The sequence below is a fragment of the Octopus bimaculoides genome, chromosome 20 (assembly GCF_046866305.1).
Source record: "Octopus bimaculoides isolate indiv1 chromosome 20, ASM4686630v1, whole genome shotgun sequence".
In the NCBI taxonomy this organism is placed as follows: Eukaryota; Metazoa; Mollusca; class Cephalopoda; order Octopoda; family Octopodidae; genus Octopus; species Octopus bimaculoides.
The window spans coordinates 21,570,704-21,692,656 of record NC_142947.1 but is presented as its reverse complement, the minus strand read 5'-3'; the positions used below and the strand labels follow the sequence as shown (position 1 = coordinate 21,692,656).

The following is a 121,953-nucleotide window of genomic DNA, read 5'->3' as shown; positions in this document are numbered from 1 at the left end:
AAATGAAAATAATTAACCAACATGAAGATCTATTTTTAGAATTTCTATTATTGTTAAGAGTAATGAAATAATGTATACAGATATCTCAAAACTAAGTAGACACCCTTCAATATACCATTCTATTTATGTAGGCACTACCTGGTGATTCAAATTTGATAACATATTATGCACAAAGCATGCCTACTTAAAACTAGATTAAATATCTGAATGTATCAAAGAACATCTTGTTTCTCAAAATAAATTTTTCAAAAACGATGGTGTCTTTGAGATGTCTGAGTATGTTGCAGCAAAAAGTTTGGTCGATTGTAATGGCAAAGAGGCAACAAAGATCTATCCACAAAATGGAGAGATTGTTGAAATTCTAGATGGCAGAACAGATTAAAACAAATAATGGGTGCCACTAAATCTACTAACAATTCATGCTAAGGCTTCAAGTATTTTCAAGACTGAAGAAATGAATACAAAATGACTACAAAGAAAATTTTCAAACAAGAATTGGACTGTTCAGTCACTTGAAAAAATCATACACTGAAAATCAGAGAAAAACATTGCAAGATATTAACTACATACGATAATCTATTAAAAAGATAAAATAGAATTCTGACAAAGTACAATACATGTTCATAAGGAATATGAAATAGCACCACACTAACACCAAAATAAGAATAAAGTCAAATATGCTTAGATCTTATATGTTATGTTCTTACTGACTTACAGAAGGTTGGTCAGAATAGAACTTTGCTGTAAATACCTATATGACAACATTATGTAATACAATTTTTGTTCTTGGGTAGCAACTGTTATTTCCTATTTGCTCACCCCTAGAAAGCATGAAAAATGGCTAATATTTCCTTCAAACTTTGCTTTTGTTACATTTATTCAAATCCCAAAGAATCCCTCGCTGCACATGGCTATGCTACTCCTGCTCATGATCAGCCACTGTCAGCTACAAAGGGGACATGCTCAAGTGGTTAAGGTCAAGCAACTGACAAGCAAATCTCTGATATTGAGCAGAATATTTGCTGTAATGATATTTCTGCTTCAGCAACATAGTGCTGAATTTGTCTGAAATGTAATGGAAAATAGGTCAGTTTCAAAAATTGATGTCCAGATCACAAAAGCAAAGTTTGAAGGGAATGGTAGTCATTTGATTTCAAGATACAAGCAAATAGGAAATAACCATAGATGAAAAAAATAAAAATTTTGTTTCACAGTGTAATTTATATATATGGAACCATTAGCCTTGACATTTTTTTTCAGTCTTTTTTTTTCTCTCTCTCTCCATTTTTTTCATCCTTTTCTGTTGAAGAGCACAGGCTTGAAACATCAAAGACTTTTCCATTTTTTCCAAGCATTAAACTAATACACCTTGCTTGTTGTTCCCTCAACTGTCTGTTTTCTGTTGTTTTTTTTATAAATTTGAACCATATATATATATATATACATATTTACACTAAAACTTACCCCATTGGACTGTTTTGTACATAATTTCCTGTCTGTAATATTGAGCTTGTCTCCTAGGAAATAGGCAAGTATCTTTTCTGTGATCAATGTAAGTGGACTGGTGTTGCCCTTGACACCAGTGTATAAATTCATTTCTGGGAACTTCTCTGTTCAACACAACATAAGAAAAAATAAAGAAAGAAACAAAACACAAATTAAAAAACAAAAGAATAGCAAATAGTAATATTTTTGGTCAGAACAATGTGATACATCAAAAATTCTTAATTTCTTCAAAACCTATATTATTTTTCTCCATGGAATTATAATTGATAGCTGAGGCATGGGTGTGAAAAGCTTTATCCATTTACATAGATCAGTAAAATGTGATTTTTTTTTTTTCCCCCCACAAATTAGAAAGCAACTGAAATCAGTATCAGTGCCCCAGCATGGCCACTGTCCCAGTGACTGAAACTAGTAAATGAATAATATTAAAAAAAACCAGCTATCATTCACAAGGAGGTTAATTTGGTGACATGTGCCAAGTTTTCACCAATTATTTTAGGTGCTTAGGCATGGCTGTGTAGGAAGAAGTTTGCTTCCCAACCACATGATTCCAGGTTCAGTCTCACTGCATGGCACCTTGGGCCAACCAAAGCTTTGTGAGTGGATTTGGTAGACAGAAACTGAAAGAAGCTTGTTGTGCATATGTATATGTGTCTCACCACTGCTTGATAACCGGTGTTGGTGTGCTTATGTCCCCATAACATAGTGGTTCAGCAAAAGAGACTGATAGAATAAGTACTGAGCTTTAAAAAATAAAAGAAATAAGTGCTGGGGGGTTGGTTGATGAGTTCGGCTAAAATTCCTCAAGGCAATGCCCCAGTATGGCCACTGTCTAATGACTGAAACAAGATAAAATATAACAAGATGTATTTGCAATCAGGCACTGATACCCTCTTGCCCCCCACACCCCACCACCCTTTTAACTCAGGAGACATCCAGAATTTTAAAGCTGGTGGAAGAGAGAGCTGCACTAGAATCCAGATGATATTCCATTTCAGATGATTAGACTGGGGCAATATGAAATAATGATCTTTGCTCAAAGATACGGTGTACTGCCTATCCAGAAATGAGAACCACAACTTTATGGTCATGAGTCCTACATCCTAACTATTAGACTGGCGACACGCAGTGCTTGAGGAGACCTATTGAGTCAAGTAAAATCAAAAATCAAAATTACAAATGGAAATTGTAGTTGTGGCTGATGCCAGTGCCGCCTGACTAGCTCTCATGCTGGTGACACGCAATAAGCATCTTTCGTGTCAGCTCCTCCTCCCCCAACACGACTGGCACCTGTGCCGGTAGCACGTAAAAAGCACTATCCAAACGTGGCCGATGCCAGTGCTGCCTGACTGGCTCCCATGCCAGTGACACGTAAAAAGCACCCACTACACTCTCGGAGTGGTTGGTGTTAGGAAGGGCATCTAGCTGTAGAAACATTACCAGATCAGATTGGAGCCTGGTGCGGCCTCCTGGCTTGCCAGTCCCCAGCCAAACCGTCCAACTCATGCCAGCATGGAAAACGGACGTATGATGATGATGATGATGAAACCAGTGGTTCTCAAACATTTTTTACCTATGGACCCCTTTGTTTACTATGCTATTCTAGTGGGTGTTTAAAAACTAATTTTATAGATATTTCTTTCAAGATTCCCATTATGTTATTCACACATTCACTTGTATAGATTGCACAATGTAAAATGTTAGAGAAACCCAGCTGTTTCTTGCAATACATACATTTAAATCAAAACTTTTCATAGACCCTTAAAATACTACTGTAGATCCCCAATTTACTATTTTGCTAGCATGGACTCCAACGATCATATGGACCCGATTGAGAGCCATTGCTGTAAGCTGCTCATGGGAAACAAGAAAGAAAAGTGGGGAAGATAAGGTTATGTCCAAGGGCAGATAATTAAGAGCTTGGCAAGTAGACTTTGTTCAGTATATATTAACAACAAAGGCAACATTAATACCGACAGTTAATATTTATCCCCACTTTAATGCGGATGTTCTGTTAGAACAAACTATACTGTAGTAGATACCATGAGAGAAACTTCCTTATTGGCTTACAATAATCTAAGAGTACATTATTGTAAAATGTACACTTGTTTATATCGCTAGCTGGGAGATAAATCTCCACCATCTCCGGCAGCAAGACCACCAGATCATGTAATTTTGAACTTCTTTGGTCTTGTTAATGATGGACATCAATAATGATGAGGAGGAGGAGGAGGACGACTTCCAGCATTACACTTGCTGGAAGATAGATAACTCAATCACCCAAGGATTTTGCTTTACGAGAGCTGTGTATATTGCATTACATAAAACCATGTAGGTGATAAACTGGCAGCATCATTAGCATGCCAGCCCCTAGCTTTACATTCTGAGTTCAAATTCCTCAGGGTTAATAAGGTATCAGTTGAGTACTGAGGTCAATGTAAGCAAATAGCCATTTCCCACAAAACTTCAAGCCTTGTGCCTAGAGGAGAGCGGATTATATAAAACCACTTGAAATTCTATTGCAGAGAAGAATATATACCTTTTTACAGTTTGTATTTAAAAACTACAATTTTTTGTAATGTAATAAGCAGAGATATTGCTGTGTGGTTACAAAGTTTGCTTCGTAAGCATGTGATCTTGGGCTCAATCTTACTATATGGCACCATGAGCAATTATTGCATTCTACTATAGTCTCAGACTTAGCAATGTGTCGAGAGTGAAATCTGGTAGACAGAAATGAATTGTGTGTGTGTGTGTGTGTGTGTGTGTGTTCCCGCATGTCTTCATACTGACACAGTTTCAGCAAAACAGTGATGTTTTCAAGGGACCGGAAGTTATGGTAATTTGCTGTACTTGAGAAGTCATATCAAGCCAAGTAAAATCACTGGCATCCATACATACAAGCTTGTCCTTTACAAGTGCTGGTACCACATAAAATGCAGTCATGCCAGTGCTGCATAAACGCACCCATACCAGTGGTATGATAAAAGCACCCAACATACTCTGTAAAGTGATTGGTGTTAGGAAGGGCATCCAACCATATAAACCATGCCACAACAGACAATTTTGAGTCTGGACAGCTCCCCAGTTGGCTAGCTCCTGTCAAAACGTCCAACTCATGCCAGCATGGAAAACGGATGATGATGATGATCCTGTAGCTCAGCAAATATGTCTTATGAAGATCAGTAACATAAAAATACCTTGAAAAATAAATAAGTGTTCTAGTTGTCCATATTTCTCATCTAACCTATGCCAACAAATCTCTACACAGATTCTCTATCTGGTAGAAATAGCAGCCAAATACCTCTCAAATTATATTCTATCATCTTACTAAAAGTGAAATCACATTAGATAATGTATTAGATTAAACTATATCAGATAAAAAAAAAAGAAAAGAAAGGATGGGCAAGAATGGAATGTTGTTGATCACAGAACTTGGCACTCAGCAACAACCAATCTTTTATCTTTTATATGTTTCAGTCATTAGACCGCAGCCATACTGGGGAACTACCTTGAAGAATTTTTAGTCAAATATATCAACCCCAGTACTTACGGTTTTTCAAAAAAAAGCCTGGTACTTATTCTATCACTCTCTTTTGCCAAACCACTAAGTTACAAAGAGGTAAACATACCAGCACCAGTTGTCAAACAGTGGTGGGGGACAAACACAGACACACACATATAGATAAATATATACAAGGGATTTCTTTCAGTTTCCATCTATCAAATCCACCCACAAGGCTTTGGTCAACCCAAGGCTATAGTAGAAGACACTTGCCCGATGTGTCCAGCAGTGGTACTGAACCCCAAAACATGAGGTTGGGAAAAAAGCTTCTTACCACACAGCCATACCTGCACCTATGTATATATAAAAAAATTTCCATTTTCCTTGGACTATCATCATCATTTTACGTCCACTTTTCCAAGCTTCCACGGGTTAGACAAAATTTGTTGAGGCAGATTTTCTATGGCTAAATTCTTATCCTGTTGCCACCTCACCTTTTCCCAAACAAGGTAATATTTTCCCAAAGCTAGGCCTATATTCAAGTATATCAACTATTTGAAAAACAAATGCTTCATAAACCATTATTCTAGCTACTTGTTTTCAGAATGCTCGTCTCCACTTCTGATTAGGCTACCTAGGTAATAGAAGCTGCCATGTACTTTTAAGGAGCCTGCAGGATACTTGAAAGAATTCATTTCAAAGATGTTCGTACAATAACTACTCATGTGCATCCATTATATTCTTTGTTGGCTTGTCTGTTAATGTACCTTTTGTGCACAATTTACATTCCCTAGACAGAATGAAATTCCTTCCTACTCCTTTTCTGGGCATTGAGCACAGTCCCTTCCCAGCTAGTAGTTGAATCCTGTTTTCTTACCTGCGAAGAAAATTACTTTTATTCCTGTTTAATAATTTCCTTCATTTTATTTTTCTATTTTAATTACAGTTCGTTTATCAAATTTGAAACTGATCTCTTAAGACCATTAGCCGTGTTGTAATAACTGAAGTGAGAATACACTGCGATGATCTCCCTTTACCTTCTACAGGACAAGCTAACCTGGTCATTTGCCTTGAAGGAAGCAGCATAAAAATCCCCATCAAAGCACATACTATGATCTTAAAAAAAAAAGGACACATTGGATGATTTAACCCTTTAGCATTTATATCGGCTGTATCTAGCCCAAATGTTCAATTTGTTTTATGTTCAAACTGGCCAGATCTGGCTTCTCACACCTGTCCTGTAATGTCATTCTAAAAATAAACACTTGTATCATTGAAATCTCAAAGCTACAAGATAACACATGATTAATTCAAAACAATGTGAATAAATAAGTAGCACATTTGACAGAGTGATTTGAATGCTAATAGGTTAATTCTAGATGCATTATATTTGAAAATAAGTGATAAGATGGTCATGGAAGGACTGCATTTAATCATAGGTACATTCAATCAGAGTGTGACCTAGAGCTAATCAACAACACTCATCACTTATACAATATTTTTAATTACAGCAGTGAATTATATCTATATGATGTTGCTGTTGTCAGGCATAAGGGAACAATGATAGGATATGAATAACTGACTTTTCAGTTGGAAGGCTGTATGTTAAAAAAAAGCCTCATCAATTTGGCCAGCACTTTATAATCACCCATAAACAAATTTTCAAGGGACATCATCATCATCATCATCATTTAAATGTTCACTGTTCCATTCTTGCATCAGTCATATGGAATTTGTTGAGGCAGGCTTTCTATGGCAGGATGCCCATCCTGTCACAAACCGGTTTCCAATTAAGGTAATATTTCCCCTTGAGCAAACATATTTTCATAGATTATAAACAAAGGACACTCCTAGCATGATGGTAACACTTTTTTTACATCTATCACACACAGTCAAGGAAACAGTAACACACACACATATAAAACAACAAACATCTTTCAGTTTCTGTCTACTAAATCCATGCACAAAGTTTTGGTTGGTCCAGTGTTATAGCAAAAAAAAAAAAAACACTTGCCCAAGGTGCCAGGCAGTAGGACTGAACTTGAAACCATGTAGTTGGGAAGCAAGCTTTTTACCACAAGGCTGATTACTATAAATGATAGACCAATGATTGTCTGGATCAGCAAGAAGCAGATCGGAAACTGAAACAATGTTCTGTTCTGTATCAGTGCTGATAGAGAACAGACATGAGATGTACACTAAGGCTGACAGCTGGGTGAAGAAGGATCAAGAAATCCAAGCGGAAAGAAACCTTCTTGCAGAACAGATGAGCAAAGAAATGGTGAAGATTGACCTCGGGTTGCTAAATTTCATGGAAGAGGTAACAAGGGGATGCAACATGGAGCGAAACACTGAACTGGAGAAGACCCATCCAACTCATATTAGCATGGTTGTTGTTGGTACTCCGTCGCTTACGACATCGAGGGTTCCAGTTGATCCGATCAACGGAACAGCCTGCTCGTGAAATTAACGTGCAAGTGGCTGAGCACTCCACAGACACGTGTACCCTTAACGTAGTTCTCGGGGATATTCAGCGTAACACAGAGTGTGACAAGGCTGGCCCTTTGAATTACAGGCACAACAGAAACAGGAAGAAAGAGTGAGAGAAAGTTGTGGTGGAAGAGTACAGCAGGGTTCGCCACCATCCCCTGCCGGAGCCTCGTGGAGCTTTAGGTGTTTTTGCTCAATAAACACTCACAACGCCCGGTCTGGGAATCGAAACCGCGATCCTATGACCGCGAGTCCGCTGCCCTAACCACTGGGCCATTGCGCCTCCACATTAACATAGTAATATGGACATAAAAGACATATTATGATGATGATGACGATGATATCAATAAGGAAGAGGGGAGAGGATGGAAGGAAGGTGGGAGGATGGCATAGGAAGTGGGGAGGAGGAGGAGGAGGAGGATCTAATGTTGTGCTCTTACTTGAAGTAAGGACTAGTGTTTTGGGGGCAGGGTCTTACAGCAGAGAGCAGGAAGGAGGGGATACAGAAATACAAATTTTACAAGATACTTACCAAAACTTTTGACATGATCACTTGTTATGACTGAGTGGAATATAGAGCAGCTACTGTTCCAGATGTAACAATACAATAATTCAGCAACCTGTCACAAACAAAGGACATTGAAATTATATAACTCATCTTCCATTGACAAAGATATATAACATTAAAATAATGAAGGTTTAACACTACTGGCCCCTTGGATATATATAAGGAGCAATCTTGCTATCACTTTGGGTTCAGTCCTTTTTAGGCAAAGTACATTGCATCTACCAAATCAGAAAAGAATTAAGTCTTGCAAGTAAATAAGAGAGTCACTTGATCTGCTAGAAATAGCAACTAGTATCCTTCAGATAATACATCATACTGTCATAAAAACAGAGAGGACACATTGAATACTGTAGTCTTAAATACTCAAGGAAAAAGACAAGATAAACACAACTGGAATACCTTGCTCATAGGTCTGCTAAACAACAGCAGTAAAAATTTACCTCTATAAATGCTTTTAAGAAAAGCTATCTCCAAGAATTGCTTATATTTGCAGATCTGCCTAACCAACAGAATTTTACTATCCATCAATTCTTTTCTATTTCTATTTGCTAAAAGTGAGTCTCCTGAAAATAGAGGTAGAGTCAAAAACTGTTTTATCCTCTAGACATCAATAACTTCTTATTTTCTCTCTTTCACCTTATTACTGCAAATGAAATGTTGTTTAGTGCCATGCCAACCTGACCAAGTAGACATGATCAGAGGCATTCTCATTGAGACCATCCAGTAATAAGCTTTTCTACTATAGTCATCCAGTTCTTTATTCAACCAGAATATCTAGGACTACATTATCATTCAATATGAACTTTTTTAAAGATAGTAAAGTGCAATTCAACAGTGAATTTGGCTGCTATTTCTAATGTGACAGAGTGAGATGTAAAAGAATGTTATGGTTGCATCAACAGGGTGTTACCCAACTGGCAGTTAGGAGATTAATTTTATACTCAATCACCAGTGCTGCAATATTCTCTCACAAATGATATCCAGCTCTCAAAAGCCCAGTTCACCTAGCTGAAAACAGATGTCATTGAGAAATACAAGTCACCAATCTAAACAAAACCACCAGATATATTATAACCATTTCATTACCTTGAAACATTTAACTCAAATCTCCTAATGTGGGAGCTCAGATAATACAACAAGTTACCCTTGAATATCTTTCCAAGATAATGTACGAGGAGGTGCTGAGATATTCCTGGCTCTGGGTAAAAGGAAATACAGGAAGATCAGTTAATTATGATTTTATTCAATATATTCCCCTCTCAGACTCACACTCTTAATTGCAGCAGTCTTTCAGTTTTTCTAAGCCCTGTAAAGGAACTGGGAAGATTGGGCTTCCAACCAGGTCTTTTGCAATACTCTTAATGCCAGTAACTTTTCAGCACCCTCTTGTAGATCTGATACAATGAGAACAATGTGAGTATATTTACTCATTAACCAAAGTCCCTGAACAGTAAAAGTCAATCAATCAATCAATCAATCCACTTTAGTCCTGCTTGCATGATAAGCCAAACTTTGATAAACCCAGGTTACTCATAAAAAGTCTATGTACCTGCCATCCACCTTAAAAAAAAAACACACCTAAAAAATTGTGATATTTCAAATAACTTACTATAGAACTGTTTGCTTTTATATGAGATCCATTTTGACCAGTACCTAATTCAAAGAGTGTCTGTGCCAAAACTGTAGATATGTTAGTCAAGAGGAGGACTTGTTTTGAAAGTGTAAGGTTCTCTATATCACCACCCGGAATATAATCCACACCAATTAGTTCTCCAAGATCAAACATACTGTTGTAATATCTAAAAATAGAAAACAAAAAAGAATAAAATAAAATTAAAATTTTATGATGGTGAAGACTGAGTCTTCTGTTTCATCTGTGTTATATTCCAGGTAAAGCAAAGATGCAAAAGTGAGTTGTTGATGTTCTCAATTTGAGTGAAAAATGGTGCTTGGAGACTAACAAAAGTGGAATGGTTTGATTATTGAGAGAAGAGAATAAGCATTATAAAGAACATACTGACAATCCTCATCAGCCTTTGTATAACACATCTTTTGCACTCTCACCCTCTCACTCTCTCTTCCATTCTTGATTCTTCACTCTCTCTCTCTCTCTCTTTGACTGGGTAACCCTGTATCTCCTCTACAGCAACACACCCGTTTCTGTCTCTTTGTCACATTTTAGCCTCTCATCACCTGGCACAGGAAATTATGCCAGTTGTGACGCACCAACAAGAAACAGGGTAACGTAAATATACGCTAGAGAAAAGCTCAGAAAAATATCAAGTGACCAATCCAAAGAAATAGAAGGATTAAGTCTAATCTGTCAGGCATTGTTGTCAAGGACAAGAAAAGCCTCTGAATTAAAATAGCAGTCCCAACAGATGAAAATGTATCACCCAAAGAAATGAAGATACAAATCAAATATAAATAATAGGCACAGGTGTGGCTGTGAGGTAAGAAGCTTGCTTCCCAACCACATGGCTCTGGGTTCAATCCCAGTGTGCGGCACCTTCGGCAAGTGTCTTCTGCTCTAGCCTCAGGCCGACCAAAGCTTTGTGGGCTGATCTGGTAGATGGAAACTGAAAGAAGCCCATCATACATATATATATATGTGTGTGTGTTTCTCCCCAACTACCACTTGACTGGTGTTGGTGTGTTTACATCTCCATCACTTAGAGGTTTGGCAAAAGAGACCAATAGAATAAGTACCAAGCTTAACAAAAATTAAGTATTGGAGTCAATTCACTCAACTAAAACTGTTATCCAACTTACAGTTTAGTGAAGTAACAGTTGAGGAAGAATAGGCAAGTCTGATAGACCTGAATTCCTGAGTTCAACAATGAGGAAACAGGAATGAATGACACTGCCTGTATGAGTGACAATCATTTTCCAACTATCAAACAAAGTCAAGATAAGGATAGACATTGGCACACACACGAGATACTGCATCTTTCAGTTTCTGTCTACGAAGTCCACACACAAGGCTTTGGTCAGCCTAGGGCTAAAGAAGACATTCCCAAGATGTTATGCAATAGGACTGAACGCAGAACCATATGGTTGGGAAGCAAACCTCTTGCTACACCTGCACCTCAATCATAGAGAGATCACAAAATATACAAAAACATTTAAGGCTCATACAAAGAGACAAAGAAAAACAAAAAAACCCCCCAGAAAAGATGCAGTATTATGCTGAAAAGCATGACTGGAAGAGGTTCTATGATACATTAAAAGCTATATATTGTCCTCCGTCCTCAAGAACTCTACCTTTTCTAAGTGCTGATAGATCAATACTTCTTATTCATGGTAAGAACACATGATAGAAGAGCTGAATGCATCAATGAAGTCCTCAACTGGCCACTAACAATAAAGGATTATGTCATCTCTTGACTGCCTTGAATTGAAACCAACATCAAACTGGACAATCACACACACAAAAGTGGAAAGAGCTACAGAAATTTATGTCTGGGAGCCAGTTCAAGAACAACCTAGGCAACCTCAGCTTTCGGAAGACTTTTCAAGGTGGAGGTTTACACTAATCCACTAAGCAGCCATGCTCATGGTGCTCCACTACCCTTTATCTGTTTCAATCATTAGACTGTAGCCATGCTGGAGCACCACCTTGGAGAACTTTTTAGTCGAATGAAACAACCCCAACAGTACTTTTATCTTTAAAGGCTAGTACTTATTTGATCAGTTTTACTTTGCCAAGTCTCTAAGTTACAAACCAACACCAGTTGTCAAACTGTAGTGGAGAGGACACACACACGAGATAATGCTTCTTTCAGTTTCAAGGCTTTGGTTAGTCCAAGACTATAGTAGAGGACACTTGCCCAAGATGCTACACAGTGGGACTGAACCTAGAACCATGTGGTTGGGAAACAAGCTTCTTACCACACAGCCATGCTTGTGCCTATGCCAGCAAATTAAGAACTGTCTATAACAAATACACCAACAGCTGAATCACTTACACAGCACAGACACAGAAGAGCCCCAATAGGTGAAACCCCTATCAATACAAACATTCTGAGCTCAAATTCCACTGAGGCTGACTTTGCTTTTCATCCTTTCGGGGTCATTAAAAGTACCAGTTCAACACTGGCCAATGTGATCAACTTACAACCTCCCCCCAAATTGCTGGCCTTGTGCATAAATTTGAAATTTGAAATTGTTGTTGTTGTTGTTGTTATTGTTATTGTTATTGTTGTTGTTATTGTTATTGTTATTATTATTATTACTATTATTATTATTATTACTATTATTATTATTATTATTATTATTATTATTATTGCAGCAAGCTGACAGAATTGTTAGCATACTGGACAAAATGCTTCGCAGCATTTCTTACAGCTTTATGTAGTGAATTTAAATTCTGCCAGGGTTGACTTAGCCTTTCATCCTTTTAAGGTGGGGGTCAATGTAATCAACTATGCCTCTCCCCACAAATTTTCAAGCCTTCTGCTTATAGTTGAGACGATTATTTCTATGCTGGGTCAGTCTAATTAGCCAATAACAGATACATAATATCCAATGAACCATGATGAAGACCAAAATCATTGGTTTTCATCAATTACTGATAAACAAACATATATATGAATAAATGTTGAAAGTGTTATTTACTACATACATCATCATCAACATTTAACATCCATTTTCCATGCTGGCATGGGTTGGATGGCTTGACAGGAACTGGCAAGGCCAGGGGCCACACCATATTCCAAGTCTGTTTTGGCTTGATTTCTACAATTTGATGCCCTTCCTAACATCAACCATTCCACAGAGTGCACTGGGTGCTTTTTATATGGCACCAACACCAGTGCTTTTTGGATCGCAATTCTGTTGTGGTGAGTAGTTCTTCTCAAGTACAGCAATATGCCACATATCTCAATCCTCAGTCATCTGCATAAGGTTCAGCATTTTGAGATCAGTCTTCAATACTTCATTCCCTGTCTTCCTGGGTCTCTCTCTTCTGCAACATCCCTCCACTTTAAGTGGTAGGACTTCTTTATGCAACTGACCTCATACAATTCAATACAATAAGAGATGCAAGGTCAAAAAAATAAATTGTTATAGATGTCCTGTTGGACTTTACCACTGTCCCTTATAAAATCAATAAAATACTCAGGTTAATATAATTGTTTAAGATTCTTGAAAACTCTGCCCCAGCATGGCTGAAGTCCAAAGACCAAAACCAGAAAAATAACAAAAGATGGTATGAAGACAAAACTATAAAATAAATTGTGACATTGTAGAGACTTGTGTATCTTTCGAGGAAGACTTACATGTTTGTGTACTCTTTTTCGTGGTTAGTGAGCATAACAGTTGGTAGTGCAGTTTCCCGCAGGAAACGTTGAGCAGAAGACGGAGGCAAAGGACGAGAAGTATCTGGTTCCATTATGGTAACATTCAGCTGTTCTCCAATTTTTTTTATCCTTTTCACCAGACCGTCAATCTGAAATAGAAACAGAGATTATAGTGTGCACATGTGTAAGTGCATTTTCATTACATACATACATACAAATGAAGTATCATACAATTGATATTTGAGAGCATATAAATCCAAAGGTATAGCAATTTGATGTATGTAAATGTACCTTAATACTAGTGCATGTAAAGGTGGTGAGCTGGCAAAATTGTTAGCACGCCAGGCAAAATGCTTAGCAATATTTCATGTCCTCATGTTCTGAGTTCAAATTCTACCAAGGTTGACTTTGCTTTCAAGGTTCATAAAATAAGTACCCGTTGAGCACTTGGGTCGATGTAAATGACTTAGACCTTCCCCTAAATTGCTGGCCTTGTGCTAAAATTTGAAACCAATACTAGTGCATGTACATTTTTTTGTTTCTTTTCATTCAGTTAGAAAAGAGAATGGGTGAATGTGGGTAGTGGTCACAACATTCACAGGCCATATCAAACTAGTGAAATCAATGCAGCTGATGTTTATCCTGAACATATTTTAGTCAGTCTAAGAGGGAAAATGTGGGTAGGAAGGGAATGCTACAGGATTGATACCCTAGGGTTTGGGCAAAGTAGTTAGTGTGGAAGAGAGTGAGGGGCAAGTATAGTAGCATGGCTGGTAAGAGGAGAGACACGTGTGTTGTGCAATCCAAGATATATGTAGAAAAGGGGTACCTGAAAATCAATAAGAAACAGCTCAATCAAAACTAAAAGATAGGGGAAAAAAAAAGATAACCCCATAAATGTCATGTTCTATGACCAACAGGGAATAAATGGTAAATTTTGATTTGATAATATTAAGAAAAACGGCAACGGATGGCCAAATCTGTAGATACTGAACGAAACTGTTTCATCCAAATTTTGCAGGGGTTGACTATCTTTTGTTCTTTTGGAGTCAAATAAGTATGAGTTATATCATTATATATAAAGTGGAGGCACAATGGCCCAGTGGTTAGGGCAGCGGACTCGTGGTTATAGGATCGCGGTTTCAATTCCCAGACCGGGCGTTGTGAGTGTTTATTGAGCAAAAACACCTAAAGCTTCATGAGGCTCCAGCAGGGGATGGTGGCGAACCCTGCTGTACTCTTTCACCACAACTTTCTCTCACTCTTATTTCCTGTTTCTGTTGTGCCTGTAATTCAAAGGGTCAGCCTTGTCACACTGTCACACTGAATATCCCCGAGAACTACGTTAAGGGTACACGTGTCTGTGGAGTGCTCAGCCACTTGTACTTTAATTTCACGAGCAGGCTGTTCTGTTGATCGGATCAACTGGAACCCTTGACGTGGTAAGCGACGGAGTGCCAACACAAAAACACATATCATGGGTCAATATAAATAGACTATACTCTTCTAAAACAGTGGTTCCCAAACTGTTTCGGGCTGCCACCCCCTTGGCACCTAAGCTACATTCCTAGCGCCCCTCCTACATTGACCACTTTCCGAAACAAATTCAAAACCACTATATTTCACAAATAAAACTTAAACTGATTAACCCATTACTTTGTTGTTTTTACACCCATTGCCCCATTTCAGCCACCCCATTGTTGCCCCACATTTTTCAATGTGCCACCCGCTTTTTGCTGCCCCAAGGAGAGGGCAGTACCACCTATTTTGGGAGCCTCTGCCCTAAAATATGTGGTCTTATTCCAGCCTAAGAAATTAATAACAAAAATATAATTTCATCAATCAAAGACTTAAGTTACAATATGAAGGAAAAAAACGAAGAAAAAGCTATTTTACCTCAGTGGAAATATTTGAATTGTAACTAATTGGGTCTGTGTGTAGCCAGACATTTTCTGCCTCGTTTTCTCTGTAGCCTAGCTGGTTCACTTCCAAAAAGTGAGACAGATGATTCAAACCAATCTTTTGCAAAGCCCGAGAATAACTTAAGCCACCAGTTTTGCGAAATGACGTTGGGAAACTGCCTACTTCCATATCATAGACCATGCGGCTTGATCCAATATAGTCAAAAGCTTCCTAATTAATATAAAAGAATCATATAAATAATTAAAAAGAAACAAAAATAATTCATCCAAACATTGGTAAGTTGGATAATTAATTATAATTAATATAAAAACTGTTATAATTAATGGAAAAAGTTATTCTATACAAAGTGATAATCAAAAATTCTCAGACAAGTTATGTTTAAAAAAAAAATTTATTTACCTAAGTTTTAACATCACCCCCTTCAAAATAGTCACGAAAAGTTTTATTAACTTATAAACATCTAGTTATTAGTGGAAAAATTATCAGAAAAACCATTTCTATTCATTTTTTTCAAATATATATATATATATAAATATATATACACACACACACATGTACATATACAGTTACTACTACTACTACTACCACCACAACCATCATCATCAAGGCGATGAGCTGGCAGAACTGTTAGCATGCCAGACAAAATGCTTAGCAGCATTTCACTTGTCTTCACATTCTGAGTTCAAATTCTACTAAGATCAACTTTGCATTTCATATTTTAGTCAGTTTTCCTATCTCAATGGTAGTCACAGCCCTATTAAGTTTTCTCTAAGAAAGTCTGATATACTGGTATATATTCACTAACAACTCTATGGTCATGAATGACCATAGGTTTGCATGTAGAAAATTCCCCTCTGAGGCACAAGTCCAGACAAGGTTGTTTGTAAAAGACCAGCAGTCACCCATGCATACCAGTCTCCCCTCTCCACGACACCAATGTTGTCCAAAGGAAAGGCAAAGTCCAATACAGCTTGGCACAAGTGACATCACAACTTATTTCCTCAGTTGAGTATACTGGAGCATCATGAAAAAAATAGTGTCTTGTTCAAAAACACAACACACAGCCTGGTCCTTGAACCAAACTCACTAATTCATGATTGTCAGCCCAACACTCTAACCACTCAGCCATGTGCCTTCACAAATTAATAAGATTATAGAATACTGTGGTCTATCAATAAATTCAACAAAAATTTTTGCAACAGATTTGAATTAACAACCTATGAGTAGGTAGTCAACTACCTTATCAATTTTGACATTTTAATTAACAGAGGCTGGACATAGTGAGAAAAGATCTTCAGATGGTAGGCCTCACAGAGAGGATGACAAGAGACCAAGACTTCTGGCAATTTGCTGTGCTTGAGAAGATACATCAAGTCCACAGCTAGCCACCTACACTTTTCTCTGCAAAATAGGGGTAGTTTATCCTGTTCAGGCTATATTATTAGCATTATTCTGCGATTCAGAATTTAAAAATCACTTCTTTAACTTTCTAAGACATCTCAACGCTTCTAAAAGCAAACTTCGTTTGTTTATTTACGTTTGTCGTAATTTGAATTTAACATCAAGTTAAGTAAAATTATGGTTGTCCTTGCATACAGGGATGTCTCCTGCATCCTTCTTTAGCTAAGTGATCCTAACCTTGTGGGCTTGTGGGTGCTGGTGCCACATAAAAAGCACCCTTGCCTGTAACACATAAAAGCACCAGTGTCAACCCATGCCAGAATGGAAAACAGACGTTAAATGATGATGATGATGAAACAAACAAAAAATTGAAAATGGATAAAACACTGCATGTCACCACTTACCCCTTGGAAAAGTGCAAACAGGATGGTCTTGTTCTCTTGTGAATTGATAAAGTCTTCTTTAAATCTTCCAATGGCTTCAGCGGCAGACAAAAGAGCCACAATGCTGGTGATTGGATTGTCAGCACTATTATTTACATTCTCAAACATATTCATGTAATCCATCTAGAGAGAGGATAATACACATAATTAACAATAGACTTCTACACAAGCAGATTAAATGAAGCAGCACTTGTCTTGACAAGAACACCTGTGTTCATGTTAAAAGAAGCTATAAGCCAGCAAGAAGCAAGTCATTAGATTAGTAGCATGAATCCCAAGAAAGAGAAGACTAAAAAAAAAACAAAAACAAAGAACAAAATACCCATAGAGACCTTTTGTTTTGTCCACTCTTCTAACCCAGTGATTCCCAACGTTGGGCCTTGGTAAATTGTGGTGGGGTGTGGGATCTAAAATATTTTTCTTCTTTTTTCTTAGTAAAATATGGAATTGTGAAAATCTTTTTTTCACAGCAAATATACTACATCTATACTCAACCTAGCCAAACCAATCCCTCCAGCCAAGCATACTATGTGAAGATTATTAGCTACAGTATAGCACTAGTCTAGTGCCCTAGTGTGGATATTTCTTTAAGGATATTTCACCGGTGGGGCAGACATTTTTCTGGAAAGCTATAGTGGGGCCTGGGGGAAAAATAGGTGAGGAAACACTGTTTTAACCATAAGTTGTGTTGGAAAAATTGCTTTTACATCTGCATGGATAACCTACCTATAACTAACCACAAAGTGGGAGTGAAGCCCTGATAGTGTCAAGTCAATTCATTAACAACATCTCTAAATCAGGAATAAGCTTTAATTTAAATTTTAACAAATTTACATCCTTCGTGCTTTTTTTTTTTAAACTTTTGCTTACCAAAAAGAAATAAAACTTGACTCATCCCCATATTACTACCTTCATGTTTTCTCTCTCTAACCAGTCACAAATTTGCAATGATTCCAAATTGAAAACTAGCTGTGGTCACTTCACCAAATCGTCTCCCCTTTTCCCTGTATTTCCTGGAGTGTCATTATAATGAAGTATCTCTACGGCATGACAACTTGGCAGAGCCCACACCAATACATTCAACTCCAACTTGTTATATCCAGAGCAACAGGTTTTGAGCTTAGTACTGCAAACTAACAAAGATCTTACCAAATTTACCTGTGCTGCCATTGTGAACAGCAATGAACTGTTCCTACCTTGCAGTACCTAGTTAGAGGTGGAGAGGCTGAGCCTCATTTGCTTGTTAAAAGTGTCTTGTCCATGGACATAATACAGTACAAGTGATAGCTGTACATCACTCAACTAGTCGTATAACAGAACAGTCATTTTAAACGCAAGCAGCTCTCCCCATTCATCAGGAAATGAACCAATGAGGGAGCCGTTACATGCTTGCTTCATTTGCTAGAAGTAGTAGCCAAATCTTCCTGAAATCATACCCTAGCACCTTAGAAAAAAAAAAGGAAGCACACAGTGGACAGGTTCCTGATATACAAAAAAAGATGGGGTGGTTATGAGTGGAACACTTTTGATCATATGTAACAGCTTAAGGAAGTTTTAATAAATGAATTAATTTAATAAAAGGAAAAGACGTAAAAATATAAACAAATAAATAACAACAACAAACAATGCTAAAACAGCTACCCTGGATCCGGCAATAATAACAGACTTCTCTGCAAGTTGGTCATCAACTGATTTTGGATTAACAAAACCAATAACATTGTTGTTACTGAGTGGATCACAGTATTGCGATATGCTGGTGGTTAAAGATGTTATGTGGCTGGAACGTCGCATGCATGTCATCGAATCTTTGGCAGCATTCATGTAGTCTTTCAGCTCAGCTGCACACAGTGGGTATTGCAATCCTGTGTTATTTTCAGGGTCGTTATATTTTTCATAACACTGAATTAGAAACAGAAAGGCATATATTAAAAAAAAACAAAAAAAAACAAGATATGTTGGTTTGAAAGCAACAACAACAACAACAACCCGTTTAGAGCAAAGATAAACTCAGCCACAAGTACAACACACTAATGATGAGAGGGTAAAAACACTTAATCACATTGCTCAGTACTATAGCAACCTGGCAGTCCAAAATCATGTTATGGTAAAACACTCATATTAGGCTTCTGTCTGTCTGTTTGTGTCTCTCTCTCAGAAGAGAATACCAGAACATCTGAAACTGGTGGAAGGAAGCAAATCTGGCCAAATGTTTGCAACAAACTGAATTCTGCTAAATACACCCAAAGGTCAGGTGGTGGCTTTAATGTATGAGACAAAGCAGTCAAGAATAGGAACAGTATTACTGACAGGTTTCTATACATGTCCCATACACCAATTTTCATTTACAAAACTTTTAGTCAACATGAAGAAAAAAGACCCACTTACCCAAAGTGGTGTGCAATGAAAGTGAACTAAGAACCATATGGTTGAGAAGCAAACCCACACAGCCATGGCTGCACCCATAAATAAACATGAGTCAATGTACAGATATTTTGATTTGCAGTTTGATAACTTAAAAACTATACAGAATCAAATAAATGTTACTTACTTTTTCAATAATGTACTCAACTTCTTTGGGACTGTCCAATAAAAAAATAGGAATGCTAAAGTCCTGAAACATCATACCATTTCCTGGAGGATTCCACTGGACACTTCTGCAATTTTTGTACATGGTGTTGTTCCAGTATAATCCTACAAAAGTTATTTTTAAAAAAAAGGAGATAAGCAAGAGAAAAAATCCAAATAAAAATATTATTCAAAGAAATCCTTTGAATTTCTTGACCCATTTTAGAAATGTTATTCTCACCAGCAAGAATTGCAAGTTGTTGGCATCATAAGAATTTTATAAACTTTCAAGAGAACCAGAAACATTAATTTTTTTTTTATTTTTGGAATAGTATATCTCAAAACACACATAAATCTATAAATAGCACGTAAATATTGGGTTGAAAAACTGGTGGAATTCTACTTTAAGCATGCCATATAATCCCATGTAACTTGGTGTATGTATGTGTGTGGGGGGATTTTCAGAAAATTGTTGTGAATTTGTTCTACACATGGGAATTCATATGACTATAGAAAAAAAAATTATTCTTCTTTACTTTTTTAATATTTTTCTGCTTAAATCCCAGTAAAAGACCATTAAATATGTTTATGGGGAGAAATATATTGAAAAACATCAACACATCAGTGACAAAGAAACGCGGATGGTATGATGTGATCCTGAAATGTGCTAAAAATAACAGCTAAACACCCCTGCAAATAGGTGCAAGCATGACTGTGTGGTAAGAAATTTGCTTCTCAACATGGGTTCAGTCCTGTTTTGTGTCACCTTGAGCAAATGTCTTCTATTATAGCAACTAGGGCAACCAAAGCCTTGTGAGTGGATTTGGTAGACAAAAACTGAAAGAAGTCCATCATATAAGTACTTGCTTGTATGTATGTATGTATGAGTGTGTGTGTCTATATGTTTGTGTCTCCCTGTCTTGATATTGCATAATGTAAATGAATGTCATTCATTTGTGATATTCTGTGAAAACATGACTGCCTATGGAGAAATATTACATTACTTGGAAGCAGGTAAAGGTTGATGACAGAAAGTGCATCCAACCACAGCAAATCTGCATCAATAAATTCATCCAATCCAAGCAAGCAGGGAAAGGAGGGGAAAGAGAGGTGGAGGAAGAAAGGACAGATGGATACATAAATATATACATATAAGTTAGAGAAAGAGGAAGACAGACACTGATTTTATTCTCCTCACTAAAATCAATGATCAATGAGTAGAAGACATTTACCCAAGGTACTAAGCAGTGAGACTGAACCCAGACCCATGTGGTTGGGCAGCAAAATTCTTGTCACACAGTTGCACCTGCATCTACATTAAGCCTAGAAATACACTTCAAATTAGAAACCTGCTCACATAAACAAACAAAACCAAAATGACAGAACATCTTCCATATCAGGTCTCAAACCTTCTTTCTTGCTATATTGTAAGTGTGAACAGGAAAGCAATAAACGCATAGCTCTTACCATAGCCATCATTTGGACAAGATTTATCTGCAGAAAATCCCTCAGGTGGTAGCTGTGATGCACCATTGGCATCTATGACCAGTATCCCATTAACTCTTCCAGAGTCAATCAACTCAGTGATGTTCTGCCTGCAGAATAAATGGTCATCATAATATAATTAATCGATCCCTTCAGCTAAAGATCAGTAAATGAAAAGCAGAGTGCTGGGTAGATCACAGTAAAACTCTATCAACAACACCTGCACTATTTTAATGGGTTTGTAAATAATATATAAGGCCTCAGATTTATTAAGCAAAAGAAATACATTTAATGCCCATGCAATTTCTTTAAATGAGGTTTACCACTATAATAACTGTCATGTAGAGAGGTGAAAAGCAGAGTGTTGGTTACAGCAAAGCTCTTCTCTATCAACATCTCCTGCACTATTTTGATAATAAGTTCATAAATAGCATACAAGGCCTCAGATTTATTGGGCAAAATAAATATGTGTAATGCCCATGTAATTTTTTTTTAATGAGGAATACCACTGTAATAACAGTCATCATTTCTCATGCTGACACGAGGTCAGCCTAATCATATCCAATATCTAACTTGAATATGTCACCATTCCCTAGAGATAAATTCCAAAGTTTACTTTGGTGGATTCTGAACCCAAAATATAATGGTGCAAAACTAAATATTGTAAAGCATCTAGTCTGACATTCAATTACTGCCATTCCACCACTTGTTGTTGTTGTTGGTGGTGGTGGTGGTGATGGAGAAGGAGGAGGACGCCGCCAACAATAATAATAATCCTTTCTCCTAAAGACACAAAGCCTGACATTTTAAGGGAGGGGACTAGTCGATTACATTGACTCCAGTGTTTTACTGGTACTTTAATTTACTGACCCTGAAAGGATGAAAAGCAAAGCTGACCTCGACAGAATTTGATCTTGAGGTAGATGAAATGCTACTAAGCATTTTGCCCAGCATGCTAACGATTTGGTCAGCGCACCACCTTAAAAATAATAATAACGGTTTCAAAGTTTGGCACAAGGCCTGCAATTTTAGGGAGGGGATAAATTGATTAAATTGGCCCCAGTGCTCAACTGGTACTTATTTTAACAACTCCAAAAGGATGAAAGGCAAAGTCAGAATGAGCAGAATTTGAACTCAGAATATAAAGACAGACAAAATGCTGCTAAGCATTTTGCCTGGTGTGCTAACAATTCTACTAGCTTGCCACCTTTAATACTAATAATAATAATTACAGTTTCAGATTTTGGTGCAAGGCTAACAATTTTAGTGGAAAGAGCTAAGTTGATTATATCGACTTATGTTCAACTGGTATTCATTTTATCAAACACCGAAAGAATGAAAGTCAACCATGGCAAATCTGAACTCAGAAAGTAAAGAAACAGAAGAAAAGCCACTAAATATTTTGTCCAACATGCTGATGAATCTGCCAGCTCACTGCCATAATAATAATTGTTTCTAGCACAGACTTATGTCCAGAAATTGGCAGGGTTGTGGGAGAGCAGTTTGCATAGACTCCAGTTCTTAACTGGTATTTTGTCAACTCTGAAAACATGAAAAGCTAAGCTGATCTTGGTAGAGTTTGAACAAAAACATACGGATCCAGAATGCATTTCTTCTGATGCACCAGTTTATTCTGCTGATTCACTGTTCTAATAAAAATAATTTCTGACAATTTCTAACTTAGGTTGACGACCACAAGTTTCAAAGAAGGGGCTAATCAATCATACTGACCATAGTACTCTACTGGGTACTCATGTTATTAGCCCCAGAAGAGTAATGGTTAACCTTAGTGGGATGTAACCAAATACTACTGAGTATTTCATCATCTAACACTCAACAATGATATGAATAATAATGATGATTTCTTCATCATCATCATCATCATCATTTAACATCTGTTTTCCATGCTGGCAAGCTGGAGCGCTGCACCACGCTTCATCTGTTTTGGCTTGATTTCTATGGTTGAATGCCTTTCCTAACACCAACCACTTTACAGAGTGTACTGGGTGCTTTTCATGTGGCACTAGTACCAGCTGGGTTGTCTTACTTTGGCAAAAAGCTGCAAAATTTACAAGGGTGGGATATAATTGATTGAATCAATGCCAGTACATTGTAGTTATTTTATTGAGGTTAGAGAGGTGATATACAGAGTCAACTTCCATACTAGGATGTAGAGGAGCTGGTATGGGACCTCTGAAAATGGAGAGCACTGGTGGATCTAGTTGGCTCTGCACATAATAATGTCATGTCTTTGGGGCCACTAATCTAGGATAACCCCAAGCCTATCAAGCAAGAGCATGAAGCAAGCAAGCAAGCAAATACTTCTATGCTATTTGAATTTGGAAGTCTACTACTCTGCTGTTTCTGCTACTTCAACAATATTTGAGGACACTAAACCTGCAAGAAATAACAGCCAGATCTTCCTCAAATCACACCTACTATCTGAATAAAAAAGTTAAGAACATGTTAGATAATGTAGTCCAAGATACTAGTAAAAAGACAGGATGGTCATAGCTGGAATACTTTTGACTGTACATCTGCTTGATCAGAGAGGTTTATAATTTATTTGTAATTAGGAAAATATATAATGAAGTCAATAAACTCACAGATTGAAATTAGCAGCTTCAATGAGCATCACATATGGAGCATGTGGTCCATCTTTGAGTATCCACTGGCTATCAGATTTCTCTTTCACATAGTGAACAACACCTACATTGCCATTCATTTCAGCTGAAATCAGAGAAGTTATTACATCAATCAGTAGTGCTAATATTGGAATTAAATAATATATAAAAGGGCAAGGGCACAGACATAGATATGTGGTTAAGAAGTTCACTTTCCCAACAACATGGTTTCAGGTTCAGTCCCACTGTATGACACTTTAGGCAAGTATCTTTTTGTTAAAGCCTTGGACCAGCCAGAGCCTCGTGAATTGCTGCCTTTATGTTTATAAATAAATATATGGACATAGACAGGTATGTAGCTATGTGAAATTAAGCTCAGAAGAGTCTTTTTGGCATAACAGAATGTGCATCAGGCCACTCAATTTCATTGTTATTTAACAAATTACCATGGTCCATTCACTTCTCCCGCTGAAGATAGTAGCCAAAGGTTAATTATTTATATACAAACAAATATGTACCTTATAAAAACTCATCTGCATAATGGCACAAAATACATGGTCGAGCAATCATTAGTATACCTAATTGTTAAATAATGAAATCAGTCAGTCTCATACTCACTTCAAGCTGCTGAAAAGCTATCTTCAGCTTAATTTCACAGCAAGCTCAATCAGTTTAAATACATAAATATATTCTTTTATTCTTTTATTTGTTTCAATCATTTGACTGTGGCCATGCTGGAGCACCACCTTTAGTCAAGCAAATCGACCCCAGGACTTATTCTTTGTAAGCCTAGTACTTATTCTATCGGTCTCTTTTGCCAAACTGCTAAGTTACGGGAACGCAAATACACCAGCATCAGTTGTCAAGCGAAGTTGGGGGGACAAATACAGATACACAACCATATATGTACATACATATATGTATGTATATATATATATATATATATATATATACAACAGGCTTCTTTCAGTTTCCATCTATCAAATCCACTCACAAGGCTTTGGTCGGCCCGAGGCTATAGTAGAAGATACTTGCCCAAGCTGCTACACAGTGGGACTGAACCCAGAACCAAGTGGTTGGTAAGCAAGCTACTTACCACACAGCCATTTAGTGGTTAGAGTATTCAGCTCACAATCATAAGGTTGTGAGTGATTCCTGGCAGTAGCTATGTGTCCTTGAACAAGACACTTATTTCATATTGCATGAGTCTACTTAGCTGATAAACATGAGCTGCTCCTGTAATTCAAAGGGTCAGCCTTGTCACACTCTGTGTCATGCTGAATCTTCCCAAGAACTATATTAAGGGTATGAACTTGTGGAGTGCTTGGCCACATGCATGTTAATTTTACAAGCAGGCTGTTCTTATTTCTTTACTGCGCACAAGGGGCTACACACAGAGGGGACAAACAAGGACAGACAAACGGATTAAGTTGATTAAATCGACCCCAGTACGTAACTGGTACTTATTTAATCGACTCCGAAAGGATGAAAGGCAAAGTCGACCTCGGCGGAATTTGAACTCAGAACGTAGCGGCAGACAAAATACCGCTAAGCATTTTGCCCGGCGTGCTAACGTTTCTGCCAGCTCACCGCCTTGAAGTTGATTAGATCAACTGGAAGACTCACTGTTGTAACAGACAGAGAGCTAGTTATAATTTAGTTACACATACAGACACATATTTATTCAGAACCCACAGTCGTGGTACAAATTATAGAACACAATATTATATACATCATTATAATCAACATTAATAGTAGTATTACTATAGTTAAGATTCTTTAAGCAGATATCTTTCTCTAACATAGAGCTAAAGCTTTTCAACTTCACCTTTCATCTTTTACTTTCAGTCATGCAGGGGCACTGCCTTGAAGGGTTTTAGTTGAATGAATGAAATCAATCCCAATACTTATTTTCCATCAGGTTTTTTTTTTTTTTTTTTTTTTTTGCTGAACTGCTGTAAACAAACCAACACCAGCTGCTACTTTGTGATGAGGTACAAACACAAAACACACACACACACATCAGGCTTCCTTTAGTTTCCATCTGCCAAATCCACTCACAAGGCTTTAGTCAGCCTAGGGCACGAGCAGAAGACACTTGCCCAAGGTGCCATGCAGTGAGAATGAACCCAGAACCATGTGGTTGGGAAGCAGACTTCTTGCTATACAGCCACACCTTTGATCACATTACTGTACAAATAACTAGTCATGTCAGGGCTCCCCACCAAAAAAGACCCTACAAAGTAAAACAGAATTGAAAGGTTTATTGTATCACTTACAGGAGCACCCAATTTGATGAGTTGCATTGAGGCGGCGAAAACAGGCTTTCTGTCCTTTGATGTTAACATAGATCTTGTCTTTGGTTCTAATTGCAGCAGCTGAAAAAGAAATAACAAAAATAACAATAAAAAAATGATTTCTTTTATTTGCCACCAGGTCAAAGGATAAAGAGAACAATTCAGAGACAGACATAAAGTGTGGGGTTTTACATATGATGGAATGATAAAATAATAATAATAATAATAAATAAAAAGTATACACAGTATACATTAGAAGAAGGGTACAACACTAGAAGAAGAGGGAAGAAACAAAATGTGATAGTAATGGGGTCCCCTTGATACAGAAGGACCTCTAGGGATAATCGAGAAACCCCACCATCTAAGATCACCCTGAATACCAAGGACAAAGAGTCCTCCCCAACTCCTTTCTTCCAACTCGCAGGTCTACACTGAGAGTAGTACCATCCACTCTTAACATTTTTGCAACCTTCACCCACCTTTTCATAAATTCACTTGAGGACAGCACCTCCCTCTCCACTCTCACTTTCCTTTTCAAGTTTCACTTGCAAAAGTCCAAGAGGGCTTTACCAAAGAGGAATGTTTCTGTCCTCATTCCTTTCAGCCTCATCCACCAGACAAAGGAAAACTGCCTTGCTTGCCCAATTAAAGGACGGCAGCAGGGCAATCATCATTATGGACTCAGCTGACAGATGGATCTGTCCCACATGCGACAGCAGCTGTTTGACATAACTCCACAAATCAGCAATGCCCGGACACTGAATGAGTGCATGCAGAACGGTTTCATCGCTCTGCGAGCACCTTGGACAAGCCTGTCTGACAGCACATTCATGTCTGTAGAGTTTATCTTGAACTGGTAGCACCCCCTGGTAGCACTGTCAGGCCAAAGGCATCCAGAAATCATCCATACAGTCCCCGACCAGAAAGTCCTCCAGAATAGACTTGCCAGTTCATCTTTGTCAATGCCTCGGGCATCCTGAAGGTCGTTGTCGCACTTCCCTACTACTAATCATCATCATCGTTTCACGTCTGTCTTCCATGCTGGCATGGGTTGGACGGTTTGACTGAGGTCTGAAGAGCAAGCGGTTGCATCAGGCTCCAATCTGATCTGGCAACGTTTCTACAGGGGCCAGTCAGGCGGGCGTGGCATCAATCACATTCGGATAGTGCTTTTTACATGCCACTGGTACGGGAGCCAGTCAGGGGGTACTGGCATCTTTCATGTTCAGATAGTGTTTTTTATGTGCCACTGGCACAGGAGCCAATCAGGGGGTATTGGCATCGGCCATGCTTGGATGGTGCTTTTTATGTGCCACCGGCACAGGAGCCACTCAGACAGGCTTGGCATTGACCATGTTCAGATGGTAGTTTTGACGTGCTGGAACATCCACCGATTCTACTGCCTCACATGTAGAGGACAGTGAACGCCTGACGACATTCTAAGTGCCAGGCGCCCAGTCTTGGCCTATCCTTAACCCAGAACTGCAGTTCTGTCAAGGAGATGAGCTGTAGAAAGGTATCTCACAAACGAAACCCACACACGTTCACCTTCTAAAAATTGTTGCAAGTAGCACAACTTGATTGCATGTCAGTGCATCAAAAGCCATAGCATGCCTAAGCTGCCATACAGAGGAAGTTAGCAGCAGACCAACCACCTGACTATTGGAACGCGTCCCTTCCACAAGAAAATAAACAGGATACACTCCAATCTAACCAACTAATAACTGGGGCAAGGCACAACAGTCAAATGATTAACAATAGAGGCAATGTAGGCATTCACCATCACTGCCCAACCTTTCAGGGACAACTTCCACCCTCTTTGTTACCTCTTCCTAATTCTTATCCTGGCAGTTGGGACCAAACCAGACCCTGAGCAATTTAACTGGTCCGTCAGTCCAGTGTCCAACAACACTGTCTGACAGCATCAATCTGCCTCTCCAGGTGCCCAGTCACAATCCCACTGACTTGTCAGCATTGGTTTTGGCCTCTGCAAATACTCCTTTACAATGGAGCCGACCATCTCCACTTATTATTATTAATTATAGGGTGGTAGAAGGCACTGAGCTTGCAGAATCATTAGCACACCAGACAAAATACTTAGTGGCATTTTGTCTGTTTTTACGTTCTGAATTCAAATTCTGCCAAGGTTGACTATGCCTTTCATCCTTTCAGGGTTGATAAAATAAGTACTAGTTCATCACAGTAGGGGGTGGTGTCAATGTAATTGACTGACTTCCTCCCAAAATTGCTGGCCTTGCATCAAAATCTGAAACCAATTGTAAGGTAGTAGATTTGCAGAATAAATAGAGCTTTTCCTACTTTTTAGGTAGATAAAATATAATACTGTCAAGTAATGGCAATGATTTCATTGATTTCACACCTACACACACACACTATTATGTGGCTTTGAGTCTATGTTAAAAATCCTTCCCTGCCACATGATTCTGCATTCAATCCTACTGAGTAGCACTTTGAGCAAGTATCTTCTATTACAGCCCCAGGCTGACCAAACTCAAAGAAACCCAATGTGTGTGTGTGTGTGTGTGTCTGTCTGTCCCCCACCACCGCTTGACAGTCAGTATTGGTTTGCTTACCTCCCTGTAACTTAATGATTTGGTAAAAGGGACCAACAGAATAAGTAACAGACTTAAAAATTAGTACTGAGGTCAATCCATTCAATTAAAGCCCCAAACAAGTAAAAGATATTAAACAGAAAATTCAAGAAGTAGACACAAATCAGAAAGTAAGAAAAGTAAGCCAGACCAGGGCTTAAATCTAAATTAATTTTGAGAACACCCAAAGCAAAATACCAAATAAAAAGATTCTGGAAGGAATTGAAGTCAAATAACAAAAACAGAATCTAATTGACTGATTTATGATCAGGTCAGTTAATCAGGTTGTACAGGAAGATGTCATACCCAATGACTAATGTAGCAGTATTATAGCCAGCTGTTACAAAGGTAAAAAAGATGCCTCAGATAGAAGTAATTACAGAGGTATGAATTTGCTAGACCAGGTTGTGAAGATTAGAGAGAGAGAGTTATAGCCTAACTAATTAGAAAAAGATGATATGCAGTTTAGTTTTGGGCTGAAGAAAGGTACTACTGATACTATCTTCTTAGTATGAAACTAAAAGTAAGGTTCAATTTGTTGACCTGGAGTAAGCCTTCAACAGGGTCTCCCGCTTTGCGATTTGGTGGTCTCTGAGAAGGACAGGGGTAGATGAATGTACAGGGATACTGTCAGTAAGGCAACAGTTAGCCAGGAATACAGGTAGGAGTTCACTAGGGCTTAGTTCTCAGAACTCTTCTCTTCATCACTGACATCCAAGCCATAACAGGAATTTAAAACCAGCTGCCCTTGGGAACTATTGTATCCTAATAACCATGTTCTCACTGAAGAATCTATAATAGAATTAGAAAAGAAATTCCAGGTGTGGAAGCAAAACCTAAAATCAAAGACCTTAATTTAACTTAGCAAATACCTAAGTTCTAGTAAACAGGAAAGCAGACAGGACTCCACTCTCCGCAGATAAATGGCCCTGCTTGATATGTAGGAAAGGTGTATCTATATGGTGTGCCAAGTGCAAACTGTGGACACATAAGAGGTGCAGCAGAATTACAAGAAGGATAATGGAGAATGTAGTATATGTGAAAGACGTGCAGGAGCAATAAACACTTAGGATATACAGGGAATAGATTTTCCAAATGCTCAGAAAATGTACTTGCTAGAATAAGAATAGGATGAACAAAGTTTAGAGAGCTATCACCTCCATTGCCAACAAAAGGTCTCTCTCTCTTTCCCTCCCTCCCTCTCTCTGAGTGAAAGGTAGATTGCATGATGCTTTTGCATATGATCAATAATGCTACATGGTAGTGAAATGTGCTGTGAATGCAATGTGATTTTGATCACTTTAAAATAGGAAGGTTGTGCTATAGTACAAAGAGTGGTTTTAAACAAGTTGGTATCGAAAGGGTTAAAGGCATGTCTCCAGTTGAAGGTTATTCTGATATAAAACCAGACATGCAGGGAGTGGCACTAGACAATTTTAGGAATCTTTCATTTGTGCCTGAGATCATGGCATTCCCACATTCCCTGAGCCTGTAACTCATATTGGCACTGGATGTCTTTCTTTGGCTTGCCTCTGAATCATGAGAATAGGGTGGAGAGGATCTATGAAGTGTCATGCAAGCCTTATTGGACTTGAAATTTTGCATGGGCATTACTATTTGAGTGCACAATTTTCTTAATAGTCAGTGAGGGTCATCTTCAGCCACAACTGGACAGCCATCATGTGTATGCGTGTGTGTATACATGTATTTGTGTATATATGTATATATATGTATGTGCATGCATATCTATGTGTGCATGTATTTAGGTTTCTGAGTGGGTCTATGTATGCATATATCTAGGTGGCTGAATTCAAATTCCTCCAAGGTCAACTTAGCCCGTCCAACCTTCAGCTGATAGGTATTAGAATTGTTAGAGTGTCTTGTGCTATCTGATTCTGGTTTTTTGCACTTGAAGTTCAAATTCTCCACCTAACTAGAGCCCAATCAATAGTAAGGTATAAAGAGTTGGCAGCAATTCCAATGCAACACAGAAACTACCTATGAAATTTCAACGAACTTATAAAAACTACTGCAGCATGAATTCATGAGAGTTCTATGCATAACGAGAATGTAGAAAGTCTTAAAAAGAGACATTAGTGTTGTTTAACCCTTTTGATGCTAACCTACCTGAGACTGGCCTTGGTTCAAGGATACAAATTTCCTTTTTAAAGTGATTTCAATCCAAAGTTAATAGTTGTGTGGACCACAGATAACTAAAATAATGTTAGAGGGATTGGCTGCACTGAGAATGAGACATATCAAAGTGGAAGGAAGTTGTAAAAGAGAAAGACCCAGGAAGACATGGGACGAAGTATTTGAAGGCCAATCTCAAAATGCTGAACTTTACGAAGGAGATGACAGAGGACTGAGATGTGTGGCACGTTACTGTACCTGAGAAGACCTGCTCACCACTACAGAATTGAGATCCTAAAATCAAGGTGCCGTATAAAAAGTATTGGTATGAGTGCTAGTGTCATGTAAAAGGTACTAGTGCTGGTGCCATGTAAAAAGCACTGATGGTCCACATAAAAAGCACCCAGTATACCCTGTGGAGTGGTCAGCATTAGGAAGGGCATCCAACCATAGAAACAAGTCAAAACAGAATATGGAACCTGGTATGGGCCTTGGCCTTGCAAGTTCCTGTCCAGCTGTCAAACCCATGCCAGCTTGGAAAATGGACATTAAATGTTGATGATGGTGACTGATGGAGTAAAAATATTGGTGAACCACTGATTTTATGGTTGGTTGTTTTCAACACAAGTATGTTATTTATTTACAAGGCTCGGCAAGGAAAGATATGCTTAGTTCAAGTAGAGGCCAGGACTTTCTGCTAGAGAAGGACTGAGAGACTGAACATGGGTTCCATTTACTATAAATGAAAGCAACTACAATACAGGAAAAGGGTGGTTTAATCAGTTAAAGAAAAAAAAAAATTCATTTCATACCTAAACTTATTTCAATTTTTAAAATGTAGGGGAAAAAAAATCTTTCTCTAAAAGCTGTTGTGATAAGGTTATCTAGGGACTATCCAGAAAAATTATAATTTACTGTTTGACTTTGTTTACGGAAAAACAGAAAGCCTACAGAAGAGAAATAGCTACAACTAACATTAAATGCTAGTGTGCATACATTTCATTTCTCTACGTCAAACTTTGTGTATTTCTTCACATTGTTTTGCCAACATTCAATTTAAGACTGATACTTTTAATCCATATGTAAATAATTTTTTCTCTAAATTGAAACCCATAATTCTTTTTCATTTAGATTAGAACAACTTGGATGACATTGTATCTTTTTAATTAAAAAGTTTAGCTTATTCTATGGTCGTTTGACCAGATTATTCTGTCAAATGTGATGCTAATTCATTTACATTGTTTTGAATTAATCAGGGATAACATCATAGCTTTGAGATTTCAATGATATGATTATTTATTTTTACAGTAGTAACATTGTATGGTAGGTGTGAGAGGCCAGATCCAGCTGGTTTGAGTATAAAACGGGTAGAATATTCGGGCAGGATATGGCCAATTTAAAATTCAAAAGGGTTAATTATAATTATACGTATATTCATGGACATCTAAATGCAACAATGCTCGTTACTGCATTCTGTTTGTAACTTCTTCACGGTTTGAAACCTGCCAGTATCAATATTGCCTGTTATTGAACCAGCAATGTACTATTGTTGGTATATTTAATTGTATACTATACATACATTCCTGAAAAAATCTTGTATGTACAGAGTTTTCCACACCTTTTTAGAGTTCGTGAGAGTATTGTAATAAGGTATGCTAACAAAAAACTAAAATTTCAGAAACAATAAAGATTACTTGACAAAATGGTCACTATTTGAACTGCAAATATATTCTATAGATGATCGAGTACAGAATTTGGGACAAACATGAATAGAATATTGGCAACTGGCCTAATTTATCAATACCATTTGAGGATCACTGCCTATTAGATTAAGCTTAAATAGTCAACAGACAGGTGCAAGAGTGGCTGCGTGGTAAGTAGCTTCCTTACCAACAACATGGTCGGGTTCAGCCCCACTGCATTGCACCTTGAGCAAGTGTCTTCTACTATAGCCTCGGGCCGAACAAAGCCTTGTGAGTGGATTTGGTAGATGGAAACTGAAAGAAGCCTGTCGTATATATATATGTGCGGGTGACGCATGGGGTGTTTCGAGCGGGATCGTTGCCGGTGCCCCTGGACTGGCTCATGTGCGGGCGACACATGAAATCTTTCAAGCGGGATCGTTGCCAGTGCCCCTGGGCTGGCTCATGTGCGGGTGACACATGAGATCTTTCGAGCGAGATCGTTGCCGGTGCCCCTGGGCTGGGTCTTGTGCGGGTGACACATGAGGTTTTTCGAGCGAGATCGTCGCCGGTGCCCCTGGACTGGCTCATGTGCGGGCGACACATGAAATCTTTCGAGCGGGATCGTTGCCAGTGCCCCTGGACTGGCTCATGTGCGGACGACACATGAAATCTTCCGAGCGGGATCGTTGCCAGTGCCCCTGGACTGGCTCGTGTGCGGGCGACACGTGAAATCTTTCGAGCGAGATCGTTGCCAGTGCCCCTGGACTGGCTCTTGTGCGGGTGACACATGAAATGTTTCGAGCGAGATCGGGGCCGTCGTAGGATTTTCGAGCGAGATCGTTGCCGGTGCCCCTGGACTGGCTCTTGTGTGGGGTTGTCGTAGGATTTTCGAGCGAGATCGTTGCCAGTGACCCTGAACTGGCTCATGTGCAGGCGACACATGAAATCTTTCGAGCGGGATCGTTGCCAGTGCCCCTGGACTGGCTCATGTGCGGGCGACACATGAAATCTTTCAAGCGGGATCATTGCCAGTGCCCCTGGACTGGCTCATGTGCAGGCGACACATGAAATCTTTCGAGCGAGATCATTGCCAGTGCCCCTGAACTGGCTCTTGTGTGGGGCCGTCGTAGGATTTTTGAGCGAGATCATTGCCGGTGCCCCTGGACTGGCTCTTGTGCGGGTGACACATGAGGTTTTTCGAGCGAGATGAGCGTGGCCGTTGCCAGTGCCGCCTGACTGGCCTTCGTGCGGTTGACACGTAAAAGCACCCACTACACTCTCTGAGTGGTTGGCGTTAGGAAGGGCATCCAGCTGTAGAAACTCTGCCAAATCAGATTGGAACCTGGTGTTGCCATCCAGTTTCACCAGTCCTCAGTCAAATCGTCCAACCCATGCTAGCATGGAAAGCGGACGTTAAACGACGACGACGACGATATATATATATGTTTGTGTGTGTGTGTGCGTGTGTGTTTGTCCCCTGCTATCATTTGACATCCGACGTTGGTGTGTTCATGTCTCCGTAACTTAGCAGTTCAGCAAAAGAGACTGACAGAATAAGTACTATGCTTACAAAGAATAAGTCCTGGGGTTGATTTGTTCGACTAAAGGCGGTGCTCCAACAAGGCCGCAGTCAAATGACTGAGACAAATAAAAGAATAGAAAAAGATAAGCGTAAGTTGACAACCTTTGTGGGTAAGGTGAGTTGACATTTACTATTGCAGAGAAAAAGTTCTGGTCAGTTCTATAAGTCATTCAGTATGTGTCTAGAATAACTCTCAGGCCCAACTCCTAGATATTGCAATACTACTGAATCAAGTCTAAATAATCTTTGATACCAAATCTCAAGATTCTATGGAATTAAGAAATTGAACTCAACGGTACATACTGAGGAACTTTATCAATCCCATGGTGCAGCTACTGTCTACAATTGGTGAAATATACCAATCATGGTTATAGATTAGACTGTTGACCATTCAACAGGTAGCCCAGTACCATATCAACCCAATCATCTGCATAAAACATCCACTCAAAGAAGCTACAAAAGCTAGGTCTCACACTCTCTAATGATCTTTCCTAGCAATGTTACTTACATGACATACTTAAAACTGCACTCTAGTCTCACTTTCTTTTATAGCAGGGGTTTTCAAACTTTTTGACTTGCAGACCCCTTTATATTTTAGGCTTTACCTTAGGGACCCCCTTATAAACGCTTATGAAATTTATACATAAATATTTGCTTAAAATAACATATTTTTACATTTATTTATTTAACAGTATTTAACAAATAGTTTTATTGTCAATTAAAAGATTTCAATTAAAAAACATTTATAAAATCAAATTGCCCATAAAAAGTATTTGCTGTCCACGGACCCCCTGTCTTGTCCTTGCGGACCAGTTTGAAAACTCCTGCTTTATAGGACCCAGAATATACTTCAGTCTAACCCACTATGAAGATTAAGTGAGATCCACAATAAAGAACTGCTCCTACACTAGAGTCAGTGCTGCTGCTACATATACTCAAATATTCCAGACCACATCCAAAAAGAAAGATGGTTGAGTGACAGCAATGATCCACTCACCAACACACTACATTTTCTGATCAGCAGACACACTATCTCGTTTTTTGAATTCTGCTACAGCAGCCTCTTCTCTTCTGTATACCACCCTTACTCATCTCCTCTCTTCATCAACCATCATGTGTCTCAAACACACCTCAGGTACCACACCTAATCATCCTTCCCCAGAACATCAATTCATGGGAATTCTCATCAACCCAAGTTCTTCCTGCAGTTGTCATCTCACAATTGAAGAACGCATCAATATCACCTGTCACAGAGGGCACTCAATGGTCATGGAGTTAATAGTAAAGAGGAAAATGCAATGTCCCTTTCACAAACAAAAAACAACTTAAATAACGATCCTCAGAATCATGACAATTCAGCCAACCAATAAAGCTAAAGAAAATGAAATAAGAACAGTTCATGTTCACAAGAAATTGTTCCATACCCACTGATATCTCCGTCAGTGGAAGTGTATTGAGCAGTTGCTAATACAGTTGGATGAGTCACTCACAGAGATTATTTTTATAGTAGTGTCATTTTAGAAAAACAAGCATTGTAATCTTATATTTTGCAGTAGTTGTGAAAGTAGTGATTCTTGTGGTAGGCGAGAACAAGTATCTTTGGTGGAATTCTGTTTTAAGCACCCCAATTATTCCCTCATAATTCTTTTTTTATTTTATTGAATTTTCAGAAAATTTTTGCGAATTTGTGTTCTACACACGGGAATTCAAACGATTATGCAAAAAGAAAACTTTGTGTTTGTGACTTAAGGGCGATTTAGCTGTTAGTTTTAGCACATCTCACGACCACTTGATACCTTGTTTCTTTGTCACTGACACGTATTGATGTTTTAAAATATTTTTCTCCCCGTAAACACATTTAATGGAATGATGATGCACCCAAGGGTGGTCCATTGCTGGGATTTTAGCAAAAAATTCGGACTGTCCGTATCTTAAACTTATTTTTTAAAAAAAATTCAAAAATAGTGGAACTTTCAGGATTTATGGGGGAGAGGTTTAAAATTTAAAAACTTTATATATATATATATATATATATATATATATATATATATATATAATCGTATGAGTTCCTGTGTGTAGAATACAAATTCGCAAGAATTTTCTGAAAATCTCCCAAAATAAAAGTTATGAGGGGTTATATGGAGATGTTTAAACCACAGTATCTTCCGTTTCCTTTGAAAATAGAAGCAACTTGGAGCAGAAATTAGTGTGGGATTTTAATCAGTTTTTCTCAACTGAACGAAATGACATACCATACTGTCTAAAGGGTGGAACAAAACTGACTTCATTTAATGCTGAGTCCATTTTGGACTCATCGTTCGCTATCACCACCTACCACATGTACGTTTTTTGTTTCATGTCTAAAGTCCATGTTGTAAAATGCGTGTTAACAAATATCTTGTGATTTTTGTTGTCACGTCAAATGTTGAATTTGTTTTCAATTTTATCTCTTTTGTATCTAAATCATGTATGCATGTGTGTGCGCGTGGTATTTTGTTTTTGTACGTACGCGTTACCTATTTGTATTCTGTTTGAAAGTGCCAAGTTAGAATATACGCGTATATACTTTTAGGTATACCCAAAAACCAAGCAGAAAAAGTACTCAAGTTAGTATTCATATCTAATTCATATACTCACCTCTCTATATATATATATATAGATAGATAGATAGATAGTGCCATATATATATATATTATTTTATTATATGTATTTATTTTCTCTAAGTTAATAATTAACTCGGACAAAATAAATTGGTTAATAGATACTAGGGTAGCAAAGATCACAAAATGACTGTGCTGTAACTCCTGTTTATGAGGTTGAAACTCCTTGTTATTTTGGGTACTTGAGTAAATATATAGATTCAGTAAATGGAGTAAAACGCATATGTTAAATGAATTCTTTATATATATATATATATATATATATATATATATATATATACATACATACACACACACATTTGTGTGTATGTTAGCGTTCAGTGTCCGCTTGGTAAATCTGGTTAGCAAAAAGCGGGCAGTTCACTCTTGACAAACAACGCAAATACGATAACAAAATAAGGAAGTTTTGGCATTTCTTTGGCGAACTTTGTATTTGCTTTCATTTTAGAGAAATCATAAAACAATAAATTTATCAAAGATGGGAAAAATCAGATATCTTCATTTCATCTTAGATTGTTGTAGTAAATGTGAAAACGAAAACAAACAAAAATAATAATTGTGAATGTTTGACACAAAGGGGAATCAAAATACTATTGTTAAACTAATAATGAAATATATAAAGTACTCGTGACTCAGATAAGCTGGACGTGTTATTAAAATACCTTAATTCATAAGAAGGCAAAATAGGCCTATGTGAACATATATTTCCAAGTACACGTTATTTAGCCCCAGATGTAAGCAGACTTACGATTAAAGGCCTTCTAAACATGCCCATCCCGAGCGTTTGCATATCAGACTCAACTAAATCCGATTTAAACTTAGTTTCCTTTTTTGAGACAGAAGTATGTTATTTTCAAGCAGATTTGACTACTATATCTAACCGGTTGAGCAACTACAGAGGTAATCTCGTATGGTTTATTCTTTAGCAAAACTTGAAGTAATGCCGAGAGTCATTTATAAGGAATACGTGGTAGTTAACGATTAAATCTTGGTTCGTGACAACATTGTTACAATCAGAAACCTATAGATTGAAAACACGAGAGAACAAAGTAGCAAATACCGTCAATAAATTAGAGACTCCATAACCAAATAAATAATAAAAGTCTTGTTAAACACACTTACGAATACACCCACCACCTCTCTTCAGAAATGTGTTTGTGTATAGAACTATGATTGAACAAAGTATGTGTGAGTATAATGAATCTTTAAACTGATAAAAACCGATTCTATGTAAATATATACGTATTCATAAAGTTTATTTGCTATGAAATGTTGATTTAACTATTTGATATAGAGGAAGGAAAATGAGTGATGACAAATAATAACGCGATATCCGGCTACGGTTGAAGGTTTCGAAACATTGGGGAAGTGCTTTCATGTAAAACAGATATCATATATAAGAGATAGGTGACATGGATAAGAAAAAAAAGGAATCATTAAAGTAGGAAACTATATGAACAAACCATTCCATAAGAAAATAGCCCAAAGTAATATCAATGAAAAAGGAATAGTGTATCCTTTCATGGTAAGCTGTGGAGTTCTAAAAAAAAACTAAAGCTAAGAAGACTTTTACTTTGAAATTGATTCGTAACAGTAGAGAGTTCTGAACAAAGGGACACAATAATAATAAGCCTTCAATCGTCTATGAAGACTTAAGTTACATACGAGTGAAATATAATTCTTTTATTTTTTTATTCATTTTCAGTTATTTTACTGCGGCCATGCTGGAGCCCCGTCTTGAAAGGTTTTAGTCGAAAAAATCGACCTCAGGACTTATTTTCTTAAGCCTAGTACTTATTTCTATGGGTCATTTTGGCCGTACCGCTATGTTACAGGGACGTAAACACACCAACACCAGTTGTCAAACGGTGATGTGGGGGGAACAAGCACAGACACAAAGACTCACACACACACAACATATATATTCGGCTTATCGAACTTCGATACGGGAAAAATTTCCAACCTTTTACGTCAATAAACCATGAATGACCATGGGACGCACCTAGAAAGTTCCCCTCCAGTGCACAAATCTAAGCAATGTCGCCCATACATACCACACTCCCCTCTCCACGTCACCAATGTTATCCAAGGGAAAGGCAAAGGCCAATACAGCTTGGCACCAGTGACGTCGCAACCCATTTCTACAGCTGAGTGAACTGGAGCAACATGAAATAAAGTGTCTTACTCAAAAACACAACACACAACCCAGTGCAAGAATCGAACTCACTGCCTCTTGATTGTGAACCCGATGCTCTAACCACTGGGCCATGCCCCTTCACAGATTAGTTACACCTCATCCCTGGGTGGAACTGAACCACCAACCTTTCGGTTAACAGCTGAACACATTAACTGATTGCGCCATATATGTATGTATACAGGGTGCGGTGAATAAATTGTCTAAATTACGCAAAAATGGAAGTAGCACTGGCATCTCATTTTGACATATATTTACCAAAATTACATAAAAATATCTCGAAATACCAAAGAATAAATTTATTCCATAAAATTGCCATTGGCTTCAACCACGGCCTCCAGGCAAGTTTGGAATCCCTTGCAACTCTTCTAGACGGTCTCCTTGTTTAAGTTGGTGAATGCTGCCCTAATCCTTGCCTTCAGTTCATCTATGATATTACAAGGAGTTTTGTTGGTCTCTCGTTCAACTGTACATAATAATTAAGTGGGGTGCAGTCAGGGGAGTTAGGTGGCCATATATTAGGGGTGATGTGGTCACAGAAATTGTCTGACAGCTATGACTGGGTTCTCCTGCTTGTGTGGCAGACATAGGGTCTTCCAGCAGTCACCCTCTTGACCCATGGCAGCACTGCCTCCTCCTAGCACTTGATGTAGGCCTCCAAGTGGGAAGATGGATGGAGGCATAACTTTGCCATCACTAATGATCATCCCAAAGACCATGATGTTGACTGAATGCTTGGTTTTTATCACTCTTGGTACATGTTTTAGGGACATGGCAAGCCAACAGTTGTCTGAGGAAAACCAAAGCATGTTCTGTTGGAGGGGATGCTTGAGTTTGTTCAAAAGCTTTGGAGCATAGTCTTTCCTCTTGTCCTTGATGGCTTGGGATAAAAATTGGAACTTTCCCATCTTGTATGAGGAATACCAAATGTCTTCATGCACTGCCTGCCTGATAAGAAACTCAGACACTCCCATGTACCAGGCAATGGACCTGATTAACTTGGAGTGATCATTGTCAATCATGGCCTGGATCTCATCAACAAATTCAGGAATTCTTTTCTTATCAGAACGAACAGAGTGAGTTGTTCGAGCTGCTGTACCTTCATAATCACCATTAGACTCATCCAACACTTTCCAAATCTTCTGCATTGTCCTCAGATTGATGCCCAAACACTCTGGAATGTTCCTATTGGAGTTTCCATGGCAAATGCCAAGCAGTATAGCATGTTGTTTCCAAATTTCTGGCAGAGTGAATTGTGTCATGGAGCTGTTTTTCTCACAGACGGTGCCCAACTGACCCTACTATACTGTGTAATTGATAAAATCAAAAACAAACAATGTGCATGCATGAAATTGAAAATATAAAATGGTGACAATTTACCCATCACACCCTGTATATATATACAACAGCCTTTCAGTTTCTGTCAACCAAATCCACTTGGTTGGCCCAAGGCTATAGTTTCAGTCAAACCGTCTAACCCATTCCAGCATGGAAAGCAGACACTAAATGATGATGATGATGTTGATCTACATCTTAGACTGCATCCAAAGAAAGGCCACTGGACTGGTTTGCAGGAAGTTGCTCACCAATATTCCCGACCACTGGCCTACAAATGTGCTGTCTCCTCTCCCTGCCTCTTCTACTGCAAAGTGGAGGCGCGTGGCTTAGTGGTTAGGTTGTCAGCATCATGATCATAAGATTGTGGTTTCGATTCCTTGGCCAGGCGATGCGTTGTGTTCTTGAGCAAAACACTTCATTTCACGTTGCTCCAGTCCACTCAGCAGGCAAAAATTAGTAACGCTAACGTCTCGTCCAGCTGGGGAACACATACACCATTGAAACCGTGAAACTGGGCCCAAAGGCGACGAGCTGGCAGAAACGTTAGCATGCCATGTGAAATGCTTAGCAGTATTTCGTCTGAGTTCAAATTCCGCCGAGGTTGACTTTTCCTTTCATCCTTTCGGGGTCGATAAATTAAGTACCAGTTACGCACTGGGGTCGACGTAATCCCTCTGTCTGTCCTTGTTTGTCCCCTCTATGTTTAGCCCCTTGTGGGCAATAAAGAAATAAGAAGAGAGAGCACTGATGGGTGAAGGTTTTGTCTCCCATCTAAATTCTAATCATAAGCTATTGAACAACCTGAGGCTCTGGCAGCAGACATTTGCTCACAATGATTTGCAGTGACATCAAACCCAGAACCATTTATCTGTGAAACAAATTTCTTCTGTGCATACCTATGTCTGTGACTAAGTTGTTAAACAAACTATATCTTTATTATAAAAGAATGCATTTTACAGTTTAATCTTAACTAACTGAAATAATTGGATGGCATTTATAATTTCATAAAAGTTACAATATGTTCTTTTTGTATTTGGTTTGCAAGATTCTTTATGTAAATCTGTGTGTTGAAATGAATTTTGTTGTGTCTAGGGAGAGTCACTACGCCAGTATTAATAACACATGCACAATTCCACTCCTTTATTATTAGTCGATTAAATATCTATCCAATTGATCGTTTAACTTGTTGGTTAAGCAGTCATTCATTTGGTTTTTGCTTTATTTCTGTTTCTTTTTCGTCAAAGTTCTTTTGTTGCCAGTCACAATCTTTTTTGTGACTTCTCTCCCAGTTTATTATAGAGGCTACGTTTACAATCACAGACTCTTATCCTATTTCTTGATCAGTTGATTTGAATTGTGGTTTATTCTGCATTTATTATATATATCTTTTTTTTGTTGTTTTGATTGTGATATGCAAATGTAATACTTTGCTTGTACTATATAAATGTAAACATTTAACTACCCCTACTGGCTATAGGTATAAATTATTGATAAAACAAGTTATGGCAGCAAATGAATTTTATACATAAATCTGAAGTTGACATTTGATTCTATCTGTATATACATGTATGTATATATGCATATATATACATATATATATACATTATTTATATTGTTATATGATTGAACGCCATGCATCCATTTCCTAGTAAGTTTATCTATATATATATGTGCTGGCACCACGTAAAAAGCACTCAATCCACACTGTAGAGTGGTTGGTGTTAGGAAGAGCATCCAGCCATAAAAACTCTGCCAAAACAGACACAGTAGCCTGGAGTAGTCTTCTATCTGGCTGTCAAACCACCAAACCCACACCTGCCTGGAAGATTGACGTTAAATGCTGCTGCTGCAGATGATGATGATGATATATATATATGACATCTAACTTCAAATCTCAGTGTTTGAATATTTCATTTATATATATAAGAGACATTTAAGGAAAAAGGTGAAGACTGAGAAGGTGAATGACAAGGACCTTTTTGTGTGCACAGTCTGTGACAGACCATGTCTGTCCTTGGCTGGCCTCAAATCTCACCTGCGAACCCATGGAAAACAAACCTCATCCAGCTATTCTGATTATATGTCTGTGCACACGTTTGAATGTGGTGTGTGCCAGAGGGTTTGCAAATCCAATGGGGGTCTTAAAAGACATGTTAGGATCCACAATGAGCAGAACTTACTTGCAGGTATTGGTAGTGCAAATCAGAGGTGCAATCTGTGTGGGTGTTTTTTCAAAACACTGTCTGGTTTAAAAAGCCACATCAGACGCCATGAAAGGGCTAAGGTGTAGGTGCAGGAGGTGGTCAAACTCTGTTTAAGGAGTAGACAACCACCATATGTATATATATATATATATAAATATATATATATATATATATATATATATATATATATATATATATATATATATATATATATATATATATATATATATATATATATATATACATATATATATATATATATATATATATATATAAATGGCGAGCTGGCAGAATTGTTAGTGTGCCATTTCGTCCATCTTTACATTCTGAGATCAAATTCTGCCAAGATCAACTTTGTCTTTTATCCTTTTGGGGTCCGTAAAGACGTACCAGTTGAACTCTGGGGTCAATGTACCTCACTCTCCCTCCCCCAAAATTAGTGATCTTGTGCCAAATTTTGAAATCAATAATTATACATAAGTGTGTGTGTGTGTATTTATATATATATATTTTAACTGTTTAATCAGAGGCAGTAAACATTTCTGTACTGATGAGTTTAATGTTGAATTACAGCTTGAATTACTTTTGACCATTGTTTAGCAGGATAACATTTGCCTGGGAGAATGTTCAAGAGATTTTTAATTTTGTGGAGAAAACGATTGAATAAAGTGTTTGTTATGATTGTTGTTATTGTTTAATCCCAGATAAGCCCGAATTGAGCAGACTTTTTTAAAGACAATATGATATAGTTTGTGGGAGATTTGGTAACTGTTTCTAGCAGGTCCAGCGATCACTCAGGGGATTCCTTGTTGGTTCGTATTAAATATGGTGTCTGGAGTGGAATAGTGTATCTCAGACTAAAATATCCAATGTATTCTTTTTAAAGACATTAGAATGTGGTTTGAGGGAGATTAGACAGCTACTTCTTGCGGGTCAAGAGACCACTTAGTGGATCTCTCGTTAGCTCGTATTAAATATGTCAGGAAGTGAGGGAGGTATGGGTAACATTTTACGATCTGCGGGCCGCATTGAGACATGGTTCATCATCAAACATACAGCACTGCTGAAAACATTGAAGGTTATTTTTCATTAGGCGTGCCATTCAGAATGTCCCGTGGGATGCAGGTTGCCCATGTAGTAACGCCTGCGCATGTGCAGTCTTACGCATGCGTAGAATTAATAAAGCAAGCGTTTCCCGCTCAATTCATTCTCTTTCACGCTGGCCAGCGATTGAGCAAGGACGTGTGTTTTAAAGCTGTCTCTACATCTTTCGGTCTTATACTCGACAGCTCGTTATTCTCACCTCTAAAGATTTGTATGTTTTACCAAGTAAATAAATGTTGTTTGAGTTGTTTAGTCTGGAGTTCAGCGTTCCGTCAATTTCTTCAATTTTTTAGTAGAAAGTCAGGTATACAATCTAAAGATGTATAACCCACTTTCTACTAAAGTGGTGACCCCGACGACTTTCTACTAAAGTGGTGACCCCCGACGAAGAAAAAACGCAGCATGAACTACGGATTACCAACTTATAACTGGTGAACCTCGACTAAAGAACAAATACGGCCATGGAGACTGACTCATTACCAACATCTCCAACCATAGTCAACACGACTCAACAAGAGCGGTTTTTATTCTCGTCTCTGTTAGAGTGGATTTTTTCCACTCACGAAAAACAGACAGGATTTACGGCCTGCTTTTTATGTTTTTATATGTCGCATTTCACACTCTCACATTACACATACATCTTTTATGCCACACAATAACTCTTGTCATTCATTTCATACGGTCGTTCTTTCATCTTGGGTTAAGAAAATTTTTTTCTTCGAGGTTTTCACTAATGGTCGTACAGAGATTTTGTCTGTCGATCATTCTGTAAAAGCATACCTTTTCAAACACTCATCACCAAACAGCCTTTTCGCCACCAGCGTCGTGCGCCAACCAAGATTACCACCGTGACGACAACAATTACTACTATCAATTACAAGCTTTCCCCCCGACGTCGCCAAGTTTCAACTGAATCATTACCACCACACATACAGAACACAGCTAGAGCAGTTCCTGCGCCGACGTTTTCATCAATGTACGCTTTCTCAGTGTTTTGGGATTTTTTTTCGCAGTCAATACTACAGACATTTTCACTTGTTCTGTGTTTTTTTTCTCACACACACACTTGTGCACTCATACATTTTCTTTCCTTTCAAGGAAAACAAACTCTCAGACTTTTACATCTCGTGATTCCAGTTTCCTGGACAGTTGTCATCACGGTTGTTTTGTCATTGTCATTTCATTTATACATTGCATGTTCTGTGTTTTTTCTCACACACACACTTGTGCACTCATACATTTTCTTTCCTTTCAGGGAAAACAAACTCTCAGACTTTTACATCGCGTGATTCCAGTTTCCTGGACAGTTGTCATCACGGTTGTTTTGTCATTGTCATTTCATTTATACATTGCATGTTCTGTGTTTTTTCTCACACACATACTTGTGCACTCATACATTTTCTTTCCTTTCAGGTTAAACAAACTCTCAGACTTTTACATCGCGTGATTCTAGTTTCCTGGACAGTTGTCATCACGGTTGTTTTGTCATTGTCATTTCATTTATACGTTGCATGCATGTATTTCACAAGTGTACATTTCATTTCTTTGAATTTTCTTTGTGTGTGTTTGTACCACATCTTGTGGGTGGTTTTTCAGTGGCCATCCTGCCTCAGGCGTTCTAACAGATTTTATTTATCGTGCGTTTCCGCTCTGGCGAGGGAGCTCTGTAGTAACGCCTGCGCATGTGTAGTCTTACGCATGCGTAGAATTAATAAAGCAAGCGTTTCCCGCTCAATTCATTCTCTTTCACGCTGGCCAGCGATTGAGCAAGGACGTGTGTTTTAAAGCTGTCTCTACATCTTTCGGTCTTATACTCGACAGCTCGTTATTCTCACCTCTAAAGATGTATAACTAAAGATTTGTATGTTTTACCAAGTAAATAAATGTTGTTTGAGTTGTTTAGTCTGGAGTTCAGCGTTCCGTCAATTTCTTCAATTTTATAGTAGAAAGTCAGGTATACAATCTAAATATGTATAACCCACTTTCTACTAAACCCATAACTGGTGTAGGTAACTAAATGGAGATAGATAAAGTGCACAGAGTGGCTCGAGGAAGGATTGGTGAGACAGTCTGCACACCCAGAGAAACAGAAGCTGATGTCGAGTTTCCATTTCTTGTTTGTCTGTTTCACTGGATCATCTGTGGGGTCTGCAGAATGAAATCAATGACGTAGCGTAGGGTGTGCGATGTGCACAGAGCAGCCACTTTACAAACAGTTGTTTCCCTGTAGTCATAGGTATGCTACGTCTAAGGAAGGGTTCTACCAAAACCTATGCTACACCATCGAGTGAAATATATGTCACACATACACTAGATTATCATTGAGTTGGCATTTGTGGAATAGACATCGGTGCTTGAAGCATAACCTAAATGCTGGTGCCTCGTATGACACAAATGAAGTGCTACTATGAGAACAGGAATCATCAACAGTTTTAAAGGAACAAGTCATAAAAGAAAGTTTGTATTATATAACTATCATTTGACAGGTACCAATATTCTATCAGACTTGCGCAAGGTAAATTATTAAATAGAGATATTGATGATAACGAAAGAATACTTATAAACAAATATGAAGCCTGTATAATTATGATAGTTTTCCTGATTATTCATGTTAGTATAGTATTAAGTATAGATAAATATATCTAACAGGAATAACCTTTAATATCTATGAAGAGTATCTATTGGAAAAAAAAAAATTCTCAGCTAAACCTCTCTCGAAGCACTCACTACTGTCTTTAAAAAGGGCGCATTAGACACTGTATTCTGGATATACAAGAGGGGTTGGTCATGAGTGGATCGTCTTTGATTATAGCTATACTCAATCATTGTTGATTTGAGACTAAACAACGGATGTATTTCCACTAAGTCTTTCAAACTTTCTGAAATCACTCGTCTGTAAATAAAAATAGCGGACAGGCTAATTGCCAATCCCATTACCGAAAGAAAAAAAAAAGCACACAGATTAAGGAAACAAGGACAACACAATGAATGAACCGGAATTATATATTCCCTCGTTCAGTTCTAGCGCTCTCCTGTCAGACACCACCACGTGTTGGTCGGGTAGATTCCTATGTAACTGATGACTGTTTCTTGTTCTAACAAAACTTTCATTTTCTTCCTTAGCATTAATTTCTTTTACTCATCTCATTGGAATCGCTTGTTAGTGTGTGATCTCGTACTAAAGGGTTGTTTGTAAACGCATGACTTTATTTACAAATTGTTTTCAAGTCTACCACCTGCAGGAACCGACAGGACCTTTAAACAACCAAGTGTTATGATATATTTTCAATCAGCAGGTATGCGAACGATTTTCTCTGGCTGTTTTCCTGCTCTTGAAACCCTTTTCTACCAATAATTGGAATAGCTCAATTTACGCCTCTAAATATCCACTTGCTATCTTAAGCTTTCTCTGCTCAACACGTTTTTTCCCCTTGTTCTTCATCCACAAAGTGTTCTTTATAATGTATAAGAAAATAGGCCAGCCGGCTGACAAGTTTATTGAAATGTTTAATTTTAGAATGATGAAACTATTTGCATTACTACTGAGTTGTTTTGCAAACAATATTTGGATAAATTTACTGCATGCTTTTTTGTTTAAGTTTGCTATCTTGGCATTTAGAGACTAAACTAATATACCAAGGTCTCTGGAATATAACGATTGTAGCGTGATTACTTCTTGTTTTGATATTTTTCTTTTTACGAAATATATTATTAGGGATTTGTTATGCACAAATCTCTCTTGAAGACTATGAATATTCTATTTAGCAAAATAAATAGCAAGTAAAAAAAGTTTTTAAAAAAATCAAATTAAAGTAAGGATGAAAACTTCGTAACTCATAAAAGTAATTTTGGGGACATTGTAACTGCCTTTAATGTAGCCGAAGTCCGATGTAATAGAGAAATCGAAATATTTTGTATGTGCTGGTAAAAATTGTAAGAAATAACATGTCTTAATTTGTTAAAAATCATCACAAAATTTATTATTTACAACGTTGTCATTATCTCCGTCTTCTGAGTTAGAAACTTACTGTTTACATATTTCATCTTTCTAGTAACCTTGTTATGTTTACCTACAAAGTTTTAGATTCTTTATCTTTGAATGGTTAAATAGGTCACTAAATACAAAATATTTCGATTTCTCTTTTACATCGGACTTGTGCTGCATTACAGGAAGTTACAAGCCCCCCCCCCCCAAATTACTTTTATGAGATAAGTTTTCATCCTTGCTTTAATTGGAATGTTATTTAAATGAAATGCAATGAAAATATAAATAAACTTCTCCCTACTTTTTCCCCATCGAGGCTAAGACAACGAACGAAAGAAGTTGACTAGATGATTCAAAACTATTTTTACAACTCGTGATGTTTATAGGTTTTATAAATAGGTAAGATGACCAAGAAAGAATGAAGGAATAGAAAAAAAGTGGTTAAAATCTTATTTTAGTTGTGTAATATCTTTAGTATCACTTCAAGTTCTTTTTCTGTTTTTCTTTTGTCACTGTCAGAAGATCAGCATGTTTTCTTCGTACATGAAAACAGCATATAGTGCCAGACTTATATCGAAACCTTCATTCACACACACACATACACAACAATATATATATATCGTTTTGTATTTATTTTGCAAAATTCTTGATGTGAATTCGTGTGTTGAAACAAATCTTGTGTCTAGGGTAGGTCATTTAACCGATTCACAAAAAATAAACAAGTGGTATTGAATTACTATTTGTGTTTATTGTTATTGGCATAATGACCCTCTCTTGACAATACATATATTCACTTGCTATCTTATGGATTGACCCAAGGCTAAAGAACTTCACAATTGTTGAATAATGAATGATGTCTGAAGTTCTGCCCGTGACAGCAAGAATGAAAAACAAAAACCTGAACGGTGACAATAAAGATTTTTTTTATTGCGAAAATATATTTTGGGTAACGAATGAAAAAAGAATTGCCAAATTGTTATGAAAATATGTTTATTAATAACACTGTTGTGCACTAATTTTCGGTGCTTATTTATTATATCCGGGACCCGCAACTATAAGTTTTGTTTTTTTATTATTGTAGATTATTATTTTTCAGTAGAGTTAATCAGAGGAGGGAAACATCCTGTGGTGACTCTTACAGAATTCTCCTATACTTGTGAAACTGATTCATGTAGCCATTGTCCAACCTGAACATTTATTATTAAGTGAAAACGGTAAATCAATAACTGAATTATACTATATAAACAACATGAAAAGAAGTTCATGAATCGGTATAGGAAAAGAAATTTCGAAATAATGACTACCACTAAGTTAAATAAATTTTAAAGGCTAAATAAATAATAACGACTTCAATAATTTCATCCTCAAATTCAAGTTGACAAAAAGTTTAATCGTATTATCTGTCTGTCTATTTGAGGGAAGATTCGGCTGCTATTTTTAGCAGCTCAAAGTAGAAGCTTACACTGCAATGGTAATGATGTTCAAGCAATTTTTTTTGGCAGAGGTAAAGAATACGCACACCACCCGTTTTCGGTGTAACAAAAATTCCTAATCTTAAACCCTAACCCTAAACACCGGGTGTGCGTATTTAATTTCGCCTTTATTTTTTTTAAGTCTCTTCATTCATATCACTCACATCAGTAAGGAATGATCATACAATCTCATGCTAAATCAATATATCGACATAGTTATTTTAGTGACTAGAACAGTAGTCTACTATAGGACATTTAGTGTAAGTTTTTAATTTATTCATGATTTTTTTCGCTTCATACAGACGGAAGTGTGATTCCTCCTCCTCTTTTGTTAAGTATAAAACAATGAATAAAACAATTTATGTAGGAACAGTTAAATTACATCGGAAGCATATAAGCAGTGTTAACTTTGGATAATCGATGCCATATGTGTTCTGTTAGCGGTCCAATCACCACTTCGACACCTATTATAAATACAGCATAGTTTTGTTTTGCTGAAGGTGTCGAATAAAGGGCGAAACATGTTCAAGTTGTTACTCGATTTTGTTAGAATAATTAAAATACTATTAGTAATTGATGTTTTAAATGTTAATATTTTTTGCTTCACTACATAAGTATTTTTTCTTCCTAACGACATTAAACATTTTATCTTTTACTTGTATCAGTAATTAGACTGCGGCCTTACTGGGGCACCGCCTTGAGAAATTTTTAGTCGAACAGATCGACCTCATGAACTATTTTTTAAAGCTCTGTACTTATTCTATCTATCGGTCTCGTTTGCCGAACCTCTGAGTTACGGGGACGTAAACAAACCAACACCGGGTGTCAAGCGGTGGCGGGGGACAAACACACACACACATACGACCAGTTTCTTTCAGTTTCCGCTTACCAAATCTAATTTCAAAGCTTTGGTCGACCCGGAGCTGTAGTAGAAGACACTTGTCCAAGGTGCCACGCAATGAGACTGAACCCAGAACCATGTGGTTAGGAAATGCGGATGGCATCCAGAGAAATTTCTCTGAATAAATTTATCATCTAAAACCTTAACCCTTTAGCATTCAGGTCAAATGTAATGCTTGTTTTTCCACTTTGTTTTGAATTAATAATGCATTATCTCATAACTTCAAGATTCTGATGATGTGATTGTGTATTTTTAGGACATTATATGGTAGGTGTGAGAAACCAGATCTGGCTAGTTTGAGCTCCTCTATGCTGATGACTTTACTCTCATAGCTGAATCACTACCAGAACTAGAGAAGAAATTTCAGGTGTGGAAGCAAGGTTTAGAATCGAAGGGCTTTAGAGTCAACGTTGGAAAAACCAAAGTCCTAGTAAGAGGAAGGCAAACAAGTCACAGACCCCTTCAGGTAGATGGCCATGCTCGATCTGTCGAAAAGTTGTAGGTAGAAACTCCATAAGATGTACCCAGTGTAAGCTATGGACGCATAAGAGGTGCAGCAACATCAAAGGAAAGTTAACTGGGATGATAGTTTTTGTGTGTGGCAGATGCACCGGGGCAATAAACACCTAAGATGTTCATAAAACAGATTCCATCACATGCCAGGGGAAGAAACTAGAAGTAGTTGATAGCTTCTACTACCTAAGTGACCAAGTCTGTAGTGGGGGTGGATGCTCTGAGAGCGTTGCCACTAGAATAAGAATAGCCTGGGCAAAGTTCAGAAAGCTCCTACCTCTGCTGGTGACAAAAGGCCTCTTGCTCAGAGTGAAAGGTAGATTGTATGATGCATGTGTGCGAACTTCCATGCTACATGGCAGTGAAACATGGGACATGACTGTTGAGGACATACGTAGGCTTGAAAGAAATGAAGCTAGTATGATCTGCTGGATGTGTAATGTCAGTGTGCACATAAAAACAGAGTAAGCGCCCTGAGACAAATGTTGGACATAAGAAGCATCAGATGTGGTGTGCGAGAGAGACAACTGTGTTGGTATGGTCATGTACTGCATATGGATGAGGAGAGCTGTGTGAAGAAGTATCACTCCCTAACAGTGGAAGGAACCCGTGGAAGACATGGGATGAGGTGGTGAAGCACGACCTTTGAATGTTGGGCCTCACAGAGGCAAAGACAAGAGACCAAGGCCTCTGGCAGTATGCTGTGATTGAGAAGACCTGGCAAGTAAAGTGAGATCACAGCCATGGCCTATACCAGTGTCACATAACCAGCCCATTTAAAAAGTACCTTTGAATTGTTGGGCAACACGTTGTGCTTGAGGAGACCTATTGAGTCAAGTAAAATCACAATCAGAATCTCAATCAAATCGAGATCAAAATGGAAATTGTAGTTGTGGCTGATGCTAGTGCCGCCTGACTGGATCTCATGCTGGTGGCACGCAATAAGCACTATTCATGCGTCGGTCTATGCCAGTGCCGCTTGACTGGCTTCCTGTACCAGTGGCACGTAAAAAGCACTATCCAAATGTGGTTGATGCCAGCTCCCCTGCCTCGACTGGTTCCTGTGCTGGTGACATGTAAAAAGCACCATCCTTGTGTGGCCAATGCCAGTGCCATCTGACTGGCTCCCATCCTTGTGTGGCCAATGCCAGTGCCATCTGACTGGCTCCCATGCCGGTGGTACGAAAAAAGCACCCACTACACTTTTGGAGTGGTTGGCATTAAGAAGGGCATTCAGCTGTAGAAACCTTGTCAGATCAGATTGGAGCCTGGTGCAGTCCCCTGGCTTGCCAGTCCCCCATCAAACCATCCAACTCATGCCAGCATTGAAAACGGATGTTGAACAATGATGATGATGATTATTTCTCAAAGCAAATAAAATTTACATCTACAAGAATATCCACTAGGTTTGCCACATGTTAAAACAGTGAGAGGAAAAAACAACATTCCCAATACAACAATTTCATGCTAAGTTTGGGCTCTAGCAGTCTTGTTTATCTCAATTTAGTGCATTTTTTGTAGAAATATGTTTACTTAGTAATTAGTTCATTCATTTCCTGAAATCCTGGCTCAAACTTGATATTTGAAGCCTTGGATCTGTGTTCCATTTGATCTTTCACCGCACATGAATACATCAGTTTGGCAAGTAAGGTGAGTATACCACCCTCTTAAGTGACTTTGCGCTTTTTCACCACATCGTGGCCAGAATTATTCATAACTATATAAAATTCATAAGAAATTTTTTTTCCTATGATATAAAATATCAAAGAAAATATGTCCTTTTCTAAGTGGAAATTAACAATTGAATTTTAACTTTTATACTTCATGACCAACATCTGACCTACTCCCATCGATTTTTATATAAAAATAAAGTGAAAAGCTTCCTCCTCATGACAGTATGATTTTAAACACAACTTCAGTTATGGCACTTGAGCACATTGAACTACAGGGTGTCCACAAAGTCTGGGTACATGGGGATTAACACATACTTTAAGAAAGTATTATTTCTTATATTTAATTGTTTATGATATGATTTTATTTACTCCACATACCCAGACTTTGTGGACACCCTGTAGAATGAGGGCTACTGTTCAGTAGTCCAAAAAACATGGGACAAACGTTGTAAATGTGTAGAAATATCAGGGTGTTTGAAGGATCCTGGTATGATTTGTTACTGTCAGATTTTAAAACTATGTGAGAAGAAGGTTCACATCCAGAACTTTCAAATGATATATAATTTTCCTCAGAAAATATTTATTTTGACATGAAATGAAGCAAAAAGTGTTTCTGTGTGTTCAAACTGTGCTTTTCTCCATTGTATGGCGTTCTATGTGGAGGTGCAATGGCCCAGTGGCTAGAGCAGCAGACTCTCGGTCGGAGGATCGTAGTTTCGATTCCCAGACCAGGCGTTGTGTGTGTTTATTGAGCGAAAACACCTTAAGCTCCACGAGGCTCTGGCAGGGGGTGGTGGCGACCCCTGTTGTATTCTTTCGCCCCAACTTTCTCTCACTCTTTCTTCCTGTTTCTTGAGTAACACTGCGATGGGACTGGCGTCCCATCCAGCTGGGGGGAACACATACGCCATAAAAACCAGGAAACCAAGCCCATGAACCTGGCTTGGCTTGAAAAGGGTGAAAAGAAAAAAAGATGGCATTCTATAGTGATACCTAATATAATTAGTTTGTTTTATTTCTAATTTTTTGTTCTTTATTCTTCTTACCAGGAAAATGGTATCCTCTTTTATTGAAGGCTGGGATTTAGTACAGACTCTTGGAGAAGGTGCTTATGGAGAGTAAGTATTCTTGTAATTGACCATTATCATTGTCTGTTATTTCGATCTTAATAGAATCAGGATGGTGAAGTATGGATGTATAAGTTTCATCATCTTCATCGTTTTATGTCTGCTTTCCAGGAAGTTAGAGTGAGAGAGAAGTGTTCAGAACAGAACAGGTTTCTTGTTGTAGGGGAGCTGTACAGCTATTCACATTTAGATGGGAGGGTGAAAGTGGTGAGATGCTCTGTTGAAGATCTCTTACACAGAATAGACTTGTTATTGAAATCTCAAAAGAAAGTATCAGTTATAACCCAGTCTATACAGATCTGTTTTATGCTGGGGTTTTTTAATCGAGGTCGTTAGAGTAAGTGACAGAGTACTTAAGATCAGACTAGTGCTTCATCATAGATTAGCTACTGTCATCTCAGCCTATGCACCTCGACCGGGGCTACCAGATGGTCTGAAAGACCAATTCTATGACACCCTCTTGCAAACTACCTCGTCGACGAGTGACAGGGACCTTCTCTTTGTGGCTGGAGACTTCAACGGTCATGTAGGACGTCGTGCTGGAGGCTTCCATGGCATACATGGAGGCTATGGCTTCGGTTCCCGCAACGAGGAGGTAACCAGACTGCTGGAGTTCTGTGATACAACCGATCTTATGGTCTGCAATACCAACTTCAGGAAACCTGCCAGTCACCTAGTCACCTACCGCTCCGGCAGACACTCAAGCCAAATCGACTACATCCTCGCCAGAAATAGGGAAAGAGGGCGGCTTATAAATGCCAAAACCTACCCTGGCGAAGAATGTACCCCACAACATAGATTAGTAGTTAGCGACTTTGGGATCAAGGCAAAATGGGTGCCCAGAATTAGACAGGCTTGGAGGAGAAGGGTGTGGAAGCTTAAAGACCCTGCAAACGGACAGACTTAGAGACAAGTTACTTGAAGCATTTAACGAAATAGAAGGGGATATAGCATCATACAACGTGGAAGACAATTGGAGATTTCTGCGGGACAACCTGTTGAAAGCCACCGACCAGATTTGTGGGTGGTGTAAGGTCCCCTCCCGACCCAGAGTAACGTGGTGGTGGAACAAGGAGGTAGACAGGGCTATTAGACAAAAGAAACAGGCTTGGAAGGACTGGAAGAACGGTGGTAGCAGGGAATTGTACCAATGTGCCAGAAGGGAGGCTAGGCAACAGGTTTATTTAGCCAGAGGGGAAGCAGATAAGAAAAGATTTGCCAATGTTCTGCGCCATGAGGACCAAAGACTCGAGGTATTTCGTGTTGCAAGACAGTGTAGGAGAGAGAATAGTGATGTTGTAGGAGAGAAATGTGTTCGCATGGATGATGGTACGCTTGCATTAAATGAGGATGCAAAGAAAGAGGTCTGGAGATGCCACTACGATAGATTGCTTAATAAAGAGAATGAATGGGAGAAAGAGAGCCTGCCGTATGTCGACCCAATAGAGGGACCAGCTATCCGAGTTGATAGTACCAGGGTAGATAAAGCAATTAAGAGTATGAAGACCGGGAAAGCCCCCGGCCCATCAGGAATCACTGCAGAGATGCTCAAAATATCTGGCAGTGTTGGCTATAGCCTAGTCACCCGTATTACGAACCAGGTGATACACGAAGGAGTCATACCCAATGACTGGTGTAGCAGCATCATAGTCAACTGCTACAAAGGTAAAGGTGATGCTTTAGATACAAATAATTACAGAGGCATCAAGCTGTTAGATCAGGTTATGAAAGTTACAGAGAGGGTCATAGCCCAACTAATTAGGGAGCGAATCAATTTAGATGAGATGCAGTTTGGGTTCGTACCAGGTAAAAGCACTACTGATGCCTTATTTCTAGTGAGACAGTTGCAGGAGAAATACCTAGCTAAGGATAAACCTCTGTACCTGGCTTTCGTTGACATGGAGAAAGCCTTTGACAGGGTCCCCCGATCCCTTATCTGGTGGTCAATGAGGAAACTTGGGATAGAAGAATGGTTAGTGAGAGCTGTGCGAGCCATGTACAGAGATGCTGCCAGTAAGGTGAGGGTTGGAAATGAGTACAGCAATGAATTCCGGGTAGAGGTAGGGGTCCACCAAGGTTCCGTCCTCAGCCCCCTCTTATTTATCATAGTCCTCCAGGCAATCACAGAGGAGTTCAAGACAGGTTGCCCCTGGGAGCTCCTCTATGCTGATGACCTTGCCCTAATTGCGGAGTCACTATCAGAACTAGAGGAGAAGTTTCAGGTGTGGAAGCAAGGTCTAGAATTGAAGGGCCTTAGAGTCAACCTAGCTAAAACCAAAATCCTAATAAGTAGGAAGGTAGATAAAACACAAACCCCTTCAGGTAGATGGCCCTGCTCAGTATGTAGAAAAGGAGTAGGTAGTAACTCTATAAGATGTACCCGGTGCAAGCTATGGACACATAAGAGGTGCAGCAACATCAAAGGCAGGTTAACTAGCAAGTTAGTTTTTCTTTGAGGCAGATGTTCAGGTGCAATAAAGACTGTAAACAAACAGGAAACAACTTCTATCTCATTCCAGGGTGAAAAACTAGAGGTAGTCGATAGCTTCCGCTATCTGGGCGACCAAGTTAGTAGTGGGGGTGGGTGCGCTGAAAGTGTAGCTGCTAGAATAAGAATAGCCTGGGCAAAGTTTAGAGAGCTCTTACCCCTGCTGGCGACAAAGGGACTCTCACTCAGAGTAAAAGGCAGACTGTATGACGCATGCGTACGAACAGCCATGCTACATGGCAGTGAAACATGGGCTGTAACTGCTGAGGACATACGTAAGCTTGCAAGGAATGAAGCCAGTATGCTCCGTTGGATGTGTAATGTCAATGTGAATACCCGTCAGAGTGTAAGTATCTTGAGAGAAAAGCTGAACATTAGAAGCATCAGTTGTGGTGTGCAAGAGAGACGATTGCGCTGGTATGGACATGTGGTGAGAATGGATGAGGATAGCTGCGTGAAAAAGTGCCACACCCTAACAGTTGAGGGAACCCGTGGAAGAGGTAGGCCCAGGAAGACCTGGGCTGAGGTGGTGAGGCAAGACCTTCGTACATTGGGCCTCACCGAGGCGATGACTACTGACCGAGACATTTGGAAATGTGCTGTGCGTGAGAAGACCCGGCAAGCCAAGTAAGATCGTTGCCAGTGCCCCTGGACTGGTTCTTGTGCGGGTGGCACATGAGATGCACCATTTTGAGCGTGGCCGTTGCCAGTACCGCCTGACTGGCTCCCGTAGGATTTTCGAGCGAGATCGTTGCCAGTGCCCCTGGACTGGCTTGTGCGGGTGGCACATAAAAGACACCATTTCGAGCGTGGCCGTTTTCGTGCGGGTGACACGTAAAAGCACCCACTACACTCTCTGAGTGGTTGGCGTTAGGAAGGGCATCCAGCTGTAGAAACTCTGCCAAATCAGACTGGAGCCTGGTGTTGCCATCCGGTTTCACCAGTCCTCAGTCAAATCGTCCAACCCATGCTAGCATGGAAAGCGGACGTTAAACGATGATGATGATGATGAATAGTTGAGGTCTAACTTAAAGAGGTTAGCCTCACTGTTTTGGCATAACAGTCATGATTAGCAGATAGTATACTTTGCCCCGGCTGACCAAGCAAACCTATTCTTAAAATCAGCACTGTATCTCACCACTTGTTATATCCCTTGTTACTTCTCATATTTCTCTATCATGCAGGAAAAAGAGATGAGGAATTGTGTACATTATTTACATTTGACGGATATTTGTCCTCATCTTGTTTGTTGTTAACATGTTTCGGCTGATATACCCTCCAGCCTTCAACAGGTGTCGTGGGGAAATTTCAAACCTGGGTTCTCATTCCTAAGATATTTTTCGATGTTATTATTATTATTCACTGCCTGGAATCGAACTTGGAATCTTGGAGTTAGTAGCCCGCACTCTTAACCACTATGCCTTATGCCCGTGGGCATATAATAATAATAATAACAACATTGAAAAATACCTTAGGAATGAGAACCCAGTTTCAAAATTTCCCCAGGACACTTGATGAAGGCTGGAGGGTATATCAGCCAAAACGTGTTAACAACATACAAGATGAGGACAAATATCTGTCAAATGTAAATAATGTATCAATTGATGTTTCCAAAATTTTACATGGACACAGCCATCATTAAAGGAAAGTGAATATTTTATAGCACTTTTCAATAATAAGATTATAAATTTTATTGTGCAAAAGACTAACAATTATCACTGTGTAAAATAATTAAATTTTTTTTTTTTTTGTCTTTGGTCAGTAAGTGCTATTTGCTATTTGCTCCTATCTAGAAATCAAAAGGAATGACTACTATTCCCTTCAAACTTTGGTTTTTGTAAACTGACCTATTAATATCACAGATTTGCTTATCAGTTACTTGAGCTTTATCACTTGAACATGTCCCTTAGTGGCTGACAGCATGTGCATCTTTGATCATGTGCATTAGTAAGGGAAACATCATAGCCATGTGTTGAGAAGGATTCTTTGGGGGTTTGAGTAAATATTGCAACAAAAGCAAAGTTTGAAGGAAAAATTAGCCATTTTTCATACTTTCTGGGGGTAAGCAAATAGGAAATAGCAGTTGCTACCCAAGAACAGAAATTGTGTTACACAATATTATTATAGTTTTTCTACTTATTTAAAGTGAAAATAAGTTGGAAAATTACCCTTAAGAAAAAGATTTTTTTTAATTTCATATATCGCTTTCTCAATCAATGTAGGTGTAATTTTTGAAATTTCCTCTCACTCCTCAAAAAGAACAAAAAGTTATATTTAACCATTACTATCTTTGAGTGCCCCTGAAAGAAGGAAATAAAAATGAGAAAAAATTATATTTCTTGTGCAATCATTAATTTAAACTGCCCTACACTTTGTAAAGTTATTGATAACATGTGTGAATTGATTTCAGAGTGAAATTGGCTGTAAATACTACAACAAACGAAGAAGTGGCAGTGAAATTTATTAATCTCAAAAAAGATATCCATGCAAGAGAAAGTGTTAGAAAAGAGGTGAGTTGTTAATTTCTTTCCATTTTTGATTGGGTGAGGTTTGGTTGAGTGTCTATTTCTGTTAGCCCTTTAGCATTTAAACTGGCCATATATATTCTTCTTGTTTTATGTTCAGGCTGGCAAGATCCAGACTCTCACACTTACCCTACAATCACATCATTCAAAATCTCAAAGCTAGAAGATAATGTATGATTAATTCAAAATAATGTAACTAAATAAGCATTACAGTTGACAGAGTAATCTAAAGTGTTAAAATGAAACCCAATTCTCCCTGCATACTACCAGTGGTACTGAATAGATCAACTTATTCAGTTTGATATTTGGGCAGTTAAAAGCAACGAGCTGGCAGAATTGTTACTGTGCTGGACAAAAGGCTTAGTGGCATTTTATCCGTCTTCATGTTCTGAGTTCAAATTCTGCCAAGGTCAACTATGTGTTTCATCTTTTTGGGGTCAATAAAATAAATACTAGTTGAACACTGGGGTTGATGTAATCGACTTGTCCTCTTCGCCTGAACTTAGTGACTGGCCTTGTGCCAAGATTTGAAATTGATATTTGGGCAGTTAGTAACTATGGCAAGAATTTCTTGCAAGGGCCTTTTATGTTTATTCTTTTATAGAACTGTTTAGTCATTTGAAGATGTTTATGCCAGTCCATGTTCATTGATTTTGTAATGTTCTCTTATATATATATTTTTATTGTTTCTGTTAGGTTCTCAATGTTAACTCTGACTGATTTTTTTTGTGATATGTTTTTATTCTGTATGCTGTTAAGTGTGGCATCTGGGGCATACTTTCACTGTGTCTGTGTATTTGGTTAAATGTTTCTATGGGAGTTTTTATGGTTTCCATCATCTTTTCGGGGTTTTGCTTTTTTCTTTGTGTATTTTGGATTTGCTTTCCTGCTTTGTTTGTTTCTTGTGTGATCGGTTCTGTAGTAGTTTTGCTTCAGTTTGAATTTTCGTGTATTGTATGTGAGGCTGTCTGTATTATGTTACTTTCTTCTATAGTGTTGTTTGAAACAGAATTCTGATGCAACTTATTTCAGTAACCTTGGAAGGAGGAAAGGGAAAGTGGACCTGGAAGAAATTTGAACTTAGAACATAAAGGCCTGTAAATACTACGGGGTATTTTATTTGATGCTCTACCAATACTGATCTTATCCTTGCTTGATAACCTAAAAAAAAGAAAGAAAGAAAAAATTATGAACAGGCAGGCGCAGGAGTGGCTGTGTGGTAAGTAGCTTGCGTACCAACCACATGGTTCTGGGTTCAGTCCCACTGCGTGGCACCTTGGGCAAGTGTCTTCTACTATAGCCTCGGGCCGACCAAAGCCTTGTGAGTGGATTTGGTAGGCGGAAACTGAAAGAAGCCTGTCGTATATATGTATATATATATATATATATGTGTGTGTTTGTGTGTCTGTGTTTGTCCCCCCGCCATCGTTTGACAACCGATGCTGGTGTGTTTACGTCCCTGTAACTTAGTGGTTCGGCAAAAAGAGACCGATAGATTAAGTACTAGGCTTACAAAGAATAAGTCCTGGGGTCGATTTTCTCGACTAAAGGCGGTGCTCCAGCATGGCTGCAGTCAAATGACTGAAACAAGTAAAAGAGTAGGTATTAATATCACTGCTTTTAATCTTTTCTTACAGATTGCAATTCACAAACTCCTGAAACACGACAATGTAATCCGCTTTTATGGGAGCCGCACAGCTGGAGATCAGCAGTTCATGTTTCTGGAATATGCCTGCGGTGGTGAACTGTTTGATAGAATTGGTAAGTGTTCTGTGGTGTAATTTATGATGGTCTGTATGTCTTTAGCGCTTAAATTGGCCATATCTGACCCAAATATTCTACCTGCTTTATCTTCAAAATGGCTAGATCTGGCCTCTCGCACCTACTCTACAATGTCATTCTAAAAATACAGTCACATCATCAAAATCTTGTAGCTACAAGACAGTGCATAAATCATTCAAAATAATGTGAATAAATAAATATTATACTTGACAGAGTAATCTAAATATTAAAGAGTTAAATTCCTGATAGAATTAACATTTTGTATGACTTTTAGAGTTGGTTAGTATTCTGAGGTGTGATTCACATTACTCCTTATATTCTTGCTAGAAATTTTAAGTGTTCTGTGGTGTAATATTTACTGATCTTTATATTGTTCCTTATAGAATTAGTATTGTGTAGTATGATTTACACTGCTCTTTATGCTCCTGATAGAATTAATAAGTATTCTTAATTACTCAGTAGAACCAGTGAGCAGTGTGTGATTTACAATGTTCCTTGTACTCTTGCACTTTATATTTCTGGTAGAATTGGTGTTTTATGAGATACTATTGATTAATGCTATTAGGAGTAATTGGAGTCATGTGTTTATGCCCTTAGTAGCTCTGATCATTTTATTTCATTGTTTCTTGTATCCTTCATCATTATCATCCTTATTGTTATTATCGATGTCACATAGCTTAGTGGTTAGAGTATTTGGCTCACGATCGCAAGGGCATGAGTTCAGTTCCCATCGGCATGTTGTGTTCTTGAGCAAGACACTTCTTTTGCATTATTCCAGCCCACTCATCTGGTAAAAATAAATTGTGTCTGTAATTCAAAGGGCCAGCCTTGTCACATTGTGTTATGCTGAACCCCCCAGACAACTATGTTTAGAGTATGCATGTCTGTGGAGTGCTCAGCCACTTGCATGTTAATTTCATTAGCAGGCTGTTCCCTTGTTCAGATGAACTGGAACTCTCATCGTTGTAACTGACAGACTGCCTTTTTTAAAAAAAATTTTATTGTTGTCATCATCCACAACACTGTCATCAACATCATCACTACTTTCATCATTGTCATCCTCATCAGTATCACCACCATCATCAGAATTACTTTTGACATCATTATGATTATTGTCCATTCAACTTGCAGCATTTTTATTCCTATTACCTGTCTGCTCTACCAGCACTTTTACTATTTTTATTAGTTGTTAAGCCCAAGCTCAGCTCAGACTTAACAACAACAACACACATCTTTATTCCTATCAGTGATACTGTTGTTATCATCATAATATTTATCTTTACCAGCAACAGCTTCTTCATCTACTTTGTGTATTTACTCCATCCCAGTGTTAGGAAGTGTAGTGAGCATTGCTCTCCTCTGTAACATTCCAGTTGCTAGGCCAAAATATTTTTAGATATTTAGTTCTGGAATGTTGAGTCTCATGGAGGTGATGACAAGTGGGTGAGACTTCTGGTGAATTGCTGTGCTTGAGAAGACATGTCAAGCTAAGTGAAATCATGGTTGTAGCTAGTGGGGGTGGAGTGTGAATGGCACCTCTGCTGGTAACACATAAAGAATACCTTTGTTGGTGATACATAAAAGACACCCAGTGCACTCTGTAGAGTGGTTGGCATTAGGAAGGGCATCCAGCAGTAGAGACCAAGCCAAAACAGACTGGAGCCTGGTACAGCTCACCAGCTCCAGTCAAACCATCTAACCCATGCCAGCATGGAAAATGGATGATGATGATTTAGTTTTATACCCTCGTTGCTGTTGTTGTTATCAAATAAATTTAATGAGAGAATTCTAACAATTGTTAAAATACATATTTCAGAGCCTGATGTCGGTATGTCTCCACAACGTGCTCAATATTATTTCCGACAGTTAATTGAAGGACTGGTAAAGTATCTTATTTTCCTTTCTTTCTTTTTCTTTTCTTGGTATTGCTGAGATGTGTTAGGTGCTTATGTCAATTGCTGACAAATGAGGCGACTTGTTGTCTTGGCAATTACAATTAAAATGAACTCTGTTCATAAAGCTAGAGTCTTTATATAGTAATGAAGAAAGAGAAATGATAACTTTAAGAAACTTAAAGCTGCCATTTCTCTATCTTGAATACTATATAAAGACTACTGCTACAGCTTCTTCACATATACCACACACATGCACATACACACATTTATGCTTGATAAATAATATAAAAAATATAAAAGAATTTGTATAGTACCCAGTACATAGATGTAATGAATTTTATTTTCAATAGAATACAAGTTAAGTTATGTTGTTGGCTACCATTGGTTCCATGGTGTCAGCTTTTAGGCTTCGTTTATTTCCACATGCTATAAAGAATGAAAAATATTTTAAAAAGATATTTTTTCAAACTTCTAATTTCTGTGACAGCAAATTTTTTTCATTTGTTTGTTTTCTTACATTGAATATTTATTGCTTAGTTTTTAAAAAATTTTAAACTTTTATTTTGTCTTTTATTGTAGGAATATTTACATTCTAGAGGTGTGGCACATCGAGATTTAAAACCAGAGAATCTTCTTCTGGACGAAAATGGTAAAAAATATACTAAATGATATTGTTTACCAGATTATGTGTTTGTACATTTCATTTGTTTTAAATTTGCTTTTGCTGTCATTGTCTTCATAATAATCTTTGTCATCTCTGCTACCATTATCCTTATCAAAATCCTGGTCACTAATATTATGATGATTATCACTACTAATATATGTGACAGGCTTCTTTCAGTTTTTTTTTTTCTTCTACCAAATTTACTCACAAGATCTCACTCCAAAACTTTGGTAGGTTCAGGGCTAGAGTAGAAGGCACTTGCTCAAGGGGCTATGCAGGGGAACTGAACCCAGAACCATGTAGTCAGGAAGCAAACTTCTTACCACAGAGTCACATCACATCTGCACTTATAAATAAATTATAATTTTATTACCAACACCATTTCTCAGACATTTTGGACACCTGAAGGTAGAAAACAAAATTGATAGAGAATTGAATAAAATACTTTGTGATATTTGGTTGCATCTCTTTATATTCTAGGTTCAAATCCTATCTTGATTGACTTTGCCTTTTATCTGTCTGAGATTGGGAAGAAATAAACGCTGTTCAATGTATTTGTCTATACCATCATTGTCATCATCATTTAGCTTCTTTTTTTCCATGTTGGCATGAGTAGGATAGTTGGACTGGAACTGGTAAGCTGGAGAACTGCACCAGACTCCTGTCTGTTTTAGCTTAGTCTGTACAGCTGGATTCCCTTCCTAACGCCTACCACTCCATAGTGTACCGGGTGTCTTTTATGTACCACTGGCACTGTTGCCTTTTAAATGTCACTGGTGATTTATTTAATCTTTCTTTTAATCTTGTTTCAGTCATTTGACTGCGGCCATGCTGGAGCACCGCCTTTAGTCGAGCAAATCAACCCCAGGACTTATTCTTTGTAAGCCTAGTACTTATTCTATCGGTCTCTTTTTGCCGAACCGCTAAGTTATGGGGACGTAAACATACCAGCATCCGTTGTCAAGCAATGCTAGGGGGACAAACACAGACACACAAACACACATACATATATACAATGGGCTTCTTTTAGTTTCCATCTACCAAATCCACTCACAAGGCTTTGGTTGGCCTGAGGCTATAGTAGAAGACACTTGCCCAAGGTGCCACGCAATGGAACTGAACCCAGAACGATGTGGTTGGTAAGCAAGCTACTTACCACACAGCCACAACTGCTCCTATTTAAAAACAAATTTTTTAAAGCTTTTTTCAGTTCGCAATACACTGAATATCATGCTAACTATGTTATGATGCACCATCAGCTTAAGTGTTTTATATATAAAAAATGAGTTTTAAAATTCTTTTAAAGCAAAGATAGATGCATGCATTGCACTGATGCATGAAAACCACTCAATATTTCTAAATATTCTGACACACAAATATGTTAGAGGCCAGTGATCAAAAACATCTGGACTTTATTCATGAAAGTAGTGCCCCATCATTTGCTACATGTGAGTGATTGAAACTAGTGAAAATATTGGTTTCAAATTTTGGCACAAGTCCAGTAATTTCGAGGGTGGGGCTAAGTCAATTACATTGACCCCAGTGCTCAACAGGTACTTATTTTATCAACTCTCAAAGGACGAAAGGCAAAGTGAACCTCGGTGGAATTTGAGCTCAAACTGTAAAGATGAATACTAAGCATTTTGCCTGGCATGCTAACAATTATGCCAACTTGTTGCCTTGAAACTAGTGAAAATATTAAGGAATGTAAACATCTATTATTCATAATTTTGTTTTATGGTGTTTACATTACATTTTAAATATGTTTGTTTCCTTTCAATTCATTTAGATAACTTGAAAATCTCCGATTTCGGTTTTGCCACTGTTTTCCGTTATCAGGGAGAGGAGAGAGAAATGGAAAAATGCTGTGGGACACTTCCATATGTTGCTCCTGAAGTTATCAGACGTCGTCCTTATTCAGCTCAACCAGCAGATATTTGGTCTTGTGGCATTATCTTGGTAGCAATGTTGGCTGGAGGCAAGTGTTTTAATCCAATCCTGTTGAACTTTTTTTTTTTTTTCTTTCTTAATACTGTTTTAACATCCACTTTTCTTTTTGTTGTTGAAATAGTTGATGTTGATTATCTCCTTGTCTGTTTTGATCCAACAAACCTATGATCAAAAATGTTCTGGCTAAGACCATTTTGTCTTTATTACAAACATATATGTAGAACTACATTAACCAATGTGTCCTTAAGACAGAAATTTCGCTTGTCTATTATTTCCAGCTGGTCAAGCAACCTTCTTTACCTAGCTCTAGTTTAATGCTGTTCTGGTATACTGATGATTTCATATGGTGGAGTGATAATTGTATATAATTTAATTGCTAACACAGGTTTTGCCACCACATGAAAACTCCTTTGTTGGCTTGGAGAATTGTTTTATAACTGTGTAATATTCTTTCTACAACTGTTTATTGCTGATGCTCAGACAGTTAAAAGCAGAGTTATGTTCCTTCCTCAAAAGCACAACTTAGACACCAGAAAGATCTGAACTTTTGACTATATAGTCATTAACCTACCACCTTAACCTCACAGATATTTAAAAGACACCCTTTGGTCATAAATGACCATGAGATTGCACCCACCTAGAAAGTTCCCCTTCTGAGGTACAAGTCTGGGCAGGGTTGTTTATGGAAGACCAGCAGTCATCCTTGCATACCAGCCTCCCCTCTCCACACCACTGATCTTATCCAAAGGAAAGGCAAAGGCTGATACAGCTTGGCACCAGTGACGTTGCAACTCATTTCTACAGATGAATGAACTGGAGCAATCTGAAATGAAGTGTCTTGCTCGAGAACACAATACATGACCTGGTCTGGGAATCAGACCCACTACATCATGATTGTGAGCCTAATGCTCTAACCACTGAGCCATGTGCCTTTGTGCCTCATCCTGATCACGCTATTTATAGCATTATCACGCGTATGAGAAATAAATTTATTTCTGTATCTATCATTTTATTATTGGTGGATTAGAAATTTCAGATTATAATAATTAATGACTGATTTCTTGCACCAGTACGAAGCTACATTTCCTTTTTTCTTTTCATGCAAAAGGGAAATGCAAGGTCATGATATTCAAGCCTTTTCCAATGACAGTAGCCACATAAGTGTAATAAATCTAACATTGTTAGGAATCAAATGTTGTCCCAGTTACTTTTGTAGAACAATTCCTTTTTTCAGAAAATAATGTCTGAACACAACTGGTCACGTCTTTGACTGGTTTCAGTCACTTGAGTGGAACTATGCTAGGACAAGGACACCACCTCCAAAGGTTCTAATTGATTATATCAACCCAGTAACTTTGAGAACTTTATTTTATGTTGAAATTAAAAAAAAAAAGATGAAGAACTAAGAATTAAATATACATATTCTTCAGCGTAATGGAGAGATTCTCTCCCCTCCGAAGGTAAATTCACCACAAGCAAAACACGTGATCAACATTTACAAGCTTTATAACAGTCTTCTAATCATACACATCATGGCCATTTTTGTTTTTTTTTTCTTTGAAGCATTGTGTTATGACTGGATGACATTTTAGTTGCCTCTTATGATATGGCATATTTAACGAGTAACAATTGCTAAAATGGAACTGGCTTCTGTAAAGTATTGGTCAACCTATAGCCTGTGGTAGAAGACACTCAAAGTTCTTTGAATATTGCAAAGTGAATTTCTTAGCCACAAAGCAATACTTGGTCAGAAGTTCAAACCTTATCTGGAGAGGAAGCATGGTTTTATTCATGTAACTTTACTCCAGCTTGTCTGAGCAATACAGTTGGTAGATAAATGTTAACATTTTTAATTCATAAAACGTTAAATCATAACTAGAAATAAATATCAGCAAAGAAAAAAAATAATAATAAAAGTTAGTGAACGTTATTACTAAAATTGGCTGAATTGTTAGAGCTTTGAACAAAAATGTCTTGTAATGTTTAGATGTGTTCCTTCCAGAGTTCAAATCTTGCAGGATCAGCTTTGCCTTTGTTTCTTCTGAGATTGATAAAATAAAGTACCAATCAAATACTGATGTTGATGCAATCAACTACACTCTCCCTCAAATCTTTGCCTTTGTTCCTATAATAAGAATTACTGTTATCATTTTTGTCAGCAAGTATAGGAGACAACCCTAACATGTTTCTTTTTTTTTTTACTGTACTTTCTGAAATGTCTAAGAAAATATACAGAATTGTACATTCATTGGCATAGGAAGATAAGATTGTTTTGAAATTAAAGAAAAGCAAGGTTCCGTACTTCATGCTTGAGTGTTTAACTGTGGGAAAGTTATTCAGCTGTAAAACAGTTGCTGTAACAAAAATAATCAACTCCCCTATCTAAACTAGCCTGGAAAAATGGATGTTATACCACAAAAGGATCACATGATTTCTACACAAAATAATGATAGTTATGTTGATTGAGAGGTTTTGCTTCATTGATAGAATTGCCATGGGATGAACCATCAAATGAATGCTGTGAATACTCGGACTGGGTCAAGTGCTGTAGTTTATCTTCCCCGTGGAACAAAATTGAAAACATGGCTTTGTGTAAGTTTTCATTCTTCTTGTGTTGTATTTCTTAAATGATAGCATTTAAACTGGCCATATGGAGCCTAAATATTGTATCTGTTTTTATGTTCAACTTGCCAGATCTGGCTTCGCACGCTTACTCTACAATGTCATTCTAAAATTAATTACATCATTGAAATTTAAAAGCCACAATGTAATGCATCATCATCATCATCATCGTTTAACGTCTGCTTTCCATGCTAGCATGGGTTGGACGATTTGACTGAGGACTGGAGAACCAGGTGGTTACACCAGGCTCCAATCTGAGTTGGCAGAGTTTCTACAGCTGGATGCCCTTCCTAACGCCAACCACTCCGAGAGTGTAGTGGGTGCTTTTACGTGCCACCGGTACGAAGGCCAGTCAGGCGGTACTGGCAACGGCCACGCTCAAAATGGTGTCTTTTACGTGCCACCTGCACGGGAGCCAGTCCAGCGGCACTGGCAACGATCTCGCTCGAATGTCCTTACACGTGCCACCGGCACAAGTGCCATCACGATTTCGCTTGCTTCAAAAGGTCTTCACAAGCCGAGTTTCTGTGTCCAATGAAGGAGACGACGTTGGCATGGGTGCCATCCGTCGAAATTAGTTCGATTTCACTTGCCTCAACAGGTCTTCGCAAGCGGAGTCTAGTGTCCAACGTAGGAAGGTACGCATCCTGGCAGAGGCCTTGGAGGTCTCACTTGGCTTGCCGGGTCTTCTCACGCACGATTAATTCAAAACAGTTTCATTACATTTGACGGAATAATTTGAATGCCAAAGGCAGAGTAACTGGGTGGCTCAATGTTGGCTTGGTCTTGTCTTCTTCAGGCATTGTATACACATGACTCAGCTTTCAGTGATACAACATTCACAAGCGCAGCACATCATTCACATAGACAAAGTGTTGACATATGTATTTACAGAGCATACTATTCATGTAAATATTGCATTTTCATAAAGCTTTCAGAGTGCCAGAGTATCATATTCACAGTGCCTGCCACATTCACAGAGCCACATGTGATAAGAAGGACACTAAGCATTATCATAAACCTTCACATAGCACAGCACAGTGTTTACATGTTGCTGTAGTCACATATCACACTCTTTCTATTGACGACTGCAAACATAATCTTTTAGAAGTCTGGGTTTTCATCATCATCATCATCATCGTTTAACGTCCGCTCTCCATGCTAGCATGGGTTGGACGATTTGACTGAGGACTGGTGAAACCGGATGGCAACACCAGGCTCCAGTCTGATTTGGCAGAGTTTCTACAGCTGGATGCCCTTCCTAACGCCAACCACTCAGAGAGTGTAGTGGGTGCTTTTACGTGTCACCCGCACGAAAACGGCCACGCTCGAAATGGTGTCTTTTATGTGCCACCCGCACAAGCCAGTCCAGGGGCACTGGCAACGATCTCGCTCGAAAATCCTACAGGAGCCAGTCAGGCGGTACTGGCAACGGCCACGCTCAAAATGGTGCATCTCATGTGCCACCCGCACAAGAACCAGTCCAGGGGCACTGGCAACGATCTTACTTGGCTTGCCGGGTCTTCTCACGCACAGCCCATTTCCAAAGGTCTCGGTTTTATATATCTAATTTACTCTCTTTTTGTTGGTCAAACCTTGTTTGAATTTCTCACAGAGGAATGTGCATTATTACTATAGCAGTGTGTGTGTGTGTATAGATATATGTCTCAGTGGTTACACTGTTAAATTCGCAATCATTAAGTCACAGGTTCAAACTTCTGGATTGGGAGGTGTGTTGTGTCCTTAAGTAAACCACTTTATTTTATATTCTAATTTACTCAACTGAAATGAGTAAACTAGAGTTATGTTGGTGCAGCCCTTTCTACTTCTGACTGTCACATCCTCAATCTTCTGTGGGAGGTCAAGACTGGAAAGGCTAAGAAAGTGTCTATGTCTCATTGTGATTACATAGGCATCTAAAACAATGAAAGTATAGTCCATAATAGCAAATCATATTCACTTGTGAGTGAATGCTGTTGTAGCTTCTGTTTTTTATGCACCATCAACATCATTGTCATTTTCATGTCCACTTTTCTGTGCTTGCATAGGTCTGATAGAATTTGTTATGGTAGACATTCTGTGACTAAATGTCTTTCTGCCACCAACCCTAATTTATTTCCTAGCAAGATATTTCCCCATGGCTGGACATGTTTTCGTGGAAGATTTGAAACAAGGGACACCTTGGATGATATCAAGACACAAACACATGCACTCATACACACACACACACACACACACACATATATATATATATATATATATATATATATATATATATACAATCATACGTACATCATCATCGTTTTAAAATTTACTTTTCTGTGCTTGCACTTTTCTATTGTTGGATGCTATTCTTTTTGCTAACCCCCACCTGTTTTCAAATGAACTTAATAAACTCCTAATCTATTCAACAGCAAGAATCCTGGACACAGGGACGGAAAAACACACACACACACACACACACACACACACACACACACACACACGTCAGTGTCCCCTGCTGCCACTTGACAACCAGTATTGGTTTGGTTACATCACTGTAACTGAGCATATCGGTGTCTAACAGTATAAGTAACAGACTTTAAAAAAAAATACTGGCAGGGGTGAATTCAACCAAAACCTTTGAGGGCAGTGTCCCTGTATGGCCTTATTCCAGTGACTAAAAGAAATGAAAAATAATGTACTGAGCTATATTATGTTGGTGGTAACAGTTGGGCTTCTGATTGAACCAAGGAAACTACTTCCATCGACTTTTCAAATTGCTGATACTATTTGTTGGTTGCAATTCCTGTTAAAAGTGTCACCATTTATCAGTGACAGTGCAATTTGAACTCTGAATGCACTGAGCTAGATAAGATAATACAAGACATCCCATCTGACAGTCTAAGAATTCTACCAATCCATTGTCGTGGACTGGCAATTTGCTTGTACCAATCCTTGAAGGATGAAAGGTAAAGTTGATCCTCATAAAATTTGAACCCAGAACACAGAGATTTGGAATAAATACCACAAAATATTCTATCCAACACTGACAACTTTGTCAATTCACCAGCTTAGACTATCCTACTTTTTTGTCATTGTTGTTCTTGCACAGCCCCTGATCAGCTTCCTGTCCTTCAGTTGACCATTTTGTATCTAATCTAGGACTACAATATCTAATGCACTCCTGCATTTTCCCAAGAGTTTGGTGTGATTTTGAAGGATATTTTACTACTGTTTCTAGCATATGAAGCGACCTTTTAGAAAGCAGCATGTGAACATATGGCTGACTAAGAAACCCTTCCCGCTTTACTTTCACCACACCCAACCCCTGCCCATCAGCAGCAACAGTGTTTTAGAACTCTTGCATGTAATTGTTTGCACAAGCCCCGACACACTAACAGGTTATTACTGTGGCTAGTTAGATAATTATCTCTGACCTAAATTATTGTTTACTGTTCTTTGAAACAACAATAACTGGGGCAATACTGGCTGCTTATTTAGAATGGTTACTTGATACATGCACACATGCGTAATAACACAATTGCATGCACACATACACACACGCACACACGAACAAGGCTGTAAACAAACCAACACCGCTTGTCAAGCAGTGGTGGAGAACAAACACAAAGATATACACACACACATATATATATATGTATAACAGGCTTCTTTCAGTTTCCATCTACCAAGTCTACTCACAAGGCTTTGGTTGGCATGGTGCTATAGCTGAAGACTCTTTACATGATTCTCAGACAGAATCATTTTGATACAGGGTCAAAGTTGGTTTGTTGAATTACAGGTAAGGCCTGGTTTATAGCCTTCCATACTGTTTCTTTCTACTCTATTTTATTCAAAAATGTTTGCTCTAACATGAAGCTATGATAGTGACATGTAACAACATTATCATATAACATGGATGCAACTGCTTTGAGACTTTCCATTTATTTATTCAAAAGATGTTAAATGATAAATTATCATTCAACATCTTTTCCTGTCCGCCACAGCAGAATCGATACCGCTGCTGGTGCCACATAAAAAAAGCACTTATACTGGTGCCACATACAATGCACTTGTGCTGGTGTCATGTTAAAAACACTGGTGCATGTGCTACATAAAACACATCAAGTATGCTCTATGGGGTGCTTGGCATTAGGAAAGACATCCAGCCATAGAAACCATGCCAGAACAGTATCATTCATTTCCAGTATTTTATGAAAATATGTCTGGCCATGGAAAAATATTACCTCTCTTGGAAACAGGTGAGTGTTGGCAACAGAAAGGGCATCCAGCTGTAGAAAATCTGCCTCAAATAAACTCCATCTGACCCATGCAAGCATGGAAAAGTGGATGCTAAATGGTGATTAGTAAAATTTTCATTTCAAGTTACTTTTTAATACAATGTGCTACTTATCGAAAAATTGATCTAACAATCCTGCTCAGAATAACAGTATTAATAATTTTACTTATTTCTGTAGTATAACATATATATTGCATTTTTTTCCAGCTCTTTTAAGAAAAATCTTAATAGAAAACAGCAAAAAACGTTATACAATTCCACAGATAAAGAAGAACCAATGGTTTTCAAAGAACTTGAGAAAATGTAAGGATTTTTATTTGTTTATTGATGTTTTGCTTGGGCTTGCTCAGTTTGCTTTAAGAGAAAGAATTTTGAAAACAAAAACAAACAGAAAGTCTTGTAGTTTAGTAGGTATTAGCAAGTATTACAAATTGTGAAAAAGAATATACTTTTGCATAATTCCTGCAAGATGGTAATTTTCAGAATGTTTCCATTGCAAATTAAAATGAAAAGCAATATTTTATTTAAAAAGGATCTGACATCATCGAATTGACTACATATATATATATATATATATATATATATATATATATATATATATATATATATATATATATATATATATAGCTTACCAACCACATGGTTCCGGGTTCAGTCCCACTGCGTGGCATCTTGGGCAAGTGTCTTCTACTATAGCCTCGGGCCGACCAAAGCCTTGTGAGTGGATTTGATAAACAGAAACTGAAAGAAGCCCGTCATATATGTGTGTGTGTGTCTGTGTTTGTCCCCCTAGCATTGCTTGACAACCAATGCTGGTGTGTTTATGTCCCCGTCACTTAGCGGTTTGGCAAAAGAGATTGATAGAATAAGTACCAGGCTTACAAAGAATAAGTCCCGGGGTCGATTTGCTCAACTAAAGGCGGTGCTCCAGCATGGCCGCAGTCAAATGACTGAAACAAGTAAAAGAGTAAAAGAGGTACAGATGTAGCTGTGTGGTAAAAATTTGCTTCTCAACCACATGTTTCTGAGTTCAGTCCCATTGCATGGAACTTAGTCAAGTGTCAGCTGACCAAAGACTTGTGAATGGATCTAGCAGACAGAAACTGAAAGAAACCCATTGCATATGTTATATAGGTGTCTTTGAGTTTTTCTCCCACCACCTCAGAGCAACTATTGTTGTTTGTTTACATATCTGTAACCTAGCAGTTTGGTAATAAGAGACTGATAGAATAAGTACTAGGCTTTAAAAAACAATAATAAGTACTGCAGTTGATTTGTTTGATTAAATCCTTCAAGGTGGTGCCCCAGCATTGCCACAGTCCAGTGACTGAAACAAATGAAAGATTAAAGATAGCAACAATATGAATCTTTATCATCTGACAAATAAACTCTCCTACATGCAGTGACTTCTTTTTTTTTCTCCTTTTTATACATATGTAGATATATACACGTAGGCTTTATATTACTATGTGTCTAAATGTGATTCTGTTTATATTTGCAGCTATGCCAATACGGTTAGAGACCCTTTCTGGTGATTCTGGAACATTTAAACGTAGATGTTCTGGCTTAGACCAATCTTCTCCTTCCGCTATTGGAAAGTAAGTTTCATTTCAATTCCAAAAGTCTGTAGAACATTTTATAAAATGGTCATCTTGTTTTTCCTCCCTCTTTCTCTTTGTCCTTCAATACTTGAATTTTGTGTACGAATTGTCCTTGAGTATTTGATTATATGCATGTATGGCCTTTCATACATTAGCATTTATCTAAGTCAGCAAGCTAACAGAATTGTTAGTATGCCAGGCAAAATGCTTAGCAGCATTTCATCTGTCTTTACATTCTGAGTTCAAATTCTGCTGGGGTTGACTTTGCCTTTCATCCTTTTGGAATTGATAAAATAAGTACCAGTTGAACACGGGTTGATTTGATCAATTCAGCCCCTCCCCCAAATCTGTTGGCCTTGTGCCAAAATTTGAAACCAATACATTAGCGTGTGTATATGTTTTAGCACAGTACTAGTGATCTAAATGTTTCACCTTTAGACCGCTGGCTCTGAACTTTTAACGTTTAACCATCATCACTCTGAAGAACCAAACTGCCATAATCACTCAACCAGCTAAAAATAGCAGTTATATCTCTTTCAAATTACACCCTACTGTTCTAATGTTGTAAATCTCATTAGATAATGGGCTTAGAAAAACTGAAGGACTGCTGCAATGAATGTATGAATCTGAGAGGGGAATATCTGTAATAACAAAACTAAAATTCTGTCTGCCCGTCTGGGACTCCTGTATCTCAGCCTACATTTGCTCTACATAGATATATTATACTTTTTTGGAATCAGGATGATCCTGAGATTGAAAATCTGCACTTCATTTGGTTCTCGAACATCCAGCATTGGGATCTAATTTAAAAGCATTTGGGTTGCTATTTCTTGCAGGTAAAGCTTAACTGATTCATGTCACCTTGGTGACATTTGTCAGATGACGTCAGAAATCAAGGGATAGGTAAACGACATTCGCTGCTTTAATTTTTTGTCGAGATAAGAACTTTGGGACAAATTGGCCAACAGTTGGAATTCAATTTGAAACTGAAGCAATAGAATGATTGCATTACAGAATTAATTATCATCCATCCTTAACCCCTGATCAAACACTACTGGGGCATATAATCATTATAGACGTATTATAGTCATGCTATTTAGCTCTCTTTAGTTTTAGACCACAGGCCCAGTTAGCCCTCCACAGGAGCTAGCCTAAAAGTCTGCACAGAATGCGGCTTGAATAAAATCATAATTAACTGATCCTCCTGTATTTTCTTTTACCCAAAATCAAGAACTTTTCAGCACTCGCCCCCTATGTTACTATGTCTGAGAAAAAAAAACAAGATGGTCACAAATGGAATGTACTTAATGTGTGTGTGTGTGTGTGTGTGTTTATTAAAAAAAGTATAATTATTAAAAAAAATTTCTCTTCTAAATATTTTTTAGAAATAAATGTCCTAATATATATTCCTTCATTTCTTTATTTGTCCTAGATTTGATCATCAGTTCTCCTTGTCCCAGCCCGATGTTATTTCCCGTGCCACAGAGAGCCCTTCATCTGCTGCTGATTCCCTCAAAGCACTTACATACTCTCAGCCAGTTCGTCCAGATCACATGATGTTATCAAGTCAACACCAAACACAAGAATCTCAGGTAATCTTACTTATGAACAACATTTGGGTGACCTTCTCTGTAGACTTTCTAAATATCCTACCCACCTTGCCACCTGCTCCATTGTTTAATAACTCTTAGGTGCAGGCATGACTGTGTGGTAAGGCTGGCACTCCATGGTTACAATGTGGAGGGTCCCAGTTGATCCGGTCAGTGGAATGGCCTGGTTGTGACATTAATATGCAAGTGGTTGAGCACTCCATAGAAACGTGTACCCTCAACATAGTTCTCAGGGAGATTTAACATGACACAGAATGTGAAAAGACTGGCCCTTTGAGTTGCAGACACTACTCATTTTTGCCCGTTGAATGGACTGAAGCAACGTGAAATAAAGTGTCTTGCTCAAGAACGCAATGTGCAGCCAGTTTTCAAACTCATGACTTTATGATCATGAGTTGAATATCCTAACCACTACACCATGTGCCTTCATGTGGTAAGAAGTTTGCTTCCCAGTCACATGGTTTCAGGCTGTAAGTAGAAATGATAGGATTGTTATTTATTTTTGTTCTATAACTCTTACGTGTATTTATTTTCTTATGAGATTATTTGCCAAGTTGCTTCCTTATTCTTAATCGGTTTAATTTTTATCTTTTACAGTCATCTGGTCCACACCTTGTTCGAAGGTTAACTCGCTTTTTCGTAAAATGTAACCAAGAAGCAACAGTTAAAGAATTAACGAGAGCCTTTGAAACTCTCAGTTACACTTGGAAAAAGAATTCTCTAGGATTGGTAAGTTTTTAGTTTGTATATCATTTTTATTACACTTGGCAATAAAAGTATTTGTCTTCTTTTTCAGATCATTTCTTATCTACTTCCATTATAAATAGGTAGTATAAAATAAAATACCAGTCAAGTACTGGGGGTAGTTTTAATCAAATAAGTTCTTCCAAATTTCAAGTTTTGTGCCTTTCTTAAAACCATCATTAGTGGGTAAAAAGGTAAAATTAGTTGAGTTTGTCATAATACCTTGTGGTGTATTTGGTTATGTTCCTTTATGTTCTAAATGTTGCTTAGAATCATGTTTTATTTTGCTCTTCTAAATTTTATAAAATACTAGCAGAGGCACCCGGCGTTGCTCGGGAATGAAATTGTTGCTTATATACTTGAAGAAAAAAAAGGCAAAATATGCTGCATAGAAATTTGAGAGGACATTCTGTAGATGGACTCTCAGATGAATGATGGCTGGGCGCCTCTCATGAATGGGGAAAATTGAAGATGTGCCAAAAAGCCTCATTGGTACTTGGAAACTTTTACGAAAATTAAAATGGGGATTAAATGAAAATAATGATTTACGTGAATATCCTCACAAAAGTAATTGAAATAAATGGCGATTGTGGAACCCCCCACACACGCACGCGCGCATACACACGTGTGTCTTTGTAAATATGTTTGTATACATTTATGTATGTGTGTGTTTGTAAGAGACAGAGTGTGAGTGAGAGAGAGAGGTTTGTTGTCATGTATACATACATGCATAAATATACATACATCTTTGGATGTATCTATATGACAACACAGCCCTTGACTCACTCACACTCTGTCTCTTACAAACATGCACGCGCATGCATACACACGTGTGTCTTTGTAAATATGTTTGTAAGAGACAGAGTGTGAGTGAGTCAAGGGGTGTGTGTGTGTGCGTGTGTATGTGTGTGAGACAGAGTGAGAGAGCGGTGTGTATGTAGTATTTACTCTCTCTCTCTCTCTCTCTCTCTCTCTCATACACACGAACACACACACACACACAAAATAGAGAGTTAAGCTTTTTGCTGTTGTTACGTCAATACCGGAAGTTGACATTGAGGAACCTTTTTAAAGAAGTGAATCTTAAATATAAAGCAATATTATTTATTTTTAATTAAAAAAATCAAATGAAGAGCCTAAGATTTATCCGAGGTCAAATTATTCACGCATCACAAGTATGGAAGCATTTAGTGAAGTCGATTTCACGTGAAAAGCGATTACACACACATCTCTGTTTTATATATAGTATAGATGGGTTGATATTTAATCACACTTGAAATTGGTGCCACTCAGCTGGCAAAAATGAGTTGCACCTGTAAAAAGTACCCAATACATTCTGTAAAATGGTTGCAGTCAGGAAGGGTATCGAGCGATAGAAACAAAGCCAAAACAGACTGTGGAACCTGGTGCGTCGCCTGGTTTTGCCAGTTCCTGTCAAACCGTCCAACCCTTGCCAGCATGGGAAATGGACATTAAATGTTGATGATGATTGATGATGAAATCTCAAAGCTACAAAATAATGCATGATTGATTCAAAATAATGTTAATAAATAAGCATTACATTTGACAGAACAATCTGAATAATGCTGAAGAGTTAAGAGCAGCAAAAGTTGCAGGTTTCTCACTTTTGGTATTGTTTATTTAGGCTGTAAATAAAGAAGAGGAGGTTTATTTCATTTTGTTAATGCTATGTATTTTTTCTTCTTTGCAGTTTACAATACAAACCTTTGACAGAAGGAAGTGTCCATTGTCGTTCAAGGCTGCTCTTGTTAAGATGGGAGAGAATCTTTTGGTAGATTTCCGGTTATCAAAGGTAAGTACACCTTTATTGTATTCTTTAATATAGGATTTCTTTTTAGTGTTTACTATTAATAGCTGTCCTTTTCATCCTATAGTATCTACATGGTTGGTCAACCTGCTAAAAATGGCAGTTAAATCACGCCTTAACTTTTAAAATGATGATATTTTGTTTGCTATCCAATAATACTTCTGACTGACTGGAAAGTGTTGGTTAAATACGTGGCAGATGTAAGCAAGATACTGGACTAGATTTAAATTAAGAACTTGTATTTTTTTCTTTACTAAATGTAATAAAAAATTTGCCAATTTCTTAGTAACAGAGCATTGTCTTTGACCACCTCTCCTCCTTTCTGTGCTGCAAGTAACCTTGTGGGTAGAGGAAGCTGGAAATTTTGACTAATCGCACTCTCTCCCTCAATATAATTGACATATACACTCTATTTATGAATTCATTTAATGTATTTTATTTTCAGGGCGATGGAATTCAATTCAAAAGGAACTTCACCAAAATCCGTGATCTTTTACGACCAATCATCTCCTCTCAGTCTGCTTGGCTGAAAGTGTCTTCTGTAAAAGAGTTACGCAACGAGGAAAACTGAAAAGAATGGAGAGAAAAAGTAGACCAAAAATGAAAAATGTGTAAATGTAAAACTATAAGTGAATGTGAGAGAGTGTGCTGAAGTTTTTTTGTAATTCTATGTATTTGCAACTAGTTTAAATGTTCTGATAGTGTGTTTGTTATTGTTTTGCTAGTTACCAGACTTTGGAGTGGTTGCCTGCCTGCCTTTGTGTAATTGTTAGCTATCCTGTTGTAATCATGGTAATTAATTACTACTGCTTGTTTCAAAATCTTGTCTGTGTTTACCTCCCTTATCTGACACTTTTATGGCTTATTTTGTTTGGAAGATAGTCAGAAGGTTTTAAGGTTTATCATGCAACAACAATCAGTATTATAAATAAATCAACCAACAACAAATGCATCATTATTATTTGCTATGTAGGTTTGAATCGTGGAGGTGCAATGGCCCAGTGGTTAGAGCAGCGGACTCGCGGTCATAGAATCGCGGTTTCGATACCCAGACCGGGCGTTGTGAGTGTTTACTGAGCGAAAACACCTAAAGCTCCATGAGGCTCCGGCAGGGGATGGTGGCGAACCCTGCTGTACTCTTCCACCACAACTTTCTCTCACTCTTTCTGTTGTACCTGTATTTCAAAGGGGTCAGCCTTGTCACACTGTGTCATGCTGAATCTCCCTGAGAACTACGTTAAGGGCACACGTGTCTGTGGGGTGCTCAGCCACTTGCACGTTAATTTCACAAGCAGGCTGTTCCGTTGATTGGATCAACTGGAACCCTCGACGTCGTAAGTGACGGAGTGTCAACAACAACAGGTTTGAATCTCTCTTTTGTTAAGAAAATGCCTTTAGGCAAGACATAAAACACTTGGCTTTATTTCCTCTTTCCTTAACCAAAATATCATGCCTGATGTTCCTAGTCCTATGAGCTCAAATTCAAAATGAAAGAACATTGTCATTTTCATCATCATTATTGACTCTTAGTTATTAATTACCTTCTCTATGGTCCATGACACCTAGTTGCCTCACTTTTGTCACGAGTAGGAAGTGTATAATTGAAACTCCTTTGTGAGCCTAGCTTTGCTCACCTGTGTTGTTGGTAACGAAGGCAATACTTACTCCTGTTTATTTGTGATATCCATTCCATTCAAATTATGTTTAATTAATCTACCTTGACCACCACTACTTTGGAAACTATGTGCCTTATTTGTCCTTGTATATTACTGAAATGAATGTGTAGATTGTTTGTTTTGTTATTGTGTCTTTTTCATTGTTATTTTGTTTTTGTAAGTAAACTTTCTTCCACTTTTTATGAAGATAGCAGTTTTAAAAAATATTTTCTTTTGTTCACAAACCTTTATAAAATTCTTTTATAAAAAACACTGGCAAATAATTTTATATATTTTTTTTCTCTTTTTTTTTGTTTTCTAATAAAATCAATATAAGAAAAAAAGTTTTCCAGCCTTTATATCATTTTTTAATGTCATTTATATAATTTAAAACTACTTGCTGCTTTTCTGAAAAAAAAAAAATCTGTTGGAAGAAGAAATATTAAAAAAAAATTTTACTTGATCAGTTTAACCCTTTAGCATTTAAGCAGGCCATATCTGGCCTAAAATTTTCTACCTGTTTTATGTTCAAATTAGCCAGATTTGGCCTCTCATATCTACCTAACAATGTCATTGTAAAAATAAGCAATCACTTCATTGAAATCTGAAAGCTACAAGATAATGCATGATCAATTCAAAACAATGGGAATAAATAGGCACTACTTCTGACAAAATAATGTAAATGCTAAAGAGTTAGAAGTGAAATTTCCCCCACATGCTACTGCGGTTGCAGTAACCAAACTAGTCTGTTACCATCAATCTTTACACTGTCTTTATCTTAGTTCCTCCTGTACAGTTGACCTGTTCAATGGACAATGAGGCATGTCCAGTAATCCTGATTTTGAGCATATTTGCCTACATCTTCCCCGGTGATGCAAAGTTAGCTTCGGATCTTCTTTGTTTTCTTGGGTCTCCCTTTCTTTCTTCATCCTTCTGGTGGTACCCATTGTATATCTGTGAATGTATCATGTTAGTCTCTTATGTCATCTTGGATATGGGAACTAACATGGCTTCTTTTATCTGTTTCTTCTATCTGTACCTGTGGTTCTCAACCAGGGTCCATATGGCCCTCGGTGAGGTCCATATAAGATTTTATCAAAATTTAGGTGCAATGAATTGCTTATACTTCTGCAATACACAAAATATCAAAATTTTTTCATGCAATTCCTAATAATATTTAATTATAAGAATACTGTGAGAGCTTTTTTTTTATATTCATCAAATAGCTACGGAAGTATGGTAGAGTAAAATAAGGATCTAAGGGGTCCATAAGTAAAATTTGGTTGAGAAACACTGATGTATATCTTTATCAACATTGACAGGAAACGTTGCAATATATTCAAACTTTATCCCAGTTTTCATCATGGTTCTTCTCCCCCACCCCCACACATAGACACCACATGACACTGCCATCACCACTTGGATAGATATTGTTCTATGTGTTCGTCATTGCAAACTAGTAGAATACCTGACACACATAACACATATACAGTGCTCCTGCTGCTTATAATGAAGTTAACTGCATTTTTCCATGGCTTAGTTGGACTGTCTAAATCATTTGAAAAAAATAAGTAAAAGCTCCCATTACACTCTCAAGAGTGGTTGGTGTTAGGAAGGGCATCCAGCTGCAGATAGCTTGCCAAATCAGATTGGTGTCTGGTGCAGTGTTTCAGCTTGCCAGCCTTTTTCACACTGTCCAACCCGTGTCAGCATGGACGATGGATGTTAAATGATGATGAAGTACTGAGGCTGATTCATTCAACTAAAACTCTACAGGTTGCAATCCAATTACTAAAAAATAAAGAGGTAATATTTCTGTTTATCTACAAACTCTGATGATGCACCAGTGTCCTTTTTTTTAGATTGACATGGGCCTCAAAATCATAAGTGAGAGCTGCAGTCAAGTTAAGTGAACACAATATAAACAGGTCTGGTGCTAGGTTTATTGATGTTGATGAGATGAAAGGTAATGTTGGCAAGATTTGAACTCAAAATATGGAGATACAAAATAAATACTGTAAGGCACTTAGTCTGGTGTGCTGCAATTTCTGCCATGTGTCAACTACATGCTAAGATAAGACTCAGATTTCAATCACGAAGTACAATATACATAGGTGCATTCCAGAAGTTTTGAGACCTTTTTAGGAGAAACAGTTATAACAGTCCTTGATTGTAATTGTTACTATACATCTAATAAGCTGATCTGCCAACTTTTGTTATTCCAGATTGAAGGAGACAACTGTTAACAACACTTTGAACACACCCTACTAAATACTGCTTGACACAGCTTACTAGTTTGCAGAATGCAGTTGTGACATGAAAACAGTTCGGAAGTTCATTATGCAATAAAGTTTTGTATTAAACTGGGCAAAATGCTACAGAAACATATGAAATGCTTTAGACTTCTTGTCAGATTTGCTCCTACAAGTTAATACTTGTAGGAGCCAAGCATCTGACAAGAAGTCAGGCAAAGCAAACCATTGGGAAACTTGATGATCTCCTTTTTCAACAGCAAGGGTTTCATCTACATCTTGGTTCTCTCTGGCCAGACAATCAACACAAAAGACCAGAACACCTGCAGAAGGACACTGCACCAGTCCACAGTTCCATCCTGGTTAACCAACTACTTGATGGAGATGGGCATCAAAACTGTCCTTTACTCTCCCTATAGTCCAGACCTTGCTTTCAGTGACTTTTGTTCCCCAAGTTGAAGGAAAAAAATGACAGTGGCTGGAATGCTACAAGAAGTGCATTGAAGTCAGACGATCCAACTTTGAAGGAGATTAGAGTTTTGTACTTTGAAACTAATAAATGTCTCTCCTGAAAATGTCTCAAAACTTCTGGAATATACCTTGCATGTATGTGTGTGTGTATATATATATATATATATATATATATATATGTGTGTGTGTGTGTTTATACACATGTACAATGTATGAAAATAATATACATGTTTAATAACCATATATTTGGCCTTGCTGTGAAAATATAACCTGTGGATAAACCACAAGCATCAGCTTGAGGGGATTGGTCAATTAGTTTTTCATCTGTTTGAAGATGCTTACGTAATCTCAGTTGCTGAAGTTATGAAGAACATAACTTCTTATGGAAAATGGAAACAAACTATTTCTAGCATAATGAAATTTGCAAGGTTGTCTGATTCAATATAATTTTCATACACAGTTATTTCTGGATGATAATCATATGTTGGTATTTTCCTTACTAAATCTTGGCCATCCACCTTGTACCATTATGTGCAGTTGTTTTACAGCAGTAAATCATTAGTTATGTTTTATGTAGGGCAATACAAGCATACCTCAACTTACATTGGTAATTGGTTCTTAGACATGTGACAACTTGAAAAACGATGGAACATTAGACCAAAAGAAAGAGTTTATTAGCTTATACCTGTTTTAACTCTTTGTACCATCCAACCTGAAACTCTCCCTGCTTCTATGAAACAAACTTCCTGTTTTAAACACCAACTTAATCACTACAAAATTATTTTACTAAATTCTTCATTGCTTTAAAAAAAAACTAACTGAAACAAAGATATTAATTTCAATACATAGAAATATGGTAAAAAAAGGGTTAAGAAATGTATTTTCATTTTCCACTTGAGTATTGGTTTTTAAGTGTTCTTTTAATTTTCATGCTTTTAAATATGTTCACAGAGACTGACATAAAGTCAGCCCAATGAAGTTGAGGGTTATTTTTTCAATTAATTTCTAAGAAAAACAAAATGCAAAGTAATAAAAGACACAATTTGAAAAGAGGTAAACTGAGGTTTTTCTGTATATTTTTCTTAACTTTCGTAATTGAAAGGTAAGGAAATTATCTCAAGAGAGATGAAAATAGTTGTACGATCCTCATTCTCAGTTGCTAATGATTAGGATTTATTCACTGGTTATAGTTTCACAGTGAGATACTAAATTTTTATTTATTCAACACCTTTATTCATATCCACACTGTATTCATACTTCTTTAAGTATGAATTCTATATACTGTGCCTAATGTAAGCTATAGACTTAGAAGAGATGTATTAGAATCACATGCAGATTATGAGAGAACATAAACTTCACATGTGATAGATGCAGCAGGTTCTATGAACAGACTAGAAATTGAACCTCTTGAATGCTTGGATGACTGACAAGATGTAGTTGATAGTTATTGTTACCTTGGAGATGTAATTAGCAAGGATTGCTAAAAGTACAATTGCAGAGTAGGAACAGACTGGAGAGAATTTAAAGAGCTACTACTGCTATTGACAAAAAGAACTTTTACCTTAGAGTGAAGTGAAGATTGTATGATGCTTGTGTTAAAACTACAAGGCTGCATAGTAATTAGACGTGGGCTTTAATTGCAGAGGACCTTAAATAAATAGGAAAGAAATTTTGTTGTATGTGCAATGTAAGTGTATGTGAAAGACATGGTACAAAGGTGGAGAGTGAAAATCTGGGCATAAGAGGAATCAGAGGTAGTGTGAAAGAAAGAAAACCGTGCTGGTATGGAAATGTGATGTGTAATGATGAGAAGAGCTGTTTAAAGAAGTGCCAATCACTGAATGTGGACAGAACTTGCAGAAGCGGAAGATCCATGAACATGGATGAAGTGGTGAAGACAAATCTCACAAAGGAGATGACAAAAGAACAAGATAGCTGGCAATATTCAGTTCTTGAGAAGAGCCACCCCAAGTCAGTGAAACAGAATTTCAGTAGAACTCTGTGTGTGTGTGTGTACATAACGGCCCTCTGCCCAATTTCCTTCCTCCTCAAGACCCCCTTCCCAGAACCTCCCTAACTACAGTTCTTTCTTGATACCACTTACTGCACAGAACCAGTTCATCTGTTATCCACCATTCATCCATTAATACTGATCTCTACCCATACTTTCATTAACCACCTATCCCTACTGTGTCATTATATTATCTCTCCTTCTCCATCATCATAGATCCTACCCTCATCATATACTGCACCTGCCTCTCTCTTCACCATCCATCATCACAACGTACCCAAAAGCATGTCATCTCTTTTTCATCCTTCTGTTTACTGTATCATCATTTCTATTCTGCTATCTTGCTCTATTTAATATCCCATACTTTATCTACTCACTCCAGGCTCCCCAACCCCACTCATTCCTACCCACCTCATATCTTGTAAGTCCACCCTGATACCTCATCACCACTTATATCACTTTCCATCCCTGTAGCTGCTATTCTAAAATGTGAATAGTCTTGTCACTCTTCTATAGCAAGGAACCTGTATTACAGCCCTTTCTCTCTCATACTCAATTCCTCTACTCCTTATTCTCCTAGCATAAAAGTTCCCCTTCCTCATTCAGTAATCATAGTCTTGTAAGTTACATGGCAATCTCACCTGTGCTGGTGAATAAAAAAAAAGGCCTAGTACTTGTAAAGTGGTTGGTGTTAGGAAGGGTATCCAACCATAGAAACCATCCCAAAGCAGACACTGGAGCATAATGAAGTCCTTGGGCCCATTAGCTCCTATCAAACCATCCAACCCACACCATGTTCCATGCCTGCATGGAACATGGATGTTAATGATGATGATTATGAGTATACATATATCTAATAACAGTTAACCTTTTATTAAAATATAAGTAACTCCTATAAAATGTGTTGAGTACTACTTTATTTTGTTTGTTCATTCATTATATATGAGTGTGTGAATTTTTGATACTGTCATAATAATCAAAGAGAGATTTTCTTGGATTAAAAACTTTTGATTATAGAGAAAAAAATCATAAAATAAACAGAATGACACAAACCTTTTGGAAGCAAGTTTTCATACTTGTAAACACTTTCACTATTTTCAGACATATGCATTTGTTTGAATATATCTTATCTATAAAAGGCAGATTTTTCTGTTTGTGTATGTGTATGTTGAAAATTCATACATTTACACAATTCCAAATTTCTTGAATGAAAGAATCGGAATAAATATTCTAAATACCATAACTTAGGTCACAGCATCATTTTTTCCGTCAAAATAACTCAATTATGAATAAAATCCATTAAACTACACAAAATAACATTTTCGCCCCTAATAGAATCTAATTTCCTCTTTCTACTACCTTTACAAACCCTTTCAACTCCTACTTTCTCTTCTGAACCTTTACGAACGATCCAACAACAAATACGAAAAGAAAGGAAGGAAAAACACTGACAGTAAAAGAAAACTCTTTCAATGCCGAACTGTTTAGTTGCAGACATAAAGAAACCAATATTGTTTGTCCAGCAATGATGGGGGAACAAACACACTCACACACACTTATACACGATGGGTTTCTTTCAGTTTCTATTTGTCAAATTCATTCACAAAGCTTTGGTTGGCCTGGTGCTATAGTAGAAGCCACTTGTCCAAGGTGCCACACAGTGAAACTGAACCAAGAACCATGTGGTTGGGAAGCCAGCTTCTTACTAGATATCCATGCCCCTGCACCTGTACATGTATGTGTGTCTTTGTGTCTGTGTCTGTCCTCCACCACTACTTGATAACCAGTGTTAGTGTGTTTACATCCCCGTAACTTAGCAGTTTGGCAAAAGAGACCAAAAGAAGAAGTACTAGGATTTTTAAAAAAAAGTAAGTCCTGGGGTTAATTTGTTTCAACGCAGTGCTCCAGCATGGCCACAGTCAAATGAATGAAACAAGAAAAAAATAATTAAAGATAAAAGAAAAAAGATATCCACTTCAAGAACTTTTATAAGGAGATAGTGACTGTGATGTTGGTTTGTTGGAGCAAGAATTTAAAGCTAGATAAAGTTTCTAATACTAACTGCCTAGCCATAAATTTAATCTGGTATCTTTTTTTCTTTTTTCCCCCCTAATTTAGTTGACTGAGGCCACCTGGTGTCAAAATATTTGAGTTATCAAACCATTGAGGAAGATTCTACATGGTCACTTGACCTACGAGACATGACAGCGACATCTTCCTTATATCATTCACAACCTTATCGCAAAAAAAAAAATGCATTAGATAATGTAGTCCTAGTTACACTTTGTATGGAAAAATATTCTTTTTTACTCTAGGCACAAGGCCCAAAATTTTGGGGGAGTGGGGCCAGTCGATTAGATCGACCCAATATGCAACTGGTACTTAATTTATCAACCCCCAAAAGGATGAAATGCAAAGTCGACCTTGGCATATATCGAAAAATATTAAAGGGACTATCATGGCTAGAGTGTCTTTGACCATAAATCTACTTGCTCAGGACTGATTTGGAGCTAAATAAACATGATGAATAATAATAACACCTTAGGTTACCACAAAAAGCTACTCATAAATCACTTATTTTGAGTCAAAAGTCCCTAAATATTTGAATTATTGAAAGCCAAGGTTATCATCAAAAGAAAAGAAAAAGCTAAATATGGTACTTGCTTCATAGTAAGTTGTTGAAAATCACAGGTCTAAGAGAACATTATTATTACCATGTCAATGCATATTGTCAACTCAGAACCTTTATTTTATGATCACTATGCTAACCATGTTAATTCATGTATATAATATACACTTTTATGTAATGCATACCATTAATTATGGGTTATGAAATTCTGGGAGAAAAATATCTCTTGCGTTTAATATGCACTGACTTTTCTTGAGTGTTATACTTATGAGAAAAGAAATGTTTAGTCATATTTCTTATAGTGATTGTCAAAAATACTCTGAAAATCTTTTTTATGTTTCTTTGTATTTAAAATGTGACCTGTTGAATAACTGACTGCAAGAATAAAGCTTGTATTCAGAGAAAAAAAAAAAAAAAAAAAAAAAATTCACAAAGAGACTGACAAAATAAGTAACCAATCTCAGAAGAAAAAATAAGTACTTGGGTTGATTTATTTGACTAAAATCCTGCAAGGCAGTACCCCAGCATGGCTACCATTCAATGATTGAAAACAGTAAAAGATTAAAAAAATAAAAGGAAGATATTATCACTATCACAGGAAAAAGAAACATCATTATAGTGATTTAAACTCTTTGTTACATAGTGATAAGCTTGGACAATAGATATAACTTACATGCAGCTTTGATATTCCAAGTATGGAGAGGAACAAATGGGTAACATTTAGTTCTCAAGTGTAGTGTACATCTCTAATTCTTAGTTTTAAAAATGCTTAAGAAAACAAATTGCATATCATATATGCGCTTGGCTGTGTGGTAAGAAGCTTGCTTTCCAACAGATGGCTCTGGATTCAGTCCCACTGCTTGGCACCTTGGGCAAATATCTTCTACAGCCTCAGGCCAACCAAAGCCTTGTGAGTGGATTTCGTAGACGGAAACTGAAAGAAGCCCATTGTGTGTGTGTGTGTGTGTCTTTGAGTTTGTATTTATCCCCCACCACCATTTGACAAACAGTGTTAGTGTGCTTATATCCCATAACTTAGCTGTTGGTGGTGGTGGTGATGTTGGTGGTGGTGGTGATGTTGGTGGTGGTGGTGATGTTGGTGGTGATTGTAGTGTTGGTGGTGGGTGGTGGTGATGTTGGTTGGTAGTTGTAGTAGTAGTAGTGGTAGTGGTGGTGGTGGTGATTGTATTATTGATGATGGAAGTCATAGTAATAGTAGTAGTGGTGGTGGTGATGGTGTAGGTGACAGTAGTGGTACCAGTAGTAGTCCCAAATTCCTACTTCACTCTAGCATACCTGTGGCTTTACAGAAATAGCCAAATGTAATAAATGTTTGAGAGAAGACCCACTCTAGGCTTCACAACATCCTGGATTTACTATGTTACAGTCTAGTCAGGGATCACATAGTACAATACATCTAAGAGTTACTGGTTGCGTGATTGGTCTTGTGCTGGGTGCTTGATTTTGCTGTATATTATGATATGATGATGATGATGATAATCATCATCATTATCATTTAATTTTATTCTTAAATCATTTACATATTATCTGATGGGGTTGCTTCCTGCTGTTTGGTCCCGGCTTAGCCTTGTTCATGCAAGCCTATGGTCAAAGGCATTCTCACCATAACTATGCTGCCTTTTTATATTGGAGATACAGTATATCATGGACTACATTATTTAATGTATCCCTCCATTTTTTAACCTTTTAGTATTTGGATTACTCTCTCAAATGTAAAGTTTATTTAGTAACAGTTTTTTTAATTAAGGTGGCCAGCTGGCAGATTTTGTTTGTCTTCTGTTCTGAGTTCAAATTCTGCTGAGGTCAACTTTGCTCTTTATCCTTTTGAGGTTGATGAAATAAGTACCAGTTGAGCACTGGAATCAATGTAATTGACTAGCCCTCTACCCCAAATTTCAGGCCTTGTGCCTATAGAAGGAAGGGTTATTTTGAATTTATCATGCATTAACTTGTAGATAAGAGATTTTCATGATGTGATTGCTTATTATCAGACTGACATCGTAGGATAGGTGTGAGAGGCCAGATCTGGCCAGTTTTAACATAAAAAAGGCAGAATATTTAGGCCTGATATGGCCAGTTTAAAGGCTAAAGGGCTAAAGATAGTTGGGTGTGATTTGAGAATTATTTGGTTGCATTTTCTTACAGGCCAAGTGACCAGATATGTAGAGATTTCCTTAGTATCTTATAAAGAGTTTGGTTGTGTGATTGGCTATGTTTTATATCTGTTTTGCTGTACCTTATATTCATTGATTATCAATCAATGTAATGGTTAGCACACTGTTACAATGAATAGAGAAGTACTAGCACTGAAATCAAAGAAATAAATTCACTAAAAGCAAAAAAAAAAATCCAATTTAAAAATAAGTCTAGAATAAATTGGCTGAAGAATCGTTAAACAAAGAATGATATGTGAGTTTTGTGAAACAGTAAAATTCATAGACATTCATTCTCTGCTATTTTGCCAATAACACTTGTAACAAATCTATTTCTATACTTTCTCACTTCCCAAATTTCTCTTGCTTTCACTTGTACCTCTTTTACTCTAACTCTGTAACTGGCTCTCTCAGTCCCTCTCTTTCCATTTTATTATTATTATTATTATTATGTTGTTGTTTTTTTTCTTCTTTCTTCAAATTTTCTCCCATTTCTCGCCGAGTGTTTTCTGTACACCTAGGGCAGAGAAACTCGTTGTATGCATTCCCAATTTACACACGCATATTCACAGGTAAAACATGTATTTAAGAAAAAAAAAAAAAAAAAAATTCATGAATGGATGTTGTTTTCACAGCGATAATGCTCTTCTTAGTACATGAGTCATTCCAGTTAGCACGATTTTTTGCACTTCCTGTAGAGATGGTAAGCCTGATATCATTTTCAAATAGGTTTCAGTACCTTTTTTTATCATTCCTAGAGATCCTACAATCACTGGTATGGTAGTCGCCTTGAGGTGCCACATTTTTTCAATTTCTATTAGCAAGTCTTTATATTTACTGATCTTGTCAAATTCTTTCGCTGCTATATTATGATCACAGGGAATACTCATGTCAATTAATAAACACGTCTTCTTTGTCTGATCTTTTATAATAATATCCGGTTTATTAGCTTTTATAGTCTTGTCGGTATGTACGGGGAAGTCCCAGAGAATCGATACATTTTCTCCCTCAGTCACAGCTTCAGGATGGTGTTTATACCATTTGTCAGCGGTTTTGATTTTATAATGCTGACATATTGACCAGTGTAAATACTGGCCAACTCTGTCATGTCTTGCTTTATATTCTACACCCTGAGATTAGGTGGTCTATAGTTTCAATCGCATCGTTACAAAATCGGCATTTTGGGTCAGCTCCATTTTTTATCACATTGGCTTGGTAGTTCTGGGTTAATAAGCTTTGGTCTCGAGCAGCCAATATGAAATCTTCACTCTCTGCTTTTAGCCCTGAACTTCGTAACCACTGATGCGTGCGTTTCTGGTCGACATCAGCTTGTTTACTACGAGCCACATACTTGCCATGCAGAGGTTTCTGTTCCCATCTAATTTTTCATGTGCTTTTGTCTTTGCAATTAATTTTATTTTCTTTGCAGCAGCAGTTGGCGCATTTCCTTCAACCTGATCAAGCTGGTGGGTATCTAAGAGTTCAGTAGCGAATTTTTTGCTCTCTTTCAGAATAGAGTGAAGTTTTTTCGGTCTTTCATGTTTTTCAACAAGTTTCAGCATCCAATCAATCGTTGGTTGTTTCAAGGTATTTGGCCAGTCCGATTGTGGTGGTTTTGTACTATTATTATTATTATTATTATTGTTCAGTAGTTTTATTTTTATAACGTGCTTTCACTTCACTACTGAGCGCAGCTCTGTGTGCCTTGGGTATGTGCTGTGGTTTGCTGTGATGCTCTTATGGTTACTGTATTGAAAGTGTTTTGCGTAGGATGTGTGCAGTGCCCAGTAGTGCAATTTTCTGTATGTTATATATATTTGTAAGTCCTGGTGTTTTTGTTATGTATTTGTCTGAATATTTTTTTATTATACCTAAGGCACCTGCTATGATAGGAATTGTTTCTGTTTTTAGATTCCACATTCGAGTTACCTCTATTTATTATTATTATTATTATTATTATTGGACAGAATTTGACAAAAGGATTAGTGGTATTTCTTTCAACTCATTACATTCTGAGGTTGAATTTGCCTTCCATCCTTTCAGGGTTGATTAAAATAAGAACCAGTTGGGTACTGGGGTCAATGTAATTGACATGCTCCTTCCTCAAGATTTCAGGCCTTGTACCTATAACTGAAAGGATTATTGACAAGCTGGCAGAATCATTAGCATGCTGGGCAAAATGCTTTGTAGCATTCCTTTTACTCATTATGTTCTTAGCTCAAATTCTACTGAGGGCAACCTTGCCTTCATCCTTTTGGGATCGATAAAATAAAGTATCATCAAGTACTGGGATCAGTGTAATTGATTATCCCCTCCCCTCAAAACTGCTGGCCTTGTGCCAAAATTAGAAAGGATTATTATCATCATCATCATCATTATTCTTTAATGCCCATGTGCTCTCTTCCTTCTTTCTCATTCTTCTCTTCTTCCAATCCCTCCTCACCGCTTTGCTCTCTGGTTCTTTCTTCCTACTATCTTCACCTCCATCCATTTAACCTCTTCTCTCCACCAACTCACTAACCCACAAACACTTAGTTTTTCCCCACCTCACTTCCACCTTCCAAACAAACCTATATTATCCTTCCTACAATTTACTTCACTGATGCTGATTGATGGTGAAAGCTATTCCACATTAAAATAAATTACTAATAGATGGCAGGGCAGTAGTATTCAGATTCAGTACTGTATGCCTATTTATGGTTTTATCATGGCTACAATTGCTAATTTAGTAGAATTTAGACTAATGTTTGCTAGTTGGTTTCTAAGATAAGATAAAGTTTTATGATTTGCTTGGTATTTCTGTTTCTTCATTTTTCTTTCTTTTTTGTTGTTTGAGATTTGTCCACACACACACAGACACAGACACATTACACACACACATACATACATACACACTCACATGCATCCACATACCTGCATGCAGAGCACTGTTCTAAAGAAAATTTTCTTCACAGCTTGTCATTCTAGATTCAATCCTGCTGTGTGGTACCTTGGGTAAATATTTTCTACTCGTATTCCTAGGTTTGTTCAATATTTTGTGAATGGAATTCGGTATCGCAAGTTACAGAAAGACATCAAGCTTATGTATAATTATGTGTGTGTATAGTGTATACCTAGTTACTTACACACATGTGTGTGTGTGAGTGTGTGTGCATGCGCACGCACGCATGTGTGTGTGTATGTGATTATCCTCATCCACATTTAACATCTGTTTTTCCATGCTGGCATGGGTTGCATAGCTTGATAGGAACCGGACAAGGTCAGGGGCTGCATCAGATTCCATAGTCTGTTTGGTTTCTATGGCTGGATGCCCATCCTAATTCCAACCACTCTACAGAGTATACTTGGTGCTTTTTATGTGGAACCAGTAGGCACACCAGGACATTTTATATGGTACCTTGGTTTAAGGCTCACAATTCTGTTGTGGTGGGCAGGTCTTCTTGAGTACAGCAACACTCCATATATCTTGGCTCTCTGTCATCTCCTTCATAAGATATATATATATATATATATATATATATATATATATATATATATATATATACACATATATATATACACACACATATATATATATATATATATATATATATATATATATATATACAGTGTGCGGTGAATAAACTGTCTAAATTATGCAAAAATGAAAATAACACTGACATCTCATTTTAACAGATATATTTACCAAAATTACATAAAAATATCTTGAAATACTAAAGAGTAAATTTATTCAATAAAATTGTCATTGGTTTCAACCATGGACTCCAAATGACTTTGGAATCTCCTGCAGCTTTTCTGGACAGTCTCCTTATTTAAGGTGGTGAATGCTGCCATAAGCCTGGATTGACATTTTTTTAAAGCTTAGTACTTATTCTATCAGTTACTTTTGCTGAACTGCTAGGTTATGGGGACATAAACACACCAGCACCAGTTGTCAAGCAGTGATGGTGGGACAAACATAGACACAAAGGCATACACACATGCACTTATACAGGGCGTGGTGAATAAACTGTTGCCTAAATTACACAAAAATGAAAATAACTCTGACATCTCATTTTAACAGATATATTTACCAAAATTACATAAAAATATCATGAAATACTAGAGTAAATTTATTCAACCATGACCTCCAGACGACTTCGGAATTTCCTGCAACTCTTCTGGATGGCCTCCTTGTTTAAGTTGGTGAATGCTGCCATAATCCTTGCCTTCAGTGTATGTTTGGTGTTACAAGGAGTTTTGTTGGCCTCTCACTCAACTGCGCCCCACACATAATAATCAAGGGGGTTGCAGTCTGGGGAGTTAGGTGGTCAGATGTTAGCTGTGATGTGGTCACAGAAATTGTCTAACAGCCATGACTGGGTTCTCTTGCTTATGTGGCATGATGAAGAGTCCTGTTGCCAGACATAGGGTCTTTCCACAGTCACCCTCTTGACCCAGGACAGCACTACCTCCTCCAGGCACTCGATGTAGGTTTCCATGTTTAGTCGAAGGCCATGTGGGAAGATGAATGGAAGCATAATATTGCCATCACTAATGATCCCTCCAAACACCATGATGTTGACTGGATGTTTGAATAGTATCACTCTCAGTACATGTCCTTAGATTGACACCCAAACACTCTGAAATGTTCGTATTGGAGCTTCCTAACATCAACCACTCCGAGAGTGTAGTGGGTGCTTTTATGTGCCACCGGCACAGGAGCCAGTCAGTGGCCCTGGCAATGATCACGCTTGAATGGTGCTTTTAATGTTCCACTGGCACGGGTGCCAATCAGGTGGTACTGTCATCGGCTATGACAACAATTTCACTTGCCTCAACAGTTCTTCACAAGCGTAGTTTATTATCCAATGATTGAAGGGTACTCTTAAATGGTCTGGTTATGCGGCACTGGCTTAAACCACACTTATGGTCTCACTTGGCTTGCCAGGACTTCTCAATCACAGCATATCTCCAAAGGTCTTGGTCACTTGTCATTGCCTCAGTAAGGTCCAATGTTCAAAGGCTGTCCTTCACCAGGTCCTCCTGAGTCTACCTCTTCCACAAGTTCCCTCAACTGTTAGGGTGCGACACTTTTCCACACAGCTGTCCTCATCCATTCACAACACGTGACCATACCAGCACAGTCGTCTCTCTTGCACACCACATCTAATGCTTCTTAAGTCCAACTTTTCTCTCAGGGTGCTTACACTCTGTCGAGTATACACACTGACATTACACATCCATCGGAGCATACTAGCTTCATTCCTTGCAAGCTTACGCATGTCCTCATCAGTCATGGGCCATGTTTCACTGCCATGTAGCATGGTTGTTCGCACTCATGTGTCATACAGTCTACCTTTTACTCTGAGCGAGAGGCCCCTTGTCACTAGCAGAGGTAGGAGTTCTCTGAATTTTGCCCAGGCTATTCTTATTTTAGCAGCTACACTTACAGAGCACCCACCCCTGCTACTGACTTGGTCACCTAGGTAGCGGAAGCTATCAACTACTTCTAGATTTTCCCCCTGGAATGTGACAGAAGCTGTTCTCTGCACATTTTCAGTGTCTATTGCTCCTGAGCATTTGCCACACACAAAAAATATCTTCCCAGTTAGCCTTCCTTTGATATTGCTGCACCTCTTATGTGTTCATAGCTTACACTGGGTACATCTTATGGAGTTTCTACCTACACCTTTTCAACAGATTGAGCAGGGCCATCTTCCTGAAGGGATTTGCAGTTTGTCTGCCTTTCTACTTATTAAGACTTTGGTTTTTGCTAGGTTAACTCTAAGGCCCTTCGATTCTAGTCCTTGCTTCCACACCTGAAACTTCTCTAGTTCTGATAGGGATTCAACTATTAGAGCAAGGTCATCAGCATAGAGAAGCTCCCATGGGCATTCTGTCTTGAATTCCTCTGTTATTGCCTGGAGGACTATGATGAATTCCCCTACCTGGAATTCTTCACTGTACTTGTTCCCTTACTGACAGCATCCCTGTACATGGCTTGTACAGCTCTCACTAACCATTCATCTAACCCTAGTTTCCTCATTGACCACCAGATAAGGGATTGGGAGACCCTGTCAAAGACTTTCTCCATGTCAACAAAAGCCAGGTACAGAGGTTTATCTTTGGCTAGGTACTCCCCTGCAGCTGGCTTCCCAGAAATATAGCATCAGTGGTGCTTTTCCCTGGCACAAACCCAAACTGCATCTCATCTAAACTGATTCTCTCCCTAATTAGTTGGGCTATGACCCTCTCCATGACTTTCATTACCTGATCCAACAACTCAATACCTCTGCAATTATTTGTATCTAAAGCGTCATCTTTACCTTTGTAGGAGTTGACTATGGTGCTGCTACACCAGTCATTGGGTATGACTCCATGTATCACCTGGTTGACTATATGGGTGACTAGACCATAGCCACACTGCCAGATATTTTAAGCATCTCTGCAGTGATTCCTGATGGGTCGGGGGCTTTCCCTGTCTTCATACCCTTATCTATCAAGGTACTGTCAATTCGGATAGCTGGTCTCTCTGTTGGGTTGACATTCGGCAGACTCTCTTTCTCCCATTCATTCTCTTCATTTAGCAACCTTTCATAGTGGCGTCTCTCTACTTGCAGCCTCATTAAATGCAAGTGAGCCGTCATCCATGCGAACACATTTCTCTCCTATGACATCATGATTCTCTCTAATGCACTGTCTTTCAACACGAAACACCTCAAGTCTTTGGTCCTCGTGATGTATAACATTAGCAAAATTTTTCTTATCTGCTTCCCCTCTGGCTAAATAAACCTGTCTCCTAGCTTCCCTTCTGGCAGTCTGATACAATTCCTTGCTACCACTGTTCTTCCAGTGTTTCCATGCCTGTCTCTTTTCCCTAATGTCCCTGTCAACTACATTGTTCCACCACCACGTTACCTTGGGTCGAGAAGGGACTTTGCACCAGTCACAGATCTGGTCAGTGGCCCTCAACAAGTTGTCTCATAGAAACCTCCAGTTGTCTTCCACATCATGTGGTGCTATATCCCTCTTTATTTCGTCAAAAGCTTTGAGTAAAATGTCTCTAAATCTCTGTCCATTCAGAGAATTCTTAAGCTTCCAGACCCTTCTCCTCCATGCTGGTCGTCTTCTGGGCATCCATATAGCCCTGATCCTGAAGTCACTAACTACTAATCTATGTTGTGGGATGCATTCTTCACCTGGGAAGGTTTTGGCATTTATAAGTAGCCATCTTTCTCGTTTCCTGGCGAGGATGTAGTCAATTTGACTTGTGTGTCTACCAGATAGGTGAGTGAATAGGTAACTGGCAGGTTTCCTGAAGTCAGTATTACAAACCGTAAGATCATTTGCATCGCAGAACTCCAGCATATGCATATATGTAAGACTCTACAACATACCTATTTATCCAGCGAACGTTCCCACTGAAGTACTTTCGTCTTAATCATTTAACCATCAAATAGCAACACCCGTTTGTTTACGTTTACTTGTTTTGTTATGTTTGATTAGCAAGAATTTGGAATCAACTCATCCTCTTAAAAATGGCGAAAAGAAAAAGTTTACATAAGATAAGAAATCAAATAATACAATCTTCATTCTTTAGCTTCAGGCCACCCTGTTTGAGATCTAAAATCAAAACTGTTCCAACCGTAACTAATTCGTCCTCAATACCTCAACCTAGACAGTCTACGCAGGAATATATTTTGCAATGTGTCCTTTTTTTTTAAAAGAATTATTTCAATGAGAGATCCACTTGCTATTTCTAGCAGGTCGACTAAACGCGTAGATTGTCCGCTCGTTCGCTCACCATCTCTATTTAGTTCGCTGATTTGAGCTCCATGTTAGCCATGATCAGACAGATCTAGAACTGTTTTATCTTTTATTCAGACCAACTACATGAGGATCCCATACAGCTGCGTAGTTAAAACCCCGCTTCACAATCACGTTGTATCCTAAAATGCTGCATCTTGGGCAAATGTTTTTTATCAAAATTTCGCATTAACCAATACCTTGTGAAGAAATTTGGTAGAATAAGCTGCTTGGAAATATGTCCTACGTACAATTACATTTACGAGAGTCGTGGTTCAACAGAAGGACAAAATTATCCTTCTTCTTTTAAAGGGAGAGGAGCTCTATATAATTTTCATAATTATTTTGGAAGCCGAGAGACGGTATAGACGCTTCCTTGTCAGTTCGCCATCTCTGTATATTTCGTTTTCTATTATAATTCCATTCGCATTTAGTATACATTACAGGAATATAAATTGTCCTCAATATTTCACTGGTATTTTATTTTACCGACATCTGAAGGGATGATCCGATGTCAACGAAATCAAAATCATTAGGATCTTGGAAAATGTAAAGAAAAATTGCAAGGGAAATAACTTACAGACAAAAAACATACTTCTCGATTCCCTCCCTTAATTTTTAGTCAAGTTTCCACAGTTGTTTTTCAGTCTTCTTTTACTTCTGCACCCCCTTCCATCCCATTACTCTCTTCTCACTCACTGTTGTTTATATATCTTATTACTCATTCAACTTCCAACTTAAAGAGTTGTGCGGTGGAAATAGTAAACTACAGAATACAGAAACAGACTAAAACGTCATGGACAAGAGTGCAGATCGCCCTGTGGCAGTAGCTGTGAAACGAAACATAACAACAGGTTGGTACAAATAAAGTTTAAGTACACGAACACACAGACATATACATTGCACATACTCGCGCGCGTACATACACACACACACATACATACATACAAAGTAACAACACGAAACTATGAGGAGAACATAGTGAATATTTCAGATATATGTGTGTGCGCGCGTGTGTTTTGAAGAAGTTATTTAAAGTATCTCACCTTTATTACAGTGGTGGCAGTAAGGGACATTGTTAATTAATTTTTCAGCCATACTACATCACGAAAACCAAAACTAGAGCTCCACATCCCCAATATTCCCCATAAGAACAATAATCATAATTGTTGTATATTGCGTAACCCTAGAAGATTCTTCATCGAGCAGCTCTATGACTAAAAAAATGCACCAGTGTTGACTATTTATGTTTTGAGTATATTTTGGACTTCATTGTTTAATATGTCCTTCCACACTATTTTTCAAATGCTAGGATGTGATTTGAGGGAAATGTGACTGTTATTTCTAGCAGATGAAGCGATAGCTTACAGATTCCCTTTGTTCGTTTGCAAATACTAAAGATGATACGAACTTTTGTGATCGCTCGGATCTATTGTATTTTCTTTTATGTGAAGTTCATCTGCTGCTCTTGTTTAGCCCTATAAAATTCTTAACCAAGGAGAGAGTTCTGCCATGATCATCCCATTATAATTTTTTTTGGCGGGGTACGTGGGACTGCATTATTAATGTCTTTTATAAGACGGTCGGATGTAATTCGAGGGAGATTTAGCTACTGTTTCTAGCAAATCGAACGACCACGTCAGTATGGGTCCTCTCGTTGTTGATGACTTACAACATACAATTAGTCAAATAAAAATAATTGCGTGTGTTTGTTTTCGGAGATAATGTACTTTTAACGGATATCTAAAGTTAGCTACATCGCAATGTCGAATTTTGTATTTTTAATTTTTTTTATGTAATGTGTGGATATATATTATAGAATAATGAAATATTTTCTTATAGAACACAATACGAGAACTCAAGTCAAATAAACACGTTTTATATCATAAAGATGTCAGTTGCGTAGGAGTTAGGTCAAGTTTGACAAGTGTTGACTCGGAATCCCTGCGAAACTTCTGAGTGTTTTCAATTTCGAAACTAACAATAATACAAATACATGTGCTTTATGCACACACGCACGCGCGTGTTAAACCGCAGGCATGGCTGTGTGGTTAAGAAGTTCGCTTTGCAACTACGTGGCACCTTGGATAAGTGTTTTCTACTATGGCCCCGGACCGACAAGTGCATTGTGAATGAAATTAGTAAAAAGAAACCGTATGGAAGCCCTCTTATCTATCTAACTATCTATCTATCTGTCTGTGTGTTTTTGTGTTTGAATTTGTTTCCACCGTTTGATAACCGGTGTTGATTTGTTTACGTCTCTGTAAGTTAGTGATTCGATAAAAGAGACCGATAGAATAAGTACTGGTGTCGATTTGTTCGACCGTAGTCCAATGACTGAAACATATAAAAGTTGGAATATGTCTGCGTTTGTCTATCTATTTATCAAACTACATGTAAGGCAAACAGGAAAATAGCGACACGTTGTGTCCTTGAGCAAGACACTTTATTTCACGTTGCTCCAGTTCATTCAGCTGCCAAAAATGAGTAGTACCTGTAGTTCAAAGGGCCAGCCTTGTCACACTTTGTTACACTGAATCTCCCCGAGAACTACGTTAAGGGTACACGTGTCTCTGGAGTGCTCAGCCACTTGCACGTTAATTTCACGAGTAAGCTGTTCCGTTTATCGTATCAGCTGGGACCTTCATCATCGAAACCGACTGAGTGATCCTAATGTGGTAAGAAGCTTGCTTCCCAACCACATGATTCCGGGTTCAGTCCCACTGTGTGGCACCTTGGGCAAGTGTCTTCTGCTATAACCTCAGGCTGACAAAATTATTGTGAGTGGATTTGGTAGATGGAAACTGAAACAATCCCGTCATATATGTATATGTGTGTGTCTGTGTTTGTTCCTGTAACTTAACAGTTTAGCTGGACTTACAAAGAATAAGTCCTGGGTTGATTTCTTCGGTTAAAAACCCTTCAAGGCAGTGCTCTATCATGGCTGCTGTCAAATGACTGAAACAAGTAAAAGACTCCTTTTGATAAATACCAATGAATGAAACTCTTGGCCCTTGAGTCACTCTGTAACTTCTGCCAATTAATATTAATAATAAAAAAAAAATATGCATGTAGATGGAAACTGAAAGAAGCCTGTCGTGTGTGTATGTGGTATATTGTATGGACATCATATAGTAGTTGTACAGTAGCATCACCATCATACAAGCATGAAAATATTACCTTATTTGGAAACAGGTGAGGGTTGGTGACAGGAAGGGCATCCGGGCATAGAAAGTCTGCCTTTGCAAATTCTGACTGATCCATAGTTGTACGGGTCAGATGGTACATATATATATCTGAATAGATACACTGTGCACTTGGCAATATATATATGTGTTTGTGTTTGTGTGTATCATCATCATCCTTTATTGTCCATTTTCCATGCTGGCATGGGTTTGACGGTTTGACTAGAGCTGGCAAGCCTGAGATCTGCACCAGGTTCTAGTCTGGTTATATATATATATATATATATATATATATATATATATATTTACATGAAGTTAAATATATCTCTGATCATAGAGTGACCAATAGCTTCAGATCCCTAAAGCACTTAGCTTTATAGACAACTCATCAGACTCCAGTAGCTGTGGGCATATAACCTCTCTTCAAACTAGTCTGAAGAGAGGTTACATGCCTGTGGCCATTTGAGTCTGACAAATTGCCTATAAAGCTATGTGCTTTATGGATGTGAAACCATTGGTCACTCTCTGACTGGACATATATTTAACTTCATGTAAATACATTACTGCTCTAACTTTCAGAGTGTGCTTCTTTCTAGGATATATGATCCACTGACAGTATCTCATCATCATCGTTTAACGTCCGCCTTCCATGCTAGCATGGGTCGGATGATTTAACTGAGGACTGGTGAACCAGAAGGCTGCACCTGGCTCCAATCTGATCTGGCAGAATTTCTACAGCTGGATGCCTTTCCTAATGCCAACCACTCCGAGAGTGTAGTGGGTGCTTTTACGTGCCACCAGCACGAGGGCCAGTCTGGCGGTACTGGCAACGGCCACGCTCAAAATGATGTTTTTTACGTGCCACCTGTATAGGAGCCAGTCCAGTGGCACTGGCTTCGACCTCGCTCAAATGTTTTTTCACGTGCCACCGGCATATATATATATATATGTGTGTGTGTGTATGTATGTATGCATGTGTGCATGCATGTATACATATATATGTATTAAAACAAAAACTGGAACATTTGGTGCATTTTTTTATTTCATATTATACATGTTTTATTACTGTAAAGGAAATGCATTTGGAATATTAGTTTTGATATTGATCTCTATTATAATTCTGCTTGTTCATTCACATGTTATGCTTTAGTTTATTAGAGAGACGTAGAATGAGAGAAACAAAGAGGGAGAGTGAGAGAAGGAGAGAGAGGGAGGAAGAGGGAATGAATGAGATAGCCAATGCATTATACTGTCATGTGGTTAGTGGAAGTAAGAAAGAAAGAGAGAGGGAGAAATGTTAATGACCTGAAGAGGGGAATGACATGGCTAAAAAGTTTGTTGAAATAAGAGAAATTGAAAGAGAAAGAGAGAGAGAGATAAAGTATTTAGCAGAGAGAAATTTTAAAATCATATATGTTGTGACTGGAAGTGAAAATAACTTAGTAAAATGGCTGTAGATGCTATTTTCTTTTAAATTTTTGATGGAATTAGTTTCAATTCCATTGTAAATTTCAAAACATATAAACATTGTGTATATTCTCTCATTAGCATTAGATACTAACAAATGATATGTCTATTAACCCTTTAGCATTTAAATCAGCTGTATCTGGCCCTAAATTTTCTAATCATTGAAACCTCAAAGCTACAAGATAATGCATAATTAATTCAAAACAGTCTGAACAAAAATGTATTACATTTGACAGAATGCTAAAGGGTTAAATATTGGGCATACCTATACAACAAGTGTGCTCAGCCACCAACTTTGTTTCCTCATAACTTCCAGAAAAATGAATATTTTTTAATGAAATTTTCTATAAATACACTTCAGATGGTGTAGATTCTGATTATATTAGATTTTGTTGGGAAAAAGAAAGTTTTCGAAGGATGAAGAGAAGGGTTTTGGAAAATTTACATGATTTAGCTTTGCTTCCCAATAACTACAAATACTTTTTAGACTGTATGGATTACGACTATAATGGAATTTAATATGGAAAAAAAAAAAATGGTGAACATGCACATATACATACTGTTGCACCACACAATTTTTTTCAAAATTTCAACTTTCATTTTGTAGATATGTGATGTGTGTCAGTTTGTATGTGTATGAGTCCACCACCTTTATTTTTCGTATTAAATTCTGATATAATCGCAATCTACACACTCTGAAAGGTATTTGTTGAAAATTTCATTAAAAAATACCTATTTTTCTTAGAGTTATGAGGAAACAAATCTGACTCACAGAAAACTTTTTTTACAAAAGATTCGGAATCTACACCATCTGAAGTGTATTTGCTGAAAATTTCATTAAAAAAATATTAATTTCTCTGAAGCTGTGAAAGGTTCAGCACCCATGCGATCTACAGTTATAACAAAGCAGTGGACTGGGCCCATCCACGAAATGGAAAAAATAGCTACAAATTTGGATTGAAGATCAGATTCCAAAACGGACACCTTTAAGTTTTTTTAGTGTGCAGTCGAAGGCCAGAAGTCTATTTCAGACGCTAAAGGAGCGTTCCAGCGAAGAATACAGTAAAAAATCTTTAGCAAATACTGGCTGGTTCAAAAGATTTAAAGAAAGATTCCAATTTCATAATGTTCGAAGAACTGGAGAAGCGGCGAGTGCAAACGAGAAAGCAGCTGGTTAGCTTATTAGCTATTTGAACGAAATAATTACAGATGGAGGCTATCTAGCAAGGCAGATTTTTAATGTGGATGAAACGTATGGCATCACGCCCTTGCATCAACAAAGAAACCAAATCCATGCCTGGATTGAAAGGATTTAAGGACAGGCTGACTTTGCTGCTTGGCGGGAACATCGCAGGCTTCAAGCTGAAACCTTCCTTAATTTACTACTCAGAAAACCCGTGTGCATTCAAGAATATAGATAGGCACACATTACCCGTCTACCTTTGTTCTCAGCCTAAAGCATGGATGACACGAGGACTGAATTGTTTTATTCCTCAAGTTCATGGATATTGTTTGGAGAGAGGAATTCGTTTCAAGACTTTATTGCTTTTATATAATGCGCCTGGAATCTATCTCATTTATCGGGTCTGCATCCCGACATGAAAGTGGTGTTTTTTTTCCGTCGGACACGACTCCACTTATCCAGCCAATGGATCAAGGTTCGATTGCTACACTGAAGGCTTACTATATTCGAACCACCTTCGCTTAAGCCATAGCCGCCGATCAAGAACTATCATTGCGAGAATTTTGGGAAAAGTACAATATTCTGACATGTATCAAGAAGCTGTGACAAAGAAAATGCATGAAAAGCGTCTGGAAAAATGTGTTGGAAAATGCTTTGACACTCGTGATGGATTTAATAGTGAACTTGAAATGATTCGCGGGAAAATCGTAAAACTGGCTACAGACCTTTCTTTGGAGTGTGAAGTGGAAGATATTGAAGATTTGCTAGACCAAGAACCCGAAGAACTTACAAATGAAGAGCTTATTGTATTAGAAAAAGAACTCGTGGAAGAAGAAAGGAGGGAAGTGGAAAAAGAAGAGGAGGTGCCAGAATGGAATTTCACAACAAACGAATTATCAGAAGGTTTATTTCAACCGAATAAACTTCTTGCACACTTTGAAGCAATGGACCCAAACATCGAACGATTTACAAGGGTTGAACGGATGGCACACGATGTGTTTCGTCTGTACCGCGAAATTTATGAAGAGAAAAAGAAACAAACAATTCAGACAAAGCTTACCATGTTTATCAAAAAACCAACTCCATCTACTACAACTTTTGCCTCAGCAAATGACATTGAAGATCCATAGTCAAGCACCAGTCTACAATAAATGTTTATGTAAGCTTTGCAATTGTTTCTTACACTACATTGTGTATTGCTTGTATTTGCATTCTTTGGTACTTTTCTATGAACAAATAACACTGTTGTAGTATACAGAATGCTGTGTGTGACTTTTACCTGAGAATGTACCTTAAGAATGTAAAAAACAAAACAAAACAAAGCTACGTAGGCCTATAGGACGACTTACGACCTGTCCGTCGGAACCAATTGTGGTCGTAAGCCGATGACGACCTGTATATATATGTGTGTATACATACATGCACAATATGACCTTCTTTCAGTTTCTGTCTACTAAATCTCCACACAAAGCTTTGGTTGACCCAGGGCTAGAGTAGAAGACGCTTGCCCAAGGTGTTGTGCGGTGGGACTGAACCTGAGACCGTGTGGTTGGTACGCAAACATTTTACTATACAGTCACATATAAACATGTTGATATGTATATATATGTGTACGTGCGAAGGTACATGACTCAGTGGTTAGAGCGTGGTGGTATTGATATTAGTCCATAGTCAAGATACTTATCTTTCCACAGTTCAGTCCATTTAATTTTGTATCACAGTGTGAAATAATGCGTTCTATTATGTGTATGGTGAAGATACTGAGCTGTCGATAACCCTGTCCTTCTAACTGTAAGTAGATAACTCAGTGAGATAGAGTTCACTGTGCACAATTAATTATCAACAGCGTAAACAACTTAGGTGTAAGTTTGTGTCACAAAGAGGTACAGTTCACTGCATGGTGGTACCCGTGAACAGACACCTAATAGTTAATGGCTCACTTTCTATGGTTAGAGTGCCGGGCTTACATTAATGAGGTGGTGAGTTCGATCCCCGGACCAGGCTGTGTGTTGTGTTCTTGAGCAAGACGCTTTATTTCACGTTGTTCCAGTTCAGTCAACTGCAGAAATAGTTGCGATGTCACTGGTGCCAAGCTGTATCAGCCTTTGCCTTTCCTTTGGATAACATCAGTGTTATGAAGAGGGGAGACTGGTATGCATGAGCGACTGCTGGTCTTCGATAAACAACCTTGTGTCTCATAGAGTAACTTTCTAGGTACAATCCCATGGTCATTTATAACTGAAAGGGGTCTTTATCCTATATGTGTATGTATATATGGGCTTGTTTGTATGTGTGTGTGACTCTAAATGAGCATCAATCGAATCAATAAACCATTACTAGGTGTACTGAGTATTTTATCTCCATTTTTTTCTTTTTTGAAAATGCATAGCTGTACATACACACACGTCCTTACCTTGAATACTGCTTTCTGCTGTGGTCTCCCTACATGAAACAAAAATAAAAGTTGAAGCACCCCAGAGATCAATCACAAAATATGTAGACGATGTGACATGTCTTAATTATTGGAATTGGCTTGAGATGCACAAATTCTTTTCCGTCCAACGCTGCCAAGAGCACTATATCATTTGTATGACGTGGAAAACATTCCAGCAACATTGCTTAAATGATGTTGGCATCAGCTTTTAAATTCACACAAGGCTTGGTCTGCATGCCATCCATTTTCTACAAAGATCATGCTTGCATCACATCACAACACTAATGACTATTTCACCTCAACTTCCCTGCTCTCTTTAGCATCATAACAAGACACATAGAGAAGAAAAAGATCTCATAACATTCAAACAGTTCCTGGATGAATATTTCCAACAAATTCCAGATAATCTATTGTAGATATATCTCTGCTAACAACTCTACTTAAAACTAGGCTATGGTGCCTAAAGAATAACTGTAATATGAAACATTAAATGTCTTTTCCAGGTGCTGCTATCAAATCAGTCATGGCTTGGGCTAACTCTGGCCGAAACATGTGTGTGTGTGTATATATATATATATATATATATACACATATGCATCGTGAGGAGGGCGAGATAAAGCTCTTCTGATGTATTTATTTTTCTTTATGTCAGCTGTAAAGTTTTATATCAACAACTTCATTATATAGAAGACGTCATCATGCAAACAACGTTACAAACAACATTACCTCCGCTCTCTTTCTATTTTCTACTTCTCTCTTCCTCTCTTTGACGAACGCACTGTTTTGTCTTGTTATACTCTTTCTTTAACTTATTCGCTCCCCCCTCTCTCTCTGTTCTCTATATCCGTCTAATTTTTCACAGCATTCTCGCTCTCTTTCTATCTTTCTTTGTTTCTCTTTCAATTTGTGTATTTGTCTAATTGATTCCTCTCTACCCCCCCTCCCTCTTTCTCTCGCTGACAGTGTAAAACATTTGGTGATGCTGTAATTTTCGATAGGCATTTTGACTGCGTCGCTAATTTATTTGCTTTCTCTTTTTTAAATGTTCTTATAGTGTGGCTAACGTCCTTACACAAGTGGCAAAACTTGCGAGCTGGGTCAGTGATCGCTGGGTTCTCATTCTTTGAGTAACCGTATTCACACACACACACACACACACACACACACACACACACACACACACACACACACATCAAGTCAATGCTTCAGAATGACCCTCAGTCCGATGACTGACGTCAACAGACGACTTGTATTGGCGCCAATATAAAACACACCTCGTACACTCTGTAAAATAACTGATGAATGAGCTAAGAAGCCGAGGAGACCGTTTTGTCTCTTGTCAAGGACAAGACAATCTTCTTTGACGCTGTGATTAATAAAGCACTCTGTATTCTGCAAAGTAGTTGGTGATCGGAAGGCATCTGCCGTAGAAACTAAAACAAAAATGAAACATACGAACTAGACATGGTCCTTCTTTCTCTTGTAGCGGGAATATTCAGCAATCGCCCGATATCACGATTCGCTAGAATATTGATGTTGATTTTTGAGATAATCAGTCGCTGATTCGTCTTGCAGTGGTCAGTGCTTCTCATAGCTTTAGTGATGTAAACGCCCGATCAATTTACGGCTCTGGTGATAACATAATCGATGAGACGTTAATGTTTCGGACTCGAGTACATCCCAAAAGTTTTGTGTTTCTCTTTGAGTCTGAACAGTGTTTTAGTGATGACAAGGTTATGCTCAGTACAAAGATACTCCACGGGACTTATTTTCAAGAGTAACGTCACCAGACCGGATCTTCTCAAACCATCGACGTACGGTGCGCTCATTCGCCACATCTTCACGAAACATATCATTGATGTTTCGAATTATTTGGGATGCTTTGGTTCCACGACGTTACTCATTCATAAACAACATGAATTTTTGATCTATCTATGGGTTCACAAAAATTGATTTACAAGGGAAAACTCACAATATAATCAGACACCATGAATTGCATTTCGAAAAGTGATGATGTAACATTTCAACGTTTTAATACAAAGAATTATCAGGATAAAACATTAGAGTTAACGACTGTCAAACTTGGTGCATAAGAAAATCGGACATATTCTTAATGACCTGATACAATGGAGGTGCCTTCAGCTGAAGCCGATTCTTGTTTAAAACATGAACGAATATAATTTCAGAAATGCAGTACACAATTCTTTATGCTTACGAGATATGGACTCATTATTAATGTTACATTAAATAGATTGATCAGTTTCAGTTATAAAAATCTTCGCTCACATCTAGGTGTTAACTGCGAACAAAAGACTGACACCTGTGCTCTAGAACAAGCAGAAATGACAGCATCGGAGCAATGATTACCAACCATTGGCAGCATTTGATTTGCCATGTTCAAAGTATGGATAATAAATGACTACCAAAGTCCATCTTTTATTCTGAATTGGAAAGAAGAAAATGTCATCAAAGAATATCACAAGTGAGGTTCTGAGATATCTTGAAGTGGAACTTCACACTCTGCAGCATTCAACCAAGGAAGTTTGAGACTGTCAATGAAGGGTGGAGAGCAATTGAGGAATATGCCGTTTTAGCTGGAATTTTTCGAGTAGTACAGAAAAAGACAAGAAGCTCCAAAGACGGCAGATAAGAATGAGAAGACTGGCTATCATCAGTGGAAAACCACCAATGATTCCGCACGGAGTTATGTCACCAAATATTTCAAATAATCCTGGATCTCCACAGTTTCTGCTAGTTCATGTTAAGAGGGAAAATAAAACTGAAGTGGGTAGGACAACTGGGTTGAGAAAGCCCACAACGACGACCAGCATATATTAAACGGAGAAGTGACGCCTTTCATGTGCTCTTTCCTATTCTCTCTGTTGTTTCTCCTCAATAGAGAAAGAGAGAGAGAGAAGGACGCTTCTTTCAGTTTCTGTCTATCAAATTCACGCACAAGGCCTTGTCTTCTAGGATTATAGTGGAAGAGCCCAACAAGCCATGGAGTGAAATTGAACCCAAAACTAGGTGGTTGGGAAGCGAACTTCTTAATCATATACAGCCATGCATGCGCCTGCATTTCGCTTATTTAATTAATGTGTTTGTACATATATGTATATAAAAATCAATAACGCATATATGTGTGTATGTTTATATATATATATATATATATATATATATATATATATATATATATATATATATATATATATATATATATATATATTTATATGCTCTAATCACTAGGCCATGTCCCTCCACATTATATACATATGCGTGTGTGTATCAGTATGTATACATATATACATATATGTATGCATGTCTAGCTTTGCCTGGTTCATAAGGGCCGGTTTCTCGGTTTCATTGGCGCATAGGTTCCCCACCTGGACAGGACACCTGTCCATAGCAGGTGACCTACTAAGATGCAGGAGGAAAGAGTGAGTGAAAGTTGTGGCGAGAGAGTCAGCAGAAATTCGCCGTTACCTTCTGCCGGAGCTTAGGTGCTTCGCTCATAACCACACACATCACCCGGTCTGAGATTCGAACCCGCGATCTCTCGACTGCGAGTTCGCTGCTCTAACCACTAGGCCATGTGCCTCCACATGGTATATATATATATATATATATATATATATATATATATATATATATATATATATATATATATATATATATATATATATATATATATATATATATATATATATATATATATATATATATATATATATATATATATATATATATATATATATATATATATATATATATATATATATATATATCAATATATGTGTGTGTGTGTGTATATATATATATATATATGTGTGTGTGTGTGTGTCACTAAAACACAGGCACACACACGCGCACACATGACTTTGATATGTACACGTACGCAGCCTAGTGATCAGTTAGTCATCACATTTTGTCCTGTTCAATGTAAGATGTTAATAAGGCTTCCACTTATCCGAATGTTCCTCAATGTTCTGTGAATATATTGTCTTCCTCGGGTACCCACTACATTCATCCTGTAGACCTTCAACTCATATGTAAAATACATGAAATCCAATTGATTAAACCTATCGTAAGCTTTATTATTTTTTGCTCTTGTTCAGTTGTACTTTTTTTCTCTCTATAATAGTTAATATTATAAATTTGTATATATATAGACACTATAAACGATGTATAAATATACTATACAACTGTGCTGTGATTTATAAAGTTATTCTATGAATGTGTATAATATTATATAAAATATCATTTAAACATATTTATAATAATATATACTTCATATTAAGTTATGATGTAACGGGTTTTGCAAATAAGTCAATAGTTTTGTTCGTAACCAGTTTACAACAGTAGTTGTTTCGCAGACGTTTTAGCCCTGATCGAAGATGTACCAGCTGTAGCCGTCCCGTTTTTTTTTGTTTGTTTTGTTTTTAAGTAGCCTGTAAATTGAAGGAATTTTGATATTTCTAACCTGTTAAGCTATTGTAGATTTTTTCTTTTTTTAACTTCGGCTCAGCATTCCAGCTGTGTCAATCCTATTTTTATTTCCAGACTGCGAACTACATTATCCAGCGTATCCTTTCTATTTAAGACAGTGACAATGTGCTAGAGGAATATGTCACTGTTACTTCCAGCAAATCGAACATCCACCTAAGTTTAGTTTTGAAAACGAATAAATTTCCTTGTGAGTTTGCAACCGGGTCTCATCTCACATTTTGACTCGTCCTAAGTCGGATGAAGTAGGAATTGTATTTTATACAAGTAATTACATTTAAAATATATATTATTTAAAAAAAACCCCAAAAGTTTCAGAACAGAAAAAAAAAAAATATTGCACTTCATACCGACATACAAAATAACTTTCCAAAGTCTAGCAGTTGTTGTCTAAGCTCCAGATCAACTCCGAAAGTAACGTGAAGTATAATATATATATATATATATATATATATATATATATATATATATATATATATATATATACACGTTTGTCTATCCTCTATTTTCAGTACACTAGCTAATAAGCCAAATTGTTGCTGCAGAATTTGCTATTGATTTTGTGGCCGTTGTTTTTGTAGTTTCCTGTGGCCGTTGTTGCTATCGGAGATATTGCAACTGTTGTTGTTACTGTTTCGACCCCGGTCAAATCAGCAATGATATTTTGCTCGTGACCATCCCAGGTTTTTATTTATTTATTTGTTTGTTTTGCATCCGTGACTAAACTGGGGATAACCTTAAATCATCGCTCGGATTAACACAACCAGCAGGCTCTTTTAGTGTCTTTAGCGGAGTACATTCTATTGCAGTTCCTCCCACCTACCTCAGAAGACTTGGAAAAGATTTAATTGCTGTTGTAATTATTGTTTCTTCTTCTTAGTGTTGTTGTAGCACTCTTTACTTTTCTTTGGATATTGTTGAAGGCTTTTTTTTTTTTTTTTTTACTATTTTTGCTTGCAGTTATTTATCACGTGCCTTTACATTCTGACTTTAAATAGTTGTGTGATCAATTTTTTTCTTCTTATCTTTACGAGGACGATGAAATAGTTACCGGTCACCAGGTTTGACTTAATCGCTTCATTTGTAAAAATGTTAGATTCCATAATTATTTACATTTTCGGTTTGAGAGGAGTAGAGCGATATAGAAGTTAATCAAATGGGCTAACATGTATTGTTAGGATGTAGATAAATCCTACTCCTTTCTAGGCTTCAGATCCAATCCTCATTCCTCCAGAAGAATCAGTAACACTCACATACCACACACACACACGCACACGCACACACACACACACACACACACACACACACACTCTCTCTGTCTCTCTCTCTCTCTCGCACACATACAGTTATAGGGTCAGGAGTGGCTGCTAAGTTCAGTCCTACTACATGCACCTTCGGCAAGTGCCATCTACTATAGCTTCAGGCCAACCAAAGCCTTGTGAGTGAATTTGGTAGATGGATAGGGAAAGAAGCCCATCAAATACACACACACACACACACACATACATATATGTGTATGTCTTTGTGTTTGTGTTCGCCACCTCCTGCCCCACTTGACAATTAATGTTGGTTTGTTTATGTCCCCATAACTTAGTGGTTCAGCAAAAGAGAAAAATAGAGTAAGTATCAAGTGTAAAGTTCTGGGGTCAAAAGCCTTGTGAGTGGATTTGGTAGACAGAAACTGGATTTTGTTGACTTTTGTGAGTGGATTTGTGTAGACTTCACCTGGTTTCATGCCCACAGCTTCCATGCTTGCCACAACATCTACCCGCTTGATCAACATTGGAAAGTTGCCTTGCTGGTAATTGCGTAACCTCAAATTTTAAATCCAATAAGGCTTACACAGCCCTTTTTCACCTTACCAACATCATCCAGAGAGAAGTCACGGCAAGATATCTAGTGTGAATATGGATTGCAAGCTCAGGAATGTAGAAGTGCTATGATCTCAAGCGCAAACAAAAGATCCCCAAAATGTTCAATTCCATTCCCTGGAGATCTATTTTTATATTAGTGACCTTCTCTTAGAGACACACTTTAACAAAAGGTGAGGGGTATCTCATTTCCAGTGGTCTTCCAGCATACTGGACACCAACTCACAATTTCTGTGGGCCTGTGCTATTGCTAGATGATTGTGGAACCTACACTAAGTTCATCTGTCCTTCAGACAGGTTTTCTTTTTAGTCTTGCTGGGTTTCTAGCAGCCCTCCTCATCAGGCAGACGTAGTGGGGATGCTGGTTTAGTTGCTGATAACATGACTATGCAACAAATTATACTGGATTCTATGTTGCCAGTAGCACTCATAAGAGACCTCACCAGTGACCTTACATATATGTGTGTGTATCTGTGTGTGTGTGTGTCTTTGTGCTTATCTCCCACCACTGCTTGATAACTGGAGTTGGTTTGTTTACATCCCCATAACTTAATGGTTTGGCAAAAGAGACCAATAGAATAAGTTCCAGGTTTTAAAAGCAATAGGTACTGGAGTTGATTCATTCAATTAAAATGCTTTGAAAGTGAATGCGAGACACGACATGCACCAATTTTGAGTTAGTTTCAGAAATACAACAATAGAAGTTGAACACGATAACTAATTCTTTGGTCCGTTTCATCTTTGGTGTTATTCATATTGTGTTAATAAGTAAGCACTATTGTCTCTTCCACTGAGAAGAATTGATGTGAGCAAGGTTGCGAAACCGTTTTAGCACCAGCAATGAAAATACAAGCACTTAGCTGTGTTAAAAAATAATGAATTTTTTTATTTTACAAAACCAGTATACAGTAATCCCTCACCATATCATGGTTCACCTATTACACATATGGTACATTGCAGTTCACCTATCGCACACTCAGTACATCGCGGATTTATATCGCAGACTCCTCAGTATATCTGGGTTTCTGCAGCTGATAAGTATTTATAATTTTTTAGATTTTAATTATTTCTGTGGGAGGTTTTGGAATATAACACCTGTGATAGTTGAGGGATTACTGTATATGCAACTGATATTTAATTATTTTTTTGTTTAGCTTTAAGATTTAAATTGTTCTTTTTTTTTTTTTTTAATGAATTTTTAGTATCACTGTCTGTAGGCAATTTCAGATTGGAATTATGAGGAGGAGTTCAACTCTGTCTAGCACAGTGATTCCTAACAAGGGTCCATAACTTCTGTACAATACATAAAATATTTTAACAATTTTTTAATACAATTCCTAATAATATTTAACTCTTTAGCATTCATATTTCTTTTTTCAAATGTATTGCTTATTTATTCACATTGTTTTGAATTATCATATATTGTCACATGGCTTTGAGATTTCAATGGTGTGTTTGTATGTTTTTAGAATGCTATTGTAGGGGTAGATGTGAGAGGTTGTATCTTGTCAGTTTAACATAAAACAAGTAGAATACTTGAGCTGGTTATGGCTGGATTAAATGCTAAAAGGTTAATCATAAAGATATAATAGCAGTTTTTGAACATTGAATGGTTATGAGGGTCCCACCTCCTGAATAAAATAGGAACCAATAGGGTCCATAGACAAAAAATGGTTGAGAAACGCTGGTCTACAGAAATAAATAAGATAAGCATAGTGGAGGTTGATGCTCTGAGAATGTAACTGCTAGAATAAGAACAGGCTGAGCAAAGTTCAGAGAACTCCTACCTCTGTTGGTAACAAAGGCTTCTCCCTCAGAGTGAAAGGCAGACTATACGATGCCTGTGTGTGAACAGCCATGTTACATGGCAGTGAAACATGGGCTGTGACTGCCGAAACGTGCATAGGCTTGAAAGAAATGAAGCTTGTGTCTTTCACTGGATGTGCAATGTCAGTGTACATGTACAACGAAGTGTAAGCATCTTGAGAGAAAAGTTAGGCATAAGAGGCAACAGATGTGGCATGCAAGAGAGATGACTGTGCTGGTTTGGTCATGTGATGCGTATGGATGAGGACAGCTGTGTGAAAAAAGTGCCGATCTCTAACTGTGGAGGGAATCTGTGGAAGAGGTAGACCCAGGAAGACATGAGGTGATGTGGTGAAGCATGATCTTTGAATGTTGGGCCTCACGGAAGCAATGACAAGTGACAGATCTTTGGTGATATGCCATGCTTAAGAAGACTTGTCAAGTCACATGAAGTTGTAGCTGTGGCTGATGCTTGTGTCATGTAACTGGTACCCATGCTGGTGACATGTAAAATGCGCTCATTACACTCTTGGAGTGGTTGTCATTAGAAAGGGCATCCAGCCATAGAAACCAAGCAAAATCAGATTGGAACCTGGTGCAGCTTACCAGTTTCAGTCAAACTGTCTAACTCATGCCAGCATGGAAAGCAGATACTAAATGATGATGATGATGATGATTCCTAAGTGGATGTTTGATCAGAGGAGCGGGGAAGTGGTATTGAGGTTAGTGAGGTTGTTGTGCTGAGTTGTTTTACATGGACTGGAATGGTTTAGGAATTGCTGCAATGGAAGAGACCACTTGATTCTGTGATACTAACTCCCTGTTTAAAGTCATCATCATCATCATCATCATCGTTTAACGCCTGCTTTCCATGCTAGCATTTGATTGAGGACTGGTGAACAGATGGCTACACCAGGCTCCAATCTGATCTGGCAGAGTTTCTACAGCTGGATGCCCTTCCTAATGCCAACCACTCCGAGAGTGTAGTGGGTGCTTTTACGTGCCACCGGCACGAGGGCCAGTCAGGTGGCACTGGCAACTGTCACGTTCAAATGGTGTTTTTTATGTGCCACCTGCACAAGAGTCAGTCCAGCTGCGCTGGCAACGACGTCGCTCGAATGTTTTGTTCACATGCCACCGGCACAAGTGCCAGTAAGGCGACGCTGGTAACGTTCACGCTCAAACGGTACTTTTTACGTGCCACCGGCACGAAAGCCAGACCACAGCTCTAGCAGTGATCCCACTCAGATGGTGCTGTTAGTGCTCCACTGGCACAGGTGCCAGTCATCGAATTTGGTTCAGTTTTGATTTCACTTGCCCCAACACGTCTTCGCAAGCAGAGTTTAGTGTCCAATGAAGGAAGGTTGGCATGGGTGCCAGTCGTCGAATTTGGTTTGATTTCAATTTCGATGATATAAATTAAAATTTTCCATAGAAATTTCATGGTAATTCATGTTTCAAATACCAGCTAAATAACGACAGTTATTTTACTAAATTCTTCATTAATTTCAAAATTAATTGGAACAAAAACAGTGCATTTGTACAGAAATATGGTAACAAAAAGGGTTAAAGTTGTACTTCAACAATGAAACCAGTTACTGAACTTTATGTTCTGCCAGGCAATTCTTTATAATAAAAGTAAGAGAGAGAGAGAGAGATAAGTGGGAGCTGCAGGGATATCTGTATCACAAGTTTTGTTTTGTAAGGAACAGAAACTGGGTGTAACTAAAAAGAATTTGTGTAAGGGGTGTTGCAGTGAAGATAAGTTTTTTTTATGGATTTATTTGCATTTTTTCTTTTTAGCTGGATAGCTGTTATGTTTAATGTGATCTGTTTAACTTCAACTTTGTGTGGTGGGAATAGATACAAGATTATAATCTTGTAAGAACAAAGGAGTAAAGAGCTGTCAACAATTTAGCAGCAGTGGCGAGAGAGAGAGGGAGAGAGAGAGAAATTGTGAATTTTCTGAGTTTTTCTAGCTTTTCTTAAGATAGTTAACAGGTAATTATTTTTCCAGGATTAACTTGGGATTGAACTAAGAACACATAATTTGAAACTGAGTGTGAATGTAAGACACAGATGACATGCATCAATCTTGAGTCCCCACGAACAGGACACTCATTTACAACTGTCATGTGGTGTCAAGGCAAGGAGATGATCACTCACACATACACACACACACACACACACGCACTGACAGGCAGAACTCTGTGGTTGGGAAGCAGACTTCTTACTACATAGCAACAATATTGCACTTTAGACAAATGTTTTCTCCTTGAGCCTTAGGGTTGATCAATGCTTGCTAAGTGAAATTTGGTAGACAAATTATATGGAATATACATACAACCAGCATTTCATGTCCATTTTTTTACTATGTTGGCATGGGTTGGATGGTTCAGCATGATCTGTATATGTGTGTGTGTGTGCATGTATTTATCTTTGCATTAACACCACTAGATAAAGAGGACATTTATGTTTCACATAATATGACCTGCAGCTTGGTGATTCAGCATGCAAAGACCAGGTGAATAAAATACCTTAGAGGAATTTAAGATGAGCTACCCCTGGGAGCTTCTCTATGCTGATGACCTTGTTCTTATAGTTGAATCACTATCAGAACTAGAGAAGAAAATTCAGGTGTGGAAACAAGGTCTAAAATTGAAGGGCCTTAGAGTTAACCTGTCAAAAACCAAAGTCTTAGTAAGTAGGAAAGCAGACAAATCACAAACACCTTTGGGTAGAGAGCCCTGCTTGATCTGAGGAAAGGCATGGGTAGGAATTCCATAAGATGTACCCAGTGTAAGCTATGGATACATAAGAAGTGCAGCAATATCAGAGGTAGGTTAACTGGGAAAATAGTCTTTGTGTGTGGAAGGTGCGCAGGTACAATAAACACTAAAAATGCACAGAAAATAGACTCCATCAAATGCCAGGTGGGTAAGTTAGAGTTAGTTGATAGCTTCCATTATCTGGATGACCAAGAGCGTAGCTATGAGAATAGACTGGGCAAAGTTCAGAGAGCTCCTACTTCTGTTAGTAACAAAGGGCCTCTCTCCTAGAGTGAAAAGCTGACTGTATGATTCCTGTGTGTGAACAGCTATGCTACATGGCAGTGAAACATGGGCTGTTACCACCAAGGACATGCATAAGTTTGGAAGAAATGAAGCTAGCATGCTTCACTGGATGTGCAATGTCAGTGTGCATGTTTGATAGAGTGTAAGCATCTTGAAAGAAAAGTTGGGCATGAGAGGCATCAGATGTGGTATGGTCATGTGATGCATATGGATGAGGATAGCTGTGTAAAAAAAAATGCCAATCTCTAATTGTGGAGGGAGCCTGTGGAAGAAGTAGACCCAGGAAGACATGGGATGAGGTGGTGAAGCATGATCTTTGAATGTTGGGCCCCACAGAGGCAATGACTTGTAACCGAGACCTTTGGCGATATGCTGTGTTTGAAAAGACCCAGCAAGCCAAGTGAAATTGTAGTCATGGCTGATGCTCGTGTCGCATAACTGGCACCCATGCTAGTGACACATAAAAAGTACCTATCGAGCGTTGGGTCTCGTGGAGCAGTATGGCCAATGGTGGTGTTGCGTAAGTAGCATCTGTGCCAGTGGCATGTAAAAAAGCACCTTTTAAGTGTTGGACCTCATGGAGGCTATGTGGCCAGTGTTGCGCAACTAGCACCTGTGCGGGTGGTATGTAAAAATCATTTTTGAGTGTTGGGCCTCAGAGAGGCAATGACAAATGACCGAGACCTTCAGCAACATACAATGCTTGAGTAGAAGATCTATGAAGCCAAGTGAAATCATAGCTGTGACAGACACTGGTGTCACACAACTGGCACCCATGCCAGTGGCACATAAACAGCACTCACTACACTCTCGGAGTGGTTGGTGTTAGGAAGGGCATCCAGCTGTAGAAACCATACCAAATCAGACAGGAGTCTGGTACAACCCCTCAGCTTACCAGCGCTGGTCAAACTGACCAACCCATGCCAGCATGGACAATGGATGTTAAATGATGATGGCGATGATTTAAAAAGGAGTTTTGGTATTAGGAAGGACATCCAGCTATAGAATACTGCCTCAAGAAATCTTGTCTAACCTATGCCAGCATGTGTGTTTGCATGTGCGTGTATGTGCATGTATGTGTGTGTGTGTGTAATGTAATGTAAGGCATGTGAAGGTGAATTCAGATTGAACCAATTAAAATATTGTTCAGCAAACAGAAGCATGAATAGCCGAGATTAATAGGAAAATGTTATGGTAATAATAACTTCTTGAAAAATAAACATTTATTAGCAAAAGGTTAATTTTGCGTAAAAAACTCGAAGTGAGTTGTGTTGACATGGTGTGAGAAAAAGTACTTAATGTTTGGGGTTGGGCTTTTTCTAACTTTTGATAACTTCAATTTGTTAATTACCAGTTGTATTCAGCATACAATCACATAAGTAGAATGATCAGTAACCTAGTGTGACAAATCTATTAGCTTAAAGTAACATCAGCAGTTACAAACTTTCCACTTATATTATTACTTTCATACCTGCGATACGGTAGCATTTGAAAAATCATTTGCCTGATTGTTCAAATTTTTCAATAGATCTTTTATCTTTTACTCGTTTCAGTCAATAGATTGCAGCCATGCTGGGGTACTGCCTTGAAGAATTTTTACTCGAATGAATCGACCCCAGTATTTATTTTTTTGTTAAGCCTGGTACTTATTCTATCAGTCTCTTTCGCTGAACAACTAAGGTATGGGGACATAAACAAAACCAACACTGGTTGTCAAGTGGTGGGACAAACACAGACATAAAAACACATACACATAGACACACACACACACACACACACACATATACGATGGGCTTCTTTCAGTTTCTATCTACCAATTCCATCCACAAAGGCTTTGGTTGGCCTGAGGCTATAGTAGAAGACACTTGCTCAATGTGCCATGCAGCGAGACTGAACCTGGAACCATGTGGTTGGGAAGCAAAAATCTCAACCATTGGAGGAAGCTTCTCTACTGTCATTGGATCTGCTAAAAATAGGAGCAAAATCTCCCTTGAATCACACCCTCCAATCTCAAAAAAAAAAAAAAAAAGATGTATTGTCATCTTCTACCACTATAACAGACTTCCGTTTTCAGAATCTGCTTCTTATCCCTATTAATTTTCCTCCTCCCACACAATCACCATCTGTTATAGTTATCTTCCATGTTGAAGACAGTCGCCTCCTTTCCTGTAATAAATTAATCTCCTGCTCAAGCTCCATGCTAGCCAATCTGTTCCCCTACAAACTTCTGATCAAGAATCCCGGAATCAAAATTTGAAGAATCAAGTTGATTCAAAATGTGGGAACGGGAATTCATGTGATTGTAAGCAGTGTGATTGTATTGAATGTTGATTACAGTAAGAGTATAAACATTTTGGAATAAGTACTAGAATATTTTTGTTGCTATCTAAAAGTCAAAGGTGGTCAAACAAGGTTAAACTTGATTGGCAGTAGAAGATTTAAGATTGTGATGGTTTTATGTGAAGAAATATGTTTGTATCACTTAAACATTTCACAAATACTGTCATAGTTCCACTGAGGATTTTTTCAGCCTCTACCCTTTGTCAAGCCCCTATACTTTCCACATCATGCTGTCCTTAATGAAATCATAAAACAGCTTAGATGCTACAGACTTCGCTTCCTAGCTCCAGCCAATAGGGCTAAACTGAGGTGATGGTAAAAGGCCTGATGGTATGACAGTTTTCTTGTTCTGTGGCAGCAGGCCTCTCATCTGGGATGCCACATGCAGTGATACCTTTCCAGCGGCAACATGGTATGTTCAGACCTACTAATCTACCTACCTACCTACCTACCTACCTACCCACCTACCTACCCACCCACCCATCTACCTATCTATATACATACATAAGAGGAGAAGTTTCAGGTGTGGAAGCAAGGTCTAGAATTGAAGGGCCTTAGAGTCAACCTAGCTAAAACCAAAATCCTAATAAGTAGGAAGGTAGATAAAACACAAACCCCTTCAGGTAGATGGCCCTGCTCAGTATGTAGAAAAGGAGTAGGTAGTAACTCTATAAGATGTACCCGGTGCAAGCTATGGACACATAAGAGGTGCAGCAACATCAAAGGCAGGTTAACTAGCAAGTTAGTTTTTGTTTGTGGCAGATGTTCAGGTGCAATAAAGACTGCAAACAAACAGGAAACAACTTCTATCTCATTCCAGGGTGAAAAACTAGAGGTAGTCGATAGCTTCCGCTATCTGGGCGACCAAGTTAGTAGTGGGGGTGGGTGCGCTGAAAGTGTAGCTGCTAGAATAAGAATTGCCTGGGCAAAGTTTAGAGAGCTCTTACCCCTGCTGGCGACAAAGGGACTCTCACTCAGAGTAAAAGGCAGACTGTATGACGCATGCGTACGAACAACCATGCTACATGGCAGTGAAACATGGGCTGTAACTGCTGAGGACATATGTAAGCTCGCAAGGAATGAAGCCAGTATGTTCCGTTGGATGTGTAATGTCAATGTGAATACCCGTCAGAGTGTAAGTATCTTGAGAGAAAAGCTGAACATTAGAAGCATCAGTTGTGGCGTGCAAGAGAGACGATTGCGCTGGTATGGACATGTGGTGAGAATGGAGGAGGATAGCTGCGTGAAAAAGTGCCACACCCTAACAGTTGAGGGAACCCGTGGAAGAGGTAGGCCCAGGAAGACCTGGGCTGAGGTGGTGAGGCAAGACCTTCGTACATTGGGCCTCACCGAGGCGATGACTACGGACTGAGACCTTTGGAAATGGGCTGTGCGTGAGAAGACCCGGCAAGCCAAGTAAGATCGTTGCCAGTGCCCCTGGACTGGTTCTTGTGCGGGTGGCACATGAGATGCACCATTTTGAGCGTGGCCGTTGCCAGTACCGCCTGACTGGCTCCTGTAGGATTTTCGAGCGAGATCGTTGCCAGTGCCCCTGGACTGGCTTGTGCGGGTGGCACATAAAAGACACCATTTCGAGCGTGGCCGTTTTCGTGCGGGTGACACGTAAAAGCACCCACTACACTCTCTGAGTGGTTGGCGTTAGGAAGGGCATCCAGCTGTAGAAACTCTGCCAAATCAGACTGGAGCCTGGTGTTGCCATCCGGTTTCACCAGTCCTCAGTCAAATCGTCCAACCCATGCTAGCATGGAAAGCGGACGTTAAACGATGATGATGATGATGATGATGATCTGCCCTAACTCTTCAAAATGCTTAGTTTTAGAATGGTGGCAGCTGATGAAGGAAACGTTCTCTATGTGGCCTGTGTATTTTCTGTATTCTGTTTATCATTTTGTCCATGTTTTTCTTGCAACGTCCTGTACCCGGCTATGCATCTATATATGCAGGTAGATGTAAGTATGTACATACATGTACGTATATATGCATATACCCATTTATTATTTGTATTACATACATATCTATTTAGCTACCTGTCTATCACCCTTAGTAAATATCACTAAAACCAACAGGCCACATGCTGTGACACCTTCTCCAGTAGCGACTTTGTGTTGTCAGTTACCAGCCCAGCCTCTGCTGCTCATTCATCAGGCTTAGAAAACAAACTGCCAGGTATCAGTTACTCATTGCTCTCTGACAGGTTTATGGTCAAGCTGTTGGCAGTGGAAACATCTGGTGTTCTTGGCCCCCTGGACCATATACTTGCTTACTGCTGCCAGGGCGGAGATGGGGCTGTCCACAAGTGCGAATCCCAGGAGTCAGAGTGGAAGTTCCAGTGCATCTCCCTCACCATCCTTCAGGGCAATGCCTTTTCAATTTTGTCTGTTGGGACCATGGGGCAGTCTGAATTACAAGAAATTGAGAGAATGTAAGAATCTGTGACTGGTTTCTTGTCTGTTCAGTGAGATTCTCTGAGAAACAGGTTAATTATTTCATTTATATTTGTGAAATTGGGTTGGGTCAGAGAGGAAGGGGAAAAGGAGGAGTACAACTGTAAAGTTCACTTCACAATCCATGGTAATTCCAGGTTTGATTCTATATTATCAAATCATATAGCCTTTCAAGGCCAGTTCACCTCAAGGGAATGACTTTTTAAAGCATTCACCATGAAATTGGGGAATTACACTCTGTTTTGATTCCTAGTGCTAGAACAATTTGGCAAGTCAGTGGACAGAACTATGCTGCACACGTTTGAGCCTGTTAAACTTGGGTATGTGTCTGGATGATAGCTTTAGTCGACCTAAGCCTTGTGAGTGAAACTGTATCAGTGGAAACTGTGTGGAAGCCACTTGACAGGACTGCTTATGTTCATGGATGATAGAGTAAACCTAACACTCAGTTTAACATTGCTGCTGTCCTCACCACTACCTGGCCATTGAGTGCCTTTAGCAGAGTTCACTCAGTTGCAAATAGTTTGGGCCAAGTCTCTTACTTGAGAGTAATGTCTCCCCTTTCTCCCATCTTGGATCTGCAAAAAGATGATGAGCATTGTGCTTTGCCCTCTGACTCAGGCAAAATCTTTGGAAATGATTTATATCAATTCTTGCAGAAAATAACCATTCAACAAACAAGCTTATTGTGGAGCATATTTCTGTCCACTGACTTGTCAAATTTCTCTAGCACTAGGAATTAAAACAAAGTGAAATTCCTCTATTTCATGATGAACACTTTCAAAAATCATTGCCTTGAGGTGAACTGGCTTTAAAAAGCAATTTTATTTGAGAATGTTAGAATCTTGATTTCTCTGTGGGTATAAGGTATTGTTTTTGGATAGAGAGAGAGAGTATAGCTGGTAGCCAAAACACTAGTAAATTTTTAGTGATATTGTATTGACTCATGAGAGTCAAGTGTTCATTTGGTTAGGATTTGAGACTGGAAATGTAAGGAACCAAGCTAGATACTTTGAAAGAAGCATCTTATCTGGTTCTATAATTTATAATTTCTGGTTCCACTACTAAACAGCGTAAGGATATTAACCCTTTAAGTTTTCAATGTTGATGTTTTTGAAGTTTAACCTGCTTAAACTTCAATACATTATGTATGAACCTAAGTGAGATGTGATAACAAGGGATCCTTTGTGCAGTTATTCAAACTACTAGGTATAGCAACCAAGTCTCTCTTAAACCACACTCACAAACAGCATTCGTTATAGTGTGGTACTTTTATCTTGCTATATTATCCAATGTGTCCTTCTTGTTTCAAGACAGTAGTGTGGGGTGTGATGTAAGGGAGATTTGGTTGTTATTTCTAGCAT

General features: G+C 38.1%; 3 protein-coding genes across 27 annotated transcripts in view; 2 read left to right on the top strand and 1 right to left on the bottom strand.

Annotated features, from left to right (window-relative positions):
* Positions 1-1,289: 1,289 nt before the first annotated feature.
* LOC106874840 (nicastrin) lies at positions 1,290-38,388 on the bottom strand. Its single transcript, XM_089338213.1, has 12 exons — positions 38,243-38,388; positions 26,090-26,188; positions 23,793-23,916; positions 21,169-21,296; positions 19,685-19,827; positions 18,778-19,035; positions 17,098-17,259; positions 15,266-15,502; positions 13,349-13,518; positions 9,679-9,868; positions 8,034-8,121; positions 1,290-1,610 (listed from the first exon to the last, which is right to left on the bottom strand). Exons 1-12 carry the CDS (start codon positions 38,301-38,303, stop codon positions 1,360-1,362), a joined length of 1,911 nt encoding a protein of 636 aa, XP_089194339.1. The 5' UTR covers positions 38,304-38,388; the 3' UTR covers positions 1,290-1,359.
* A 7,267-nt stretch (positions 38,389-45,655) lies between these two features.
* Positions 45,656-79,280, top strand: LOC106874761 (serine/threonine-protein kinase Chk1). Of its 5 annotated transcripts, none has more exons than XM_014922619.3 (14): positions 45,656-46,134; positions 53,213-53,281; positions 58,189-58,288; positions 59,941-60,064; positions 61,902-61,966; positions 62,560-62,629; positions 64,434-64,622; positions 67,082-67,186; positions 71,706-71,801; positions 73,000-73,096; positions 74,532-74,691; positions 75,307-75,438; positions 77,165-77,266; positions 77,727-79,280. In XM_014922619.3, the coding sequence occupies exons 2-14, from the start codon at positions 53,217-53,219 to the stop codon at positions 77,850-77,852; spliced, it is 1,431 nt and encodes a 476-aa protein (XP_014778105.1). In that variant the 5' UTR covers positions 45,656-46,134; positions 53,213-53,216; the 3' UTR covers positions 77,853-79,280. The 5 variants fall into 5 exon arrangements, with proteins under 5 accessions (XP_014778105.1, XP_052830994.1, XP_014778099.1 ...); XM_052975034.2 differs by having other exon boundaries at positions 45,763-46,076; XM_014922613.3 differs by lacking the exon at positions 45,656-46,134 and adding an exon at positions 46,657-46,915.
* A 16,501-nt stretch (positions 79,281-95,781) lies between these two features.
* The window catches only part of LOC106874804 (AMP deaminase 2), a 210,989-nt gene continuing 184,817 nt past the window's right edge, over positions 95,782-121,953 (top strand). For 6 of the 21 annotated variants that reach the window (XM_089338192.1, XM_089338189.1, XM_089338197.1 and 3 more), the window contains exon 1: positions 96,862-97,115. In XM_089338192.1, coding sequence (XP_089194318.1) covers positions 97,058-97,115 — 58 coding nt within the window. In that variant the 5' untranslated portion in view covers positions 96,862-97,057. Of the gene's footprint in view, positions 97,116-108,372; positions 108,615-109,595; positions 109,890-121,953 lie in introns of those variants that run through there. The other 15 variants (XM_089338205.1, XM_089338207.1, XM_089338199.1 and 12 more) reach the window with 13 other exon arrangements.

What these genes read in the sequence shown, in the direction of transcription:
- LOC106874840 (XM_089338213.1), bottom strand. Translation starts at nt 38,303, where the DNA reads ATGAAAGGATACACTATTCCTTTTTCATTGATATTACTTTGGGCTATT. An exon ending in TCATCAAATTGGGTGCTCCT is followed by an intron (nt 23,917 to 26,089) that starts GTAAGTGATACA and finishes CTCTGATTTCAG; the next exon opens with CTGAAATGAATGGCAATGTA. An exon ending in TAAAAGCAAACAGTTCTATA is followed by an intron (nt 8,122 to 9,678) that starts GTAAGTTATTTG and finishes TGTTTGTGACAG; the next exon opens with GTTGCTGAATTATTGTATTG.
- LOC106874761 (XM_052975034.2), top strand. Translation starts at nt 46,027, where the DNA reads ATGAGAACAGGAATCATCAACAGTTTTAAAGGAACAAGTCATAAAAGA. An exon ending in AATTGAAAACATGGCTTTGT is followed by an intron (nt 67,187 to 71,705) that starts GTAAGTTTTCAT and finishes ATTTTTTTCCAG; the next exon opens with CTCTTTTAAGAAAAATCTTA. An exon ending in AAAAGAATTCTCTAGGATTG is followed by an intron (nt 75,439 to 77,164) that starts GTAAGTTTTTAG and finishes TCTTCTTTGCAG; the next exon opens with TTTACAATACAAACCTTTGA.